Here is a 144,179-nt window from a genome sequence, read left to right as displayed (position 1 = left end):
TACATAGGAATATTATTGCACTCAATACCATCAAACAAACTATTGTATTGCACATAATAATTTATATCATTTAATTTTTCCTTTTGATTAATTAAATATGGTTTAACCGGATATAGATAAGTAGTGACACCATTACACTTCTACAATCAAGTTCGTCCTGAGAGGAGCAAGAATGATCTAATACAGGCACTATTACAAATCATCCTCACCAATGAGTAACTCAAACAAAACAATAAAATTCAATTAAATAATTTCATGAAGAACTTCTTTCTCTTAACTATTAAGTTACAATAATTTTAATAAGGCTATAATTCTTTATTCAATTTAATGCTTTTACTTAATCAATACACCAAAGAAAAATATGATTTCTATAGAGTTAGGATAAATTTATCAACTACAAAAAAATTTAAGGTTCAACAAATTAAGTTAATTCAGTCCTTTAACCGTAAAAAAAATCTAATTTTTTCAAATAGTTAAGCAAACACAAAAAAAAAATTTAAAAAAACTTAGCTCTACATCCAGACAGACAGCTAGGACAACCATCCCGAACACAATGGACGTTGCTTTCCGATGAGGTAGCACTCCTCCTTATTACGAATCAAGCTGTATTGCAAACGGCAGTTCACGAAGCAAGAAGAATTGTCCATTGTCCATACGGAGGCAAAGCATCGGTCAGGAGACCATTACTTTGTTGAATTAGACTCGGAAAAGGTTGAGATGAATTTCCATCAATAAGGCATTAAATGTGGATCCAAGTTGCTCTCTCCTATTGCAGTGCATTATGCAGAATCTTCACGACCGACGACTGTTAACCATGGTTGGAAGCACTTGTTTACTTATAAAGATGCCGAACATTTTTCTCGGGCCGAGTGCCACGAGAAACGGCTACTGGAGCCAACATCATTAGGGTAAAATCGAGAAGCAATGGCCTAACAATGGCCCTTCAGAAATTTTCATCTTGAACATGGTACCAGAAACAAAATCAGCTGTCGGCTAGCTCCTACTTCACGGCAAGTGAAAAGAGTCAAAAAATGTCAAAAAGTCACCTCGTCCCACAAAACAGCCCGTTAAAAGGGAGACCGCCGGAACTCCAACTTGGCACAACTCCCTCCTAGCCAATAGTTAAACCAGTTGCAACTACAGCATTCCTTCATGTTAGCAAACTCGCCAAAACCACCACTTTGAAACCCCAACGGAAATTCTAAATCGCCAAGCCGTCGCCAAATGACCACGCCTAAAGAAGGGGAAAACTTGAAATTTCAACATCCCTGTAAGCAGTCCCAACGAGGGAACGCTGAAACTCGAAAAAAAGCGACTATTTTACCGGAAAAGGGCATTTCTTCCCCCACAAGAGAAATCACAATGAACACGGAAAAAAAACTATTAAAGCTCATAACTAAAATGCAATTAAAGTTAGGAAAACGAAAGTTATGTCAAATTAAAGAGCTAATTTTTCTGCAACTAATGATATTAAATACTAAGAAATCAAATTAATTTTTAACATGAAAAACTGAGTTTATTACATTAAAATTTCACCTAAATCCATTGTCTGAGTGTACAAGATTTGAAGACGCAGTTCGCGTAAACTCGAATAGCCGAAATAGATTACACTAGAATTAATAAGCCAAATAAAAGAATATAACCAAACTTGTTGTGTAGCTCAAATTTTGAATAATTACAAATTAAAATTTTGATTTTTATGAATCACTTAATTAAATTAAAATTCGCTACACAACATTAGTGTGTTGAGATGAGAATTTTTTAACTGCTTGATTAATAATGTTGGGTGAAAAGCCCCTGTCAATAGCTATTGCTTTTAAATAATTGAGTTCTTCATCAAGGGCTAGTTTGGAGGAGCAAACTTGAAGAGCATGGAAAACATAGGAATAAAATGAAGCTAACTTTTGTTTAGTCGGATGACATGATTCAAAGTGTGGTGGAAGGCAAACCGATGAAGGTTTACGGTAAACCGTAGTACTGAAGTTGGATGTGCTACGTGTGACCAGAATGTCGAGAACCGGAAGAGAACTGCAAGTCTCAAGTTCAAAAGTGAACTGAATAGCAGGACCAATAGAATTCATTGTTGACAGAACTTTATTTAAATCATCTTTATTACCTTCAAACAGGGTAAAAGTATCGTCTACGTAGCGGAACCATGCCGGGAAGTTTAAAGTTTGAAACAATTTTGATTCATAATAATGCATGTAGATATCAGCCAGGATGGGACTGAGGGGGCTTCCCATGGCTAATCCCTCAGTTTGCTTGTAATATTTATTTTGGAAAACAAAATGTGTTTGTTTCAAACAGAGTTGAGTGAGAGAAATTAGCTCATCAATTTCGATGCAAGAGAAATGAAATTCGCGAAGTCTGGTTTCTAGACATCTTAATGCACCCTCCACTGGAACATTGGTGAATAATGATTTTACATCAAAAAAACCATGAGGAAATTTCTAGGAGAAATGTTTTTAACCTTTTTTACAAACTCTATTGAATTTTTATGGTGTAAATGTTATTGTCTAATAGAGTTGAAAATCTAGAAACTAAATATTTAGCTAAAGGATACGAAGCAGTATCTAAATTTTATACAATAGGGCGGAAAGGAATACCACTTTTATGAATTTTGGGAAGAGCATATAATCTGGCACAATTCGCAACAGATGGGATAAGAGAATGTTTTAAGTTGCTTGAAATGATTTGTGAAGATTTGATCGCAGTTTTTATTTTTGATAAGTCCGAAGGTGAAGGACCTTTAGGGATCGGATTATATGGTCCTTCGTTTAAGAGTTTAGTGACAACATCGATGTAAGTGTTCTTATCCATGACGACTATCTGGCCACCTTTGTCGGCCTTTGAAATGATAACATCCGGGTTAGAATATTATCATTCTAACCCCGACCTTCGGACTTGTCAAAAATAAAAACTTCGACCAAATCTTCACAAATCATTTCAAGCAACGCAAAACATTCGCTTATCCCATCTGTTGCGAATTGTGCCAGATTATATGCTCTTCCCAAAATTCATAAAAGTGGTATTCCTTTCCGCCCTATTGTATCAAATTTAGGTACTGTCTAGTATTCCTTAGCTAAATATTTAGTTTCTAGATTTTCAACTCTATTAGACAACATTTACACCATAAAAAATTCAATAGAGTTTGTAAAAAAGGTTAAAAAATTTCTCCTAGAAATTTACTCATGGTTTCCTTTGATGTAAAATCATTATTCACCAATGTTCCAGTGGAGGGTGCATTAAGATGTCTAGAAACCAGACTTCGCGAATTTCATTTCTCTTGCATCGAAATTGATGAGCTAATTTCTCTCACTCAACTCTGTTTGAAACAAACACATTTTGTTTTCCAAAATAAATATTACAAGCAAACTGAGGGATTAGCCATGGGAAGCCCCCTCAGTCCCATCCTGGCTGATATCTACATGCATTATTATGAATCAAAATTGTTTCAAACTTTAAACTTCCCGGCATGGTTCCGCTACGTAGACGATACTTTTACCCTGTTTGAAGGTAATAAAGATGATTTAAATAAAGTTCTGTCAACAATGAATTCTATTGGTCCTGCTATTCAGTTCACTTTTGAACTTGAGACTTCCAGTTCTCTTCCGGTTCTCGACATTCTGGTCACACGTAGCACATCCAACTTCAGTACTACGGTTTACCGTAAACCTTCGTCGGTTTGCCTTCCACCACACTTTGAATCATGTCATCCGACTAAACAAAAGTTAGCTTCATTTTATTCCTGTGTTTTCTGTGCTCTTCAAGTTTGCTTCTCCAAACTAGCCCTTGATGAAGAACTAAATTATTTAAAAGCAATAGCTATTGACAGTAGCTTTTCACCCAACATTATTAATCAAGCAGTTAAAAAATTCTCATCTCAACACACTAAAAGCCACACTCTTATTTTAGGAGATTATAAAAATTCTGTTGTCATTCCCTTCTTTCCATCAATTAGCTATAAAGTTGCACATATTTTGCAGAAATTTAACTTTCGGGTTGTTTATTCTCCCATCAATAAAATTCCGAGTTCCATACTCAAAGACCCCTTCCGGATATGAATTCTTGGGGTATTTATAGGATTCCTTGCCAGTGTGGTTTGATTTACATTGGCCAAACTAGGAAAGCCTTAAAATTTCGCGTCAAGGAACTTGAGGCATATGTTAGAAAAAAGGAAACACAGAAGTCTTCTGTTGCTGTCAATGTTGATCCGAAAATCACACTTTCAATTTTTCTGCTGCCAAAATTATTCAAAAAACATCTTCCATTAGGGAACTAGATTTTCTAGAGGCATTTCACATTCAAAAAATCTTTCTAGACATCTTAACGATCCTAATTCCAATCCATCTTCGCCTTCGGCCTTTAAAGAAATTATGTTTTAGTTCTGGTTTCACCAACAGATGGCGTCATTTGCTTATTCTTGTCCAGGCTTTCTTATCTTATCTAATCATTATTTCCTATCTTGTTCATTTGCGGTTTTGCAGCTGAGGATGGTGGTTCGGTAAAACCATCGAAACTAGTCCTGTGAAAATTTTGAAAATGTAACGCTGATTTTTGTTATTTGACTTCTGAATTAATATAACTGTATACTTCCTTTATGGAAAAACGAAAACATTTTCACCACAGTTCGAAGCTCCCATTTGGGTAGCGACTGGGAACATCAATATCAGAAACGGCATGTTTAGTAGGCTGTCCACGTGTAGTTGGCTGTGAGCACATATCGAAAGTGGTGTATGGATTTTGCAACGACAAATCTCCTGCCAGCAGTGTTTCGTCGATGATTGCAGAGGAGAGCGGAGATTGCTACGCATTGTTCGCTGTGACCGAAGAGCTGCAACATCCCAAATCACCACCAACTACAACAGTGTCGACCCAGACAGTGTTTCTCAACAGACTGGGCAGCGAGTGTACATGCGTATGGGCCTACGCAGGCGGAGACCGAAGCATGTCTCTGCACTGACTTCTGTCTTCGCCAGCTGCGTCTGCAATGTGGCATCGAAATTGGGCATTAGAAGAGTAGAAGAAAGTTTCATGGTCCGACGAATCACGTTTTCTGATCCATCACATCGACGGGGGGGGTGTCAATACGCCGATTTGCAAACGGAACCCCTGCTCCCGGACGCACAGATGGACGGAGACAAGCCAATGGTGGGGGTATTATGGTGTGGGCAATGTTTACATGGAGCACATTAGGATCCCCATAGAACTATCCTTAGAACTATCCATAATCCCCATAGAACTATCCTTGACGTCTGCGCGCTACGTGAACATCGTTGCAGACCAGGCTCACCCTTTCATGACAACAGTATTTCCGGCGAGGGATGGTGTTTCCCAACAGGATAATGCACCATGTCATAAGGGCGGACTCATCATGGAGTGGTTCGAGGAACATTCCAGTGATTTCAAGTCATGTCTTGACCTCGAAATTTACCTGACATTAATCCAACAGAGCATTTGTGGTCCCACCTGGAAAACCAAATTCGTGGTGCCACGCTACCCCCTCGCAATTTGCGGTAATTTATTTATTTATTATTATTCCGCCTGCTTCATCTCTGAATGGGCCCTACAGGTCAGTCATGTTACTCTGATCGTTGCACCAGCAACCATTTTTGGTTGTTTATCTTTTCAACCTTATTATTGATAAGCAGATTTAACATTGGTTATTACTTTTGATGGGTGCTCCAACTTACAATTTTTTGGATATTTTAGTATAAAAGTAGCAAAAAGAGTTAGTTAGTTTAGAGATATTTACATATATACATGAATAGATACTTGCTTCCTTTACCTTTTGTCAAGTGCCTAGACATGGTTATCTGCTATGATTATATTTCTCTTAGAATAGACATACTCTATGATAGTTCTAACTCCCTGCTGTTCGTAGTAATCCTGAAGAAGGTCTTTGAGGCTATGTGACCTCTGGAGCTGAGGAACGAAGGCTCTGATGGGAGAAGTGAGTGGACAGTCGTGGATGTAATGTGAGACGTCTGCTGAAGAAGCTGAAGCACCGCAGGCGCATTTGACGTTTTGATGGCAGAACCTGGTAAGGTACGCGGGAAATCTTCCGTGATTTGGGAAAGCTTGTTGTAGATAGAAATCTGTTTTCAGCTTTTTGGCGTAAACCATATGAAAGATGGAGTAGATGTGTCGGCCGATGTTTTCTGAGTCGTCCCAACGAGCTTGCTAGATGGACATGAAGGCACAGATCTTGTGTTTGGCAGCGACTAGGGAGAGTGGGATCTCTGAGTCGATGGAAGGGTGACGCAGAATCAGCTGGTGAGTGCTTAGTACCAGATACCTCAGATTACATATCAGCACCTTGTGGAGTCAATGCCACGCCGGGTGCTGGCAGTTTTGAGGGCTAAATGTGGTCCTACATGTTATTAACAGGTTGGTCATAATGTAATGGCTCTTAGTGTATGTTCTTCTCTTAACTCTTAAGGCGAGTTTCAGGATATTGTCCCATTCATCAGTCAATGGTATTTTAAACTCCTACACGTTTGGTAAGTATCCTACTGAGAACGCTTACTGAAAACGGCCAAGGCATTTGCTATGGAATTTATGGCCGGTGAATGTGCAAGCCAGGTCACGAGCTGAATACCTTCCCATTAGAGGCTTACAGACACTTACATTGTTCGGAGTGGGAATACGTTGCTTTTCATGAACAGAACATCTGAAACCACTACATTTCTGAAAAGACAGACATAACCCCAAAAAATCTCAAATGATTACCGCTGGGATGTAAATATTCTGTCGTTGGGTATGATGCTTCCCTCCCTCCCTTCGCAGGAAATGACTGCTTCATTATAACGACTAGTTTCATGGACATTTTGCTGCACAGCAGCTAGTATGCACAGAGAAGGGAACTTGGTGACAGTAAGAGATCATTCGTGAAGGTTTTCATTTTGGCTAAGATACCATTTTATCTAGGGTTTAATTATAAAACGCGGAAATGAACGATAATGTAGCTACTGTTTCCATTGTTAATAATAAATGTTTAAAATAATAAATATTATTAATAAACTTGAAAATAACAACACAAATTCCTTAGCAGTGAGTAGATTAACTGACAATTCATATGAATACACCGAATAATAAGAGCAAAACTGATACGGTGCACTCTCAGAGTAAAAACACTCCCCCAGAAGGCAAACATTTGCTACTTACTGTTTAATTTAGCTGATAAAAAACAATAATTTATGTTTCTATCCTCAAACTTTTATAAAGATTTTTGCTTTTCTTGAAAGCTTCATTTGTCACCATTCCATATTCTTAACCCTATTATTTAGCACGGGGTTTCGTTACTTTTTATTTTGCTTTCAACGATTATAATTGTTAAATACATTTTATTCACCTTTGTAAAACCAATATTTTCTTAGTTATTTTTGATTTTATACATCATACGAAATACGGTAAACAATTACGATCTAGCAAAAGAAGCTGCAACTAACAAAGCGGCATGAGGGATTCTACATGACAATAAAATGCTTTATTTACATGTTAGAAGTTACTTCTGAGGAGTATGTGATTACATATTTCATAAATTTCCAATCAACAATGAAGTGATTTTACATGCTGAAATTGCGTATATTTCTACTTTAAAAAAGAATCTGTTCCTGGTGTAAAAAATAGTTTACTATAAATAAATTTCCAGTTTTATTCCTCTGATTTTAAATGTGATGGTACTGACAATGCAGATGATAACTTTTATTTAAAAAGTTGCAGGTCACGTTTAGAAAATTGGCATGAAGTTAAAGAAACAACAAATAGAATGTGACAAAAATTTCATTGTAGAATTTATTGAAATTTAATTGACAAACTCAAAGGTGCTGACAGAATTTGACAGTATAGTGAACTGCCAGAAATAATGTTTGCCATTTTGATAATTCGTCATACAAATACAAAACGGGAGAAGATTTTCATTATTCTTACTAAAATAGAAATTATATCTAGTTCATAAAGATGACACATCGGAAAAACTTTCATGAATAAATATAACATTTCGTGGCAATTACTAGGAATATAACTGTAATGTTCCTTTTTTAGGTAAAGCAAAATTTCCCGATATTTTGAACACTTAAAGCTAGAATTAGTTAAGTATTGTTTTCGGATAAAAGAAAGAATAAATAAGTGTTTTTACACATAAATACTTTCGAAAATATTTGCGTTAGAGTCGTCATTTTCAGATATTAATGAGAAAATATATAAAGAGATTCCATTATTTAAAAAACTTACAGTACATTTTCAGAATTTAAAAATTAATATTTTTGTTGCTTAAAAAACTGTCTTTATTTCTTTGAATTTTTTTTTTCTTTGGAGTTTTTTATAATGGCAAATATGTTATATTATTTGTAGAGAATTTGAATCTTGTTGAACACAAAACTCTTTTCCTTCAGATACAACTTATATTAAACACAAAATACTTTATTGTTTTATGTTAAATACAAAATACTTCAAATACAATTTTTTTTTTTTACTTCATATATATTTCATGTTAAACTAGCCACTACGCGGCTAGCCTTCGTCTGGCTTTCAAATGTACCGGGAAAATGCCTAAAATGCCTAAAGGGAAGATCAAACATTAAATTTTTAAAAAAATTGCACAGTAGTTTACTCTGCAGAACAACTTTAAAAAAAATTCAATGTATTGCATATAAAACAAATTACGATGAAATAAGCAATATCCCTTATTATTTATTCTAACAAATAAATTAACCAACTTCCCATTCCCTTCTCTCGACAAACGTCCAGTATCCAAGAGAAACATTAAATTTAAAAACTGCACAGAATTATCGCCCTCATTTTTGGCAACAGTGCTGATATCAGCAACAATCACAACAGTGATATATCAGCAGCAAATGACTGTGTTCCATGATTGCTGATTTAATGAGAGAGAATTATCGATTTGATGCCATTTCATCAAAAAACGTAAAATAAAAAAAATAAAAAAATAAAAAAAAACATTCGAATTTTGAAAAATTTGCTTCGAGGTGCACCGCCTCTTGTCTAGATGCATCCTATGTACCAGATTTCGTAGTCCTGGGTCTATTAGCTTACGCGCAGCACGAACGAAAGACACACAAACAGACTCATCTTTTTATGTATAGATTTATGTTCAGATAAATAATGCCTGAAAAGATGCAATATCAGTCTAACGTCATTTAATGGTAATTTTTTTTTCAAAGCAGTAACTTTATGTGCTACTAACTTAAAAATCAATAATTAATAATCAAGAAAAAATAGCATCACAACTATTTGTTTATATAATATTTTACATTTAAAGGAATTTTACATTACTTATTAAGTAAAATTTGCTGTTAAATTAATTAATCATAAGCGTTAGCTATTTCATTTTCCAAAAACTTACTATTACAAATTTTTAAAATTATTAATAGCATTTAAAGAATTAAATTCTACATACCGCCAGAAATGCATTTACTTTCCTTCAATAAACTATGCGAATGTTAATATAGTTGGACTATTTTACTGGAGATATCCTATCCCCTATTATGCAGGATATAAATCTATCAGTTAACATATAAGATTAATGTGCTGATGCAATTAGGATTAGTTTAATAAGGATTACTGTAAATGATCATGCGATAGTACTTAATTCTATTAAGAGAAGAGAAGCTTCATTTTGCGCATAAATTGAAGAGGTTGTTAACATTGATTTGATTTCTGCATTTAAGTAAGGAGAGGTCTGCTAGTTATTAGGAAGTTCAATTTGGAGGTGTTAATATTGTTATTTAAAGCACTTCATTATTTGAAATTGTTATACCTTGTTTGACGGTATAGGATGACGTTGTCAATGCTTTTTTGCTTAGTCTTATTAATTTTCATTCTAAAACCATACTAAAACATTAACATGTAAGAATAAGAAACCTGCGAAAATTTTATTTAAGTGACATATAAGGAATTCACGAAATGGCGATGCATTACTGTTTTGTCAATCATTTCCAAATTTCAGTATTTTGAGAACTTTTTGTCAAACTTTATTGAATAGTCAAGTAGTGGTTCTTCATGTGCATAATGATAAATGCAAACGCTTTCTATAAGACAGTATGAGAAACGTTTAGAAGCATAATGTAGAAAAGTCAATACTGAGTAATTTAATATTAAACTAATAATATTGCGACAATGCATGCTGTAATGTTAGAATCTGCAGACGTACTTTTTGCAGATTTTAAAAATTTTAAACAAAAATTGTTTCGGCTATAAATGCCTTGCAATTGCCGTCCAGAACTGTTACAAGAAGAACTGAAACAATCGTAGGCCACTTGGAAACCCAGTTGATAAAAGATATGAACAAATGTGCTTTTTTTCCCCTTACAACTGAACGAATCGAAATACAGTAAGACCCCGCTTAACGCGGGGGATACGTTCCATCAAAGTAGAGCGTAATGCGAAACAGCGCTAAACGAGGCTATCTTAACATGTAAACAATGGGGTTAAGGGAAGATGGATAGAAAATTGGTTAGGTATTAAATTTAATAATGTTTTTTAATAAAAATAAAACCAAACATTTATTTCTTACAAAAATAAAAACAATATAAACGAATATACTTATAAAAACAAATAAAATTCTAAGTCAGTCAGATCATTCAGTCTATTCTGTGTTTCCAATTTTCTGCTTTTTGTCAAGAAGGCATTATGATAGATTGGCTTTTGGCTTAATGGCATATTGCGTTCAATTTCGTGGTCAATCCATATAGACAGTCGTTTTTCCATTTCCTCTATAATGTTATTTCTAGAAGGGGTAATTCTAGTTGCAGAGCTTGACGTAGTTGCAATTGACGATGACAGCAATTTTTCTTTATTCTTAAGAATTGTCCTTATTGTTGAAGTTTCCAAATTCAATGCAGCACTAATTTGAGATTGACGTTCACCAGAATCTAATCTTCGAATCACTTGCATTTTAGTTTCCAGTGAAATGCTTTTTCTGGTTGCTTGCTTTTCTTGTTTTTTATTATCATCCATGATAAAAACTAAAGATCATAAGATTTGTCCCTGTATTAATCGTTATAGTATTATATAAATTTATACTTACAATAATGTCAACAAATGTTTCAAGTAATAAAAATGCGTCCGTACAGCATCGCACCAAATAAGAAACACAACTACACTGTTTCAGATATGTTATTTGGAAACCTAGCGCTGCGCACAATTTCGGGGAATCCACGTAGTGCTGCCAGCAATTTCGGGAATTCCCCGGGTTGAAATAAAAGAGCGCTAAACCGAAACTGCGCTAAACGAAACAGCGTTAAGCCGGGTCTTACACTACAGCAAAATTAGAAATAAGTGTCAAGATGGCCTTTGACGATTTTACCATAAAAGAAGAGTTTCTAAAAATCCTACCGCTTTAACAGCGCACACGAGAAAAGGATATATTTTTAACAATGAAAACGGTTTTGATTGACGCTAAAATACCGATTGAGAAACTATCATCAATAACAACTGGAGGTGCGCAAGCCATGGCAGAAACGAATATTGGATTCATTGCTTTATGCCAACAAAATCCTTTTATTCCAAATATCACTGCATTATACACCAGCAATGATTGTGTGCAAAAATCACCAAATTCCAAGATTTAATCTGTCGTTACAAAAATAATCATTTCAGTAAGGATGAAAACAAGTGGAGTGGAATATAGACTATTTAAACTGCTTATTGGAGAAGGCAAACAGCAAAAATCAGAGTAATGTCTAAAGAGAGCATCTGGTTGAGACGTCTAGAAACCAGATTTCGTGAATTTCATTTCTCTTGCATCGAAATTGATGAGCTAATTTCCCTTTCTCAAGTCCGTTTGAAACAAACACATTTCGTTTTCCAAAATAAGAAACTGAAACAGTCCCTTCCGGGACACTCGGAGTGCTGCAGAATCTTTTTCATTAGGAAAAGAACTGGTGTGGTTATTTTCCACAAGTTCAGCATGATTAGTGCACTAATTGTGAAGGGCCATTCCTGCACTCTTTAGTATTCCGTTAATTGAGATTGAAGCTCTTTTTCTGTACTCAAAGATTCAGCTAAGGACATTGTCCATATAAAAATTTTCAAGTAAGATTGGTGCAGCTAATGGAAACTTTGGACCTCCATCAGTCGACAAATGCTTGAGGATTCTCGTAGCTAAGTATGGAGCACTAACTGCCCCGTAGGTCATTGTCTTAAGTTCATCAATTTTTACAGGTGCATTACTTTCTTTTTTCCACAGGATTCGCTGAAAGCAACTCTATTCAGGATTAATCTCAATCATTCTATACATTCTTATGATATCTGCAGGAAATACGAAAGGATACTTTCGTATTTACTGCAGTAAGCATGACTGCAGGAGCAGTAAGCATGACTGAAAAGAGACCATCTTGAACGACCACTTCGTTACGTTGCAAAGAATTTACCGAAATTCCATTTGATGTTAAACACAATGTATTAAACACTGTTCTCAATTTAGTTGTCGTTTTTTGAGAGCGACAGATCGCATGAAATGTAGCATAAATAGTATACTATCCAAGGCTCACCTTTCTCTTTAACTTCAGTCATATTCCCAAGGTCTTCATACTCCTTTTAAAAAAGTCCTGATACAGACATAAATATTCAGGGTCTTTCACTAATCGTTTCCATAGTGAATTTAACCTTTCAAAAGCAAAATCTTTTAAATTTCTTAAGCAAATAGGGTCCTCTTTTAACGGCACTATTACAACGCATCTTCCTTCTTCATTCCGCTAATGAGTTTGTATATCACATTCTTCAGATATTCGTAGCTAGGGTTTTCAGCGGCCAGGGACAGCTGAAGATTTTGCGCCCCTGCCAGTTTGCTTAGAAAGGAAAATATTTAATTCTAAGATATCGTAACATCAATCTGGTCCCTCATGGGTGTTGCACCCAGGTACAGATATCTTCACTTGTCCCCGTCTAGCTATGCCTTTGCACATATTTCTGTTTCTTTATTTTTTAAAAGGCTATTCTGACATTCTATATTTTCCAGAACCTCTTAAGAGTTTGATCTAAATCATTGTTATTATTTTATTGAGTACGGCAGTTTGTTATATCTCAAATCAGGCAGGAAATGAGGTTGAATTACGACGTATGCTCGACGGAGGTTCTGATAGCAACTTTTTACCGCGGAGGCGTATGGATTTATTACAAATTAAGGGGGAAAACTAATGTACAGGCAATTGTGTCACTCTTTCAAAGATGCATCTTTAACAGTGAAATACAGAAAATCAGGATAAATTTATGTAAGAAATTTGGACTTTTTATTTGTGCCCATGAACGATCCCACGATGAACTCTGTTATCTTTTACCGATGACGTTCCACTGGAAACCCTGACACTTCTAAACACGCAGACACAGTGTTTTGAAGGATAAGATTTGAATCTTTTACTTGGAATTGCACCAGTAGTAACAATTCATAGAATATTTCTGCACCCAGAAGCATGTCCACTCGTACCGCTATGTAAATTTATTACCCGCTAACTTAACATTGTTAAACTCCTGAATAAAAATGCCAATTTTTCTAGATGGGGTTACATTAGTAGGTATTTTTGGAACAACTAAAAAGTCCAACTTTCTTACATAAATTTATCCTGATATCTGCATTTCATTGTTAAGATGCATCTTTGAAACAGTGACACAATTACCTGTACATTAGTTTTTTTACTTACTTAATTTGTAATAAATTAATACGCCTCCGCGGTAAAAAGAAGCAATCAGAACCTCCGTCGAGCATACGTCATAATTCAACCTCATTTCCTGCCTGATTCGAGATATAACAAACTGCCGTACTCAACAAAATAATTGTATTCCTTTTCTGCGAATTATGCTTCATGAAAGCCAAGCTCTTAAAGGTACAAATTCTGCATTTTCGATCCTCAAATCTGTGTTTATAATTTCATTCAACTCTACCCATGTCTGAATTTTTTTCTTTTGTATTTTGACCTGAAAGGCAGTGATTGGAGGCTTCGAAAGACAAGTTCTGATGATGTCATTTTTTACAAAAACGAGAAAATTTCGAATTGCAGTTAGATACAGAATGCGAATTGCTTAAGCAATTAAATTTGCTTAAGCAATAAATTGCTTAAGCAATAAAATTTATTAAGTTTCACTATTTCAACTCAATAATTCTAGTTCAAGTAACTTGAGAATTATACCAAGAAATGATTTTCCTCACAATGAACACATTTTAAGCCTTTTATATCGGCAAAGAATACCTTTGAAATATTTTTCGACGTTTTATAATTGTTGTGAGATTTTTTAACGCTGTTCACAACTTTCGGTAAGGGACATTCCGCGAGATATAAAATTAAATCTGCTTCTTTCGTCATTTGTTTGGGAAAAAGCTACTTTCAGCTTCCCTTACAGAAATAATGGACTGGCGTTTCTCTAACGAGTGTCTTAAACAATTTGTCTGAATACTTCAAAATTAGTCACTTTCTTCAATTTTAAGTAATATTCAAATTTGTCCTTAATCACGACACGAACTGAACATGGGACTCATTTAGGTTTCGTGCCTTTTTAAAATTCTCTGAAGCAATTTGTGGCGTAGGTGCGAATTCTTTTAGAACAATACCTTTTACTTTTTATAATCATTTATATCATCATTTCTAATATAAATGATAATTTTCGAAGCAGGTTTCCCTAAACAAGTTTAACAATATTTCCACTTTAGATTTCTCAGGCACATTTTTGTCGTAAAAGCTTTTTCTAAAGAAGAGATAAAATAACTCCAATTTCCAGGTTACTTGGAACCTTCAATGCTCAGGAATCGGAATTTTCTCCTTTTGTTTTGTTTTCATCATTATTATCAAATTTGGTTTCAGTTCGTTGTCGAGCGATTTTCAGTTTTGTTCTACATCTATCCAATTTAATTTGTTCTAATTGCAAAATTTTAGTTTCTGCGGATTTACGATGCTCTACTATAGAATTACCCAATTCTATGACGGAATCTGGATCAGATTTAAAATCTTCACTACTTTTAATCGTTAGATTTAATCAGCAGCTGTTATCTTTTCATTTAATTCAATATTTAGTTTCAAAGCTAGCTTTAAATTTCCTTTGAATGCACCTTTTATCAATATTATATTCTTAATAAAATACCACAACGTAATAATATTAAAGTAATTGTTCTCAAAATACTCTTAACACATTAATTGTAACACAGTATCTGAATAATAAAATGGCACTTTATTCTGAAAACGAAAGTATTGACTTATTACTTATAGGATTAATTCATAGGCTCCGCTCTAGATAGGCAAAATGTATGGTACACAATAGACTTGTGGAATGTAATTAACCTTTAACAACTTTATTTCTGTTATTTTCTTAAATCTGCACTATGAGACACACATAATTTGCGAGATGGGTGAATTTTCTTTCAATACTGGAGCACACTGCTTAAGCTATACATCAGCTTCTCCCATCTCCGCATCATATGCATCACACCATTGGGCTTTGCCCGCGTGGCAGGCGAGCATTCTACCACTGAACTACAGAAGTGGATGAAGAAATTGACTTCTTTAAGAGTGGTGCTGGATCTATGGATGTGGATCTAAGTGGGATTCTAAGATATCTATCTAAGTGGGATTTGCGAGTGAATGCCAGTGACCCGCCTGCAGAGGAAAGCCATGGCGGAGGAAACGAAGACTTTGATGGGACTTTTTAGCCGAGATCAGAGCCGAACAAAAGGAGTTGAAAGCCAGATGTGCTGAGATAAAAGTCGGATATGCTGAGATAAAAGCCGGTTGTGGTGAGATAAAAGCCGGATATGATGAATTAAAAGCTGGATATAAAGAGATGACAGCTGATATGAAAGCTGGACGAGAAGAGATGAAAGCCGGCCTAGAACAGGTGATAGAGCAACTCCAACAGCTGAAAGTGGAGCTTGCAGAAGAAACTGGAGCCATAAAAGAAGATATGAAAATGACAGTAGTGGCATCTGGAGAATCCAAGGATGAAGAAATGAAGTAAGTAGCTAACGAACTGCCTGAGAAAGATCCAGAAATAACCGATGAAATATCTAACGGGATTAAAGAAAAAGAACGAAACATGAAGAAATAAAAGGCGGGAAAGAAGGTTTTGATTCTCACGTACCTGAAATAGAGATAGGAGAAAGTGAAAATGCGACTGTCAAGTTCGTAGAAACTGATAGTGAAGTTATGAAAACGCAGTCATCAAGTAGTATTGTCATTATTCACTCCAAATCCACACGAACCTCGCACGAACGTGAAGAAAGAAAATAACGTAACAACTGGTGTTAGAAAAGAAAAACGCAACAATATATTTGATGTTTGGTAAATTATAGGATGTTTTATGTTTAGTAAATTATAAGATGTTTGATTGTATGTTTGATATTTGATGTATGCACTACTAATGAATAAAATAGGGAGACGAACAAATGTACGAAATCCGGAGGATAAAGTCGTATAAAAACCAAGTAAAAGTACAAAAGTGGTAGACATTAAAATACAATAATCAACCTTAAAATTAGATTAGATCAGCAATTAAAGCTAATCTCTTTTAATAATAAAATAAATTACAATTGACCTCTTTTCTGATTAAACGGTGAAAAGGTAAATCACAGCTATTAAAATACTGCCAAGAAGGCTATTAAAATATAGGCACTCAATTAAAATGTGGCGGACGGATAAAAAAAGTGTTACAATTTGAACAAACAGGCTTATTCTCAGCTTTCAGAAGATAGTTATGTGCTACTCTAGTGCGAGCAACTCTAACGCGAGTCAAAGTTAAATTTTACATTTTTCAATTTGTTATGAGACTGAATGTTCCAAAGTTACCGCCATTTTTTCAGCATTTTCCGTTTGATGGCATTACTGATATCTCTGAAAGGTATGAGACTATTGGACAGTTCAACAGCAGATTTCACCGTGATATCTGCCAGTTCATTACGCTTTATTCCTGCATGCTCGGGAGCCCAGCAGTACAGACTTTCATATTCATGACTTGTAACATTTATATTTAATTTGAGAATATCAACTATTATCGGATTCTGGGTACTAGAAGAAGCTTCTAAAGCTTTCAACGCACTGTACGAGTCTGTATAAATAATGAACTTTTTATGGTATAACTGGGTCCAGTCAAGCGCTCTATAAATGAGAAGCATAGAGCAGCACTCCTCACTCCAAGAGGTGTTCGCCAAGACTTTTTTAAAATACTAAGTATTTTCAATAGGGATGTGCAGTCGGTAGGGAAAATGAACGACTCCGACTCCTGTAATTTTAGACTCCGACTCCCTTATATATATATATATATATGGAAACATATACGCATGGGTTAAAACTTATTTTTTTAATACAGAAGAGGTAATAGATGCTACAGAAAAAAAAATGATGGCATAGCAAATTATTTATATTAATTAGCATTTGTTATGAAATAGAAAAACTGGCACTAGTTACTTCTAAGAAACAGTATAGCTTCGGCAAGTTCTTTGTTGGAGGCCCATAGATCCGATTTGGTAAACTTCAGAGCTGAGAAGAGTCTTTCCACACTAACTTGAGTAAGAGGAAGAGCTGTTAGGGCTACTTCTTTTAACTTTTCATGATAGATTTTTATAAGTTCTAAAAGAGGTGTCTTGCAAGAGCAATCATATTTCTCTATTTCTTCAAAGGCCGTGTAGAAACCTTGTTTGTATTTTTCCATTTTTATATCTAAAGGCTCTTGGTTCTTTATTTTCATTCGCTTTGCTTTAGCCTTTTCAATATTATCCAAAAATATTTTTTAAAATCTAATTCATCACTAGAAGAGGATGATAAAGACTCAGTTGCAATGTCTGCAGTTTGACTCTTCTGATTCGAATTCTACAATTGTTCTGAGAATAATTTCATTCTTAATGAAAGTTTATAGATGGCTTTTTTTGACTTTTTAATTTGTTCGTCATCCAAGAAAATTTAGTGTTTCGGATCTACATATATTGAACTCAGCAAGATATCCTTGTCTAGCAAATTAGTTTCTCTTTTCTTTATTGAAGAAATGATTCCTTCTGCAATAAACCCTCCATTTTAGAAAGAACAAACATCCCATTCTTTCATTCTCGTCTCCTGTCAATTCTTCAGATTGCAGCTTTTTTGTGGCTATATACGGTGTAGAAAGAAAATTTTCCAATTCTGCAAGATCATTCCACAGTCTTTCTGTTAGTGAGAGATTAGGATTATCTACTTCTTCTAAAAACGTTCTTAATTCTAAAAACTCTTTATCATCAAATATGCACTTCCTTATCGCTTGATCAATAATTGCTCCTTTTCCTGCTCGCTTCCTAAAAATGGCATCAATTTTAGGAGTTCTTGCTGCTATTGCTGCTTACCTAAACTTATCAGTGAGATTTGTAACTAAATGAATCAGTTTAATTGCTAAGGGCAAATATCACATCCATCTTTATATTTATTTATTAATATTTCAATAAAATAGAAAATGACTATTTATTAATGTATACAATCGGTAAATAAAAATAACTCAGCTTGTCATTATTTTTTTTTCAATTCATTTTAATTTCATTTCAAATTCAAACTGTCCAAAAAACACTGGAGTCGGAGTCGACCTGTTTTAGCGACTCTAGCTCCGACTCCTTTTACCCCAAAATCTGCCCGACTCCGATTCCGACTCCATGACACTGACTCCGCAGCCCTGATTTTCATACACTTCTTTCTTAGATTTAAGACATGAGAAAAGAAAGACAGTTTTCGGTCGAAAAAATTTTACTTCAGGTGCAGCTGTAATCATTGAACCATTAAGATATATCTCACTCTCAGGATGCAGACCTTGCGTTCTACAAAAGTGGACGCACACAGGCTTCTCCTTCGTAAACATAAATCCTTGTCTGTTTGAGAATTTCTGGATCCTGTTCAAAGCGATCGATTATTGCCTGTCTACTTGTCTCATATCTGTGTTTCGACAGCTAATTTGTAGATCATCAACATATAAAGATCCTAAAATGGTGAGAGGAAGTTCTTTTAATATAGAGTTTATTCTTAAGCTGGACAGCACACAGCCTTCAAGAACACCCTTTTCCTATTCGAAAATTTCTGACTAAAGAGAGCCAATCTTTACTTGAAACGTTCTAGAGTTCAAAAAATTCTAAACGAAAAATGGTAGGTTGCACGCTAGTGGTATTTCTAGAAAATATCCTAAAGAACTTCACGATATACATAACGACTATCCATTGGCTCCACAAAAAAGGAAAACACAAGTTAATCAACTTTCCTCTTACACAATCAGTACATTAGAAAATGATAAATTTTATATCGATTACAAAACCAGTTCCTAATTTAAGCCATAAATTATATTATTCATCATAAAATTTTAACTTTTATATCTGATTAGGTTTAAAATTATTTCTTATACATAAAATATTAAAATTTATTCAAAACGTATGGTTTCGACCTTATATACAGTTTAACACGGATCAGCACAATCAGGTCAGGATATTGTTACGTGCGTACGAGCTCGTAATAGATTGAATGCAAAAGTCCGATAATAGGTTAATAAAATTTAATCTTATTGAAAGAAATATATCAGAGCTCTGGAACTTTCCTCAGAAATAGTCATACAAGTGTTCACAGTATCACAGAGTATAACCAGTAGCTATACTTCGAACTGCTAAGGACATTAAGCACAACGCAATGAAAAGAGCATCTAAAGAGAAAGCTAATTCGATCTCACTCTGAACTCGCAACAAAAGCAACTGACTGACTAAACAACTGAGAGCAGATGCTCTCTCTTCGGCCTTAAATAGATTTCAACCGGCCAAATTTTCCAGTAATTTCGAGAAGCAGAAAGCTTCTCGAAATTACTGGAAAGCAATACGAGGGTGGAATTACGGTTACAGCTAATATAGTGGTCAATTACATTTATTAAATTGCAATATTTATTACGGTGATACAGGGACAAACTAAAATTTCGCCGAATATGGCGACTTTTGGCGATTTCTCACTAAATTACCCAGTACCCATTTACTCAATGTTACACGTATTTATCACTGTACTCTTACTTTTCCTCCGTAGCTTTCCCTTAAAATTTGTCTCGCGCTACATCACGGAGAAAACTACAACAATTTTACTTATAATTCTACTAAAATTACCTAACTAAGTACAAAATTCGTAATAATATGAAGAAGATTTTTTTTTAATTAATGAACAATAATGTGTACGAAAAAACTCTGGAAAACGCGAGGAAGCATATTGATGTTCAGTTAGTAAATACTGAGAGAAAAGCTAAAAATTTAACAGCCACTCCACCTTTTCATAATTTTAAGGTTTTTGCTAGCTATGTGGTTGAAATACAAGAGCCGAAAATTTGAGTTAATCTAAACGAACCCATTCACGTAGAATTTGTTATGCTAGAACTTAGTAAACATCACATGTACAAATTTCATTATAATCATGTCAACAGACACTATGGAGATAGAGCTAAGCTACTTTTTACCGGTACTGATTTTCTCACGTACGAGATTTTAAGTGAATATATATATCGAGATATGAGTTACTATGTACAAATAAATGTATGATGCATCAGATTTTCAGAGAATCATCCTTTATTACATTATCAAAATGAAAATTGGACGTTTTAAAGAAAAAATAAATTCAGAATCGATATTGGAATCTATAGGAATGAGACCGAAAATGTATTTACTCTTTACTTTTAGAAAAATAATTAAAGATGTTTAACGGGGGAGGGAAGAATTGATTGTTGCTGCGTTTATAACGTTAAGAGGGGATGAGAAAAATAAAAATTAAAAAAAAAAAAAAAAATTCCACATAGTCTCATTTTTATGAGATGAAGAATTATCTATAGAGGTAGGTTGCTTTTTTATTTTTTCTCTCATAATGCACATTGTTTTCAGAAAATGATTTAAATGACTTAGAAAAAATTCAAAAATATATAATTTTTTTCCGTCAACGGAGAACGCCATACGCATTTTCCCCTAAACAAAAGTTCTCTTAATCCTTTGCCAATTTTGAAAAACTTAATTCACCGGAGCAGCAGGAGATGTACAACTATCAGCCTAAAACACCTCACCCCCCACTCGTAACGTTATGGATGACGTTGCAATAACATACTGACTGAATGATACTTGCCACGCCCTCTTTGTGAGGTCACTAGGCCCACCTCCTAACCCGCTTATGTAGAACTTTCATTTTACGCCCACCGTCATATGTAACGAGCTCCTGGAGTGTTAAGCTGTGAATTGCTTTAGCGACAGCAGAAATTCTGTCCTTATTTTTATTCGACAACAGAAACTCTTTCTTCGATTTGTTGTTCGACAGCAAATGTCTTTGATTTAATGTTTGGCAGTAGAAACTCTTTCTTTGGTTTCTCCAACTTTATTTTCAACAGTGTCTATTCTGCCTTCCATAGCCTTGAATTTCTTTTCTTTTGTGGTATTAATTTCATTTCTTTTTCATCTGCCTCCATCTTTCTTAAACGGATTTCACGACTTCTTCCATCTTTCCTTTGCCAGCTATCACATCCTCTTTGAGCACTTTCATCTCCTCCTGAACTCATTACACAGCTTCTTTCGTCCTTTCTTGAGCTGCTTTCTTCTAATCTTTAACAGAGTTAATGGGCCTTCCATTTTTGCTTGAAATACAATAAAAGCTGTCACTAGCTGTCTTAGTTTCTCCTCCATCGCCTTTGTAACAAACATTCAGTCCCATTTCCGACAACAAAAATTGTTACCTGCGTAATGGATTGAATTCACACAAAAAACCGTTGATAGTTTGGTATTTCGCAAAAGAAACACTACACTTCTGAAACTTTTCACAAAGGTACTCGTACAGCTGTTCGCTGTCTGACAGAGTCGAAACAATAGTAACCATTTTAAACTACTAAGTATGTTACACGCGAAACAATATACAAAGCCTCAACGCGTAAAGCTTGCAGAAAGATCTCTCAATATTTTGAGCTAAACTCTGAACTCAAATCCAAATTAAATTGAGAATATATAGTGTATATCTCTTCGAATTTATATAGCGTTCCCTTAGCCGCCGAGTTCTAGTACTTTCGATTTTTCCAAATTAATGGAAGGCACACACAGTTACATTTATATGCGGCTGGATGCAGTTAATAGAGATTAAACCAGTTATAGTTATTAAGGGGTCGGAAAAAAATGTCACCAAGTGATTTCCAAGTTTGGTGACTTTTGACGATTTTTCGCCATGTTTGACAACAAAAATTAGTCGCCGTAACCATTACCAGCTTGCCGTTTTCGAGATAACTATTTACCTCACAGCGTCTCGTGTTCTTAATTAACATAAACTTACCTAGAGCTAACAGAGTGTATAAGGAATTAACCTCGAATAAAGGCAGACTGACATACAGATGGCACAGACTCGTGCTTAAACTAACAGTTTTGGCTTAACTCAAAAGGTAACAAGTAACGCAAAATAAAATCAAATTAAATTAACTTGCCTGCCTTTCACAGGTTACTTAACGCGCAAGTAGGCTCTGATTCGTCAAAGTTGGCGTAAACAAGCTCGATGGCAAGAAATGCTCAACGCCACAGAAATCCAATCGCTAGTAAATCAAAGATAACCACCTGGTTTTCAGGCAGGCACAGCACGATTCGAGGTTAATTCCTTATACAGTCTGCTAGTTCCAGTTAGTCTAAAATCGTCTTCCAAAACTTTTCCTTAGCTATTATTTCTTTCTACCTCATTTGAATACATGCGCGCTAGCTTAATAACATTTTGGAAAGAAAACTTGGATTCCAAACGAGAATAAAAGGGAAGTTGCTTTGAAATAAAATTAACTGTTAGATAAATTAAATGAATCCCCACAACTTTCCCTGCGAGAATTTAAGTATACACAAAAGAGATCCTTAATGACCTCGTTAAAGAACTTAAAATTCTATGTATCTAAAATTCTAACTACCTAAAATTTATTTAGTTAACCTCTCACAACAACATGAGATATTAAGTGTAATAAATTTTTTATTTACAATAAAAAGTGCTGGATCCTTCTTCACAAACGTGCAACTTTTCAGCAGCTCACATCCTTCCAGAAATCTGGGAGGAAAAAGACTTTAGCAAAACATTCTACAAATATCACTTAGTTTTACTTTAGAAAGCATTTCATTTAATTTTATATGCACTTTCATTCCATACATTTATTCTATAATTTAAATCCCTTCCCTCATTGCTCTTCAGAAGAATTGGAGTGCAATATCGAGACAGTGTCTTTTGTATACGTCCAAACACTACCAGCTACATATTAACAAAATTGACGTAGACAAAGCATGTTAGCAAAATTGATAAAAACACCTTATTTTCAAAGCTGCACCTAATGTGCTAACAACAGCGTGATTTAAACTTGAGTGTTAGCTAGAGAGCCTAACTTAACTCATGCAAACAGCTAGCTTTTCTTTTAGCTTACATTTCTCCTAATTTTGCTAACTTGCACATAAACATTTCATTCGTACAATACAATTGAATTCTTATAACTGTGGAAGTATTATTTTAGCTAAGCTTTTATATCTGAGAATCCCGTTCACAAGACGAACGTACGATATACTACATTGAATAAAATATTTACAATACATTAAATTAAAGAATTTAGTTTGCATTTTACATCGAGATATACGATCTTTTCCTTTTTGTGTCCCTCCCGAAATCTCGGATCTTTTCTCCGGAGTTTGAAGGCTTTCCAATTGACTAAGCTGGACGTTCGACTTGCGTATAATTCCCCGACATGCGAGAACGCTGGAATTTGCTTAGAGTTTCAGAGGCTTGTTCGGCTGGCACTGTTTCCTACCCGTACTGTGGGTCTGCTGCTGGCTTCATTGTAGCTCTAAGAGTGTGCATTTTGAGTCCAAATCCATCCATGGGATTAACTATGGCCGACGAGACTTGCGATGTTGAATTACACTAAATGGTGAGATTTCCTGTGACATAACTGTTATTCTTGGGGCGCCAATATAGCGTCTCGGTTTCTTAGCTAACATAAACTAACGAAAGCTAGCGGACTATGCGGGGAGTTATCCTTAAGTTTTAAAGTCCTTAACAAAGTCCAGAGATTATCCTTGGCAAAGTCCAGAGAAAAGTTTAAAGAACCCTTCATTAGCTCAAATTACACAGACGGCACAGACTCATGTTTACGGAAACTTACAGAAAGGCTTTTGGCTTACTCAAAAGGTAACAAGCAACGTAAAATAAAACAGAATTTAATTAGACTAACGGCCTTTCGCAGGTTACTTACAACTAAGGAAACTCAACGCAATAAAAAAAAAAAAAAAAAAAAAAAAGCATGAATTTAAAGATTTATATACACATAGAAATAGGGTCTTAGTAAACTAACACAACTAACTACGTACTGTGGCCGAAATAAGGGGCTAGCCCGTCATAATGAACAACTTAAGGCTTAGAATTTGATGACTTGTGGATCTGCACTACGATGTCGTTCAGCCTGTTTAGGACTGTGTAAGGACCATCCCAGGATGACAGTAGTTTAGGAGAAATTCCTTTCCATCGAATCGGATTCCATAACCACATCTTGTCGCCTTCATTGAATCGATGTCCTGTAGCTCTCGTCCCGTATTGGGTCTCCATCTTCTCCGTCGCTATGTTGACTAGCTTTCGTGCAAAATCCTACCTGGAGATTCTGAACATACTCCTCAAGTGATGAAAATGCATCCAGAGGGCAACCAAACTAATAGATATAGCTTCTAGTTACTTTAAACTCTAGTTAGTTTCACTCTTTAAATCAAGATTCGAAAATCACTTGCTTATTTCCCAGGAGGAAGCAGTGCTTAAATTGCGCCGGTACTTCTCAATTTTTAAGATAAATTACAATTCTAGCCGGAGCGCACCGCAGCCCTAAATAAGATGAGCTCCGGTACTTCTTTTTATAAAACTCAAACACAATTGTAAGATTAAAAAAAAAAAAAAATTAGAATCCATAACGCTTAAGTTTAACAATAAACAGACCTTTGCAATACTCTATCTCCCTAGAAATACAAGACACGTGAACATGAGACGAACTCATGAACATGAGACGTTCACTCATATGCGGAAAGTCCCCCCTCACTCATATGCGGAAACCTTTCTCTTTAAGAAGAGCAATAAATTTGAGGGAGTTTGTTTAGAAACGCGTAAATTTCTCGCCATGCCATTCTATCTGGTGTATTGTTATCGATGGTTACAGTTAGTTATCCTCGCAGGAAAGAAAATTTGTGTACTTAAATATGCGTTAAGTGACAGCGAGTATAATAAGAGTGAAATACTGAGATAAACTGCTCTAGCACGTCTTATACATCGTCTTCCCACAGTATCCACTAATGTAAACAAATACGGGGGTGGACGAAAAGCATAAGCAGCAACTTTAGGAGTCAGATTATTATTCTTAGAGGATCATTTGGAGTCAGATTTAGGACTCATTTTACCCCTGACACACATCCGCTTGATGGCTATAGTTATATCAGCAGAGAGCCGCGGTCAAAGAGAATGTTCTCTTTCACCAAGAATTCCCCTCATTTTTTGTTTCCATCCACTCATACCCTCACGCCCTCATTCTGTTTCGCCCTGTTTTTAGCATTATCTGAATTATAATCAGCTATAATTTAAGTATATTTAATTTTTGTGATATTAAAAGATCCCCCCTACGATCAGAGCTTAAATTGGGCTGTAGCTCACCGGATCAAGGCTCCTGTGCTTCTTAGTTTCTGTAATAAATCATAATTCTAGCCGGAGCGCACCGGAGCCCTAAATAAGAAGGCTGCAGCGCTTCCTTTTACATAATTGAATAACAATTTCAGTAGAAATTTGATCTCGAAAATTTTATTTTTAGCAATAAAATTATATTAAAAATCGCTTATTATATTTTAATTTATCTCTTTACATTTAATTTCATTTTAATTATTTAATCTTTAATTATTTCAATAAATAATTATCTAATAAGTTTCAATTAAATTGTAATTAATTAATTATATAATTATTGATTAAATAACAATTAATAAACATTAATTAAATTGATAATAATTAAATATTTAATTTAAAAATTATTAATGAGTTTAATAGTCATTTTAATTATTTATTTACTCTTGTTCTTCTTTGCTGACGGTCTTCCATAGGGATCCAGCACTTCTAATTTTATAAATTAAGCCCTGGGAGGAAGTTAATACTCTTAAAAAGTGTTCTTGATAAAGGAAAATCTATTTGTTTCAGAGAATTGTGAGAATTTGAAATTTATAATTTTCAATGCATACTACCTAGGGGTGACCAGACAAAAGCCCACTGCAGGAAAGCGCGCACGACAAAGCCCACAAAAAAGACCCCACTGGGATAATTGCCCATGCAACTAATACCCACACCGATGAAAGCGCACATTGATAAAAGCCCACATAGATATAAGTGCACGCTGATGAAAGCCCACACCTATATATATGTTACGTTAAAATTAATATTTTTCCCCTTTTTTCTTTAGCTTCACAAAGCAGATTCATGAATAAAGATAAAATAAAAAATAAATTAAATTAATAACAAATAATTGAACAAGAAATTTAAGTAGCGGAACACATTTCATTTTAGGCTCCGGCTAAATTAAAATCCTATATGTATATAGAACAGATTCAATCAAAATAATATAATTAAAAACATATGCATGTATGTGTAACTTTGTTTTTATATTTACGCGACAAATGGAAGTGCCCTAGTATAAGTCCGACAAAAAGAGGTGAAAGGGAATACTGGCCACACTACTTCTTTTAATTCTACAAAATTATAAGGGGTATAAAATGTATGTAAATTTTCATCATATACAGAGAATAATTCATGAATAATTTAACACAGCAGAAAATTTTGCATATAATGAATTTAATAAAGAGAATTAAAGCCGAACTTTCATTTCAACGAAAAAATATAAAAGTACCATCTTATATTATGATTAAGAAAACATTTGTGTGCGCTATCACAAACACTGTTTTAATGGCGAGTTAAAAGCGCGGTTTCAAATAATCCAGCAGGGTTGCCACTCAAACAGGAGAATGAAATTCCCTGACTTTTCCAGGTTTTCCAGGTATGTTTCGAGAAAATTCCAGTCTATCCGCGTAATGTACGTTGGCTGTGCTAAGAGGTAAATTAATTATGGTATTACTTGTACTGTGTAGCAAATTCACTTAATTATTCAATAAATCCCAGAGGACATTTATTCTTAATTATTCTTGGTACACTTTGTTTGATAATTTCGTTTACTTTTCCACTTAAAAACTTAATAAAATTTAAGATACATACATTGGATAACCAACTGTACGTTTTATTTAATTATTACTCATGATCATCCCCAGTTCAACACGAAGCTAATCTGGTTCTTACAAATCACAACACAATGCTAAAGGTTAGGTTAGATTTTAGGTAAATTTAATTTGTGTGAGGTATATTCTTAAAAGGCACCTTAACACTTGAAAACACAAATATAATTATAATAGGAGTTGTTTTCTCCACTGAAGATTGAGATTAGAATCTGCCCAATCTGAAATAAAATTAGGCTTTTTTTGCAAACATTCTGCAGCTAAACGAAAGAAAGAAATCTATTTAATATTTTTTTACTAAAGTGAGGTATTTTATATTTATTTCGCAGCATACATAAGGAAAAAATATGTGCATTAAATTTCGTGATGTCATCATACTGCTAGAATTAATTTCAGGATTATGCCAGAGAAAATTTCCTGAAATTTGGAAATATTATTTACTAATGATAAATAAATTTAGAGAGAAGAAGCAACATTAAATGATATGAAAAACATAAAAATAAAGATAATTACTTAAAAATTTAATTAGAATAATCAACGATATTTTAGCGACTATAGTTATATTACATGGTAATACTAGATGATTGATTACTATTTTTTTATTTTTACTGCAAAATGACAAGGTATTTATTAAAAAGAAAAATAAAAGAAAAAAAAAAAAGATTTTGAGGTAAAATCCTAGTATACGATACGGCCTTCGCATGATTTTGAAAATTGTCGCCAAGAACAAAATGACCCGTTTACTGCTCATCATCATGTCGCCAAATCCCGCTGTACCATACATGAACATTATTCTAACCAAAGAACGTCTATGTAAAAAGCGGAGGGAAAATTTGCCAAGGGATTTGGCGACGGAACCTGGCGGCCAAAATTTCCCTCTCCGCGATGTGTACAGGAAATTGAGAAACACGTGTTAAGAAAAAACGTTCTTTGCAGTGGCGTAGCTAGGAACGGGCAAGGGGGGACATCTGTCCCCGGGCGCAACGTTCAGGCAGCGCCAAATTGATGCTACAAAATTTTTAAATGAAGTGTTTTCTATTCTTGGCATACAGAAAGGGGCGCAAAATCTTCAGTTGTCCCCGGGCGCTGAAATCCTAGCTACGCCACTGGTTCTTTGACAAAAAAGAAACCTACGAAAATCCGTTTTTAAATTATTGCGAAAAATCCAAGAAGAAACGTTTTATCAAAGAACATTTTTCCTTGGATTTTTCGCAATAATTTTAAAAACGGATTTTCGTAGATTTTTTTTCCCCTCAAAATAACTAACCCATGAATTAATTTACTTGCGCCAAAAAATATTTTCTTTTCCTTTAGAGTTTAAAGAAATTTTAAACGATATTCATTTTATGAACTCTTGATAACGTGACCTTCGAACTTGACACCGGTTTCGAGCTTTGGCGACAGATATATCGCGCATGCACAGCTGTTTCCCGCTATGATGGAACGGAACTACGTCTGTTGCAGAGAGGTTTTCCTTCTTTAAAATACATATTTTTTATTCTAACCTTATACTAGGATATACTAGTACCGTATACTAGGACTAAACCCATTTTGTTTTATACGAGAACAGGTACTTTCTTTAGTTCATGCATTGCACATGCGATTCTCGAGGCTACTGGAAACCAAAAGTTGCGGGAAACTTGCTTTGCCTTTCTAAAAAGACAATCAAATTGCAGCTGCGAAAATTGGCTCTATGCCAGCTGCCCGAATGACACTCACGTGATACACAATTCGCCAAAAAAGTGATCTCTGCCGACGTCGGCGCAAAACTCGCCTTTTGGCGGGATCGTTGTATGAAATTCCCCGACTTTTCCAGATTTTGACTAAAACACTTAAATTCCCTGACTTTTCCCTGAATTTTTTGGTCAATTTCCGATTTTACATACATTAATTTCATTCCTACATGAAATTTCATTTTTAATCATAATAATTATTATTCGTAAAATTTTTCAGGAAATCATAGCTATTTTGGATTACCTGAAAATGTGTGCTGCTTTTAAGTGGGCATTTGTCATGCAGTTTTCTAACTGGCAGCTGGCTATTCAGGCGGGAAACCATTGGGTTCTTTTTTTTTTTTTTTTTTTTTTTTTTTTTTTTTTTTTTTTTTTTTTTTTGCCCTCCATCTGTGTGAAAAAAGCAGTTAAAGTGAGGAGAGCCTTGCTTAATTGCTTTATACCCTATCGAACTTGGTGTGCCAAAGAATGGCCTCAGAAGGGATGGGGTGGCAGGAGAGCAATTAAACGTTGGTCAGGAATAAATTAAAGAGGATTTTAAATGTTTTTTATTAGTTACTAGAAAATAACAATATCTGAAACTCCGCTTATAACTGAAGTTAACTTCTTTCTTGAGTTTCTTTAGTCAGTTCTTGAATAACTTTTCATCTAAGGATTTAGTTAGAATTTCAATTATTTTAAAAATTTCAATAACTGGAAAATGAAATGAATGAAATATTTCTTAACCAGTTTTAAATTCACTGCTTTTGCAGTGAAACTGCAGAGTGGTAAAATATGCTAGTTCCACATTCGATAGTGTCTCTAAAAACATTTTGATGAACTAATTAAACATGTCTGTTACATTGATGCAAAGCCATTGTTTAAAAGTAAAACTACTGAACTATTTCTAAAAAAATTAAATTATTACATATATTAAAATTTACATAAAAGTAATATTTTTCATTTTAACTTTCATATGGTTGAAAACGCAACCATATGAGTTAAAATGAAAAATATGAAACCATATAAAAGTTCGATTTGAATAATTTTAATAACGGTTTCTGAACTCAAGAACAAGAGGATTTAATAACCATAAGCCCAGTGTTGTAAGAAAAGTAATCTTGCACATTAAAAATAATTTTTATTTTAATAAAAAATATTATGTTACTCGATTAACTGTAAACGCTTAAAAACAGTTCATTTTAATTTACTGCAATTATTTGTATACAAAAACTTTCAATGAAGCAATTTTAAATGGCATTTAGAAACTGAATTTCACTGGAACACTTCTTTTGTGGGTTTTATGCTGTTATTACATGTTGAATATTATTTCGCCTAGATTAAGAAAACGAAACACATAACATGTAAAAATTTATTATTTAAGAAAAACTATCAAATTCAGGTCATTTTCTTCACCTCGAAATTCACTGTTTTCCCCATACGAATTTCATATTCTGACATCACAGAAATAGTGGCCACAAACCTCGTGTTGGCAATCAAGTAGAAAAAATGCTTAATTATGGAGCTATGTTTTGAATAATTTTCTACTTTATTGAATGAGTTCAAAAGTCTCCAATATCTTGTTTTCTAGCATCAAATGTTTCACCAGTTTTTAAGGTTCTTTCCTAAGAATAATTCGTTAAGCAGAAGTTAGTAAGAATAAGTCAGGTATACTTCAAATTTGATTTTTTAGGCCTGGCTACCAAATAAACATTTTTGAATTCAATATCAAATTTTAAAAATAATTTTTTTTAATTTGTGTCTTAACTTTTATTTTCAAAAAACATGTACTTAATCCGAAGTTTTATATAACAAAAGTTAGTACAGTACAAAGTCTCTAATCCAGACACCCATAATCCAGACCTCACAGCTACAAACTTTATGCGCATGGCGTAAATGTATAATGCGTTTACGCATGCGCGTTTAATGTATAACGAACAGTATAAGTTAGGCTAAAATTATCTAAAACATTTCAGTTAATGTTACAGATTAGGCTGTTCCTTAATCTTATAATTGGATCTGGCTTATTATTTTTTGCAGACTGTTAGAGCAATTTTATAAAAGTAAGCTTGAACTTTCGATTATGTCAAAAAGAATTTCCAATTCTGGAGCTACCAAAGGATCTACAACGCGAAAGCATGTTTCGATGTCCATCAAATGAAAAGTGGAATTGCTGCAAAAAATGGATAAAGTCTCAAAATTATATGCATATCCGTCTCAAAATTATGCGAGGAGTATGACATTGGAAAGTCAACTGTATATGACATAAGCAAAAAGAAAAAGGAACTTTTTGAATATTTTGTGGATTCCAACACCCCACTTGCAATGACTAACAGATGAATGCTTAATACAGTAAACAATGATGAATGCTTAATACAGTAAACAAATACATATTAAGCTTTTTTTTTTTTTTTTTTTTTTTTGTAAATTTTGATACCCTTTAGATCATAATTGCTCTTTATTTCATAAATTACGGTTTCATATTTTTAATTGTATAATTTCTGCATGCCATCTTACCAGATTTCAGTTGATGATCTATAATGCGGAATCACCGAAGTCCCCGCGAGTCCGGATTACGGACTTTGTACTGTATAAGAGAAGTATGACAAATTAAATTATTTGTACATTCAGTCACTATTAAAAATTAATTCTGTCTAGACTATGGGTCCTCAATCATGAGGAATAGCCCTAAAGGGAATTTCAATGTTTCAGATAGTAATTTAATCAACCTTTTCTTTACATATTAAGTATTTAGATTTAGTTTATGAATATGAAAAAGCACTTTTATTCAAATTTTGGTATTTACCAACATGTTTTATACTTGTTTAATTTACATTAAAAATAATCCATATTTAAACAAATGCATATGCACTTTTCAAGTTTTGGGAAGGAGAGGTTGAATGATCGTTTAGCAATGGTAAGAGGCCACATGAAGGAAAAACTGTTGAGAATCACTGGTCGAGACTGAGCCAACTTGAATTAAATACAGAATTTTATACTTTACGGATCTTTAGTTCTTATTGTAGAGTCATTAGTTTTTTTTTTTTTTTTTTTTTTTTTTTTTTTTGTACGGGAGACGAAAAATAAGCAATACCCTCTTTGAGACTCGAGTCTGGATCTCTCGAATATGAGCCGCTTGTACTAACCTTTACTCAACGAAGGCATTCTGGAAGGAAGAGTAAATACCTTATATACTACCCCTTTTAAATATGACTGGGTATTAGGGGACCCAGTCGTCAAATCTTGGTGGAGAAGAATCATCATCCATCACCTTTTTTTTTAGTTCAGGCATCATGCTGGAGACATGAAAAATGAGCAATGTTCTCGCCACGATTCTAACTTGAACCTCTCGAATATGCACCGAGTACGCTAACTGTTACACCCTGAAGGCATGCTGGAAGGAGGGAGAAAATCCTACCCAGCTATGTATTATTTCAGCCTGTACTGTCAATTCTACTTTCCGCTTCCTCACCCAAATGTAAATAAGTTAGTAAGTAAACATGTTTAGGATGCAAATTAGTTAAGAGTATTTAAGGCGAAGTTTTTGCGATTGAAAGAGAATGCAAGAATTGGCTACGTTGACTTCTGCCGTCAGAGGTTAGACATTTGCGACTGTTGCATTAAGTGCGCCAATAAGTTAATTGTCTGAGAAAGCCTGTTAAGACTAATCTTGACTTCCTCTGTTTAATTTTATTACCTTGAAATGTTAAGTTCATTAGTTGTGCTGATACTTTAGCAACTCAATATTTTGGCGATTGAGTTGTTAAAATATCAACACAACAATTTTATTGTTGTATGGTTGTACTGACACTTTAGCAACTCATTCGGCAATACTGAGTAGCTAAATCAGCACATCTATACAACAATATTTAAATGTGAGCAGTAAGCATAAATATGCAGAATGAAGTAAGCTTTGTAAACAATTTTATAGTGCTAACTTAATTTTGATAGTAAACACTGATGTAAACAGATCATGTTTGCAAACACACCCTAAAAGAACATCATCTACATCACCTACATTATCTACTGCAATATGTAATGTCCTGAAACATGATGCCTGTGCCCATTACAATAAATAACACTACAAAACATGCAGCTGTACAACTATGTATCGCTATATATATCATGTAATGCATTTTACTTGATCTAATTTAATGTCCGGCAGTGGCAGAACTTGCAGTGTTGGCTGGAGTCACAAATTCAAGAATTTTGCAGACTATGAAATACAATCCATGAAAAAAGACATCAAAGCGGATAGAATTTATCATCAGATTAGTGAAAAGTACGGAGAAAACATTATGAACAATGGAACGGTACAGAAATGAGTTACAGCTATAAAAATGGCTACATGAACATTCATAATGATGAACAAAATGGGCTCCCTCTGTCATTGTTGAAGATCTGTTGCAGAAAGTTGATGAACAACTGGAGAGAACAGATGTCATAAAATTTTGTCATTATCTGATGATGTTGCTCAGGTTTCATGCAGTGTTCTGAATAAAACAGTGAATGAACCTTTAAATCAGCAAAAAAAAAAAAAAAAAAAAAAAAAAAAAAAAAAAAAAAGACCTTATTTAGCAGAAAAATAAACTGAGGCAGCGATTCTCAACCTTTTGACTAACGCATACCATCTGAACAAAAATTGAAAACCTTTAGTACCACCATTACAAAGTACTACTACCACCACCACTCTTGAACAAAGCTCAGATAGCATAAATTTACAAGTGTTAGAGAAAAAAACTCAATCGGGATTTTAATTTTTGAATTTAATAGTTAAAAATACTTTGCTCCTTTGCGTACCACATTTTTTTCTTGCGTACCACTGGTTGAGAACCCCTGGACTGAGGCACAGGCTTTAATATAAAAATAAAAATTGGTAAGAAATTTCTACTTGTTTCTCCTGTCCCCTCTAAATAATTCGTACTTCAAAAACATGCCTTATAATATTATGTAAAACCCAAATCCATCAAAGTTTTCTGAATCTTATGTAGTCAAAAATTATTCAAGACAACAACAAAAAAAAAATTAGGTTATTCAGGAAATCCTGAAAAATTCTTTGAGTACTAGCAATGCGACTGATACCAAGCAAAACTGATTAGGAAATCTAGCACAAAATCTCGCAAAAGAATCAACCAAACTTAATTCTGAGAGTTCTAAAATGACAAGAATCACACACAAGTGAACGTATTTGCAATCTAAAAATGAGGAAATTCGGACACAAAAGAATAAATTCACCGATTTAAAACCAGACAACACTATGGAATAAGAAGATTCTGATTTAGAGATTCAATTATCTCAAAAGAATGTGAGACATATCCCCCTATTTTGATTTCAAATTTTTCAATTGACTAAGAACAACTTTAGGAACAGTATGAAGCTAAGAGTTACAAAAATCAAAGAAAACCTAAAAGGAGACACAATGAATATTCGTTTCTGACATAAATGAATACAGGATAGTTCCAGAAGTAAGGAATTCCCTATCATACTTTTTTAATGAATGCAGGAAAGACATAAAAGCCATGACAAAAAACTTCCTAAAAATATGGATATTGGAAAAATAAAACAAGAATTAACACGTAAAGGATTCCAATCAAGATGTACAGGTAAAGGATTTCAATTACTAAGCATCAATTCAATTATAAAGATGAGACAACCAGATTTATAGAAGGGCAGATTATTCCACTGCCACTTTACCTTGCTGTATCAAAAGAAGTACAGAAGAAAAACAAATTTACAATATTAAACACTGAACTTGGCATCTACGTAGAACTTTACAAAAAGCAGATCAGGGACAATGCAATGCCACAAATGTCACAGTTGCAGCCACATTCGCTCTACATGTTTGCATAAAGAAAGGTGTTTGAAATATGCAGCTACACAGGAAACTTATTTATGCAAAAGTTATAAAATATGAACTACCAGCTCTCTGTGATGAGAATCACATCTTAAGCTTTAAAGGTAGTAAAAAAATAACCCTAAAAATTACAGAACAGCAAAAAAAAACTCACAAATTTAACTATAACATCAGAACTTCCAGAAGCTAAAATAGATGAATCCTAGATAAAAATTCTAATGAAATAGCCTTCATCGAATAGATAAAAATACAGTTTGGGAAACAAAAGATTTCTTGGGGAAATTTAAAAATATGAAATCAATTAACAAAAAATAGAAGTTGGCATGGTTGCTTTTAATAATTTATTAAGCTAGACTTTCAAGACATTAGCACCTTCTCAAAATTCTATATAACTAGTATAGGGCAAGTGTTTAAATTTTCATGAATTCAGACATATCTGTCTATAGCTCAATGGATATAGACCAGCGGTTCTCAACCTTTTGACTAACATGTACCATCTAAACAAAAATTGAAAACCTTTAGTACCACCACTACAAAGTACTACTACCCTCACCATTCTTAAACAAAACTCAGATCGCATAAATTTACAAGTATTAGAGAAAAACTCAATCAGGATGTTTAAGTTTTAATTTTTGAATTTAATAGTTAAAAATACTTTGCTTCTTTTCGTAACACCTATTTTTTCTTGCGTACCACTCGTTGAGAACCCGATATAGACTTTTATCGCCTACCACAAGACTGAGTTCGGACCTCGACAATGTACTTTACTGTTTTCATACCTAAAGCTTATGTAATGACTCACGTTTATATCATCACAATATTTTAGCACATTTTGCACTTTTTCAATGCTTAGAATATTTTAATTTGCATTTCTTCAAAACCTACTGATTTGGCCGCAACCTACTGATTCAAGATCCCTGTCAACAGGTGGTGGCACAAAGTAACTATCATGAGATGGCGATAGTATGAGCTACTGGCAAAAACTCTCTGTAATTGTATGCCAGTTCCTAAATAAAGATCCCAGATGAAAATTCATATGAATCTGCAACTAATACAAATATTTTTACATCCTACTTTTTTAATTAAAAATTATTTTTATAATTGCACTTACTGTTGTAATGTTTTCTGTCATATGCCATCCATAGAATCTACTAAAATTATGAAACAACTTATTTTTTTTAATATTTAGAATACAGCTAAACTTGATTTAAAAGTGTAATAAATATAAGACAGAACTAATCTTGATTTCAAAATGTGTAATAAATTGTAAGAGACATTGGATTCAATTATGTGCATAAGATTTTAATCTCTTAAAGAACATTTCGCTAAAAACGGGTGCACAAAGCACATGCACACACAACAAACATCATGCGATAACAACCAAATCCATAAAGAGAAATAGACTACATTGAGCGTGGACGCATCACTTTATGCTGAGGCATATAAAACAGAAACAATGGCTCTTCACAAAATTTTTAACATTTACATTTGTCGATGATAAAAAAACAAGCCACTTTATAGCTCATTTCATTTACAAAGTTTTTTTAACCACATCAACAATGTTGAATGGTTCAGATCATCAGGTGCTCAGTCCTGCACCAGTCTTTAGAAGACTATGTTGTGGCAGAAAATGCACCAATAGTTTTTAGTGATCAAGTCTCATACACAAAAAAACTTCACTGAATTTTATACACATGATTGGCTCAAACTACAAGCTTCAACAATAGCATAATATATTTTTTCATAGGAGGACCTGAATCAGCAAATATGCGTTATATAACATACATGATTATACACAGCTTGGAGGCTGATCACTTCATTGGATACAAAGAGAAAGTATGCCATAAATGTTGCCTCACTGTTTAGAACAGGAAATTTTAGCCGGCAATGCTATCTACGCCTGTAAGCACGAGCTTTATTTGTCCTTGTGCTTACAGGAGGGATACTACTGTCCGACAAAGATATATTGCTTGAAAGGAAACTTTCTTCCTCCGTTTCATCTGTGATAATATCTGAAGACTGTCTATCCAGTTCCATCATAGCTTCTTGAATTGCATTTTCTAACTGAGTATTCATTTTTCGACCTCTGAAAAAGAAAGTCATAAATTTAATACCAGAATACATATAACAAATTAATAACTAAAAACTTTAAAATATAGACGGGGAAATAAATTTTAGTAAAAAACTTGTCCTGGGAATCTTTTATTTTCAATTCATTTGAAATACCAGATGATTCTTTACATACATACAATACAATACTAAAATAACAAAACAGTTATTTTCACCAAAAACATTATAAAATATCTACTTAAATCCTAGTAATTTTATTCCAAAATGCATACTTGTAATTCATTTATTTTGAAGAAACACCAAAATCGGAATCCTGCTAAAAACTAAGAAAATCAAATATCCAAGTGTGAACCATTTGTTTACCAATACAGTTACTGTTGCCAATGATACTGATTTCATGTAATACACCTAATTCTAGTCTTACATAAATTTGATTTTAACATGTATCCATTCTTTTTATACAGGTCCTTTTGATTTAACACAGAGTAGGCTGTGGTTAAGAATTTTTTTTTTTTTTTTTTTTTTTTTTTTTTTTTTTTTTTTTTTTTTGTGGGGTAGGGAGAAGCCTAAAATGCAAGAAAAAGTTTTTGCTTACAGCACAGTAAACACCTACTAATGGCGAATATCAAGTCATGTGACTAAGTGTATTAGTCTTTTCTTTTGTTTCCAAGCTACATGCAATTAGAGTGGGGAATTGAAACCAATGTTTTGTACCTTTGGAAGGCATTTAATATCCAATTCTACTTCAAAGCAGAAGAAATTTACATGAAATTTGTGCATGTGTAACTTTCTGAAAGTCAGAAAATTGTTAAAGGTTACAAATTTTTTGTACTTTTTTTCTATTAATAATAGCAGATATTTTTTGGTAGCCCTTATGTAATGTAAAACATAATTCACCTATTATCAAAACAAAAATAAAGTTATTTCTCTGGAATTTAAAATTTTAGACTGTAATGTAACTACAAAGAGTGCTACATTATAGCAAAGCTTTCTGTGGTGTACATGAAGTTATCGTAAGAACTATTCAGAAAAATTAAACTACAATTAGGAAGTTGGCATGTCCTGAAATGAAAGTAAGCATTAATTCATACATATAAGGTACTGTCAACAAAAAAGTGGAGCCCACCGAAGCCGATTTGCCCAATGGCAATATTGATAAACATAATGGAAGATAGCGTTCATGTCGAAGATAGCACTGTTCAGCCTAGCGCTAATGGTGTTGCCGATTTAACTGCTAACAACGATTTAATTTCTCTGGACTTTATGCATTTGCAAATAACTGACCTAGAGAACCAAATTCATCATATGAAATCTGCGGTGAAAGCTATCATCAAAAACACGCTGTTACGGATTCAGATTTGGTGATGGAGCCCATGGTTAAACTTATGAAGCAGCTGAAGAAAGAAGCAGACCAACTTAGACGTAAGTTCGGTTTGACTATTTTGGCAGGCATGGCTAGATTAAATATTGCCCCAAATAGTATTAGCACCTTAAGTAATAAACGTAAATCTGTTCCTGAAAGTAATGCTGATATTAATGATAATAATGGCTTTCAATTGCCGACTAACATGGCCAAGCAGCTAAGAGTTGAAAAAATGAAAAACATTTTGGAAGTTAAAAATAAATACTCGGTACTCAATGAAAGTGATACTGATAGTAATAAGGATAATGCTGGTACTTCCCCTTAGGAAATGAAAACTCAGCAAGAGTAGTTCCCCCCCCTTTAAACCCCCAATGTTCCACCCATAATGGTTAGCCCCGGAGAGTTATCATTTGGCGATTTTCTTAAACAACTTGCAACAAAAACGCAAGCTAAATTTCTAAGGAAAATCAATGGGAAATTCTTGAAGATTTTTCCCCAAACTACAGATGATCATCATACCCTAAATGCGTTATTCAAAGAAAATAAGGTTGAGCACTTTATAATAAACGAAAAATATAAGAGACCAGTAAAGGTTGTGATAAGAGGACTTCCTTCAAATGCTAATCAGCAAGAAATAGCCCAGGCAGTTTCAGAGAAAGGATTCATTTCTGGTTCGTGATCGGGTACGTTGTGCAAAAAGTCGCGGAACTTACCTGACGACGAACCACAGTGTCAATGAAATTATTTTTATTAACACTCATGCAGTCAGATAATGTAGACAATATATACAACCTGAGGAGCCTGATGTTCTCTGTTCAGGTAAAGAAATATGTATCTAAAAATTAGGTCCCTCAGTATCACAATTACCAACAGTGGCAACATTCTTCTGAGAGCTGTTTTTTCGAGCCTAGGTGCATCAAGTGTGCTGAGAAATGTCGAACTACTGACTGTCCCATAAAAGGCAGAACCAGCGAGCCAAAATGTGTTAATTGCCTAGGAAATCATCCAAGTTCATATCGTGGATGTCCTAAATTTTCCAAATATAAACCATCAAACAGCAAGAAAAATCAAATAAAACCTGGTCTTAGCTTCACTCAAGCCTTAAACCCTGCAAACAAGACTAGCACAGTTAGAGAGGACAAAAGTCCAAAAAATCCCTCCATTGCTGGATTTCCACAAGACAAAAATGAAAATAAAAGCACTAATGTAACAGAGAAAATGTATTTAATGCAAATGTTAGCATTAATAGCTCAGATATTTTTCAATTTTTAAGTTGCATGAAAGAAATTCATAGTATTTTTAGTTAAGCAAATATGCAAAAATGACAAAAATATTTTTAAATTATGTTCCTTAGCTTAGATCCAACATGGATAATATTGATAAACTTTTTGTGTACTTTGAAATGCTGAATGAAATTAATGTGTGTGAAAACATTTCTATCGCTACATGGAACGCAATGGCTTATCCCTCAAACTTAATGAGCTCAGGGACTTTATACAGGAGCACAACCAGTGTTTTATACTTAGCCCACACGAAAACTTCAAAATGAATAATTATGATTCTTATAGAAAAGATAGTGTGCACAAATGGCAGATGCAGTGGTGGACTTCAAGCACTCCATCTCTCACTATGAAAATACATAGCTTATAGACACAGCTTTTAGACGTAAGAGGCGTTAGTTATTATGATCATTCCACACACTCAACGACCAATCACTTTAGTCTTCATCTATCACCCTGCCCAACGAACACAAAAAGGCACAAAAATTGGAACTGTAGTCATTATGCCATTTATGGATACATTATAAATAGATTTGCCACCATGGCCAACTTTCAGATTGCCTCCCTCCTGCCCAACACTATCTATAGCTCTGATAGTGCTACTATCACTGACTTCTTCATCATGAAAAATGCCAATGCTCCAAATAAAATCGAGAGCCTTTCTGAGTTATCATCGGATTATAATCCAGTGCTAATGGAAATTACTATCAGCATTTATAGCACCCCCCACACACACACAACAAAAAAAAAAAAAAAAAAAAAAAAAACCTCTATATGAATTGGGTGAATTATGCCAAAGCTCTGAACAACACCCAGTACACATTACCCACTGCACACAGTGAAGCTGAGTTAGATACTTCAGTCGAAGAGTTCATGGATACTTTAAAAACTGCTCTTTCAAAAAAAAAAAAAGAAGTTCCTCATATGAAACGACCCAGAGATCCTCAAATCAGAGCTCTGATTACAAGGAGAAAACAGAGCGAGGAAGGAATGGAAACGATCACGTTACGTTGCCCTAATGACAAAAGGAGCCTACACGAAAACTTCAAAACGAAAACTCAGCTAAACCAAGAGGTCAGGTTCCTTACTAATTTACATGCACAAAGAGACTGGTCTAATTATTTTGATTCACTTTCCACTGATGATCAATCAATTTGGAAGGCAGTTTCCAAATTTAAAAAATGCCACACGAATATTCCGCCCCTTTTTAACGTCTGCAACGGAATTGCTTACACCGAAACTGAGAAAGCTGAATCACTAGCTGATAACTACACATCTCAGTTTTGCACTCACATTTCTAACCCAGACACAGAACTCACAGTTAATTTCACAAACAATCAATACTTCTCAAAAACAAACGCAGACAACATACGTCTAGTTAAGCCTTCGGAAGTTATTAGATATATCGAGAAAAGAAAAATCAGAAAAAGGCCAGGCCTGGACGGCATTAGCTTGAAGATGATTCACCAGATGGGCATGTGATGGTGTTCAAGTTCACCAACATCTTAAATTATATGCTGACTCTAAATTATTTTCCCAAAGTCTGGAAAACTGCTGTGATCATACCAATACCAAAGCCTTTAAAGCCAGCTAATGACCCTGCTTCATATCGCCCAATAAGCCTTCTTTCCACACGCAGAAAAATCACAGAAGCCATAATTCAAGACAGAATACTGGAACAAATCAACCTGAAAAATATCCTAATTCCTTAGCAGTATGGTTTTCAAAGAAAGCAAGCTACTACCCACCAGTTATACAGAGTCACCGAATTTATCTCTGAAGGCTTGAATAAAGGAGAAAGCACAGGAGCACTTTTCCTTGATATATTGAAAACATTCAACAGAGTTTGGTTAGACGACTTAATCTACAAACTTATCACCCTGGGTTTCCCAGGATACATCATAAACATCACCAAATCTTATCTCTATGAGAGAAACTTTGTTGTTCGCTACGATAACACATATCCCACACAGAGACGCATTTATGCTGGCATCCCTGAAGAATCTTTGGTCGGCCTGATCTACTTTTTACTTTATGTAAACGACATACCACAGACACCTTACACTACACTAGCCATGTATGCTGATGAAACAGCAATTCTAGCCAAAAAAAAAGCATCTTTAGACCAGATCACACAAACATTACAAATACACATCCCCGCACTTCAGGCCTGGCTTCAAAAGTGGAAAATTTTAATCAACGTAGAAGTCAGAAGCTGTTTTGTTTAAGAAAAAAAGAAAAATTACTCAAAAATTACGTTTTATGGAACTTATATCCGGTAGGCCAAGACTGTTAAATACCTCGGAGTTACATTGGATAAAGGCTTAACATGGAACCCGCCACATAACAAAGTTAATTACCAAATACCGAGCAGCTAAATTAAAACTCTTCCCCTTAATTGCTCAGAATTCTGTTCTATCTATAGATAATAAGTTGCTCCTCCATAAAGCCATGTTACGTTCCATCATAACTTATGCCTGCCCTGCTTGGGGCTTTGCCAGCGTAAAACATATTAAAAAAAAATTACAAATCCTGCAAAACCTGACTTTGCGTCATATCACAAGGAGCAGGTGGTTCATGTGTAATGCAGCATTCCATGAGGAACTAAAAGTCCCTCAGTTAAAAAGGATAAATCACAAAAAAGGGCACAAATAAATGGAAATGCCATCAAGCAAACATTACTAAGAATTTAAAGACAGATTACAGAAAAGCAGCCAAGCATTTCATCTAAGGTATACAAAAAATATGAATTTCCTGCAAATACAGGTTGGATGACAGGGTTTCTTAATAGGCCATGCATTTTGTAATATAAAAATTATAGGTGAAACTACATCTGCAGATTCAGCTGCTTTCCCATGAGGGCTTGCTACAATTATTGATGACAGACAATGAAAACGAAGATGAATGTTGTACTCCTGGTCAAGTGCAAAATGCATTCACGTCTTTCTGGAAATAAATGCCTAGCCAACTTGCAGAAAACTGCTGGCAGTTTTAAGGCAGTTCAGGATCATTATTATTTACTCCAATACTTAAGGATCACTTATTATTTTGCTCCAATGCCTTAGGAGATACTGCCTTAAATTAATATTTAATGAAAGGTAGATATATATATAAACTGCCTTTTCAATGGATGGCACAAAAGAAAGCCTGAGTGAAGGCAACCTTTACAGAATGGTTCAAGAAATTTTCTTCTCAGAAGTCAGACGTTAATATGAAAGTTCTTGAATTTGGAGTTCTTTTATTTAAATTATCTATTATAAATGTAGAATGTAATAAACGAAGGTCTGAAATTGAAGAGAAAAGTCAAATACACTACTGATGAATGCATTTGGAAGTTTCAATGTGAATCGAAGTTGCGGACAGCCTGTTACAGAGAATTTCATAAAGGCCTAATCAAGACATGAACACAACTAATAACTGAATCCATTTGTAAAAGCACAGAGGCAACTTGCACTAATTTTATTTAAGGCATCACAGAAAGAATTTCATTAACAGAGAAAGATGACAATGCCCACAACATTTCTAGTGACTGCAGTGATATTCTCATCAGATTCAAACATATGCACCATTTATTGTCAGAATGTGAAAATTAACAAAATCTTGTTACATGTAAAAGCACTTGTAATCAGAATTTATTTTTTTTTTTCCAAAATGCAAATTTATTTGAATAAATTTTTACTACATGCATGTGCGTTTTATTTGAAAAAAAAAAAAAAAAACTTTAAATGAATATTTCCAGATTATTATTATTACTATTCCTGCAGAATCTTTATATTTGAAATCAATCTTCATTTTTTCCATGCATTTTTCAGGAATCTATCTATTGCATAAAAAGAGAATCAGGTGTAGTCTCTTCTGGAAGAGATAAAGTCATGATATACATGATTCATTTTTCCACATTTATTATAAGGTGTGAATATTCAGACATTAGAAGGGTTAAAAACTTAAATTCTTAATGCATTTTTATTTATGGAAACGATTGCCAAAGTATTCATTTTGTAAGTTTTAGAGTATGTTGAGAAAGACCGAAAGAAAGGATTCCTGCATTTATTTTTTACTCTTATATAACTCAGATTATATAGCTAACTTTATGCCATTAATTTAAAAAAGAGAAAAGAAAAAAAAAAAGAAAGAAAGAAAGAAAGAAAGAAAGAAAATCAGATAGATTTCAGATTTTAAATTAAATCCAAAGAGGTGTTTTTTTAACATTTTGTGTGTTACCTTTATTTATTAAATATCATGTTCTTCACACTTAAACCATAAAATTCAGTTAAAGAGCAATATTGCAAAATAATTATTAATTGAGCATATCTTTGGAATTTCCAATATACAATCTCACCCACTGGAGATAAAAATGTTTTTTCTGTACAATGTTGCCATTGCTCGCTTTGAAATCCTTGAGTTTGTTAATCAAAAATTCATTTAAGTTTTATAAAATATGAAATCGATAATAAAACAAATTCCAAATTTGGGCTTCCAGATGCCCATAAATCACACAAGGATTACATCATTCAAAATTTGATGGCTCTAGGTACTGTTGTTTTATCACAATGCGAGAAACATACATACATTTATGCAGATTCTTCATTATTTAATTTCTTCAAATATAATACAGGGCGATAACATTTGGTGGCAACAGTTTGGAAAGTGAAACTGACATTCAGAATGATTTGATACAAAATTGCAAAATGAAAACAATAGTCCCTCAGGAACAAAGCCCATTTGGACTAAAAAGGAAACAATTGATCAAAAGTAATTGAAACAACAAAAAATAAAGATTGCCTCCCCCCCCAAAAAAAATATCCTGAAAAAATACCGAAATTCTAAGAATCAAGTTTTATGTTACTTCATGATCAATTAATTCAATGAAGATAAACTTTGCCACTCATTACAAGCAAATACTGCAGATGTGACCAGCTTCTGCATATACATGTTTAACGTTTTTCTTAAAAATGTGTTATAATCTACTTACTACAGTTTTGACATTTAACACATTCAAACTTGTGTCTTCTCTATCAATAAGTGAAAAAACCAAATCAACATGGTATTTTATTTAAAATATTTATTAGATGAAAAGTAGCTACAGAAAATTAGAATTAATTTTATTTCATTATCTTATTGTTAATGAGAAGTCTGCATCTAGACGTTTGTATGTTTCATAATTTGGTGTGTATCCAGACAAAAATAATGACAGATCAGTAAATAGGAAGCAATGCCTTCATGAACTTTAAATATTAAAAAGACGATCCACTTCTTGCAGATCCAAAATAAACTGGGATGCTTTTTCAAATGACACATTTCTAAAAATCTTCCCCAAGTTCTTCACTGTGTACGGTTGGATCAGTTTGTAAAATTATGATTTCACTTCTAACGCTTCCCAACATACACACTATTGAATGTGTTAGAAATTTATATTTCAGTATGTTTTGCATTTAAATCCTTAAACACAGAAACTGCACTTTTACAATATCATGAAATCTGGCCTTAAAGTCTCTGATCACTTTTTTTTATTATTATTATTTCTAAAACATATTTTACAATGTTACAATTACAATTTTGATGTTTGTGTAGGCAATCGAATACATTTGGAATGTGATTCAAACTGTTTTGTTGAAGATCTGCCATTAACATAATAAATTTTCTTTTGTATGCATTAATAATTATTGTCTTGCACAATTTTTAACTTAATTCATTTAATTTTGATGTAATGTTTACAGGAAATGCTAAATCACTGAGCGAAGTTACATCATTCAAATTTGCAGATTTTTTTATCTTGATTTTTGAGAAAATTTTTTAATCTCAGTTAATAAATCAAAAAAAAAATCATTGCAGAAATTTATTTCTACTTGGCCTCTTTAATAATTCAGGCTGGTGTTCATCAAGTTGCTGCTCGAAGAGATGCCATTTAAAGAAACTTATTAATTTATTATAAACTCAAATTAAGTTAACAATTTTGAACGCATGCCCATTATTTCTTTTGAATTTAATCTTTTGCTGGCTAAACGCTTGTTGGCAAGTTAAGTAGTTACAAATTATATATATATAAAAAGACGCCTCACTTTGGAATTCCTAATTATTTTGGCTTAGGGTTATAAATCCATTTATGTGGCCTGTTACTGTTACTACTTCATCTGCTATTATTAAAACTAATTTTAAAAATGGTAATTTCAGATTAGTGAGGAAGATTTTAAAGCAGTTGAAGAAATCTATACCTCTGCTCCTTTCTTTCAAAACAATCACACCCAAAAATTCTTCTTTATATATATTTTTTATATATATATATATATATATATAACCTTTAAAAGACATACAAAAAAAATTAGCAATCTTGCTTTGTCATTTGTATCTGTCAATTGATCAAATTTAACAAAAAAAAAAAAAAAAAAGAGAGAGAGAGAGAGAGCTGTCAATGTAATTACAAAACTGTTCTGTTATATTTTCATTCATTTTCTTAATCTGCCTCATCACAGTATTTTTAGCAACTGTTGATTTTTAATTGCAATTATAATTTCTGTCTTGTTCTTAAAATCATTAAAAAGTTAATCTTACACTTCCAAAAAAGATTATTTTACAAATTTCCTTTCAGAAAATGATTTAAATTTTGCTAATATATAGCTAATTCCGAATGCCATATCACAGCATTTTAAAGCAACTGTAGGTCTTTCATTGCAATTATAATAATATCAGTCTTGTTCTTAAAATCATAAAAAATTGAACCTTACATTTCCATGAAAGATTCTTTGAAAATTCCCTGTCAGAAAATGACTTAAATCCCTCCCCCCAATATATGGCTTATTTTGGATTATGCAATATGTCATTGCAAGTGATTTTAACATAAAAATATTTTATTCAGCCCTCTAATAGAGATTCCTAATTTTATTTTTCTAGCCTTATTTTGTAAATAATCTAAGTTGTATTTGCATATTAAAAATCATCTCCTGCTCATTAAGAACAACCAACAATCACTTTATCACTATCAACTTACTGCCCATCGCTGATATACTGGATATCACCGCAAGTATGGTTTACCAATAAAATTTCAGTGATTTATTAATTAATCTTATAACTTATTAGTTTATGAATGCCATCTTATCACATAAAAGTCTGAACTGATACAACATTATGACATTATTAATGGCACATTATTTGTAAAATAGAAGTTCATCAGCATTAAATAACTATGCTTATCTATTAAGTTTAATTCACAGAAATCCACATTGGGTTTCATATCAAGTAATTAACTACCAGTCAGAAATGTTTTCCTTTTAAATCAGTTATATAGTCTTTGTCTCCCCACCACCTCTTCAGAAGCTTATCACATCTAGCGATGATTCCTGTTAGACCGGACTTTTCTGAGAAAAGAGATTCTGGTAGCACTGGTTTAAATGGGAGGGTTCCTTGAAAAAGCAGCTCTGCTGGAAGAGAAGTTTCACCTAGAACCTAGAATTTCACCGGAAACAAAGTACCGGCTATGTGGTCTCCAAAAATGCTTCAGATGCAGCTCTGTCCCAGGTGAAGATCAACCAATCAGATAAAAGTTCTGCTTCTGAAGGATCACATGATCCTAACCTAAGTGATAATCGATTACTGTTTCGTGTTCAAGTCAAGTGAAAATGATAGCCTAGCTACAAAGGTTTCCTGGAAATGTGCGGGCTCTGATCATTCTCCCTTTTGACATCCAGTCCTTTGTAGTGGTAACATAATGTGATTGGAACTTGACAGGATCCTCCCCTACACTTTCTACTCTTATAATAATGAAATATTAGAAGTCAATAAAGAAAACTAATAATTACAATTTGAAGTATACATAAATTTTACAATTCATAATTACAAGTCAAAATTTTAAGTAATATTTAAATGCAATAGAAAAATTTTAATTAAATGTTTTTGAAAATTTTTTTAATAGTTTAAAAAGTTTTAGAATTTATTTTTTTAATTTTTTTAAAGTACTTGAAATAGCAAAGAAAAAACTGGTAGATTGCATTTGTTTACTTATTTATGCTGTTTATATATATATATATACTACAGAAAAAAAATATTTATTTTAAAGGAAAATTTATGAAAAATTGTTTCTATGTATATATATTAGAACAAAAATTTCCGGAAATAGCTTATTATTTCAATGAGAAATATCCTCTATCATTACATTTATTTTACTTTTATCATCAATCATTACATTTACTTATCTCAACATTTATTCTTCTTTCAAAATGTTGCCCAACATGCTATGGGTTGAAGGATATGGTTTACCACTTTTTGAAGAGAAATATTCCTATTCCATAATTTAAAATGCATGGTATTAAAATTTCTATGTGCACAATAAGCAGCATTATATATTGAAAAGGGAAAAACCATCAAACATTATTTCTACATGGAAAGAAGACTCCAAACAAATATCCAGAAAAGGTACATACTGTTTCTAACGTTAAATCACTGGTAACAAGAGAAAAATCTGCTGATGCAGAAATCAACTGCAGTCTTTAGCAACAATAATTAAAATAAAAAATAACATAAAGGTAACACACAAAAAGTAAAAAAAAAACTTTGGCCCTTTGTCCATAATAAACATTGAAAGCTTTCAGGTTTTATTTATTTACTTACTTTTTGAATTTCTTTTTTATATTGAACTTATTGCATAAAAAGTTATATATTTCAAATTTTTTATTGCTTTTTAAAATACATATTAAAAAAATTTTAAAATCTGAACGTTTTCAGATTTTATACTACGCCCAAAGGGACCTTTTTTTAACATTTTGTGTGTTACCCTTATTTATTAAATATCATATTCTTTGCAGTTAAACCGTAAAACTCAGTTCGACAGCAATATTGGAAAATAATTTTAAGATGAGCATATCTTTAAAATTTCCGATGCACAGTGTCATGTGCGAGAGATAAAAATGTGAATGGGGGAGAGTGAGACATAAACCATAGCTACATAATGACGACACTAACCAATAAGGTCATATCAATTTGGTAAATTTCAATCAATGGACAATTTAAAAGCAAACTTCTTTTTTTTTTTTTTATTTCTAAAAATTCAAAATGTAAGATTTTTGTAATATTTTTACAAAATCTAAATTCTAAGAATAAAATTTTAAAAAAAGTAGGTCATAATTTAGCAGGTAATAAACACAGCTCCTTTGCTATGAAACTAATTGTTTGAGAAAAGAAAATAAGTAATCAAGAGGAAAAAAACTAAGTACACATTTTTTTTTTTTAAACACAATATTTTTCAATGTCACATTGGGAGGAATTAGCTTTTTGTTCATAAATACAGTTAAATAAAAAAATGTCTAGTAAATCAATCATAAGCAAAGTAATAAGACATAATTTAAGTTAATACAGAGGTTAGCCTGTATTCAACTATAAAATATCTCAAAATATTTTGTCCCAAGTCAGGTTAGATTACCAGTGTTAATGTGCTTTAACTAATAGCAGTAATTACAATACAAGTTAACATATAAAAATTCAAGAATATGAGTAAAAAATACAAAAACTTGTATAATTATTCATAACTTATTCAGGCCCTATAAGAAGCACACAAAAATAAATTATATGCTGAACATATAAGATGTAGCATATGAATATTAAAAACAATTTGAAGTACCTAAATAAATTATTTATGCATACACATATGGGTCTTTATCATGGAACATGAGAAACATTCTTCACTTGCACACCTTTATTTATAAACTCTTTTTTAAAATCTAGGCATATAAAAAACATAATTTGTCCAATCTCAATCTAACTAAAAAAAATTTTTTTACAGGGGGAAATAAAATAAGTCAGCCATTAAAAAAGCTCTCTCTGGAACTACATTTCTTGGTCTAGAAGTTTATTAAGAAACTGCATGCTATTTAGGGGAAGGGGTAAAAAATATTCCAATTTCTTTTTGAAAACTTGGTTTAATTTTAAATTGATTTATTTACCATAATTGATTCTGCATAGGTTACTAAAGTTTTGGTCTTCATTAGAATCTGAACTTTTTTTCATTGATTTAACAGTGGACAGCGATGGAAGTAGACTTAGAAAACTTTCTGGATTGGTATAACATGATATTTCTCGCAATTCAGTAGCACTTGCTTAGTTCTTCCTAATATATATCCAATTAATTCCACTTTTTTGGGGGGGATTGTAGTTTTTATTGTCAATTATCCATGAAAACATGATGAGTTTTTGTCACCCCAATTTTTAGGATAAAAAAGAACTGCAGAAAATCATAATAAATAGTTTCCCTTTCATTCATACAATCCTTCAAAGTGTTCTTAATATCATTAATTGTAATTGCTTTGATCTCCTGAGTTTCATCAAGGCATGAATGAATTTCAGTTTACCAGCAGCAATATATGAATTTAACTTTCAAAACATAATGTTTCACTGTCAAGTTTTATTAATTGTAATTCTAATACTGTATCAAGAAAAACAAGTAAATCATATGCAAAATAGTTCACTGCCAGTAGTAATATAACAGATTTTTTAATTTGTAGATTGCTTCTAACCACCAAAAATAGCCTAAGAAACCACTAAATGTTTTGCAAGTTTCCTGATAAATCCCAAGAAATAAAAAATACTGTAATTCCACAGCCTACTGTACGTTTTTTTCCATATTAAAAAGTACAAATGATAAATCAATTTATATTTGGGATAACAGCAATGCTACAGCATGAATTATGAGAGAATTTCTGATTTCATATTATATGAATGAGAGTAAAAAAATCAAATAGTAACTTATTAGGCAAATATCACATCATCACGATCAGCACTAATATGCAAGGTAATGTACCAGCGTAGGACACAGCTCTTTTCTACCAATATTAGATCAACACTGTGAGCTTCATAATTGGTAACACAACATTTCTAGCTAGACAAAAATGCTGGCAGATAGCTGTTGCCAGAATGCCAAATCTCCCATAATAAACACTTCCACCTTTTGCTGCTGATTGTAGCCTCTGCCCCTCCCAATATGGAAATAAAGAGTGAAATTTTCCAAACTTTCTTGCATGAGGTAGATTATCTTATAGAAGAAACATAAGACCTCTGATGCTACATTTCTTGCATACTTCCCTAGCCCTTTTTCTTTGTAGGCCATAAGATGAACAATACTGAATAATGACACATGATATTCCATGCTTTTCTTTGCTACATGCTTGTTTTCTGATGGTTCACCAAAGTTTCAGATACTTTGGCAGCCTTAAAAATGAAATAAGTGTAGATTAAAGCTACTCTGAAGAAAGCATTAATAAAACCACTGCCTGATCTATCGGCAGAATAGTCACCATTTTTTGGTCAAGCAGAATGGAAACTTCCCTGTCTATTTTATCTAAGATAAATTATAGGGATCTGGAAAGAAATATCATTATCTTCTCTAAAATACACAAAGACTAGGCATACAGTAATTATTTTATGAATCATCTGTAACACCAAAAGAACAAAAAAGCAGGAAAAGTGGAGGCAAATAGCAAAATCAACTGAATGAAATGCTTTTGAAAGCTGTGGAAGCATACAGTTCGAATGTTACTGATCAGACAAAAGGCTATGATCACCAGCCAATTGCTCAATTTGACTTTTATGTATATTTTTAAATCTCTGAGAAAATTAAGCCCACTGAAATTACTAGTTATTGGGATAAGAGCAGGCAGCTGTGCTCTATTAAGTCACTTATCTCACTCTAATCAATATGCTCAGTAGGTGGCTGATATACAAATGTGCAAACAAGTCTATATATGTGGATTTGTATTGTTAGTGCTTGGAGATTTGATATTTGTGGTTCAAAGAAAAGCATTTGATGGAATAATTATAGAAAGGGCAACAATTTCACAATGTTACCATACAACTAAATATCTCCAAATTTTCAATAAATCACTTGGTTGTAGAAATATTTTTTTCAACAAACTGGATGGTGCTCAACATTTGCAAAAAAATGTTTCATAACATTTCTAAGATAAATAAGAAGTCATTAAGAGTGTTTATTGTGCTGACCCTGAAGATACTAAAGAATATCTATCTCTGTTTCCATTTATATTTTACCGTCCATTTATTTAATCATTTAGAGCCAGAAATCCATTTATTCAGAGCCATGTTTTCTACTAAGCTATGTCTTGAGCTTCTAGACTAGATTTTTCAAATTTTCCTCTTTTCTCGCTCTTTTTTTTTTTTTTTTTTTTTTTTAATCTATAAATTTCTTCTGTATCATACTATCTTTATCCATTCTGTGTTGAATTACTCATTAATTCTTGATAATTTTTAGAGTGTTGCTTTATTTCAACACCAAATAATTCTTAGTAGCATTGTCAAAAGATTGCATCAGTGCATCTGAATATCAGAGGCCATCTTCCCCCTCCCCCCACTTCTATAGTAACTATGTCTATAGTTAAGCCTCTTAACAGATATGGACTTCAAAGCTAGCAAATTTGGATATTTTCTAGTATATTGTAATATACTCAGCAATATTCATATAATCTGTTTCAAAGACCAATACTTCCAGATTACAGATTGTTACATATGATCTGTTACCATGACCTCTCTGCATAAACACATGAAAATACTTCTATATGCACGCTCATAGATAAACACAAACTTGAATCAGTTCGAAAATCAGTTGAATTTATGTTTTGTAAAAGCACTATAGTTATTTGTGGTTGTGAAGCATGTAACTTAATTTACATCATTAAATGCAGATAGATAAGATAGATCACTGCTCAGATTTTTTTTTAAATTACATCTTAACTGTGTTATGCCTTGAATCCTTAGTCAGCATATTTATTATTATGTAAAGTATTCACATTCCTTTTAACAAGTTGTATTAAGTTAAAATCACATTTTGAATGTTTGGAAAGGTGACAAATATTGTTATATCATTAAGTCTTTAATTTTTTAGGATTTGTTATCTACCAATTTACATTAGTATTAACGGTCCCCCCCCCAATCATGTACTTCTAGGTAAGCAGGTTCATATATAAACTGAAAGTGCAATCACTGGAAGACATTCTTTTTTAGTGAAAGAGTCCTGTTATTTTAAATACCACATGCATTTAGAATATCTTGTATAAAGCTACAAATCTCAATTATCTACTCAATCACGCTGAAAATAGCAACAAAAGAAATAAGACAGCAATCTCAAATGAAAAATTGAGGACCTTTTGAAAAATTTATCCCAAAATTATGGACTTTTCATTTATCTCTGTTCCATAGCAATTTCCTTTTTAGACAAATTTTTTATATGAGGACTAACAAGAATATACTAATTCCAGGAATCTTCAGAACAGTTCACCCAAATGCAGGAATTCTAAAGTCCTTATCCTCAAGCCACAAGGCTCAACAATTTCAAGCATAGATTTCACATATTTACAAGTTTATAAATGGCAAAACTTTTTCAAAATAAACTATAAGAATTCATTATTATAATCTAATATTAAATCCATCTACTTATGTTATACCATATATCCAGAAAATATATACAGAATACTTGAAATTCCTAGAATTACAGATAACACATTTGAAAATAAAACTTTTATAGAATTGTGCAGTTCTTAAAAACTATATCAAGATTATTTATCAAATTATCAAACAGCTAGTTAAATTGATCAAAATGATTGATCTGTATAGTGTGCATTGATATGAAACAGTGCAAGCTAAATTAGAAACATCAAAACTCAACGTGAACAGGCACACAATGAAGTTTTGCAGAATTTTTTTCACAGAATTCATATATAGAGAAAGTGAAAAAATATATTAATAACGAGAAAGTAAAAATCATATTTACCGCCTATGCCTTTTTCTAGCTCTATGATGAGCTTCTAAACCTTCAGATAGAGTTTTCAGTTTTTCAGGTTCCACTTGAGTAAAAGTGTGGTCTCCAAACCATCTAACCCATAACTATCAAGAATTTAAAAGAAAAAAATTAATTGCACATAAAAATATTTATGCTATACTGTTATGAATTTAAAAGGGAAAAAATGCCCAGAAATATTTTATGCAGAATCAAATAAAAACTCCTTGACTTTTATATAATATATATAAACATATAAAACTGATTAATTAAAAAATAGTTAAAATAACCTACAAAATATACATAGCTACCTACTAAAATATAAAAAAAAAAAAAAAAAAAATGCTATGTATTTACCGCAAAATTTTAAGAAAGAAATGCAGAAAATATCATAGAGGAATTATTCTTACAAGAATAAACTTTAATTTAGAGTTTAATCAATAAAAATAGACAAAAACCTAAAAAATTCCAAAGAGAAGAGTTTTCTACTAGTGATACAAGATCCACCAAACAAACACAAAATTCTGACATTAGGAAATAAAATATCTGAATACATATACCTCACTGGCATCTGACACAATGCACTTTTCACAATGTTTCTATAACTTTAAGAAATATCTAGACACTGCTTTTAACCCCTTAACATACGGTTTAGATTCGAAGATATTGGGCCGAAATTGTATACAAGCTCGGGCAACGCTCGGGACATTTGCACGACTTGTTCAACACGCTCATCTGGGCAATCGTAAACATGACGGGCATCTCATATTATCTTCCGGAGAATGCGCCAGACAGACTTTACGCGAAGGAATGGGCTCATTTTCCAAAGCACATTGTTCCAACACCCTTTAAATTAAGACCGTCAAAACATTGTACAGTTTGTCACAAAAATAAAAAACGTAAAGAACCAACGTAGGAGTGTAAAAAGTGTAAAGTTCCGTTACATGTACCAGAATGCTTTGAAATATATCATACCGTTACAGATTACTAATTTCGTATTTTGAAGTTTTGTATAAATAAACATTTTGTAATACTTGCATCTACCATAATTATTGCATCACATGCAAGTAATTGTGTATCAAATATTCCACGTAATATTCACTTCTGGCCCGATCACCGTACACGGGCTATGCCTGTGAAATTTAGGTTTGGCCCGACCATCGTTCGCATGCTATGCCCGTAATATTTACATTTGGCCCGACCATCGTATGCGGGCTATGCCCGTCATTGTAGGTAAAGGGGTTAAGATCAGTTTGCTCATTACAGCAGCATAAATGTAAGAAAATTTGCACTCTTTCATTGCCAATTTCATTCTGAGGAAGAGAAATAAGTCTGGTGGGACAGGGTTCAGAAGACTACAGCATGATACAACTCAAGAAACCTGATGGATTCTAAAGGATTGTTTTATGTGCACAGTAATATCAGGCTGCTCACTGTACAAAGATTCTGGTTCAGCCTGGGGTCATACACAAACAGAGAAAAAATGTGAGAATCTGTATGACTTTTTAATGGATCAGATCATTTGTTCCCCCACCCACCCCCAAAAGAAGCATTGCATTCACCTTCAACTTCTTCAATCTTGGTGATGAGGAACTGTGTCACTCAAATGTTTTGGCATTTAGTTTTCAGATCGTACTGAAAGGAAACATATTTATCTCAAGAGAGGGAAAATACGAGAACCTGCATGATTTTTTAATGGATCAGATCATTTGTTCTCCTCCCCCCTAAAAAAAATACATGGAGATTATTCTAACCAAAGAACGTCTATGTAAAGAAGAAAAGGTTCCATACAAGTAAAATGCTATTACGCCGCTAGAATGCGGAGGGAAAATATGCCAAGGGGTTTGGCGACGGAACCTGGCGGCCAGAATTTCCCTCTCCGCGATGTGTACAAGAAATTGAGAAACACGTGTTAAAAAGAAACGTTCTTTGACAAAAAGAAAGCTATGAAAATCCGTTTTTAAATTATTGCGAAAAATCCAAGAAGAAACGTTTTATCAAAGGACGTTTCTTCTTGGATTTTTCACAATAATTTTAAAAATGGATTTTTGTATTTCCCCCCCCCTGAAAATAACTAATCCATGAACTAATTTACTTGCGCCAAAAAATATTTTCTTTTCCTTTAGAGTTTAACCACTTGTGCTAAAACTAAACTTCAAGGTTGCGGTGCCATGCGCTACAATATAACAAGCGGTAAAGTGTCTCATTTACGCCGCTCCGCATCTGCGAGTGCAATCCAGAGCTGTAACTCAAGAAATAAACAATCTCGTTGTTAGGCGACACGTGCACCACGTTATTTTCATTTTTGCGATAAATGCTTATCAACATGGTCTTCACGTCGCTCGCAGTTTGAAACAAAAGCATCTTGACGTGTGTGGCACGTCTTTTTTGCGCAAGTGGTTAAAGAAATTTTAAACGATATTCATTTTATGAACTCTTGATAATGTGACCTTCGAACTTCGACACCGGTTTCAAGCTTTGGCGACAGATATATCACGCATGCACAGCTGTTTCCCTCTATGATGAAACGGAGCCACGTCTGTTGCAGAGAGGTTTTCCTTCTTTACAATACATATTCTTTGATTCTAACCTCCATGGTACCGTATACTAGGATTAAACCCATTTTGTTTTATACGAGAACAGGTACTTTCTTTAATTCATGCACTGCACATGCGATTCTTGAGAATACTGGAAACCAAAAGTTGCGGGAAACTTACTTTGCCTTTCTAAAAGACAACCAAATTGGAGCTGCGAAAATTGGCTCTATGCCAGCTGCCCGAATGACACTCACGTGATACACAATTCGCCCAAAAAGTTATCTCTTCCAACGTCAGCGCAAAAGTCGCTTTTTTTGGCGGGATCGTTGTATGAACTTCCCTGATTTTTCCAGATTTTGACAAAAATACTTAAATTCCCTGACTTTTTCCTGAATTTTATGGTCAATTTTCGAATTCCCTGACTTCTTCCGGTTCTCCCGGTTTTCCAGGTAGCGTGGCAACCCTGAAGACAGTTCTCATTATCGAATTAAAGTGTGATTCACTCTACTTTCCAGTCATACCTTGTATGCTAATACTCAGAGTTAAGAGCTGAAGTTGATTGCTATTGGCATAGAAACTATATATAATTTATAATATCAATCGTAAGAACAAGTTTTCAATCATACACGGACATCAAGTCCATGACTTGCCTTTAGATAAGAGCATATACTTGCCAACCTATGACTGGTCAAGGATTCTAGATCAACATTTCTCTGAAGATAACTTAGCATGTACATATTTCAACCATTTTCTTATTTCATTCTGATTCAGTTGTTGAAATATTTCAATTTTTCCTTTCTTTTAAAGCCTCCTTTCTAGATAATAGTAAATATCAACATTGTGTTCATCCGTACTTATTGGTAAAGAAGCTGCCTCTTTTTTAGTTGCTAAATTTAAGGAGGACAGGTATGGACACCTCATAATTTGCAATTTTTTTTTTAATAATAATATTGCAATACAAGTCTTCAAACTACCATCTCTGGTGCACTGCTGACTCCAAGAGATTAACCATTATCCAGAGGAATTGCATTTCCTTTTAAAGTTTTAATAATTAGCTTTGCTATATTAAAGCCTGTCCAATCTCCTTCTAAAGTGGGGACAGAGAAAGCATGTATTTAAGAACACCGGCTCTTCCCCCCTGCAAAATCAAAAAATTGCAAAGACAAATGGTGAACATCACAAATATTATCATATTTCTTTGATGAAATAATAGAAGAAAAATCCTCTGTGAATGATTTTTGAGAAATACATGAATACTTTACTTTTTTTACAAATTCGCACTTTCTTAAAATATTTCTTGAAAGCATGTAAAACTCACACTGCTCAGCAGCATGACGAACAAAATAACAACCTCTATCTTGTTTTGTGCTCATTGGCTAATATATGCCAGATGACCAACAGCAGCATTTGATGCTTCTTGGAGAACTGGAACACAACATTTTCGGATACATGTGCTGTCACACACAAAGCAGAAGAGTGCCACTGCCTCACTGATGAAACAACTTCTGTTTTCTTTTTCTTTTATATGCAATCTAGATAAAACCCATGCACTTTTAAATGACAAAAATCACTCTTTTGGGTGCAAATACGCCAAGCTACATACAAACTGAGTGAAATTTTAAGAATAAGAGAAGGTCAGGAGAAATATGTTGTAAATCGAACTGGTGGGAATACAGTCAGAAATTGGGAGAGTTGGCAATTCTGTAAAAGCTACCTTTTCCCCTTGTGAAAATTATTAATGTATCCTTCTCTATTAGCATGAGATCTTTTAATACCTTAATCTATTACATAAAATACTTCAGTTCACTATTTACAAAATAAACATTACATTTTATTTAAATGTTTAAAAGTAAAGAAAAATTACAAACCTTCCCATCTTCAGACTTATGAGTACCTTTAACTTCATCTTCTCGTACCAGCTTACCAGGCCAGGATGGAAATCCACGAATCTGACCCCAAACTAAATCTCCATCATTGAATGTGCGAGGCTGAGGTGGTAGTGGTGGTGATAATGGAGTGCCATCTACTCAAAAGAAAAATTTTATAAGCTTTTTCAATGTTTTAAGTATGGTAAATAATATTAAAAAGTGAATATACAACTCTGATAATTTTCATTCTTGATCACCTCATTTTAAAAATTGCTCTCTTCCTTTAACATGCTGTTTGCACCCAGACTAAAGTTTATATCTCAGTGGAACACTTAAGAATAATTTTTAAAAGCTTATATCCCCCCCCCCAAAAAAAAAATTCTCATGATAAGAAAATCCTGTTACAGCTTTATACCTCTGCTTCCTACCCACACTTATAAATAATACATAACTATAGTTCATGATAAATACGACACCAATATCAATACATTTTTTTTAAAGCAATTACTTAATTTTCAAAATGTGATATATAAAAGAGTGCTAACAAATAAAAATATTATAGTTTTCTAACACTAGCTTTTCTTGATTTTCTTTCAACAAAAATAAATAGCATTCATATTTAACATTTACTATTGCATTCTTTTTTTAAAATTAAATTCATCAGAATAAAAGAAGTTCAGCTAGAATCATTAACATTTTCGCGACGGCGCACCTTTGTTTAAGACGTTCGTGCGGGACGGAAGGGAATCGAAGGCAGTCACCGTACAGGACGGAGGTTTTGCATTGCTAAGCCTAATTTTGTAAAAAAAATCAGAAAAGAAAAAGTTTCGCTTCTAGCATCTTAATTTTTGGTATCATTTTAGATTATTACTTGAGCTCTAATATATGTTAAAATTAGTACTTAATAACATTTTTTCTTCCATTTTTTTAACTGTACATTTTGCATGAAAATGTACTTAAAAAATTGCTTGTAAAAAATTTTCGGAAGCGCTATTCAAATTATTCCAAAGTTTTAATTGATAAAATCCATCAATAAAGTTTAAAATTAATAAAACAATACAATAAAGACTATTTACTTTAAGAAGTAACAAAATTTAAATTTAAAACGAGTGTGGTAAATATCGAAGCACAGAGAAGTATCACTGTCTAACTCTCAGAAAAAGTATCACGTTTCAACTCTTTATAAAAGGAATCATAACTCTCATTTGCATTACTAACCATACAAGGGTATTCATCCTCTGCTAAATAGTGCCTTCCTGCCATAATAGAATGGAGGTGAGGCTTTCCAAAATAAAAAGAGAAGAAACGGAAATGTATCTGAAGTCAATGCAAAACGTAAAAGAACTCTGCACAGTAACCCTAAAAGACTGTACATAGTAGAGGGAAAAAATAGAATAAAAAAAGGAATTGAATATAAATCAGACACGAGAATATTTTCATTAGCATGTAGCGATTTAAAGAGCCCACCTCTGTTTACGCTTCCCCCCCCACACTCTCGCAACAGCTGATGAGTAAAATACCAAAGTCAAGCAGAATATATCAAACTCAAGGTCAGGAGCCTAAAACTGTGTTCATTTCAAAAGCAATGGACATAGGATGCCATCTAGTGGACTTCAGAAAACCGTTCCACCTTAAAATGCGTATACGCATCCCCCGTCCTCTGAATGCAACGCCACAAAAAATATGGGGAGGTGAACCATCCTACATAAATATTGTGTCCTGGAGGCAACCACGTTGTTGCAGTTCAGGGATCACAAATGTTGTCAACATGTCCTGATACCTGTTTTCCTGTGACAGAGCAGGTTTTGAACCCTGTTGGAGTCACCTCTTCAAAAAAATAAGGCCCAATGACGAATGTTGCAGTGAAATCGCACCATACAGTAACATTTGGAGGGTTCAAGGGCACTTGATGGATTGCGCGCGGGTTTTCACTTGCCCAAATGCGGCAGTTGTGCATATTCACTTGACTATTCAGGTGAAAATGGGCCTCAACTGTCCACAGGATGTTGAACAGCCAAGCAGCATTGACTTCCATTCTGGCAAGGAACTGCAACGCAAATAGGATCCTCGTCAGACAGCTGATAAAGACTATGGATTTTGTAAGGTAAATAACCGAGGATTCGATGCATCACACGCCAGACGGTCGTATAGGGCATATCAACAGCATGATAAACAGTTGGCAAACTGACAACACCATGTGGTGATTGGCTAGTCGGGTGGTCCACGACTGCCAAAACAACGTCTTCTACGCGTGCAGATTCCACAACCTGTCATAAAATTCCCAGCTGTCCCGTTCTTTCGAACTTCCTCATGTCTCGTAGAGCGCGTGGTGTCATTGGTCCTCGGCGTAAGATCTTCAGCCAACGGAATGCTCTTATCGCAGCACAGGAGTTCTCGTCATTCTGGTAGAAAAGTTTCACTAACAGAGGTTTGTCTTTCAAAGTCGCCATTGTGCATCAGCGAGCTGGAAACAACTGCCTCTCCAAGGCCTGTCTTCCACTTTTGTAGGGCTCGTCTGGATACATTGTGCAGAAGCTTTATTTCTGCAAATCACGTTGCTGCAATATGCACATTACTAGTGTTACAACCTATCAACAACTTCTTATACTAATTTTTTTTGTGTGTAATAAATTTCAAGCGCATGATCTGAAGTGTCTGTTTTTAAAATTTCATCACATTATGACCCATACAACACTATGCACAGGCCTCTGAGTTGGGAAAATTTAATTTGGATAACCCTGTATATATTAAATAACATAATTATTTTAACTAAAAAAGCAAAAGAAATTTAGCAAAAATACAAAATAGTGATATCGAAATTGTTAAAATTAAAACATTTTGCTTTTGTTAAAATTATATAGATTAAATAACATAATTATTTTAACTAAAAAAGCAAAAGAAATTTAGCAAAAATACAAAATAGTGATATCGAAATTGTTAAAATTAAAACATTTTGCTTTTGTTAAAATTATATATAGATAAGTGAAGATTATATCAAGGGTCAACTGTGTCACACATGCACATAAACATAAAAACCATATCAAATTTAAATCAAAAGCTTACATCTAAAGAATTCTCTGCAGAGCAAAGTAAATTATAGTTGCTGGGTTGATGCTTTGTACTTAAATTCAATGCATCTGAAAAAGCTCCAACCAAGCAACCACTTATGAACTCGGTACTTAAAAAAAACTTTATACTTTTTTTTTTTTTAATTTCTAGTACATTAATAAAACTATAAATATTTTACATTAAGACATTATTATACTATCAATTTTATAATAATGTAATCGTTTAATTACAAAATGTTCTTTATTTAAAAATAATTTCTCTTCGCCATCTAATAATTTCCCTTAGAATTTTGCTGTCTTTTGTTTTTCTTAACTTTCTTTGTACTTAACTTTCTTGTTTATATGGGAATAAACCTCCAAGATTATATGCAGAAAAAGTTGTTAAATCTCTTTTTTGAGGAACTTTCTGGTCAAGATCAATTATATACAGTCAAACCTGTTTTGTGCGATACATAGGGACTGCATGAAAGAACCTCGCCTCCACATACACAGATACACACACACAACAAACAAACAAAACAAAAAAAAAAAAGGGAGAGAGAGGAAGAAAAAAGAAATTTCATAAATATTTATAACAAATACTTTTTTGCAACATGTTAAAGATTTTTTTTTAAGTTGTGGAGATGGACCACATAAAAAGTCACACAATATGTGAAAGATTTATGAGATAGTGAGAAAGTGCTTTCAAACAAAAAAAAAAAAAAAAAATATATTACACATAGAAAAATTTAAAAAATTTAATTTCTCATTTTATACACAGAAAACAGGGGGACACTGCGGCGTGCAATGAATTGGAAGTTGATCTGTCGGCACAATCCTTATCTTCAGGGCAGATGTTTTTATTTTATTTATACATCATTTTATTATACATTTTATTTATACATTTTTATAGGGCAGATTTTTTTTATTATATTTTTATTTTATTTATACTTATAATTCCTTACTAAATGTAGTATTTCATCTCGATGTACTCGGTCTTTGATATGATTTAAATCATATTCCTTGTCATTATAATTCGCTTCCGATAGTGAAGAAAGTGACACAGAGGTTATTGAAAACTAAAAAATTTCTATTGACAAATTAGTCAGTATTCTCGACACAGCAATTATAGGACTTGAACAGCGGAACTTTGTAACTGAACAAGAAATTATCTGCTTATAGAATTAAAGAGAAGGTATTATCACATAAAATGAAGCAACTTACATTGAAAGAAATGTTTAATAAAGTAAACAAATAAATATTAAGCTTTTTTTTTTTGTAAATTTTGATACTCTTTAGATCATAATTGTTCTTTATTTCATAAATTACGGTTTCATATTTTTAATTTTATAATTTCTGCATGCCATCTTACCATATTTAAACTGATGATCTATAATCCGGAAAAATCGATAATCCGGAATCGCCGAAGTTCTGACGAGTCCGGATTAACGACTTTTGACTGTATATATATGTAGTATCCGTAAGTGCCACACAACCACCAGAGGGCTTCACCAATGCGCCAGCAGTGAGGTGAAAGAGGAGTATGACAGAGACTTTCTTCTGCTATCCCACGCGAAGGTGGTGAGATGTCCGTCTACACATGAAGGTGTAGAATAAGGAACTGTAGTTTTCCACGCAAAAGGTGGTAAATTGACTGTACATCAGCAAGTGCGAGTAGGCACTAATCGGTTATGTGATAAGACTGGCAAAAGCTATACAGAATCCTGTTTGTATCAAATGGCACTTGCATTTAATTCAATCTGTACCTTCTTCTGTTTGTCTTTATTAAATGTTCTGTGGTGTGGAAAACACCTTGGAATTGTTATTTAGCATCTTCAACTCCCCCACTACACATATATTCTATAGAACATTATTTAATGAAAGAATCATCATTCCAGAATTTCAAGGATTTAGACTTAATAGCAAAAAAAATGTCTGGCCTTCAGAGAGATGCTTGCATAAGAAATAGCTGGCCCAATGGTTCGTGCATGTTGGTGACTTTCATTGCGAAAAGGTTACGAAAATAAAGGTTCAAGAAAAATGATTAGATATGGATTCCTGAGAAAATTTTACTCTAACAACTACTTACAGTACCTTTGAAGTTCAAAGGTTTTAAAGCAAAACATATGGCTGGAGATAAAGTCCAACCTTGAGATATAACGTAATAACCAACTCTGAAAATGATTAGTGAATATATTATGAAGACATAAAAGTATATGTCACCAATACTAACCAAGCAAGGATTTTTCAAAGCCATAGAAGGTTCTGGTTATGATTTAATCTGGCAAGATGCTGAAGATAATGGCAATCAGGATAGGAAAGTGATTCACCATCACGTAAGATTCCAGAAAGTATTCTGAATTAATATTACATAGCACAGTTATTTATTCCATTTTAAAATTATTTCTGCTCAATCCTTAAAACACACTAGTCAACTACTGATTCAATTTCCTATTATAATAATCACATCTTACAAAGATACATGCTATTTAAAAAAAGGAACTTTACAATGGCATATATTTTGATAAACTTTATTGATTTTGGGGGCAATCAAAGATAAGGGCCTCTTCTTCAGACGGAAAACAAATTTTTGATACACTGTATACAGACAAAAATCTCAAACTGTTTGGAACATGCGCAAACAAAAAATTCTCTCTCTCGTAGCATTATGACTTATGATAATCAAGATATCCAGTAATAATTAGAGCAAACTTGCTAAAATTACATGTTCGTACAAACATATGCATTTTTCACACCTCAATTTTCAGCTGCTCACAACTAGTATAAATACTGTGAAAAACAGGCAAAGAAATATAGCACTATATGGAATCAACCTCAATTTAGAAAATTATATTTATTAATCAGTAATTAGCAAATTCATTCACATAACTTATAGATAAATGCACTGAGCAGTTTTATATATATATATATATAAACAGGAAAACGTTTTTAACACGTTAACGATGGGTCCAATTTTTATGTTCTTCGGTGTGAGGCGGCGATCGAATTTTTGCCACGTTTCATCTGGCGGCGCGCGATTATTACCTGTTCAGTAGTGATGGGCAACTTCGGTACTTTCTCGTACCGGGTACAGAAAAGTACCCGGTACAAAATACCCGTTACTCAAGTAACCGTTACTTTGAAAAGTACCGAAAACCGATTTCAAGTACCGAGTACCCAAGTAACAATTTGGAGTACCGAAGTAACGAAATACCAGAGTAACGGTTTGCTGTACCGGAGTACCCTAGTAACGGTTTGCTGTACCGGAGTACCCTAGTAACGATTTGGAATACCGAAGTACCCTAGTAACGATTTGGAGTACCGAAGTGCCCTAGTAGTGATTTGGAGTACCGAAATACGCAGCTAACGATTTTGCGCACTGAAGGAACTAAGTGCAATATCGCCTAATGATTCTATTAATCAGGCATGAAAGAGCAAAAATGCAAAGGAAAAAATGGAGGGACATGTATGTTTACATAAACATGTCCAGATAATTTCCGGTGTTCCATTCGATAGTCCCCCCCCTCAAATAAGCTCCAGAGGGAGTAATTAAAAAAAAAAAGAAGAAGAAGAAGAAGATTCGGACTGCCAGGTCAAATTTTACCTCTCTTCCTATCGGAGGAGCGTGGTCATGTCCTGGGGGGGGGTAAAGCAGGCGTTGACAATCCTGCGTTAGGCACGTGACCTGGGTTTAGTTTTTGGCAAGATGAAAATCTGTTTTTAGAAGGGGGAAGAATTATCATAAGTGGGTCAGTTATCTTTGTTCTTTCATTAGAAAAGTTTAAAATTGCATCTGTATTTTATGTTGATTGGCTTAGTGATCCACTAGATGCTGGGACATTTTCTGAAGAAGGTACAGCGGGATAAAAAAGGATCATATTTATTTAAAAAGGATCATATGATTTACGTTGCCCTATTAAAGCAAGCACACGAAAAATATTTTTCATGATTTATGCTAAAAATATGTTGAGGAAAAGGAAGTAATCTAGTTGGTAGTTGATTCCATTCACCAATCCAATAACAGCAACTTACCAAATCAATCATTTCAGATCCACGCAGTTTTTCTCCTACAAACGATGAAAAATCAAAACATGCACAATTCGGATTGCAAATCATCTAGCGCTCCCCTCCCTTTCCATCCTGACTATACCGACTCCAATCACAAGCGAGCAATGCCGGTGACAGTGACTTCAACTACTACTATTCCACACACACGCACACACACACAAAGAACGGCCTTTCAAAAAATTTCCACTATTTCACACTCGTCCTCCCGTGCACACAAAAGCAATTAATTATACTACCTCAAACTCTAGTCTTCGTGACGAACGGAACGGAAGTTCCCCCCTTTCACATTTGCCATTCCATGCCCTATTTCAAGGTCATTCATGTACACAAGGAGCGCATACCACCATTTCGCAAATACAACCAGATACTACTGTCCTCGTACCAAAACCGAAGTGAGCTGAACCGTCATCGATCCTCCAGTAACAAATACCGAAAAACCGAGAAGAGGCGCATATTTTCGTCACAAAGTAGCGAATACCGAAAAGTACCCGTTTTGGTACAGAAGTAACGAATACCGAAAAGTACCCGTCTCGGTACAGAAGTAACGAATACCGAAAAGTGCCTGTTTCGGTACAGAAGTAACGAATACCGAAAGGTACCCATTTCGGTACAGAAGTAATGAATACCGAAAAGTACCGATTTCGGTACTGAAGTAACGGGTACTTGGATGTACCGATTTTCAGTACCCGATACAACTAAGTACCCATTACAAAATACCCGGTTCGGTAGTACCGACTCATCACTACTGTTCAGACTTGTTAATGAGTTGTACGTTTGCTAATAGTATAGCGAGTACTTATTTTGCAAGTCGTGTAACTCCTGCAGTTTTCTTCATCTTAACCTCACATTTCTGCCAATAAGTATAACTAGAAAGGCAGTTAGAATGTTTTTTTTTTTTTTTTTTCCCCTTATAAATAATAGTTAACAGGGATATGGAAATAAGTGATTCATCTGATGAATTTATCAATAGAAGCAATCTAATAACACAATCGAATGTGTACCACCGGTGGTACACGCCGCTCGATAAGACAGACTAGTGCGGGCCACCGGTGGCCAACGCCGCCATGAACGTGTTAAGATATAAAAGTATTTCTCCAAAAGAGTATTTCATGCAGTCTAAAGTTACAGATTATTTTCCTTCGAAAACATAGAATAAACAATCTTAACACTTGATGTATGATTCACAGCTTGTTCTAAGAATTAACCTTATTTCAAGTTTTTCTCCCAAATTCATAGATTTCAAATGAATGAAACAAAATTTCATGACTTGGATAGGTGAGGATAAAATATGAAGCAGTATTATTCTTTTATCTCAAAAAATTCTAAACTTCCCTAATTCCTTGATAAATTCAAAAGTTTTTTTTATATAAATAATTTTTTAACATATACACACACACTACCTCCCGCACCAAAAAATAAACCTGATGAAAGATGCCAATAGATAAGAACTTTTTCTGTAAAACTAACTTAGTAGTTCTTAAAAAAACCCTCACCGCCCCCCCAAAAAAAGATGAATCAAACACAGAATAAAATTACGAATGACTATTTGGTCATTGGTACTTGACTTACTTGATATTTCATCTTAACTGTAAATAAATAATAAGGTAATCTTACATACACATTTTAGAACTTTTAACTTCAAACTCTTCTCTACAATTTAAATTTATTCAACTTCCACAATATTTCAACCTGCTGACCTGCATATTTTCCCATCTCTATATTTTATGCCACAGCAAAATAAAAAAGAGGTAACATATTAATTCAATAAAAGTTGAATCTAATTCATACAAATAACAACTTTAAAAGATACGAAAAGAATCCTGATGCAAATGATAGATGAGATACTTTGCACATTAACAAAGGGATGAAGTTAATTGATAACTTCATCCCTTTGTTTCAACAAGTATTAGAGAAAATTTTTAAAAAGGGGGGAGAGAAATGAAATAAAAGAAAAATATATCCTCCATATTTCACTCTCTTCTTCCCGATTAAAAATTATACTAAATTATTAATTAAAAGCATAATAAAAGATTTACCAGATGATATAGTTGCTGGGATTACATAATGCCATGGTATAAACATTATTACCATACTATTAATATAATACCATGGCAATGTTTTATCCATAATATTTTCTTCCATAATAAACTTCTAAGATGTTAAATATAAATTTACTATATAAGTTACACATGTGCTGAGAGATGAGAATGTCAGAGAACAGACTGAATATATTATCTGTTATTATCTTCACAAACTACTAATGTTTATATGCAACATTTATAAAAAATTACAAGATGAAAAAAATCAAAATAATTCAAAGAAAAGGGAACATTACATACATAGAAATAACTACATTATTATCTTAAATATTACTTCCTTCTTCCTCCTAACTTACCATCTGATTCTTCATCTTGTTCATCATAAGGAATATCTATTTCCCGTTTGAGTCGTTTAATTCCACGTTTCTTTATTAACTTGTCATCAGCTTTGTTCATATTGCCATCGTAAGTGATCAATACGGACATTTCTTCTTCCTCCATAGTGGGCGCAGAATCCACCAAATCCACATCACCATTATCATCATCTTCCTCACGAATGCATGCAAGATTCATAGGCTCTTGACTTGATTCAACTCCAGAATCACTTGTGACATTACAGTCCGTACTAGTTTGCTCAGAACTTTCAGATGAAGCAGTTGATGCATTTTCAACTACGTGTTCACTTGATTCTCCTTGATTTTCCACAGGAAGCTGATCTTTGTTCCAGTTGTTCAAGTGTAAAATGCTATCAACTCTTTCTTCAACACAGGATGCACCACAGTTGGTTTCATCAGAGATTTCCTGATCTGTGCTAAATTCCCCAGACTGCAATGACATTGTACGTAAATCAAGAACAGAATTGCCATCATTGCTTTCTTCTATATCTTCTACAGAAGAATTTGGAGTTTGTTCAGATGTTTCTTCATGCATGGATGAACTACAATCCAAAAAGTTTACTATCTGATTTGTACTACTAGTAGGATGTGATAGCATTTCTTCGTTACTATCCACTTGTTCTTGCACAACTGCTCTCACAGCTGCAGAAAGATTTACAGGATCAGGCCAAGGAGATTCACAAGACTCTCCTCCTGATGATAATAATGTACTACTATTTTCACCTTCAAATTTAGATTTAGGATCATCCAAACAAGATTCTTGCATGCTGAGTTTAGTGTTTTGGCTATTTTCAGGAGAATTAGTTGCAGAAATATTATTCACCGGGACAGTAGACGTTACTGTTTGTACTGCAGCATTCTGTTCTGTACAACTACTTTGAACCCCTATGCTTCGAGCTTTTTGGTTAGGTTCTGTAAATGGCTCAGCTGCAGCAGAATTGAAATTTTCATCTTTGTTCTCCCTACTAGAAATAGTACACGTATTCAGGGCTACAGATGCTACATACGATGTGACAACAGATCCTTGCCCTTGATAAGATGATGCCACACAGGTAGTTGTAACATTAGACCTACATAATTTTGCATTATTAGAGCATGTTGTGGAAGAAAGAGACTGGGCTATAGGTGGTAAAGCTGGAGGAAAAACTGAAGGAAACTGGGATGGAACAGATGCTTGAGTGGCATTTTCATTTACACCATGAGACTGTGAAGTAGCAGTTACAAGAACCTCAGTTCCTCCTACATGTGTACTTATCACTGGGTTTGTAGTAACCATGTTAGGAACAATAGAACCAGCAGCAAAGGCACTATGCATCTGAGTAGGATGAACCCCCATAGAAGAAGTATCATTTACTACAACAGGCTGTTCCTGAGGAAGAGAATTTACAGTATGAGGACCTTGCAAAACAGTAAGAGATTGAAAATGAGGTCCTGGAACTACCTGCTGTACAGGTATGTTTTGTATAACAGTTCCAGCAGGTGTCACACCTAGCATGCTCAAAGGTTGGACAATACCAAGAGGACTTGTTAAACCTGTAGCAAGAATTTGATGACCACCAACAGAGCCAATACTATTGTAATTCATGACTGGTTGTTGTAAAAGAGGCCTAGGCTGTTGAGGCAGGACGGTAAGAGTCTGTAGCACAGGTGGTTGCAGGAACTGTTGCTGAATAGATGAAAGTTGAGCTGCATTTTGTTGCTGCTGTTGAATATGCTGTGTCTGTTGCTGCTGCTGAGAAACCGAATTAGCAGCACTCGAATTAGCGGCAGAAGAATTATGAGCACCATGCTGCAACATTGAAGCAACAGTCTGACTATTTGCTTTTCGTTTACCATCCCGACTCCTTTTCCTAACAGCAGGTGATAGTGCACGAAAGGTTAAGGTATGGTTGTCATTATTTGATGATACTGGGGTTGAACTACAACTAGAAGCAGGTGTACTGCATGATGAATTTGAACCTGGAGTTCCTCTAGTTTCATGCCCATTCTCAATATTTATTCGCATTTCATCATTAGGATTACCAGGATGAGGGTGCCTCAGGGATGGGACATTAGTTACTGGTGATGGAGGAACACAGTTCATTGTGTTAGGTGGGATTACAACACCATTAAAAACTGTAGGGGTAGGAGTTCCAACAACTGGAGAAGTTTGCAACGTATCCAAACGTACAGTCTGGGATAAAACATTCGAACCTCCAGGAACAATAACAGCATTTTGCATAGAATTGAAGGGCACGGTATTGATAACTTGAACCATGGGCTGTACTGGTTGGCCTAAAATTTGTGGTGCAATACCAATAGCAGGAATCATTTGAGTCATTGTAGTTGTTACAGCAGTTACGTTTGGTACAGACAAAGGTGGCATAGGAGAATTTAATGCACACTGGCCTCCAACAATAGGTATCACCCCTGTCATTCGAGAAATATTAGAAGCAGTCATTGTCTGTGGATGTACACAGTTATTGTTATCTCCACTAATAAGTACTTGGCCACAGTTCGATATCATTGCATGACCAGATATGTTAGAAGGCACTGAACTTGACCTAGACGTTGACACATTACCTATGAATGCTCCAGTTACTTGATTAGTTCTTTCATTTGTGTTGTTTTTTACATCTGATTTCTGCAACCAGTTTTCCTGCCCCATATCAGAGGGATCAATTTTTTGCCCTGGAAGTCTCTGTTGTGTGGATTGAAGGACATGAAAACTAGTAGTAAATGAGTTTTGATCCTTTCCATTTTGAATTGACATGTCATTATTACCAATATGCTGCGCAGTTAACTCATTTCGGTCTGGTGTTTTGTGAATTATAGGGCCAGTAATAATTGGAGTACCATGTGCATTATGTTGTGTAGTAGTATAATTACCTATGCTCCCATTGGAAAAAGATAAAGAAACACTTGTTGGACATGGAACATGACAACTCACAATGCTTGTATGAGGAGGTCTTGTAACAAAAGTAGGCTGGTTGCTCATAATAAAACAATTATTTTGAAGAATTTGTTGTTGTTGATTCAACATATTAGGTCTCATACTGTCGGGAAGAACCATTTGAGGTCCCATTTGCTGTGCAGGTCCAGTTAAAACTTGAGTACCATTCATCATGGCATTACTAGTCATAGTAGGTGGTAACATTGTTATTAAGCCACCTGAACCTGACATTCTCACTTGAGTAGGAGCCAAAACCAGTTGCTGAGAATTTACACCTGAATTTGAAGCTGATGCAGGTAGCACCATTCCACTAACTTGCTGTACAACTTGGGCCCGAGCTGTTGAAGAAAATATGTTAGCTGCAGGATATTCTGATGAAATTTTTTGACTTAGAACTTGCTGCACTAAGACACCAGAGCTATCTTGTTGAACTAGAGATGGCCGCAATGCTGTCATCCCATCCAGAGTAGCAGCTCCAGCATTTTGCATAAAAAAGTTTGTAGTCTGATCATGCCTATGCCCCGCTGGGTTTTGAAGTGCATTATTATAAACAATAGGCTGCTGTGTCATGGTGATATTTTGCCGTACTTGCTGGGTGCACGCCATATTTTGGTTGGAATATACTGTATTCATATTGTTCATATGACTTTGAGGATTTGCATAGCTCATAGGAATATTTATGATATTAGATTGAGAGGAAGGATTATAAAAAGAGGTGGAGCAAGATACAGAGTTTGCAGTATGCAACGAAGGATTGCTACTAACAAAAGTCATTATTGCAGAGGTGGGAGGACAGCTACTACCAATATAACCAACAGATGTAAACTGAGAAGAAGAAGGTACAATATCAGATAATTTAGATACTGGGCTTGATGAGCTTTTAATAGGATTGTAAGAACTACTAATACAAGTAGAGTTCCCATTATCCACATTTTGGACTTGAATTTTATTTTCAGGTGAAGAATTTCCAACATAAGGGTTACTGTTACTAGCACAATGAAGCCTATTTGGTGGCACTGTATTATGGGGAAGACCTCCAGACATCTGTTGTCCAGTGTGAGATATTTTGTTATTTGTAGGTTGCAAATGTTTACTCTGATTTCTAGTACTGTCATGAGATGGATATGAATTATTTGCTTGAGGAAACTGAGTAGAATCTTGATAAGGCTGAAACGTGTTAGTTTGAAAATTTTTATTCAAGCTTGGACTTGATGAAAAAGGTGAACTATTGCTTGAACCACCAGAATCATGTGTTTTGGCAATATCATAGAAATTACCACCTTGGTTACGAGTCCTACAAGGCATACTTTGGCCAGCCGTTGAAACCAAAGGTTTGTTAAGATATGGGTGAGTTAAATTATCAGTAGAAAATGGTAAATTATTATTAATGGGTTGATAATTGGAACAGGATACAGGAACTACTGTAGAAAGACTTCCTGAAGAACTTACAATTGCAGCAAATGCTTCTGGAGGAGGACGGTGGTGTTCAGATGGGATCTGGCGAACGTCTACATTTGGACAAGGTGAGCCTCGATCTAGAACAGAATTTAATTTATTAGTTTTAGTCTTGTTAGTCTTTTTAGTTTTCTGCCGTGATACTATTGCTGCATCATCTCTAGATGCTACATATCTTGGAGAGTTCATACCAGCAGATGAAACTGGATGTTGTGTATCATGTATAGAAGTAGCAGTAAAGGTTTGACTACATCCAGGGTTCAAAAAATTAGGCATGACATTACCATTATTAATAGCTTGATTTGGATGATTTTGAACATCAGTATGAAATAAAAATGCACCGGGATTAGATGATTGTGAGACAGCAGTAACTATATCTGTTGCGGCTTGATTGTGAGGATTCATTTCAATACACTGGTTAACTGGAAGCTGAGTACTAAAGACCTGGCCACCCATACTAGGAGATGAAAAATTACAATTCAACGTGATGTTGGCAGGAATGCTGTTATTGTGCAAAAATTGTTGAGGATTATATAATCCCTGATGAATAGCTGGTCCAAAAGATTGATGATCCATTGATGGAAGAGGAGGAACTCTATCAGTATACATAGACTCCGCATTTCGTGCAGCACTTTGATCCTGCACAACACACGACATTGAAGATGGGTTCACATTCTTATGAAACATGACTGAAGAATTATTATTATCTGCTGTACACTGCTGAAATGACTGAATACATCCTTGCAATCTTTTGTCTTGAAAAACATTATCAGGTACATAAAAATTTTGGTTCATGTGCAAAGTACTGAAATTGGCAGCATTGTTTAGTTTATTATTAAGAACAGGCACACTTTGTTCTTCTAAAGGAACAAATCCCATTGACTTAGGAGAATTTTTCCTTTGCTCAACCACAGGATATCTAGGGTGAAGCATACCAGTAGGAGCTTCAGATTTATGCATGGAAATACTTTGGATTTTCATATGTTGACTGGGTCCTTGAACAAAACCACTCTTTGAAATGTCTGATTTATCTTTTTCAAGAATTAATTTATCCCGCTGGGCCAAAAGCTGTGAAACAAGAACACTGTCAAAAGGACTTCTGTTTTTTCCTTTCAGCCGCTTCCTTTTACTTGTAAGGCAACCATCTAGATAAAAAAAGAAAAAAAAGAAATACACAAACTGAAAATATAAAAATACTTTACAAGTTCCTAAAAAGCTAGACAATGAAACAAAGGAATAAACTGACAAGACACTTTTTTTAAAGATATATCTAGAAATTGTAACTAGAAAAGAAAACATTTAATATGTTAATTTTACAAAATCCTAGTCTGAAATACATCTTTAATACTTCCTAGGTTACATTATAAAAGAAAAAGATTCAGTTCATTCCAAATTGACAGTATTTTAGAGGTTAAATTATTTTAAATCCCCCAAAACCATATTCATAAAATTAAAAATGACTTCTAGAATATCTTTTCATTTCTCTTCATTTCATCACTACAATTAATAAGGGGGAAAAACCTACAATGAAAAGTTTAAAATTATTAATTTTTTATTATTTAACTAACAGTAAAATTTTAAATGTATGTAAAAAGGATTTACAACCTACTTAAAGTATAATGATATATGAAGTATATGAAATAGATATGGCCACTTATTAGTATCGGAGATGGACTACTTACAAATTTCCAGTAGTTACGCATCCAGTAAAGACCTCGAAATTTGGTAAGTAATATCGTAAGTAATACGAAAAATTAAAATAACCTAGTTCATAATTATTGAAGTGAGTAAATAAAATTAAGAAGAATTTAATTATTAATAAGTGTAATTTTAAGATGTTAAATTTCTTATAGTTGAGAATTTTAGGGTTAAAGAAATCTTGTTATTACTGGAAATGGTTTTATTGGCTTGAAATCTTATTTAAAATTTATTCTGCACATAGCTTTTCATTCATCCTATGCTTATTCTGGTTTCTTACTAGAAAATTCTTTCTATAATATTATTTTTACAGTTTTGGGATTTCCTTCGAAAACATTATACAGTACAAAGTCCGAGATCTGGATGTACATTATCTGGAATGATCTAAACAATCCGGACCTTAAAGCCACCAACAAAAAAATTTTTAATGCTTTACACATGTGCATTTTATATTCTTCCCCCATAAGAAAGCATGTAGAGAATCCTGATTCTTAATTTCACTTTGGTACTAAATAAAATACCTGGTTATTGAAGAAACAATCATTTTAGCATAAATTTATGTGATCAATCATTTGGCTTCGTATCTGCTTGGCATACATCTCAAACAGAAGCATTCTACACAAAAACATACTTGATTTTACAACTACTAATATTTTATATCCCTGATGGCCAACCTGGTGAATCATTATTTATTATTATTTTGTTTTCATCACCATATGTTGTCAACACATGACAACTTGAGTAATGATTCATGCAGCAACGCCTAAACAATTTTTTTCTATACTGAAACTGAATGAAAATGGGAAAGCTAAACGAAACTAATACCACAAAAATAAAAGAGGATTTATTGAATATATAAATATAAGCTGTTAGACAATCTTCATAACAAAGTGAATGCGAGTTGCTGATTTATATGAGGAACAAATACTTAAACATCATTTTCGAGTGTAAATTAAAACTGTCAATCAGTACTTGTAATTCTAAACTATATTTAGTTTGAAAAAAAAAAATGAAAACTGATTAGACTATGTACCGATTTTAGGGGTACCTAGGAGGTATTTGCTGCTAAGGCGCATTTTTGTTACAATGCAAAGTGAAAAGTTAATATTCCACCTTCAACAATTACTTAGCTACGAAATCTCACCTTCATATGTTTCCATAGTTTAGGAAATAGAGACAGCAGAAAAGAGAAAACATTCCTTTTCAGAACTTTGTATTATTCCCTGGTCCTTATCTGAAAACTGACAAAGGTGACCTTAAGGAAAGATTTCAAAACAATAATAATTTCTCTTTACAACTGGCAGCTAAAAGGGAGTGGAAATGAATTTGGATTACCCGTCCTTTTAAGTGAAACCTTTCCAAAGTCCTCAGTCTTTTAAAAATTAAGAATAATTAATTTTTTATTCACATAATCCCAGAACCGGGACCTTCTCTAAATTCCAAAAATTTTGTCTTCCCCAAATTCTGCAGCCAGAGAAGTGCTTCTTAGCAGAATTTAGGACCCACACAGACTGCATCAGACAGCAAAATATCTAGCGCCAGCCTTCAGTAAGCTTAAGTACATGTGAGAATTTATTTATACGGGATTCAGATAAGCCTTGAGCATGTGCATGAATTAGACGTATGTATAATTAATAACTAAATTATTAAAATTCAGGCTTAATTGTTTCAGTAAGCGATAGAAGCATGACAGTTTAGCAGAACAACTAGTCTTTCATCACAAATCTCATGATACCTAGCCAATAATGTATAGTGAACACAAGTAAGCTAGGCTAAAATTATATACTAATTCTAAAGAATTTCAGTTAATATAGCAGATTGCACTGTTTGTTAATCTTCTAATTTCATCCAGCTTATTATTTTTTGCAGACTGTTATTACAGCAATTTTATGAAACCTAAAATTTGAACTTTCGATTATGTCAAAAAACATTTCTAATTCTGAAGCTGCAGCAGGGTCTACAAAGGGAAAGTATATTTCGATGTTCATTAAACAAAAAGTGGAATTGTTGCAAAAAATGGATACATGAATATCCGTCTCAAAATTATGCAAGTAGTATGGCACTGGAAAGTAAACCGTATATGACATAACAAAAAAAAGGAGCTCTGTGAATATTTTGCGGATATCAACACCCCACTCGCAATGCATAACAAAAATTATTTGCTATGCTAAAAGTGACAATCATGGCAAAGTGATTATTGAATGGTCAGACGGATATGCAGTGAAGGCATGCCACTGACAGGCCCAATGCTAATGGCTCCAACCGAACCACTTCATGAAGAAGTGTTCTTCAAATTGAGTGCATATATTCAACAGATTGGTTAATCAAATCTTAAAATTGCCATGGTATAAATTAATTAAATATTTCAGGTGAAAAAGGTTTAGCTGATACTGAGGCTGCTGAACTACTTGCAGATGAATTCAATTAACTCATTAATAGTAAAACGTTATCTCCAGGACAAATTTACTGGAGATACTGGTCTTTTCTGGCAATATGTGCTATGAAATACTTTCGCAACCTTTACAGAAAAGGCTCCAACTGGTGTCAAAGATTTCAATGCTGCACTAACAATTTTAGCGTATGAAAATGCTGAAGGAAAGCACAAGTGTAAACTTTTTGTAATCATATATAATGCACGACCTCGAGCATTTAAAGGAGTACAGATTTTCCTGTTATATATCCTACAAATCAAAAAGCAAGGATAGTACAAGCGTTTATTAATGACTGCTTTGAAAATCCTTTTGTACCCGAGGCATGGCAACATTTGAATTCGGTTGGTTTACCTGATGATGCAAAAATTGTTCTGATTGTAGATAACTGCTTGTCTCACATTTCACGTAAAAGTTTTAATGAAAGATAATGCATACACGTGATTATTTCTTCCAAACTGTACGTCCATCATTCAGCCTACACATATCAGAATAGTCAGCATGTGAAATGAAAATATAAAGTAGTACTTAAAAAAAAAAAAAAAAAAAAAAAAGTTAAATTTCTTGAATAATGGCAAGACTGTTGAAGAATTTTTTTAAATATTTTAGCATAAAATCTGCTGTGTGGAGCATCGCAATATCGTGGAAGGATGTGCCTGCAAATGCTTTAAAAAGTGCTTGGCATAATTTACGGCCAGCCACCATGTTTCATGGTGAGGACAATGAAGATGATAGCTGCGAAATCGAAGGCTTTCAGATATCGCAAACCGCAGGTGAAATTTTCCAATTTTATAAAGAAATGTGTAGAAGTGGTAACAAATAAAAATGATATAACAGAAGTTTTCATTGCGGTGACAATGCTCCAATCATCAACAATGGATAGCAAAATCTGTAGTATGGTTATAGATCCAGAAAATACGGTTACTGATAGTGAAGAAAGTGATGAGGGGCTATTGAAAACAAAAAAAGTTTGATGGACAAATTAATCAGATTTCTCGATGCATCAACTACAGAACTTGAACTGTGGAACTTTGTAACTGAACAAGAAATTATTTCTGTCTACAGAATTGAAGAGAAAGTATTGTTTTCGTTTCAATTTTGATGTGTGTAATTCCACTTAAGACTAGTAGACCCTTTCCATTTATTATCTCTTCATCATAATAGACAGCTTAGCCAAATTAAAGGGTTAAAAATTAAACATTTGCAAAAATTTTAATACATATGCATTCTTTTAATAGTAGCTACATTAGAAATAGTTTGCCATTGAACTGATAAAACATAAGTCATAAAAGAAAAATATATACAATTAAAAGTTTACCCTTTTTAGATGCAGGTTGTGTTCCTAAGGGATTAGGTTCTCTTGTAGGCCCAAGAGAAGATAAAGGAATGGTGCTATTGCGAAATGTGGCCATAGCAACAATTTTTCTTTTATGATTGCAAAGTTTTGTAGGATCATTCCAAGATAAATCATTTACATTCCAGCATTTAGTTGTTGCCATAGGATTGAAATTAAAGACTCTCTTCAGTATCAATGGGCATTCAAGGCCACATTTGCAGGTGCCTTCAGTCTGAAGATAAACTGCAACTTCTTGTAGAGAATGAAGATAGATTTCACTGGGGCTGAAATGGAAGGGAAAATTCACAATTCTGGTAGTCAAGGCAGTATATTTTTACAGAATAAACACTGCATAATTCTGGTAAAATCTTTTCTAGCAGACATTACATAGTTTGAAATTTTCTCTATCTGATTTTGGTAAACTGGACAAAATCTTACTCTTCATAATTTCTTGATAGAATATAATAAATTCAGTAAAATTTAATACATAAATAAACTTGTATTCTATTTTTTTTTTTTTTTTTTTTTTTTTTTCCCTTCTTCCTTCCTTTACAAAAACTTAACAATAATGAAGAACTGGTCATTTTAAATATAATAATCCCAGAATACAGATATGCAAAACTTGCTTGAAGTCTTACTAATACAATACTAATTATAATTAAAAGTACAGGTTCAAGATAATTGCCAATTTTTTTTTAATTATGAGTTATATATTTAAGTACAGTATTAAAATAATATTTCAATATTAATTTTCATACAGTTTTCTTATAAAAATAACATTGCCGATCTCCTAATTCGTTACGTTAAAAAGGAGCTAATGAGATGTCACAACTTGAAACATAGACTTAAAAAAAAAAAGATAAAATAAAATTTTAATTCAATGTACTTATTTGGTAACTTTTTCTAATTATTTTATACAAAAACTTTTAATGAATGTTTCCTGTAATAAACATTCATTAAAAAGGTCAAATCAGAGAACTGGGATAAATAATGACATACCTAATATAGATAACTTTGCCACTTGATATCACCCGTTTCCATCCAAAAGGCACAGTTATAAAAGTTTCACTGTGCTGCACAGCAATTAGAGGATGTGAAGTATTATTCATTTCTACAGGATACTTATGGACAGCAGGATATATTTTACCATCACATGGAAATGTGTCCGACTGAATGGCAGATGATGGATAGTTGTAACTGGTAGCAATTTTTTTGCTTGGATCCTGATTAGGATCACCTCCAATAGATGCTGGAGCACACATGTTGTTTACATGAGATGTGGATGAAGGCTTCAATGTGCAAGAATCAGAAGAACAAGCAACATTTACTCCAGGAGTGTTGGTCTGCTCATTTGGGATACTGGTACAAGGTAGAGCTTTCGAAATGTTCCTTACGTCCAAAGGACCAGTCCCAGAAAAATTTTCAGACATGCAAGGTGACTGAAAAGGAGCATTCAAGACAACTGTATTTGTCCTGACATCCTGGCTAAATGAAGCCATTTTAGCTTCCTTTGAAGCTAGGTATCTTGCCTCCGTTAAGTGGCATTAGAAAATGACATGCATGAGCACACATCTCTTTTCACTAGCATTCTACTGCTTATGGCAAAATACCATTCAGCCAAGAAAAAAATGACTACTGTATTTTTCTTCCCTAAAAAGATGAAAAATTAAAAACATTACAATTTCACAATTAAAAAAAAAAAGAGAACAAATATACAAAAAAAAGTTAAAACTTTACATTAAAGCATAATGTGCATGTAAAAGTAAGCTAAACAGTTTACATTCATCATGAACTTATAAATACATACATTTAGAACACACAAAAAAATTCAAAGTATGCTTTTGCTACAAAATGAAATTCAGTCAACTTAAAGGAAAAGCTACTTCTTTGTGAACATTACCTCATACAGTAAATGCAGCATTATGCTCAGAAATGACCAAGCCATACACACATATAACCAAATAAGTACCGAAAAATCATTTAACTTACACACAGAGATGAGGCTCCAGTGGATGAATAATATGGATCATCAATAAGGAATGGCACCTACATTTAGGACAATATATGTTGTTCAGTGTTAAACAACAGTTAATTCAGTGCATATGTGACTATTCCTTTAGATATGGTACACTATATGGTGTTAATCCCCTTCAGAGATCTTAAACGAAACTTCTTGTAAACTGATTCATTTGATTAGATTGCACACAATCCATACTTCTTGTTCATTTTTCAGACAAGATATCAGAAGAACAGCTCCTTTTCCAAGACCATGATGTCATCTTAACATAACAGCTTCATAGGCTGATTATCATTATATTAAAGTATCTTCCTGCCCTGTCATGCAAAATTTATTTCTAAAATAATAAGACTTTCATACTGAAATGTACCTAATACAGTACAAAGTCTGAATTCCGGACTTGTTAGGACTTTGGCGATTTCGGATTTGGGATTTTTCCGGATATTAGATCATCAGTTTAAATCTAGTAAGATGGCATGCAGAAATTATAAAATTAAAAATATAAAATTCTGATTTATGAAATAATGAAGTATTTATGATCTAAACGGTATCAAAATTTTAAAAAAAAGGCTGTTTCGAAAATCCCGACTAATTCGCCAATCAAAATTTTCTCGTTTTCAGCAACTTCTTTGTCACTTTCTTCACTATTGGCAGTGGTATTTTCTGGATCTAGAACCATACTACACATTTTGCCATTCATTCATTGAATGATGATTATTGAGAAGCATTATCATCACAATGAAAAACTTCTTTTATATTATCTTCATTTATTACCGCTTCTCCACATTTCTTTACAAAATCCGTTAATTGTAAAATTTCAGCTTTGTTTTCCGATATCCAAAAACCTTTAAAATTAGCAACTATCTTCATAGATTTTAGTTATCCTTCACCATACATATTTGGCTATGCATCATGAACTTGGCGACTAACGACAAGTTGTTCGGTTAAATTTTATCTTGCTTCTATCGCGCACTGAGATAATTAAGCTTCAACTGTATTAGTTTAGTTATTTATTATACTTATGTCTATTTCTTGCACATGCTTAAGGCTTATCAGAGCTCTAAATAAATAAAATTTCCATGTATACTTAAGCCTTATTGAGGGCCGGCACTAAATAACTTACCGCCTGATGGTCTGTGGGTCCTAAATTCTGCTATTCGGTGTGACCATACGAGCCCTGGTGCTGGTTCTGGGTTTATAATCAGTTATTCTTAATTAAACAATCATTATTCTTAATAATTAAATCAGTTATTCTTAATAACAAATCAGTTATTCTTAATTAAAATAATTCTAAATGTAATCTTTGAGTCTATGAGTATCATCAACAAAATCTATTTTTAGCATATGGAAAGAAATTTTTGGTAAATTTTTCTTCAACATTTTTTAGCGCATTTGTAATCATCGTCAAGCGTAATGTCAACATAAAAGGTTATTATACTCCATTATTGTTCGATTACTAACAAAAAAAAAAAAATGTTTAGGCATTGCTACATGAGCCATTACTCAAGTTGTCATGTTTTGATAAACATACAGTGATGAAAGAAAAGTATAATAAATGATTCGCCAGGTTGGCATCAGATCAATGATGTATCTATGTGGAATGTTTCGGTTTGAGATGTGTGCCAAGCAGATACGCAGCAACAGAGCCAAATTACTGATTGTACAAATTTATGCTAAAATAATTGTTTCTTTAATAACAAAGTATTTTATTTAGTGTCGAAATGAAATTAAGATTTGGGACTCTTCAGATGTTTTATGGCGGAAGGGGGGAATGGATGATGGATGATGGCGGAGGGGGGAATCAAACGTACATGTGTAAAGCCTACGATAAAAAACGTTGGTGGTTTTGAGGTCTGGATTTTAGATCATTCCGGATAATTAATGGAATTTCGGATTTTGGACTTTATACTGTATATATATTTTATGATCTCAACTACATATATAGAAATATTATTCCATTTAATATTTTATTACTACTATCACTGCACTTAAGTGTATTTTTTGAGTCACTCTTCTGCTGAAAATTTCGAAGTTCTTCAAAGCTTAAACTGCCAATTAATATTGGACTTGCATTTTCATTATCTCATTAACTGTAAAAGATACAGAATTAAAAGTCTGATGATTTTCAAAGACACAATAATGTATATGAAATTTGAATCATTACTTTTTTATTTTGCCTCCTCTTTTATTTCCGAGATGGATAACTGGATTTTGAGGACAGTATTTTCAATACTTTGGATTTTTTTATTTGGTACACATGGTACATTAAAATTTGGTAAACCTAGCTGAAAAACATGCAATATTTCCCATGCATTTATGATTCTTATGATTATTTTCAGTACATCATTTCATACTCTACATGATATACTGAAAATAATTAATGGAATTTTATCTGGCTTTGCGGCAATTATTTATATTTTGAACAATTGTACAGACTCGCAGAGACTGCAACAAGCTGCAATATGTCTAGCTCTGGTCTCGGATGTGCCTTAAGCATATGCAGGAATTTATTTATCCAAGGGCACAGATAAGCCTTAAGCATGCATGGGAAATATCTGTAAGTACAATAAATAACTAAACTAATATAATTCAACTCAGTATTGTACCAAGGATTTAACTGGAGGGGGAGGTATTGAGTTTTATCGAAAACCAATTTTTTGTGATTGCATCTATTTATAAACTGAAATAAAAGTTTCAGAGGGAGCTGCAGCTCCCTCTGAAATCACCTCCCTATCGAAAACCAATGTTTTGTGATTGCATCTATTTATAAACTGAAAAAAAAGTTTCAGAAGGAGCTGCAGCTCCCTCCTGAATACAGCCATGATTAAGGTTTAACTTCATCAGCATGCGGTAGAAGGAAGATAAAATGTAGTGGAAAAACATGTCTTTAGTTGCACATTTCATGATACATCAAAAATAGTATAGCAGATGCTAGCCAAGTTATATTATGATAACTGCGAATTTGAAGATTTTTAGATATCATAAACAAAGTGAAATTTTCCAGCTAATAGAATTTGCCAAGAAATGTGGAGAAGTAGTAATAAATGAAGATGGTATAACTGACTAAGATTTTCATTGCTATGATAAAGCCCCAATCATGTTGAAAACTGTCATATGGTGATTCATATTGGTGAAATCTGTAATATGATTTTAAATCCAGAAAATACTGCTATCATCAGTGACAGGGAGGTTGCTGAGAATGAAAATTTCTGTTGACGATTCAGTGAGAAACCTCCACATGACAATTACGGGACTTGAAAAGTATAACTTTATAACTGAACAAGAAATTATATATCTATGGAATTTAAGAGCAAGAATTAGCACAAAAAATTAAACAACTTACATAGGAAGAAATATTAATAAAGCAAATAAATAAATAAATAGTGAGCATCTTGTTTTGTAAATTTTAATTTCCCTAAGGCCATAAATGCTTCATCACTTCATAAATCCCTATTTCATATTTTTAATTTTATAATTTCTACATGTTATCTTACTAGATTTAAACTCATGATCTAATATTCAAAAAAATCCCAAATCAGAATAGGCAAAGTACTGATGAGTCTGAATCTTGGACTTTGTACAGTATATGTCAGCAATAAAAGAAATTACTAATTTGTCCCAGTGACTTCTACCATCTTTGCGTATCAACATCTATTTATTACCATATTATATTTATATACGTAACACATAATAAAATATGATGGCTGAGCTAAGAAATGATTGGTGATCTCAAAATTAACTATTCTAAATTTTATATTCTCTCTCTAAGTTCATCTTTTCTCCCAAATTCAAGATCTTTCCAAATTACATAACACTGCTGGCAATGGGAGCTAAAACCTAAAATTAACCAATCACAACTGAGATGTATATATGCACCTGCCTGGTATAAATAATGCTTTGCTAACAATTATGTCACTTTTTCTTCTTAACTTCTCCTGCCATGCACTTCTATGCTCTATTGTTCTTGGCTTTAAAACACATGTACATAATTATTAATGTAGCGAACTACGATCTAGAACTATTTTGTATACAAAAGACTGCTTTAATGTGCATTATCATTAAATAAAATCATGTTTTCAAATAGTCATGTCCAAAAGTTTTTGGTTTATGCATCCATCTTTCTAACTACGCAGTAAAATCTCTTCAACTGCCAGAAATAAAAAGTACCGGGTTTCTTCTACGCATTAAAATATCACACATATACAGGGTGGTACATAAAGAAACTTTGCCAACATCTGCAGTTCTAGCATCTGTTTCAGTTAACCAGTTAAGAAGAGATTATAAATATAGTTATTCGGAGGCATGCAGAGATTCTATGAATGGCAACACAGGGGTACTCACGGTTACGGTTGTAATTACAGAAATTTGAAAATGTCAGATGGTAATGCCAATTTTTTCCGGTTGCAAAATGTTCAGTACATGCGAAAATCCTAAATAGCATTGGAACGGTACCGATATGTCCAAAGATGGACGTGTTATGCCTACACAAAAAAAAAAAAAGAGTTCTGAAAATCGGCCAAAGAAACATGATCTGGGTGCACGCACTAAATTTTCACAGACAGAGAGAGGACACCGATCACTGATGCCAACACATATCGGACAAAAGAATACCTTTATTTGGATCAAACGTCTTCCACATGGGCGCCAAGTATGCATTGCATGCGGGAGACTGTGGACAATACTGCTAAATGCAACATGGCATTAGGGATGTTTGCAATCTCATGCTGTATAGAATTCTTTAAATTTGACAAAGTTCGTGGATTGCACAGGTAAACTCTGGATTTGAAATACCTCCAAAACCAGAAATCCATAGGCATCAGATCGGCGGATTATGAAAGCCAAGGAAAAGGATAATGGTGCAAGATGACATGATTACCAAAATGCTGTTCCAGGACCCTTTTAACAGACCTCGTTATATGTGGAGGTGCACCATCTTACATTCCGCTGACACAATTCCGATAGTACATAATTTTACAGCAAATCTGTATACTGAAAGCCTGTTACAGAGCATGTTACACGTGTTGCTTCCTCAAAGAACGGGAAAAGAACAAGTGTGGCTGTAATGGCGAACCACTCAATCAGTTTGGCGTCAAATAATCAAACTGGTGCCATAGCGTGGGGATTCGTCTCTGCCCAGTACACACAACTCTTGGTGTTAATGTCACCATTTAAATTGAAGTGCGCCTCATCCGTCCATAGTATGCGAAGTGGCCATTCGTTATCAGCATCATATCGTATTAGAAATTCATTTGCGAAGTCCAGATGTAGATGTGGGTCCAGATGTAGATGTGGGTTCCCCTGCTGCAACATATGGACACGCTGGTACAGGTAGGGAAACACATGCAGAACCAAGCACGAATATCCAACACATACACTGTGCCTCTTGCGGTTTTCCTGTGTCCTGCTGTCATTATGTGATGCTTTCCCGTAGTAACAATGTCCTCAGAAACTATTGGCCGTCTGGAGCACAGTTTATCACAGGTGCAGCCCACATCTTCGAAATTGTGCACTCACACAGAGCTTGCAGACTACATGGGCCACATCGTTAGAGATAATTTTGTGGATATACATGCAAGGCTTCTGCAGCATTCATCCCATTCTGATAATACAGTTTTATCAATTCATCATGAATTTTCCCAAGAAAAATCATTTCGTCGTCATGTGCGAGTTCCTGACTGAAGACTTCACATACCCGACTGACATTTTATTGGTTTCCTACACTGAATATCTGGCGATCGGCATTCTGCGACTGTTATCTTGCCTCTATCATATGCAAATTGTTTGCATGCACCCAGATTGTGTTTCATTGGCCGGTTTTTCAGAACTCTTTTTTTGTGTATGCATAACGCGACTATATCTGGATATATCGCTACTGTTCCAGTGCTATTTAGGGTTTTCGCATGAGCTGAAGATTTGGAAACCGAAAAGGTTGGCGCTGCCATCCAACATTTTCGAGTTTCTGTAAGTATAACCATAAATGTGAGTGGCCCTGTGTTGCCATTCACAGAATCTTGAGGGCATACCTCCGAATAACTATATTTCAAATCTCATCTCGATCAGTTAACTAGAATGGACACTGGAAGTGCAGAGATTGGCAAAATTTCTTTATGACCATCTTCTTTCTCTCTATATATAATATACACACACACATTCTTTTTGTCCCATTCAATTGAATGGGACAAAAAGAATACAAATTCTGCAATCGATTTATTCAGCTGAAACAAAACAATTCTAAACTACAATTATATAAATTTTATCTGGCAACAGCGAAAATTCTTCCAGTTACGAAATCATTGCTACGGGCATTAGTAATCAAAATGGTGCTGTCCATGCAGGAGAAAGCGTACTGCATTTTGAAATACGCCAAAATATCATTGTTTATCATCAGTCAAAGACGTTTTTGGATGAAATTTGGTAAAGAACCATGGCATTGTCACAGTATCGAATGGTAAGTGAAGCAATTTCAGGAAATGGGCTGTTTGTGTAAGAAAGCCAGGCCAGGACAAACAGCAGCCAGTGGAAAAAATTCATGATTTTTTTTTTTTTTTTTTTTTTTCAAAGTCAAACAAAATCAACACATCATGCATGTTCTGAATCCAATGTGCCTCATGTAATTGTATGGCATGTGTTACGGAAATGTCTACAATTCCGGTCATACACCTTTCAGATGTGCAGGCATTAAAACCTTCCAACAAATTGTCACATAATGCTTTCTATGAGAATTTGCAAAATAAGCATGAGGTTGATGGTTTCATGAACAGACTTGTGTTTACAGATGACACCACTTTTCATATTTCTGGCAAAGTTAATTTCCATAACTTATTCTTTTGGGGAATGTAAATTCCACATGATATAATGAAACATGAGCACGATTCTCCAAAGGTGTATGTTTTGTGCACCATTTCCAACAGTTATGTTTTTGGTCATTTCTTGCTTGTGAGAAAATTGATTAATGGGTGCATTTATCAAGACATGATCATAGTGATTGTTCCCTCAGTTGGAGGAAGCGGTTTTCGGCTTCATTCTGCAGCAAGATGCTGCTTCACCAACCTGAACAATAGTCAAGTACTACCCCAAACATCGGCAACCTACAATGGCTCACAAAAGTGTTCCGACATTTACAAGTTTCAGTGAAATATTGCTTTAGTCATTTTTAAAACATATTTTAGAATGAAAATTTTTTAATAATATCTATAAATTTCTCTTATCAAAACTACATTATTTTATGAGCACATTAAAACTTTTTTTGGGGGAAAATCAATAATAAAAAAGTAACAGAAAAGTTACCTCACAAAAGTCTCCATACAGTCTAAAGAAATCTGCATGTATAAGTAAATATAGTATTTTTGTCAATTAGTATTTGTAGTATATACTGCAGTATTTATGACAGCTTTCAAAAGTCTGGGCATAGAGATCACCATTTTTTTGAGGGGGGGAGTAATATCTGCATCAATGTTCCTCCATTCTTCCATGATTACTGTTTTTAATTTCGTTTTTGTTTTAGTGTTGTATCTTTACACTCTAACCTCTAATTCTCTCCAGATGTGTTCTGTTCGGTTTACATCTGGGAACTGAAGTGGTGTTTTCAAAACTTGTGGACAATTATGGATATCCAAAAGTTAAATGTAGAGGGCCATGTGCTTAGAATCGTTATCCTGATAAAAAATAGTTTTTTCAAGTATCCAAATTTTGGGAGGATAATTTTAAATTAACTTTTAAAATATTTAAATAAAGATAATGTTTCATTGTGCCATCAATAAATACTAAATTATTTAATCCTGATGCACCCTTACACAAGAAAACCTCCACCAACATACTACATTACTGTACCAATCAAGGTCTTGGGTTAAGTTCCTCAATTTTTTTTTTCTCCGTGCAATTACACACCCATCGGAATCAAAAATGTTACATTTGCTTTCATCTGCAAATAAGACATGTTTCTAATCAGCTTTAGCCATTGCCGCTTATTTAACATTGATTTTGAGAAGAAAAGCCTAAGCTTTATGTTTTTTTTGCACTTCCAAAAAATTTTCTTTGAGCAGAGCACCCATGTAATCCAGCTGATCTGAGTACTCATCAAGCAGTTTAAGTGAAACTGAAGAAAACTTTTCAGTAAATTCTGCAGAAATCTTTAAAACACTCAATGGTGGATTTTCACAGATTTTTTTAACTATAAATCTCTGATCAAGTTGAGTCCTCTATGCAAAATAACCTCTTCTTTACTTTGAATCCAATCACATACTGCACCGTAGAGTGGTATACATTTCCTAATTTAGCAATATCCCCAATTAAATTTCCATGCTTATGATGAAAAATGATCAATTTTCGAATGCTGTTCGTTGTTTCCTTACGCCTACGAGCTGTTTTTAAATATTAATTAAAATATAACGAAGTAAGCAATCAAAAATAAAGCCAAACAATTTTTGAAACATCACCAAAATGCAAAAATTTTTTTAAAAAGTGGTAGACGATAATTTTATTTATGAACTTTTATATAAATATTTCAGTATACGACAACTTTTGTGGCGTATTTTACTATGGCTCCTTATATTTTCAATTTTAGAAAAAGAAATCATGTCAGTATTAAAAATTAAAAAGTTTAGTTTTATTCAAAGTCGCATGGAGATAATCACGAAAAGCTATTGGGCTTTATATTTTAATCCAACTCCAGGCTACAACGCTCCTTCTGCAAATCCTTAAAGTATGTGAACACATTTATGAGACATTGTATCACATGGAGTACAATTCTCAGAGGTACTCTACATCATTTTACACAGTTATCATGTAAAGTCTCACACACACCCTGTCTCTCTTATCTGTCCTGTTCACTATGTCCACCTATAACACATCGCTCTGTCTCTCCTATCTGTGTCGACCTGCCTTAAACATTTTTTTTCTCTCCTTTCATTCTGTTTGTCACGCCGATACACGAGTATCGAGTTTCATTTTAATCATAAATAGAATTGAATTTGACACACACCATACGCTACAGGTTACTTTTAACTTTATGATACGTTCTTAGTTTTATTGCGAAAACTTATATTTTGTTTGTTTAATTATTGTGACAATTCATACCTACATCTTTAATTCAATGGCCACTAAAAAAATGCTCGAGGTTCGCAGTGGATTCGTACAACAGCTGTAATTGTGCTGCATGTGTGCTATGTTGCACGTAAACACATTTTCAAACTAAATAACAGTCTACATTTCAGAATTCCGATGTAAAGTTATAAAAAGAGCTGTTACTGGATATAAGAAAAATTTATGAGGATTATGAAAAATTTATGAGGATTATGAATACTGGATTATGAAAAATTTATATTTTTTGTCTAACTACTGGAACCAAACTTAAGTTGACCAACTGTAGTTTTGTAATTACTCACTGCGTAGCTGCAAAAGGCAATTTTTTAACAGATGGGGGAATACACTGCTCAATGATTTACCAAATCTGCAAACAATATTATTCCAAATTTAAGAAATATCAGCTTAAGCACGAACTACTGGAAGACTAATAACTGAAATGGCAGAAAATGTAACAACAAAACAGAGGTCTGGATTACAAGAATCTGTTGCATTAAGCATTGCTCTTGACGAAAATACTGAAGTGAAATGATCTTGTGCACCTTGCTTTGTTATGATGTAAATGTTTATTTTTTTATTTTAATACATATGTTTAAAAGATACATAATACGGTAAAATGTGTGAAATCCGGACGTCCATTATCCGGAATGATCTAAAATCTGAACCTCAAAGCCACAAACACTTTTTTTTTTAAATTCTTACGCTTGCACATTTGATTTTTTCTTCCATAATAAAACGTGTAGAGATTTCCAATTAAAAATTCTGATTCTTAATTTCCCTTATGCACTAAATAAAATAGCCCGTTATGGAAAAATAATTTGGCTCCGTAGCTGAGTATCTGTTTGGCATACATCTCAAACTAGGGCCTAATTTCTAAAATTACAAGTGCCGGAGCCCTATGGAAGACCGTCAGCAAAAGAGATAAATTAAAATTTAATAAGCGATTTTTAATAAAATTTTATTTTGAGATAAAAATTTCTACTGAAATTATTATTCAGTTACATAAAAGAAGTGCCGCAGCCTTCTTATTCAGGGCTCCGGTGCGCTCCGGCTAGAATTATGATTTATAACAAAAACTAAGAAGCACCGGAGCTGGGATCCGGTGGGTTCCGGCCCAATTTAAGCTCTGATCATAGGGGAATTTAAACATCACCAAAACGCAATCTTTATCATCACAAAAATTAAATATGCTCAATGTATAGCTGATGAAAATTCAGATAATGCTAAAAACGGGGCGAAACAGAATGAGACCATGAGGATATGAGTGGGTGGAAACAAAAAATGAGGGGAATCTTGGTGAGAGAAAACGTTCTCTTTGACCACGACTCTCTGCTGACAGAATTATAGCCATCAAGCAGATGTGTGTCAGGGGTAAAATGAGTCCTGGATCTGACTACTAAGGATGAATGTATAGTTGATGGTTACGCTTTTTGCCCCCCCCCGGTATTTGGTTACATTAGTGGATACTGTGGGAAGACGATGTATAGGACATGCTTGAGCAGTTTATTTCACTCTTATTGTACTCGCTGTCAATTAACGCACATTTAAGAACCCCCCTTTTTCCTTCCTGTGAGGATAACTAACTGTAACCATCGATAACAATACACTAGATACAATGGCATGGCGAGAAATTTACGCGTTCCTAAACAAACTCCCCCAAATTTATTGCCTTCTTAAAGGGAAAAGTTTCTGCATGTGAGTGAGGAGACTTCACTTGATCGTATCATGTTCTCATGAGTTCGTATTTCTAGGGAAATAGAGTATTGCACGGTCTGCTTATTGTTAAACTAAAATGTTAGGAATTGTAATTTTTTTCCTTTGAAATTGTGAATCAGTTTTATAAAAAGAAGTACCGGAGCTCATCTTATCTAGGGCTCCGGTGCACTCCGGCTAGAATTGTAATTTATCTTAAAAATTAAGAAGTACTGGAGCCGGGCTCCAGTGCAATTTAAGCACTGTCTCAAATCCAAACATTCACACCTTTTTTATATCCCTAATGCCGACCTGGTGAGTCATTTATTTTTTATATTTTGCTTTCATCACCATATGTTTATCAATACATGACAGCTTCAGTAATAACTCATGCAGCGATGTCTAAACTTTTTTTTATTAGGAATTGAATAACAAGAGTATGGCAACATTTTATGCTAACATTATGCTTGGAATGATTATAGATTCTTAAGTGCTCTAAGAAATGTTGACGAGGAAAAATTCAACAAAAATTTCTTTTCATATGCTAAAAAAGATTTTGGTAATGACACTCATAGGCCAGAAGATTACATTTAGTGCTTTTTTAATTAAGAATAACTGATATGGCATTCACTATAAACCCAGAAGCGGCCGGCGGCAGAGTATGTCGGCACCACACGGCAGAACTTGGAGAACACGAAATTTCTCGAATTTCGGGAAGCACCGAGCGGCAAAATTAAGGGATGAGAAGTTTCTTGTGATTTAGGGAAGGCACTGGAATCCAAAGTTTAAGCGCGGTGAAAATTTAGAAAAGGCACTTTGTAGCAGAATTTAGGACCAGTAGAGATTGCACCAGGCGTTATCTAGCGCCAGCCTTAGATAAAACCTTAAGTATATGTGGGAGTTTATTTATTCAGGACTCTGATTAGTTTTAAGCATGTGCAAGAAATAAACGTAGGTATATTAAATAACTAATATAATTCAGGTTTAATTCAGTACGCAATAGGAGCAAGATAAAATTTAGCGAAACAATTTCGCTTTCATCGCCAATCTTGTGATACACAGCCAATAATGTATAACGGATGCTATTAAGCTAGGCTAAAATTATCTTTACTAATTCTAAAGCATTTCAGCTAATGTAACACACTGCGCTGCTCCCTAATCTTCTAATTTGATCCAGCTTATTATTTTTTGCAGACTGTTATTATTACGGCAATTTTATAAAAACTAAGCTTGAACTTTCGATTATGTCGAAAAGAGTTTCCAATTCTGGGGCTGCTAAAGGATCTACAATCCATCACAAAATTATGCGAGAAATATGGCATTGGAAAGTCAACTGTATATGACATAAGAAAAAAGAAAAAGGAACTTTTTAAATTTTTTGTGGAAGCAACTTAAACTGAAAGAAAAGTTTAATAAAGTACACAAATAAATATTAAGCTCGTTTTTTTTGGAAATTTTGATACCCTTTAAATCATATATTTCCTTTATTTCATAAATTACGATTTCATATTTTTAACTGCATAATTTCTGCATGCCATCTCACCAGATTTAAATTGATGATCTAATATCCGGAAAAATCCCAAATCTGGAATCAAAGTCCCGACAAGTCCGATTTTCGCACTTTGTACTGTATATATATATAATTTAAATTTATTTCTATTGATGAAATAGTCATATTTTACGTTGTTTATTTTTATGTTAAAAAATACCTTTAAATGATGCATAATTAGGATATAATAAAACTCTAAATCTGTATTCTCCACCTCTATTCCCTAAATCTGCACATACTGCCACAGGAATCAAATCGTTTCAAATATTTCTTGCTGGGTGGCATGCTGAATTATATTGGTAGGTTGGTTTGACACACCACACCTACAAGGTTGCCAACCTCTGGTCTACCCCATTACTGGGTTGGTCTACCCCATTACAAAAGATACTCTATCATGAGTGTGGCAGTAAGTGGAAAACAGCATAGATATTTGCACTGTCGCGAAAGGGGCACAAGCAGAACATCTGAAAAAACTTGGTGAACTACAGTTTCACTGTAAATTTGATTTCTCAAAATAATTCTAATGATCACAGGTATGTTTAATTTTTATACCATTCAATATGAAACATCCTGTATATATAGATATATGCTCCTGAATATATTACACATATATATGTAATATTTTCAGGAGCAGAAATTTTGATGGTGCAGAAGTGTTGATCCGTAATGACTAGGAAATTGGAGGCAAAAGCAGATTAAATCTTCATTTTTATTTTCAGCAACATATTATGGCTACACACAAGTCGGCACATTAAATGTGCCTGTTCCAAAGGGCTTACATTTTTTATAACTTTGTAGCAAGAAAGCAGCAGCAGACAGACAGCAGTCTAGCTAAGGCAAAGCGTGGAAAGCAGGTGCATAATGTTCAGGATGAAATCTTAAGTCAAACTGAGTTAGTTTTGGTTTTTGAGTTAATTTTGGTTAGAAAGTTAATAGTGCTGTAAAATTATTATTGGCTGCTTGAGTTTTAGTTCAATTTACATCACCAGAATTACAAAAGAGTCATATGACATAGATTTTTCTCGAAATGATGCAGTGCAAATAGATGTTGCTATTTTTAGAATAGAGAAGGGAAATTAATTTACGCTGCTAATTTAACCTTTTACATATTCTTTATTTTCTTACATATATAGTATCCATAGATATTTATCACAAGCATCTCTCAAATACAGTACCACTGCCTTGTCTCCCACTAATTACGACAACACTATTACATTCCATCAGCAAGTACATTTACAGTTACAGCCATTTTGTTCAAATTTTGCAAACAAGTAAGTTAATTTTAATTTCCTTTCTGGCATCAAATTGTACCTAAACTTGTATTTAAATATCTACATTTGATTTTGTATATAAAGCTAAAGGAATATAAAATATTTACATATAAATATTTGTATTTAAGAGACTAACTTTTGATTTTGCATTTAGATCTAAAATAATGTGTTAATTAATATTTCAATGTCTACCTTTCAACTTATGTTTAAATCTAAAAGAATGTACTCCTTTGTAGATATTTCTATTGTTTTTCAACTACCTTATTTTGCAAATATTTCAATTATTTTATATTAACTTATACAGGTGTCGATAGTTTCTTACTGTTTTTACAATATTGTACTATGAGAGCGTTGAGGAATATTTCTTTAAAAGTGAAGATCTAGCTTAATTCAGTTCTTAACGAGTTCCTTAAATTAAGAAGAAAATCCTACTTGTTGTTTTATGGCAAATAATTTGGTTCAAGGAGACTTCTCATTTTTTAGTTCTGTTCATAGCAGGATTTAACTCTAGTAAAATAACTAATTTGATCCTTACTTTCAAAGAAGACAAAACACTCTCACTTAATTTGGTTATGGTTAATTGATAGTGGATTGGTTTGTTCCCCTTGACAAGTTAATCAATCTAAGGTCAGTAACAATAGCTACATTTTCAGTACTTTAAGCATTACCTTTTAATTTCACTAGTTACAACTTTTCTAGTTTAAAATAATTTCTAAACAGCTTATTAAAATGTTTTTACTACAATAGAAATCTAAATAACTTAAACTTAAAATTCTTAATCAATTTTATTCCAATAATTCATCACATTAATTAAAATTACGTCCCTCGGAAATGATATATGAAAACTTTTCTAATAATAAATTGTATGTATATACACATGTTAAGGGAGGTTAGGTTATTTATTATAACAACATAATTAAGGGTTATCTGCTTTCTGATACACACCCATATGGTAGGACGTTCTAAAAGAAATGGTCTCCTATTTACTACACTATGTAAAAAGAAACTGCAAAAAATTCCTGTACCCATTCTGCCTTTGGAACCAAACAACATATAAGCTACTAATATTTCTCCACTTGTAGAGTTCCTCACTCTTTTTGTACTAGAATGAATGATGAGGAACCTAATGAACTTGTTGATTACTTATTGCTGAGTTCAAAAAACTAAGATGTAGACTCACGAAGGGTTAACTACCCTTTATGCCACTCAAAATAAGATGAACAGTTGGCCCCTTTTTCAGGCTTACAACAAAGCTTCCACTAGGGCCAGAAACTCAAAGAAAAAAGAACTAAATCAGAACTAACTAAAAGAGACTTAATTAACGTAGTTGGCCCTTAATTTAAGCTAGCCGGCGAATATCAAAAGGCACGTAATATAGTACAAAACCTGAGATATGGACTCGTCAGGATTACGGCAATTCCAGATTTGAGATTTTTCTGGATATTAGATCCTCAGTTTAAATGTAGTAAGATGGCATGCAGAAATTATAAAATTTAAATTAAACATACGAAATTGTGATTTATGAAATAATGCACATTTATGATCTAAAGGGAATAAAAATTTAAAAAAAAAAAAAAAAAATTTACTTCTTTACTTTATTAAACATTTGTTTCAATGAAAAAAAAATTTTTTGCGCTAATACTTTCTCTTTAATAACAGACATAATTTCTTGTTCAGTTACAAAGTTCCACTGCTCAAGTCCTGTAATTGCAGAGTCAAGAATTCCAACTAACTTGTCAATCGAAATTTTTTCGTTTTCAATAACCTCTCTGTCACTTTCTTCACTATCAGTAGCGTTATTTTCTGTACTTGAACCATACTACAGATTTCGCTGTCCGTTAATTGATTGATGATTGGGGCATTGTCATCACAATGAAAAACCTCAATTTTTCATAAGTAACTAAATTAGGTATTACATAACTTCAGTCATTATGGATTTACATGAGCACTATTAAATTTTATTTATTTTTAACTATATTATATATAAAAAGCCCTATTAAAATCAAAATCTAATAAAATTTCACAGTTTAAAATATATGTAATTTATGACCCAGATTCTTAAACAATATTACGATAATTACACATTAAAAGCTACAAAACTTGTAACAACAACACTCAACAAAATATTTATCCGTCATTTTAATTTGAAGCCTTCCCGGACATTTTGGCTAGTTTATATTGATTTCCTTCTCCTTAAGCATCTTTTCTAACAATTAGAGATTTGTCTCAATATGCAAACCAATGCTCTCACTAGTTTCTGCGTGCTTTATCTCCTAACTTGTCAACCTCTCCACAATGTACCTATGAGGGTTTAATTGATGTGGTAAAAGTTAAATGGCCCAAAACCCTTGAGAGACATGAACCATATTATCGCTATGGCTGAAATTAACTACAATATCAGACAAAGGTTTAAATAAGTCTCTTATTTAAAAAGAATTTAGAACATAAAGGCATGTTCTGGTGCTAACAAAATCAATTACAGCTCAAGGTGACGTAATTAAACAAGAACAGTCAAATTCAAACTAATAATGTGGACTAGTAAACAAAGATTATACAATTTAATTTTAATTTAATCTGGCTCAATAACTCTACCATACGAGGAAAGAGAAATGGAAAATTATAGTAAAGGTAATCATTAACAATTGGGTAATTTACATAACTGCACATATCTTTGAAGAATAATTTTCTTTATGTATTCAGTTTCTTTCTTCAACATGTTTCCTTTTCATTTTAGAATTTTTTTGATTTAATTAAGCATTTCTATTATTGTAAAAAACACTAAATGCATTTAGAATGTATAGAAAAAGCAACTAATTTTATTTTAGTAATATGAACATTCAGAAGAAATATGAAATATAAAAGGCCGGTTACAGAGCTGATGTGGCAGAATTTCTAGAATTTAGTGACACACCGAACAACAAAATCTAGAAATTGCAAAACTTTTAGAATTTAGAAAGGCACTAGACAGCAGAATTTAGGATCCACAGAGATTGCATCAGGTGGGAAAATGCTTAGTCCCAGCTATGTGTAGGTTGCATTAAAAAATATTAGATGAATCTTTTAAATTGTAAGTTGTCAATTTCTTTATTAATAAAAAAAAATCCCTTTCTACAATGCCAGCCCATGTGATAAGATTAGAAGCGTTTTTGATATTTTCCATGCTTGTGTCTAGTGAAAAGTAGAGAAAATAAAGGGAAGATAAACATGTTAAGATTCTAGTATCAAAAGTAAAACATTCAAATACTATTTATCATTGTTCTTCCAGACGTTCTCCAAAAACGTTAGAAATTCACTGCAAACTTTCTGTAAAATACATCCATTACGTGTTGATACCATGGAGATATTTTTCATTTTGTCACATATTTCTCAAATCTTCTAGAATCGTGAGTCTATAAATCTTGCCTTCAAATCCTTCTAAACTTTCCAAGTTGCAGTATCTAAAATCCTAAAGAAAAAATATCCCTACCATTCCTGTAACAGCAAAAAGCCAGAAATATTTTGAGAAAAAAAAAAGGATGATGTATAAAATTAATTTTATAGAGAAAACTGATGCACATTCTGAGAATTTTGAATATTTTTAGACAATTACATGGGAAACACTCTTACTATGAAAAACAAAATAAAAACACGACATTTTTAATTATTTACATACCTAATTTTGCTTTTGCTAAGAGCTGTTTCGTAAATTGCATAATAAGTTGCCAAAATGAAACTTTATAATATGACAGCAAAAAATAAAAATGTTTTAATGTTATTTTTTAAATATAATTTGAATATATTACCATTATTTTAATGAAATTTATCAATGTTACGATGTTTTAAAAAAAGAATCGTCGAAAAATTCTTAGATCTCGGAATTAAAAAGTTTCTATAGAAACTAATCTTAAAATCGCCAAAATGTTGAAAAGTCGCCAAATTTAGAACCGTTCAATAAAAGAATTCACATCCCCAAAAGCGAAAAGTTGTTTAAGAGCTCTTTATTAGAAAAAATGAATTTCGAAGTGCTTATGTTTCACTTCTTGCTTAGAAACTCGAGTACCCCATCATTTATATAAGAAATAGAAACAAATTATAACTCATGAACCCATTCAAAAGATAACCATATATACGGCAGTGAATCGCCAAAAATATTCCTCCAAAATTCTAATTCACACTCAAAATGGCAGTCGTAAAAACAGACAGAAATTTCAGATGATTAAAATTAAAGACTTGCTGATTTTGGCCAAAATTAAGGAATTTTAAGGATCAAAAATCGATTCTAAAAAATCTAAGGACTTTTAAGGACCGTACGAACCTTGTATATATAAATATATCATAGTATACCTAGCATTAGCTCACAGCAGCATAAGATATAACCAAAGCCATGCCTAGGTAGTTTTTCACAGGGAACAAAGAGGTAAATGTACACACCTATGTACAATCAAATTATATCTGTATATATCTATATTCAGCAAGTCTAAATATATAAAATCAGATCATAACTTTTACATTTTTAATCATAAAACATTAAAAAGTACAATTTTTGATAAATGTAAATAACACTGAAATAATATAAATAAAACTGCATTTAATATAAAAGGTATAACAATGTTTATGCTTTTGGTAATTTAATATTCCTTTTTTTAACAAAATAATATCAAAAATATGTTTATTCCAAAATCTACTTGACTACTGATACTTTGCACACAGGCTTTTGAAACTTTTTTTGGGCCAAAGAGAATTTTGCATATTTTATTTACAATTTAAAATTTTTAACTTTCAGTTTTCTGAAGTTTTCACTTTAGCATTAAAAATTAGCAATGTTAAAAGTGTTCTTAATGCAATTTTCAATTCAGATACAACTGGCCTAAACTGCCTTGCTAAATTACCTTTAAAAACCCTTTTCTTGCTTTAGTGGACAGCATTATTCAAATAGTAGCAGGTTTGTAAAACTACATATTTCTAATGGAATATGTGAAGCATTTTAACTGTTCAGACATCCGGTGTTAGAATCACTATTAGTGATGGGCAACTTCGGTACATTCTTGTACCCGGTACGAGAGTAACGGGTACAGACAAGTACCTGGTACAAAATACCCGTTACTCAAGTAACCGTTACTTTGAAAAGTACCGAAAACCGATTTCAAGTACCGAGTACCCAAGTAACGACTTGGAGTACCGAAGTAACGAAATACCGGAGTAACGGTTTGCTGTACCGGAGTACCCTAGTAAAGGTTTACTGTACCAGAGTACCCTAGTAACGATTTGAAGTACCCTAGTAACGATTTGCAGTACCAAAGTACCCTAGTAACAATTTGGAGTACCGAAATACGCAGCTAAGGAACTGAAGGAACTCTTCCACGCCACCACGTGTTTGATTTTATCTGTACGGAGTAAGATTTTGAATATGAGCTACGGTGTCTGAGGAGCAGACCATTCATGGACACAAGGAGCGCATATCACCATTTCGCAAATACAACCAGATACTACTGTCCTCGTACCAAAACCGAAGTGAGCTGAACCCTCATCGATCCTCCAGTAACGAATACCGAAATACCGAGAAGAAACGCATATTTTCGTTACAATTGTAACGAATACCGAAAAGCACCCGTTTCAGTACAGAAGTAACGAATACCGAAAAGTATCCATTTCGGTACAGAAGTAATGATTACCGAAAAGTGCCCGTTTCGGTACAGAAGTAACGAATACCGAAAAGTACCCATTTCAATACAGAAGTAACGAATACTGAAAAGTACCGATTTCGGTACTGAAGTAACGGATACTTGGATGTACCGATTTTCAGTACCCGTTACAAAATACCCAGTTCGGTAGTACCGGCTCATCACTAATCACTATTGCTGTAAAATTTCAACAGCTTTTCTTTATTTTTCTGTATATCATACACCAGGGATGTCAAACTCATAGGAACACTTGGGCCAAACAAACAAGGTTTAACTTTAGGCGGGCCGAAAAAAAAAAAAAATCAATATTCATAGAAATGTAGATTTATTTTGAATAATACAATAATAAACATATATATATATTTACATAGAAAAGAACAAGAAAAATTTAATGTTTACGTCCTGATACTTGACATCTCTTCTCTGCTATTATCTTTCCTATTTCGGGAGAAATTTTGTTTGCAATGATAACTTTCAACGCTGACCCAAGGTGAGCATCATTAATACGGTTTCTAATAGGAGACTTATTACCTTTCATGACTGAAAATAACTGCTCGCACCGATAAGTGCCACCAAACATGGAAATAATTTCATATGCGAATTTTCGAACCTGGCTGGTAAATATTTGTAAAATTCAGGCACGCCCACTTCAATGAATTTTGTGCGCTGTTCTATTTTTAACCTTCCAACGCAGCTGTCTTTTCAAAAACTGTCTGCGTTGCTAAGGCATTATGAAGCAAATCTAATTGCAATTCTAAATAAAAAAAACTAACTAATAAATAACTATGAAATCCGTAACAATATGAATTAAGTAATAATTAATAATAAAGCAAAGTGCATGCACATGCATGCACCAATATATCATACAAAACTATGATTGGAAAACTGAGACCATGAGTTTGGCCGCATTCGGCTATCGGGGGATGCGTACAAGTTCTGAGTGCACGTGTCCCCCAAAAGCCGAAGGTAGCTGAACGTAAGCTACTCACACGCATTTGTAACTTAAGTAGTGTGTGTATCAGCTCGCTGTGAGTAATCTAACAACACTGAATAAATTATTGTTAATTACGTAGCAGTAAACATTTCATTTTTTTCTTCGTTGATATGTTATTTTATTATTATATATTATTATTTGCCAAAATATTGGCCGCGCCGCAAAAATATTTGTTGCGGGCCGCGAGTTTGACATCCTTGTCATACACAATCGTGTCGCAATTCCATACGATTCTGCTATAAAATGCACCTGTCTCCATCTTTTGCAGAATTTGCACTTTTTCCATTACCGTTAATGCAACGTGTTTAAGTTTTCAACATTGCAAGCATTTTTTTGTTCTCTTATTTGTGTTATCAGCCGATATATGGCATTGCAGAAAAGCCGCCGACAGGGGACGCAAGATATAAATCGAGAATCGGCAAGCGAGGGAATGTGATTAAGATTAAGAATGTTCCGTAATGATATGTATATATGCGTATATTTACTATAATAAAAGCATTTATAAAATGCAAGAGTTATCCCGATTGAACGGAAAGTGAAAGCCCAACTTACCCCTAGCCGTCCTGAGATTAATAACGGAGATTAAAGTTAACATTTGCATCATGTCAATTGTTGAACATCGTCCATAAGATTTTTACTCTAATTTTGCATTGTCATTTTTAAGTACCCTTTCTTAATGTCCAATCAAATTATGTTATACATGCACAATTCTAAATTTACTCAATCTGCATTTATTATACTTCAATACGACCACCATCTAATTCATCTGCTTGAATCTTTTAAATACAGTTTCTATTATCATCCATGTTTATTATATGATCACTGCTCTGCCTTATTCACTGACATCCTCTGTTTATTAATAGCATCTTATTTAATTAATAGCAATATGATTCTACCTTACTATTGTATATTTATATTAACTGCATTGCCGTATGTACACATTCATTCATTTTATATCACTTATTTACTTACTTTTAATTTTTATTTTACAATCATGTATTTGTTTATTTATTTTTGTTGCATTTGCTCATTTGCTCCTTCGACCCTAAAGTGTTAGAATTTGTTACAGTCTTGTTCAGTCATCTACTTTATAGTCGAGAGTTGGAATGTTCTGCAAAGATCCTATCTTAAGCATGTGCATTCTAAGTTTTGTGTTACACACAATTACAGCAGTGGGACTTTTCAGCTCAAATGCTGAACTGACAGCCCTTCTGTTGGCAAAAAGAAAGAAAAGTACAAATAGAAAAAATTTCATAAATAAATCTCCAAACAAATATGTATATAAACAAGCTACAGAAACAGTGGAAGACCACAAGGAATGAAGAATAAGTTTACAGATCTTATGCACCATCCTGATATAAAAAGAACAATAAAAGAAAACATAATACCCTGCACTCATTAAGTGATACAAAAAGTGTTACTGCATGTATACTATAAAAAAATGTAGAGATAATATACATTTATTTCTGCAATATTTAACAAAGCAAATTAATAATCATGATTTAGGTTATTTAGCTAAAAAAATACATTTTAACCATTATTAAATACATCATTCCAAAGGGAACCAGAAAAACTTAACATCTTTTGAAAAATAGGTCAAGACAAAAATTAATCCACAAAGTTTTTCTAGGTAAATTTTCATAAAAAGTGTTCCTTTATTCAAAATTCACAAAATGAAAGCTACAATCAATTTGTTTTATACACTACAAAATATTCTACCAAAAGCTATAAAAGATAGCAAATTGTTACGAGGCAAAACAACAAATTAATTAATTAATTAATTATCTATGAGGGGAAGCATTATGAGAAATTAAACACCTCTTGGCATGACATAAAATAAAATACCTCTAAAATCAGCAGTAATGCTATAATTTACGTCATCATCAAGCAATGTCATCTTAAGGTTCTTTCAAACTGCATACCTTCTTATCTGCTAATTACATCATAACCTTAGAGCCACTGTAATAATCTTACAGTGGCACTCAAAAAAAGAATAATGACTCAGCATTTTGGAGGAATATGCCAATGATGATACTGCAAACGGGCTAGTATATATCCTATCTAAAAAGAAGGGGGGTACATGTAAGAATCATTTAATTCTTGCAAATATACAATTACACAGTCAGTTACAAAATTAGAGTATAAACTTGCCTATCATAAAGAATTACACAATTAAATCATTATATTTGAAGCAATAAATGTTAATATTTAACAAACACTGAAATATGTTTTAAAAATGTAATGGACAAAGACTTCTTGTTTGGAAAATTTTAGAAATAAAGTATGTTTAATTTGTTGTCCTTTGGTTTCACTGCACTTTGATATGACTGTATATATCTAAAGCTGAAGTAAACATCATTTGTGAAATAAAACATAACTTTGTAATTTAAATATATATTAAAAATATAATGTTGATAAAATAAAATTTACTGGATTTATTGCAAAAAAACATTCAAAAATAACCCTGAAGTTATTGCTTCCAGAAAGGGAACACAATGAATAATGCAATAAGACCAAAAATTAATTAATTTCCAATAAAAAATAACTGTGTCAGTAATGTATTCCAGACTTAACACTGTAACACACACCACAGAATTACAATAATATACAAATAGCACAATTGTGCATAAAAAATAACTACTTCATCAATGTAATCCAGACTTGAAATTGTAACACACACATACCATAGAATTACAGTAATATACAAATGCCACAAAAGAAATAGTAGTTTGGGGAGATGGAGAGTTGTTAGTTTTCTGGATTTATATGATTTATTCTTTCACTGGCATTTTCAATTACATTATTGTATTCCAACATAGAACATAATAATATAATTGGAAATGCAGCAGATAAATTACAATTTAAATTTTGGTAACATAACAGTCTTAAGTCAAATTTGTAGCACATGCCTGATGTGTTTTTTAGCCATATAGGGTTTGAACTACATTAAAGCAAATAAGCTACTTTTCATGCAGAATTATTTTTTGGCAGCTTTAGTACATTGTTCACTATGTAGTTCTGAAACATTGGCTGGCATTTCATCAACACACTTAAGTTGTTCAGAAAGGGTGTTAATTATAGAACAACATTATTGCAAGTTTATATGAAAGTCCTCTGTTCATTGGAGAGATGAAATTCACAGGCAGAGGATATTTGCCTGTTAATCTCCCATCAGATGCTTTTCATACCTTTTGCTGATTTTCACAGAAATAAAAGCGAACACTCCTATTTCTTCACATCAAGAAACAAGATTTTCACATTTTTTAGAACTTTTATATCAGTAATATATATAAATATTCCATCACTTAATTTTGAAAATCATAAAACTAACTTTTTGCAGAATTTTTTTTTTTAAATTAATAGTTACTATAGCACAATTATCATAAATAGTTATTACTTTTACCATAATTTATTATAATAACAATAAAAATTACATACTAATAAATAGTCATAACATCTTATTTATCACATTTTACCATAAAAGTATTTACTGTGACCACAAAAATCCTTACTCGCCTTGATTTCGACAACAATTCATCATAGACATATATTTTGAATCATGAAAATACTTGTTTTGACATTTTAAAAAGGTCAAAACTTAAATATCTGTCATATAATAAATGTCAAAACATAATATTAAAAAACCAATTTTGTAAAAATTACAAAATCTTAATTTTTTTTTGTACATTTCCAGGTACTAATATTTTAAAATTATGCTCATTATAAAAAATAAAATACAAAATGTGTGACCCTCGCATGATAAAATCTGACAGAGGCATTTCATATTTGGACATCATATTTAGGGTCGATATGCAAACAAAAGAGTGAAAATATCTATTCGTGTGCAATTCAAAATAAAATAGCAGTTTTAAAAAAAGATTCCTGATATTAATGAATTAAGTGATTAGTATTTCTTTGCAAACTTTGTAAAAGACAAAATTATAATTTAAAATGCCTCTTAATTACTCATTTTTAATTTGGGTACTTTTTCTCTAGTAATAACTTTCTCTAGACTGCTTCATATCTGAAAGCGTATTCCACATTATGTCATCTTGAAACTTCTGCACTGCCTATAAGTTTCAGACAATCAGATTAACGAAAAATTTTACTATAAATATTGTTGCAATCCTACTACCCTCCCTCTTTCTCTGCCTATGCTTGCTGGCTGAAGGACATCTCTTGCTTGGCTGCTTTTGTTAAAAAATGTAATGTGCCATCATCAAAATCGTGGGGTGCAGATTGTGTAATTGTGAAGTGCAACAAGTAATAAAGACATATCTAGAATATCAAGTAATTTTGTGATTCTTCAAAAGTTTCTGGCATCTTCTGTTATATAACTAATACAGTCAAAAGTCTTTAATCCGGACTCGTCGAGACTTCGGCGACTCCGGATTATCGGTTTTCCGGATTATAGATCATCAGTTTAAATCTGGTAAGATGGCATGCAGAAATTATAAAATTAAAAATATGAAATCGTAATTTATGAAATAAAGAGCAATTATGATCTAAAGGGTATCAAAATTTACAAAAAAAAAAAAAAGCTTAATATTTATTTGTTTATTTTATTAAACATTTCTCTCAATGCGTGCATGCATAAAGCATACATTACGCATAGTCGAAATTAGACAATTGCAACCAGAAAACTATTTGATGTGTATTCGTGATATTTATAATAACGAGGAATTTGATTTAAATCATATCAAAGACGGAGTACATCGAGATGAAATACTACATTTAGTAAGGAATTATAAGCCAAATAAAATAAAAACATCTGCCCTGAAGATAAGAATAGTGCTGACAGATCAACTTCCAGTTCATTGCGCGCCGTGTCGTCTTGTTGTTACTTGCCGATATATTGGCCGGGCCGCAAAAATATTTGTTGTGGGCCGCATGCGGCCCACAGGCCACGAGTTTGACATCCTTGCTTTAGATCATAATTGTTCTTTATTTCCTAAATTATGGTTTCATATTTTTAATTTTGTAATTTTTGCATGCCATCTTACCAGATTTAAACTGATGATCTATAATCCGGACTCGCCGAAGTCCCGACGAGTCCGGATTAACGACTTTTGACTGTATATAAAAATAAGATAACAGTGTATATATGTAGCATCTTTTCCAGATCATAGAGAGAAATCTTTTAAATGTCTATCAAGTATGAATGAAAAAACAAAAAACTGTAATTATGCTTATTGCAATTTTGAAAATATTTTAGCTACATAAACTCTGTTTTTTCCCTTATTATAAAAATTATAAAGAACTCCCTTAATATTACAACCCTTGTTTTTAAATGCCAAGTTAGCACCAGAATTAGTGTCAAGTTTATGTTTACTTCTCAGAGCATTTTCAAGCCCCAAGGACTTTCTCCTGGTGAACATGGCACATTTTTATTTTGCTACTTAACAGAGCTTCTCAATGTTTCAACATTCAGTTTATCAGCAACTGTTGTTCAATCAACAAACTAAAACTTATGGTTCACAGTAAAATGCCTCCATGTTGCTTATCTCCAATTCCTCTCTTTTACATTCCAGCTAATAATCTGAATGAATAATCAATAATCCCTCGACATGGTCAATCATTTCCACCATGAATGTGGTTGCCTCTCCACTCAAAATCTGAGTGAGAAGGAATTTACTAGCTTCTCAGAAAAATGCACCCAATATCCAATATTCAGGATGTACTCTGCCAGCTTTGTCTTTTTCTCATGTGAACAGATTTTCGATTGTCCACAATTTTTTTAGGGCCACCTTCACTTACTTAATAGTAAAATTTGAAATACATTTCTTTCAGAAAATTGTTCCAATCAATAGTTATACTATCATAAAGGCTGAATTACTTCTCCCTTTACATAATTAACCTCTTCGTCTTCCGTAACGTGTATAGCGCGTTCAAGTGAAACTTCTGCAGGGCGGCTGTAACGCACTTCAAACGTTCTACATTTTAAAACTCTTAAACATTTAAAATGCTGTCTAAATGTTTACTTGTTTGAGTTTTTATTTTTGCTTGTTCTAATACCTCCTAGAGGGCAGCACTAATCAACATGAAATACAAGACATTGAGAGATGGCTTCAACATCTACTCAGTAGAAAAAGAGAAAAAATGAGGTTGTGAATTGGAACGACAAGGATATACGTTTGATGAGTACAGTCCATAATAACTCAACGAATGATTATGGAACATGGAAAAGAACTGTAAAAAAACCAATAATTGTAAAAGATTACAACAACAAAATGGGAGGAGTGAACCACATGGATCAGATGTTATCAAATTATCCTGCTGTTAGAAATAAGCAGAGATATTACTTTTCCATTATGCTTTACTTCCTTATAATTTTACTTCATATTTATTGACATTCATCCACTACGAAAGTTATGATGTACAGAGAAAATAACATTACACACTACAAAAAACAGAGGGCCGCTGGGGAGAAATTTTAACGGACAGGAGAGGACGGCGAAAGGGTTAGCTTGATTTCATCTGCCTAACAGTAAGTAAATCCCTGTTCTGATACAAAGAAAGAGTTTACTTTAGGGTACCCCTTGTATTATAGCGAAATTGTTGTTTCATTTATCGCTAAGTTGTTGTCTCATTTATGACAACCTGAAAAGTTGAATGCTATGGAAACCCTATTATGACGTAATTGGTTGCGGTGAATTTGAATCATGGGAAAAAATTTGGGAAATGTGTGTCGGATTTTGGGTAAGGGCTTGTGTGTGATGAATTAGTACGTTATTTTGTGGTTTACACGGTAAATTGGCTGAATGTGGTAAGATTAATTTGAAGTTTCTGTATGATTTGGAACAAAAAGGGAAAAAGCATTAATTGACTGGTGTGTAAATGAAGGTTTACTTAGTAGCCACTAGTAAGTGTCCTGTTTGGAGGAAGGAAATGGGTATGGTCGAACATCAGATATTTTTTACTCTTATTTTTGTGAATTTATGTGGCGACACCAGTATACAGATGCTAGTTCAGATAATTTTGGGAAGTGTTTGGATACTGTTAAGGAATTGTGTTTGACTGAAGATGTGTAAATTCATAAACAAAGTAAGTGGATATTTCCTTCGTGTAGTGCTAAGATGAATTTCCTTTTTTAAGTTATTTCATTGTTTGATTTAAAATGTAGTTTATTCAGATTATATATTTTTTGTTTTGCTTCTTTAACTTTTTAAGTGAAAATAGGTCGATGTGAACATGGATAAAGTCAAGAGAGCGTGCAATGCCATTTTTGTGCAATTCTGGGATTTTTTTAAAGTGAAAATAGGTCGATGTGTACATGGATACCGAGTTTGTGCAATTCTTTGTCTTCTTATTTTGGTTTTGTGTAGCAGCGATTTTTGCCCTAAAAATTTCCGCTACGCAAGCCAAAATAACAAGTCAAAGAATTGCACAAACTCGGTATCCATATACCGCTAAAAATCGCCAAGGGGTACCCTAAAATATACTTTTACCTACAAAGAGTAATCTAAAGTCATTGAATTAGAGGTTAAAACATATGCTTTCATTGATATATAGTTTTATTTAATGGCCATTTTAACATATTCAAATGCAACATTAAATATCTCTTCCATAGAAGAAAGATATAGCATCTTCGTCATTTTTTGATAAATCAAACATTTTAGAATTCTTTTTTAAAATGTTAACATGTAGAATACTCAGCTGGGATAGCCTATAATTTAGGGTGCCCCTTGTATTATAGCCAAGTTGTTTCACTTATTGCCAAATTCTTGTTTCATTTATGGTAACCTCAGTAGTTGAATGTTATGGAAACCCTATTGTAGGGATGCACAACCTGTGGCCCGCAAGCGATCAACTTGCAACCCACCAAGACCTTTTCAAACTTTTGTTGCAATTTGACATATTGGCTGTCACTAGAAGGGGTTGCGAGCAAAAAAAAATTTTACCACTCTCCGCTTCATTACTCATTCTACTCTGTCCCCTGGAAGTGAGATCTGGCACTGTGCCAAGCTCCTGGTGTCGACCAAAGCACGTATCCGCTGCCTGAACACGAAAATTGCTCCTAGCCTGTACGACTAACACTTGTAGAAGATTGAAAAAGAGTCTGTGGTATGATGTAGCATGAGTGTGTTTGCACGCATGCACTAGTAAACTGGAAGAGAAAAATATTTGCTTGAATCTGATGTGGTGCATTCATCTGCTTAGCGTCGTGGCACTTTCGGCTTCGTGACTATACATTGGTTTATCATGTGTGTGTTCGTTTTTTTTTCCAAGACCATCAAGAAGTTTCGTGTTTTAAAATTTCGCTTTTTCATTTAAATATTATTTTTAAAGTGGAACGAACACATAATTTTTGTTCCATGTGGTTTTGATAGCCGCCATGATGAATAGATGCAAAACGAAAAAAAATTAAGCAGACAGGAAATTTTCAGAGGCCTGGGCTTCAAAATACTTTTTTGTGGAGCAAAATAATAGAATTACATGCTTGATACATAATTTTACTATTAGTGTTTGCAAGGAGTATAACATTAAGTATGACACGAAACACTCAACAGTATGACACGAAACACTCAACATTTTCAAAGCTTGAAGGAAAGGATCGAAATTGCAAAATCAAGTCTCTTCACGGTTTTCTTGCTACTCAAAGTAATGTATTTACAATTATAAACACAGTTAGATAACTGTGTTGAAGTTAGTTTGGGAATTGCAGCCTGAATTGCTCAAAGTGGCCGCCCATTTACTGATGGTGATTTTGCAAAGGAATGTATATTATTGGCATCCGAAAAAGTATGCCCTGAAGCTACGCAGAAATTTTAAAATGTGAGTCTCAGCAGAATAACAATTCAAAGAATTGAAAATTTATCCGATAATGTTACTGAACAATTACAGAATACTGCCGCCAAATTTAAGTACATTTCTTTAGCAGCTGATGAGTCAACAAATATTAATTTCAATGTCTTGGGTTCTTTTGTTTGTCAGAGGAATTTCTGAAAAATTTTGAAGTAACTGTTGGAATGAGTTCAATGAAGGAGTGAAGAACTGGAACTGATATTTTATCCTCAGTTTTAAATTTGTGTTCTGCGCATAATTTCGATATTAACAAACTTGTTAGCATCACTACTGATGGAGCTCCACCCATGATTGGAATTCAGAATGGCACAGTGAATCTATTGAGAAACCATTTGGATGATGAAGAAAAAGATTTGCTTGGGCATCATTGTATCATACACCAAGAACAGCTATGTGCGAAAGAACTAGGATTTGACTGCCTAATGAAAGTAGTATACAATCAATTCTATTCGCTCACAAGGTTAAAATCACAGGCGATTTAAGGAAATCCTAGAACATACAGATGCACTGCATAGTGATCTCATATATTACTCTGAAGTACGATGTTTGAGCCATGTAGAGGCTTTGAAAAGGTTTGCTGATTTGATAGATGAAATAATACCATTCCTTGAAGAAAATGGCAACTAAACTAGGATTTTAAAGAAATCGTCTTTCAAGTGTGATTTAGCATTTTTAGCAGCCCATCTGAATGACCTAAACAAAAAAACTGATGAGAAAAAACAATTCATCAATCATCTAGCCCACGGATGTCTAACTCATAGGTACACTTTGAGCCAAACAGACAAGGTTTAACTTTAGGCGGGCCGCAAAAAAAAAAAAAAAAAAAAAAAAAAATCATTATTCATAGAAACGTAGATTTATTTCAAATAATACAATAATAAACATATATATATATATTTATACAGAAAAGAACAAGAAAAATTTAATGTTTACGTCCTGATACTTGACATCTCTTCTCTGCTATTATCTTTCCTATTTCGGGAGAGATTTTGTTTGCAGTGATAACTTTCAACACTGACATAAGATGAGCATCATTAATACGGTTTCTAATAGACTTATTACCTTTCATGACTGAAAATAACTGCTCACACTGATAAGTGTTACCAAACATGGAAATAATTTCATATGCAAATTTTTGAGTATTTTCAAACCTGGCTGGTAAATATTTGTAAAATTCAGGCACGCCTACTTCAATGAATTTTGCTTTCAAATTTGAGTTGCATTGAATCTCGATCACCTCCATTTGCATATGGCTGGGTACTGAGTCAATACTTATTGAGAAAATCGAAGAAAACAAAAAAAAAAAATTTGTCTTCGAGGGAACTAAAATCATTAAACCTCGTTTCAAATTCAGTTGTTAAATTTGCAATTTTTTCTGCGTATTTTTGATACGAACAAGTATCATCTAAACTTGATTTGTTTGTAATGATATGATCTTTTCCTTGTAACAATAAATTTTAATCGGTTAAGTGTTTGGTTATATCAACCAAGAAAGATAAATGTTGTATCCATATTGGATCGTAAAACAAACTTACGTCTTGATTTTTCATTTTTAAAAACTGACATATTTCTTCTTTCAAATCCCAGAATTGTTTGAGAATCTTGGAGCAAGATAACCAACGTACCTCGGTATAGTAGGACAAACCCGAATATTCACTATATAACTCACTTAAGAAAGCAGTGAATTGACGCTGATTTAAAACTCCAGATCTTATAAAATTTATAACTTTTTTTATATATGACAAAACATTCTCCATATTTATTACTTTCGTGCATAGAACTTCTTGATGTATAATACAATGCATATGATGAATGTTTGAACCGTGAATTTCACTAAGTTTTTTTCTTAGAAATGCTACAAAGCCCTTGTTTTTCCCGGTCATTCATGGAGCACCATCTGTAGCTACAGAATTTAATTTTGCCAAAGGTAGATTGTATTTCTGCAGAAGTCCAAAAACACAAGTAAATATATCTTCTCCTGTGGTAGTACCAGGCATCGGTATTAGTTCCAGTAATTCCTCAAAAATGTTAAAATTCTTGTCACAAGAACGAAGAAACACTGCTAATTGAGCTTTGGCACTAATGTCCGTGCTCTCGTCACAGGCAATGGAGAAACTTTCGAAACTAGATGATTTTGCTTTGATCTGATCACTTAAATTCGCGGCTAAAACTCTTTCCGCAACTGTATTTCGAGACAATGAAATTGATTGAAAAGCCTTCAAATTTCCAGGACAAACAATTTCTCCAGCTTTTATTAGGCATTCCTTGTTGAAATCACCGTCAGTAAAAGGCTTCGAATGTTTAGCTATCAACTCGGACAAGACGTAGCTTGCATGTACCGCCGCTTCACTTTCTTGCAATACTTTACTAAACATGGACTGTTGCATTTTCACTCCTAACTTGAGCTCTTTCAACTTTTCTTCTCTCATTAATCCTTCGCAATTGTTATATTTTGATTTGTGTTGTTCGTAATGACGTTTAATATTATATAACTTTGGTACATTAATAGTATTATTACATATCAAGCAGATTATTTTATTTTTTATTTCACAGCAAAAATATTCTAATTCCCATTTTACTTGGAATATTCTGTTTGTCAGCAATTTTTCGTTTAATTTTACTACCACTTGGTTTTGATATAGACATACTGAATACAAAGGGCTGGAATAAACATGGTTAACGTTAAAAAGATAACAAAAATTTATTCTTTCCACAAGAGATAAATCAAAATGCTGAAATATATCTTCAAAAATATTCTAACAATATCGCAAAATGTCAAACGTTTAGCAAAAATCAATTCGAAACACAGAAACTAATTCTATCTCACAGCAAAATCGCTACAAATCAATCACAGCATTAAGTAAACAAACAGTTCACTAGAACTACAGCTACTACTGAGATGAGTTGTTTGTTCTCGGCTTTTATAAGCTTTATAATTAATTTCTCGAATATACTGGAAACATCTATAAATATCTGGATTTTTGTGGATGGCAACAGCAATTACGAGATATTTATTTATTAGGTATTAAATGCACACACTGTTCTATTTTTAACGTTCCAACGCAACTGTCTTTTCAAAAATCGTCTGCGTTGCTAAGGCAACATGAAGCAAATCTGATTACAATTCTAAATAAAAAAACTAAATAAATAAATAACTATGAAATCTGTAACAATATGAATTAAGTAATAATTAATAATAAAGCAAAGTGCATGCACATGCATGAACCAATATATCGTACAAAACTATGATTGGAAAACTGAGACCATGAGTTTGGCCACACTCGGCTATCAAGGAATGCGTACAACTTCCGAGTGCACGTGTCCCCCAAAAGCCGAAGGTAGCTGAACGCAAGCTACTCACACGCATTTGTAATTTAAGTAGTGTGTGTGTCAGCTCACTGTGAGTAATCTAACAACACTGAATAAATTATCATTAATTACTTAGCAGTAAACATTTCATTTTTTTCTTTGTCGATATGTTATTTTATTATTATATATTATTATTTGCCAATATATTGTCCGCGCCGCAAAAATATTTGTTGTGGGCCGCATGCGGCCCGCGGGCTGCGAGTTTGACATCTTTGATCTAGCCAGCGAAATATCTGCTTTTGAGGTAAAACTCCAGCTGTTCTCAAAGGGGCTTGGCTGTCAAAATTTTGACAATTTTCCTTATCTGAAGAAACTCAAAGAAAATTTTCCTGATAAACATCTGGATTATTCAAGTCAAATAAAGATTCTGCTTATTTCTCTTGAAAAGCGATCTGCAGACTTTCAGTTGCATAAGGTTAAATTTAAACTGTTCATGAATCAATTTTCTGTTGTAGTCAAAGAAGCTCCAGAAGATGTTCAAATAGAACTTATCAATTTTCAAACTACTGATTTCGTGATTTAGATATGCTGGACTATTAGGCTGCTATCACACGTCAGTTTGATTTGAAAGAACAACTGTTTGGAAAAAATTTTCTGCTTTGTCACAACAGCCAATCACCACAGATCGCTCCGGGGTTAACACAGGGCTTTATAGAACTCTACCTGCTGAAATTTTGTCCTTAAAAAGTAATGCAAGCAGATGTGCTACCATGTTTGGTAGTACTTATATATGTGAACAAACATTTTCTGGTTAGAGTAGAGAGGAGACCCCCTTGTTATTATCGTGAAGTTGTTGTTTCATTTATGGTAGTCTGAGTAGTTGAATGTTATGGAAACTCTATTATGATGTAATCAGTTGCATGATTGCTATAAATTTGTAATGAGGATGTATGTTGGTTAGGAAGTATATACAGTCAAAAGTCGTTAATCCGGACTCGTCGGGACTTCGGATTATCGATTTTTCTGGATTATAGATCATCAGTTTAAATCTGGTAAGATAGCATGCAGAAATTATAAAATTAAAAATATGAAACCGTAATTTATGAAATAAAGAACAATTATGATCTAAAGGGTATCAAAATTCACAAAAAAAGCTTAATATTTATTTGTTTACTTTATTAAACATTTCTTTCAATGTAAGTTGTTTAAGTTGCTTCGTTTTTTATATGTTTTCTTCGTTTTTTATATAATTAAATATATCAAAAATTGCTGAAAAAATTCAGTCTCAACCATCACACTAATGTATTTAACTATGACTAACTTATACACATTTTTATTAGAATACTAGCAGCTTCATTGCCAGCTTTCGTCTGGCTTTTAAATGTACTGGAAAAATGGCTGAAATGTTAAATTTAAAAACTGCATAGAATTTTACTCTGCAGAAGAACTTCATAAAAAAAGTTATAACGTACAACAAAATTACAATGAAATAAGCAATATCCCTTAAAATACAAATATTAATTATCCTAATAAATAAATTAACCAACTTTCCTTTGCAAAATCTTAACTCAAATGGTACAAAGGAGGTTAATAACTTTGTTTCCTAAAAAAAATCACTCAAAACTTTTCATTATCTTAAAAACAGTGAAATGAGCAATAAATAACATAAAAGAATACAAAAAAAAAAACAAAAAAAAATTCTGAAAAGCAAATTATAATTGATGATATTTTATCTTATACTTTCAAGAGGAAAAAATTACAATGAAATAAGCTATATCCCTCAATACAAATATTAATTATCCTAATGAAAGATTAACCAACTTTCCGTTGAAGAAAAAAAAATCATGCAAAAGTTTTCAATATCTTACAAACAGTGAAATAAGCAAAAAATAACATGAAAGCAACTAAAAAAACATAAAATTCCACACAAAATTTGACTCTACAGAACAACTTTATCAAAAAAAATCAATAAAAATGGATTATATATATATACATATACACAAATGAGAATAAATATATGAATCTTTTAAAAACAGTGACATAAGAAATACAATAAAAAATTGTTGCCAAACCCATATTTCTAAAAGAATGAAACTATTCAAAATGAAGCTATTTCATCAAAAATCTATCAACAACAATCTGACAGGAAAATTGTTGCCAAAATCACATTTTTAAAGATGTGAGATGTGAGAAATGTACTCAGAAGCTTCATTTAAAAAAATTTTTAAAAATACAAAATATTATCATTTTTCCAAAATTCTTTTTGTCAAAGCAGTCGCAAGGATGAAAGTTTAACGTGTCCAAAAATCAAAGAAAAATAATCTGTACATTTTTAAAAATAAACTTTTTTAGAAAGAATCCCGCTGAAAAGGTGTTAAGCTCCTTTTGTTAAATAAATTCATATTTAATCGATTTATTGAAACACGAAATTTATTTTAAGTTCGTAAAATAGCTATGTGCCTACGTTTCATGATGATGTGAAAATGGAGTGTGTAGAGTAAAATCTTGCTTTCCTATAGCCCATTATGTCTCAAAATGACACAATTTCGTCACAAAACATAAAATAAAAAAAATTCTAATTCGAATTTCGGAAAAAACGCTTCAAGGTGCACTGGCTCTTGTCTGGATGCACCTATGTACCAAATTTCGTAGCCGTGGGTCTATTAGCATACGTGCAGTGCGAACGAAAGACACACTCAGAGACTCTTTGTTTTATTATATGTAGAGATTTGTATACAAGTATTAAATTATCATGCATAAACATAAACTATATTTTGTTTGCAAAGCTGAACTGGGTTTTTGGGCCCCAGTAGAACATGCTAAGGAAAAGAGAAACTCCCATTCTTCTTTGCTTACATACATACATAATGGTCTCCAAATCAATTTAAATTTGAAATGATACATGTCAAATTGGAATTGAAAATTAAACGACTTACTGCATTGATCCCCCTCCCCAATTTTTTTTCCATACGCTTTTGGCACTCATCAACCAAGTAGTTTCTGTTAGCCGTTCTGCTAAAAGGTTGTGCATCCTTACCCTATTATGATGTGAACCCTTGATCAACATAACCGGCTTTGGCACTTTTTGGCAACAGATATTTCACGCGTGCGCAACTGTTTCTCTTTTTGTTCAGAGGGAGCCACTCCTGCTGCTGCAGAATTTTCCTTCTTAACATTACATATTCTTTGGACTGAAGACACAGAAATTTCTAAATAAGGTAAGGTAATATATTTATATAGATACGATAAGATGCATTCCTTTTTTATGTTAATTCACTGTTTGATTTAAAATGCAGTTTATTGAGATTATATCTTTTTTGTTTAGAGCCAAACATAGCACTGCTGAATAGTCAATAATCTTGGCAGCATTTACAAAACAGGGGTCATAATTACACAGAAGCGCCAATTATAATTCTTCTTTGTTAGCTTACAGTTTGTAATGAAAGGACGACCAAACGAATCATCATTATAGTTCTAGCAATTAATCCAAAATTAAGACATTTTTTATTTTGAAATTTTAAAAGCATATGTAAATTTTTGGAAGCATTATTGAATTTTGCCTTCATTTAATACACTATGGAAGAAGGAAGAATGCAAAGTTTTCAGAGTCAAGCACTGCGATGTTATAGTCTAAATGAATACAGCCTTTTATCTTAAACATGGTCACCAAAATGTCTTTTGTAAAAAATACGGTGACTGGCTTTTTTACGAATATAAATTATTTTAAACTTTTTTTTTGGAGGATGGACAATCTTAGTGGTTGTTAAATAACAAACAGGTGGTTAAAAAAAGGAGAGATAATGAAATTTCCACTCACATAATTAGAAAATAACATTAAAAAAGACCATGTCTTATTTACAGAACATATTACCTTTTAGATTTGCCCTTTTGCACATAAAATTTAGTATATCTATACTATGCTTGAAATAACACTACACGATATCCCTCACTTTCAGAACCAACAAACTAATTGTTTACAAGATATTTTTAAAATCATAAGATTATGAAGTAAATGGATAAATACAATTGAGGCCTAAATTAACAAACAGCAATAAGCAAACACTGAAATACTGTTTTACTTATGGTACATCTACATAATGATTTTCATACTGCAAAATACAATTTGGATAATCGGAAAAGAACACATTAATGTTTAAACCATAGCCAAAAAAAAAAACCTTGGATTAACCCTTTCTTTACCTTTTAAGAAAAGGAATGCGTATCAGATCGCTGTCGAAATCAACAGTTTCACTCAAAACATTAGCTCACAAGATTGCTTTAACGCCTAACTTTTAAGTATCGCAAGTTTATGTTCATTTCGAAAGCTTGCAATAAACGTAACTAATATACCTTGCTCTAGTTCAGAGCTCAAAAAATCAACTTCGAACTGAAAATATTATAGAAAAAAAAAAAATATCTGAGCCAAAATCAACAGCCAATAAAATATAATCACTCTCATCTTAATGTTACAAAAAAAAAAATTATCCACAAATATTTATCACATTTCCCAATAATATTATGTGTCAAACTGAAAAACAAATATTAAAACATTTAATAGACCTTTTGGGAAGGTTATGCATGAAAACGTTTTACATCACAAAGAAGCAGAGATATCTGATTATAGTATTACAAATCTACAACTAACAATGAATTTATAAATGACAGTGAAGTGACTCTTATTTAAAATATCTTCCACAAGATTTTTAAGAATACTGCTTCCTAGTATATACAAATAAATAAGCAGTAAATTTTCTTAATCCAAAAAACATATTCTGGATCAGTATGAGGTTTCAGAAAAGTTTTAATGACAAGTATGATACTCATGAGATCTAAGTCTTTATATACATTCACATCTATTGCAGATGTTTTTAAAACAAGACCAATTTAAAGGCATTTTCCATCAGTACAATAAAATTTATTTTAAAAAAAGACAGATAAGGCAGTAATTTAAAGAAAGCCATCAGATGTCTTCAATATACGCAGAGGATTTAAGAAATTACGACAAAAAACTTTGTTCAAAATATTCTTAAAATACTGGCATGTTGGTATTCACTGACTTATATAATAAACAAGATAAGCTAATAATATACGCTTTTTGCTCTTTTAGATATATATATGGTAAGGATGGACGCATGTAAAATTGATAATGAAAAATCTTTTCTATCCTTACAAAGTCCGAAAATGTATAAACAAGCTTCCGCTTAAGCTTTAAGAAATCAAAATATTTCCCAACATTCAAAACGTCGAATTATTTATATTTGTTCTTCTAAGCAAAATAAAGCATAAACTAGAATTCAATAATCACACAAATTTATTAAATGATACAAGCGAAGGGTACGAATTTGCTGTAGGATGCACAACTATGAAAATTTTAAAAAAGTTTTTCGGTTCTAAATATTATTACAAAACATGTTTTTAAAACGCAATAAAAGCAAGCAATACTACTCCCTACGAAAGGCAAATTTCTAAATCTTTTATACTGATGGTAAACACATCTCAGTCTACACATCCCAATAGTGACATCATTTATTTCTTCACCACGTAAAGTCATTAGCAACGCCACATGGTCAGCGTGCTTTAAAAGCAGAGAGCAAAAAAATGTAAACACTGCATCAAAATGCTTTCATTTAACTTTTCTACTGAATTACCGATAGCGCTAAATAAAAACAAGCCTAAAATTCATTCTCGATTCCCCAAACCAGTTACACTGCGTAGCAATTTTGCGCGAAAAAAGTGTCTATTGAAATTAGGTTACTTCAACAAAAACAATTAAATTTTTCATTTAACACATTTTATTAAAACTGCAATCGCATAGAATTACACGTACTTCATTAATTTTATACAGGATAGTACTTACCGCGAAACATGGAGTAATCAATTTTTTCAGCAATGAAGACGTAAACACTAACTCCATTGCTTCTGTGTTGTCCATAGCCTTAGGCTTGGCGTACTTGTATCACTCGACCAATGACTATCACACCTGTGACCCTCGGACGAGGAAGGTCAATTTGTTTCAATCATAATTGCACAATAATAAAATCACCATATCCAAAATCTTTGAATTCACAACTTAGAGATGAACTCACACATGACATTCGCAATACAAGATGACAGCTATCTTCAAATTCCATGAGTTATTTCTATTCCACATTATCAGTTACAAAGTCTACCCAATAGCCTGAATAGGAAAAATATGGCTCTTTCTCCCAGAGTTCCCTTCGATTACTCTCGAACGAAGACGCATGACGTCAGTTGCATAATCATAGATGGAGCCCTCGTTGACGTGTCGGTAAACGAGTATAGTTACTGCGCTGTCTTAAAAAGCTTGCAACGTGTTAAAAGGTAGTAGTGATTTATTGACGTAATTTCTACCTGTGTAAGTATTAAGGAATACTGTTAATTTATTTTGTAGTATGTAGCTATAACATATTTTTGTGTCTTAGTTATCCATATAGTTTTATTTTTAAGTTACTTAATCAGATTTATAAGTCAACATTGTTGGACCAAAGTAATTTTTTTTTTTTTTTTTTTTTTGCTACAAAATCATATGTCCATTTTTAGAAGGTTTGTACCTTAAAAAGCCTGCTTTTTTTTTATTATGAATTGATCTTTGTTCCTCAAAATTTATTTGAAATCTGAAATGAGTAGGAAATATCGCATGGTCCTTTTCACATTTTCTCGGATGTTAGATTTCAAGTTCGCAGCAGAGAATGCTGTACAAATATTTAAAATTTAGTGAAAAAGAAATTGAATTTATAGAAAGTAAGCAATAAAATTCTCAAAGATTAATTAATTTAACATTTAAATACCACGATGCATCAGGATAAGAGGTTTGGGGTTTAATAACCAAATCTGACTGTTACTGAATGCAAATAAAAGGAGAAAAAATTTAAACATGCGTAATTTCTTGAAGTTCTGACGTTTTTTTAATAGCCATTCTGATTTTTTACAGAATCGAAATGGCTATTAAAACGTTAAACACTTATAACTATTGTATTAATTCAAGTTCATAACCTTGTTTAAATCTATTTCATACAGTTTCAATTTACAAATCATAACCTTGTTTAAATCTATTTCATACAGTTTCAATTTACAAATATAATAATTTCAATAGAAATCGTGGTATCGTGCCTTCAATTCCTTAACTAAAATTGAAAAAAAAATTTTATTCTGTAATCATTCTTTAATATTTTGTAATAAATAGAATGATTTTTGAATGGTATTTATTATATATTGTTTTTATGGTAGCTATATGTTTCTGAAATAACATTTTGTGTGTCATTATTCTGTGTGTAGCATTGAAAAATATTCCTCAGTTTTTGAAAATTATGTTGAGAGTCTCCCTCACATGGTGAAAATTATAGTTTAGCTTTTACATCTGCTACCAAAATATATAAACACACTCTAATGTAAGGTTTTTTTATATTGAAAATTTTATAATTTCTTGCTTATTTATTATATTCGTATATGATTCTTTTGATGCTGTATCGTATAATACGTGTTTCAATAAAAGCTTTTCATTAAAAAGATTCCTTCGTTCATAACATTAAAGTATTTTATATTATGTAAACTGTATTGTCTAATTTTTAATTCTGTGCTTACAATTCTTCATAATTTTATATTTTATTAGCATTGCACAGTGTTCTGTAAATTTTTAGCTGGTTAAATAATTTTATTAATCAGTACTGTGAAACGAGGAGTGATTGTTGAGATGATGGTACCACCAGTGGCCGAGCAATAAAGACTGCTGTATACTGGGATTGTGACCCCAAGTTCGATCTTGGGTGAATGGTCTGACTGTATAGTTCTTCCCCATCCTCATGCCAAAATTCCAAAAATTTAGTCTTCCCTAAATTCTTCCGTCCGGTGCTGACATATTCTGCCGCCGCTTCTGGGTTTATGGTGAATAACATATCAGTTATTCTTAATTAAAGTAGCACTGAGTGTAATCTTTTGGCCTGTGAGTTTCATTCACAAAATCTATTTTTAGCATATGAAAAGAAATTTTTGTTGAATTTTCCTCGTCAGCATTTCTTAGAGCATTTAAATATCTATAATCATTGTCAAGTGTAATGTTAGCATGAAAGGTTGCCGTACTCTCGTTATTCAATTTCTAATATTAAAAAAAAATTAGACATCGCTGCATGAGTTATTACTGAAGCTGTTGTGTATTGATAAACATGCAGTGATGCAAGCAAAGTATAATAAATAATGACTTGCCAGATCGTCATCAGGGATATAAAATTGGTGAATGCTTCGGTTTGAGATGTATGCCTAGCAGACATTGAGCTCTGGAGCCAAATTATTAATCTCACAAATTTGTGCTTACATGATTGTTTTTTCATAACGAGGTATTGTATGTAGTGCCTAATGAAATTAAGAATCAGAATTTTTAAGTGAAAATCTCCACATGTTTTATTATGGAAGGAAAAATCAAATGTGCATGCGTTAAGCATACCAAAAACAAAAGTTTTTGGCTTTGAGGTCCGCATTTTAGATCTTTCCAGATTTTGGACTTTGTACTGTAGTACTATTTCAAGTATTCAGTTATATTTATGAATGCATGCCTGCAATTAATATAGAAATACTGTTGATATGGTACTAGGATACTGAAAATACTGTTTAAGCTACAACCGGATTTGAATCTTTTTTTTTTATTATTATTGGCTAATATGTGTCAGTTTTTGGTAGAAATATAGAACTATGCTAATTTGACACATCAACCAGAAAATAATTATCATCATCATCATCAGCTATGATAAGAGGTTTCTACACTTAAGAGTTTGGATTATGGTAAAGCAAACAGGGACTATTTGTCTAATTAAAAGGAAGTCTTTGTGGAAGACTGAGGGAAACAGACTGGTAATTCACGATGCACTTCTAAAACCCCTAAATCTCTCATGCTGCCACTAGACTTTACCAGTGCTCATCGATCTTACCACTTGGCGAATAATGGGTTTTCTGGACTTATGAAATATGTATCTGAAGCTGGTTATTTGCATAAAAAAGACAAAATAAAACAGTAGATTGTACAATTTGCTGAAAAAAAAACTTTTTTTGAAGAAGGAAAATTATTGGGAGGAATATAAGAACGATGTATTTAAGTGCAGCCAATAAGCAACACAAGTCATGGGCTGTCTGTTTTAAGAGAATACCTTCTTAGGGAATTTTCTGAATAAAATTGGCTTGAATTCAAGTTACGCATGGGGTAAAATCATAAAGACTCCAAGCAGCTGAACCGTTTGGTTGCAAACAAACTACCAACATCCAGCAATTTTATTCACTCAACAACAATGAACTTAAATTACTGTTTAGATGTTATTATTAGTATTAAAATAATAAAAATCTTTATTCTAATAAAAAGTTTTGTTTAAAAATCCTCCCAAGGCATTTCCCTTTGTTGGGGATTTGGTGTCAATAACTAATGCTGTATTAAAAAATGTCATTTATTTAGAACATAATGCTTCAAAAAATGAATGCTGGGATCCCTAGGAAAAAATATAGCACCCAAAAAATGTTTAATTGTTCATATTATAATGTAGTATTAAATAATTGATAATTGTCATAAATATTAAATACAATGCTTATTTGTTCTTTGAAAAATGTACAGTAACAAAAATACCCTACTAAACAGTTATATTGAGTTACTCATGAGTAACAACATAGCTTTGTTTATTATCAACTATGTTTCATCTTTCCTATTTCAGATAAAATTAATAGTGTTTCTTGGACAGGAAGGCAAGAATTTTTGAACTCTGTTAATAAACAAAAACAGTTTCAGGTTAAAATTCCCTTTCTGAATATCTTAAATCTTTCTTTACAAAAATACCCTACTAAACAGTTATATTGAGTTACTCATGAGTAACAACATAGCTTTGTTTATTATCAACTATGTTTCATCTTTCCTATTTCAGATAAAATTAATAGTGTTTCTTGGACAGGAAGGCAAGAATTTTTAAACTCTGTTAATAAACAAAAACAGTTTCAGGTTAAAATTCCCTTTCTGAATATCTTAAATGTATATAAAAAAGCAAAATGCAAATTTAATATTGATATTATCACCGTGTCGGGCCTTAAATAAAACCTAAATGTTTAAGGTAAAAAGAAATTATTTAAAGTAATTTAGGTACTTTTCCGTTTTGCCGGCGCAAACGATAAAGTCGCCAATAATGGTACAACTGATGCCAAACGGAATATTCTTCTCTGATAACCTTTTACACCTCATTTTCAAAACAAGTCGCAGCCATTTCTAACCGGATTGATTGTTTCTTTCAATACTGGCATACAATTACATAGAATATTTACAAAGATAATTAAATTTTATGCCTCAAGATCATTCGCGGTAATTAAGTAAATTAGGATGCAATCACACCGCTCACCCGAAGACGAAAATATAGAAAAGGCAAAAAAATCAAGGGTTAAATTCATCAGTTCTAATGAAAATGCACTAGCGAAGTAAAGCACTACGGTTTTACATAATTTCTGAGTAAGCTATTCGTACGAATTGAAATAATTCTTGCATTTAAACTTGTATTCCAAATTAAGATTTAACTTGAAATTAATGTAGATAATTACTGAGAGAATTAGATTTTTGTAGCGTAGTTTACGTGAGATGAGATCACTTGGGGTCACGTGATACAAACCGGCGAATCAGGATATTGAACCATGATAGCATAGTAAATTGTTAATGTCTTAATTAATGTCTTTGTTGTCTTTATTTATTGACTTTTTACAAAATTATAAACAATATTAGAATGTTCATGCCCTCAAAATAAAAAATTTTTAGAACTAATATTTGTTAACATTTTTTATGTGTATATCCTATGTTGTCGCCAACAAAGTCTGCTTAGCGAGATTTGCGCCGGCGAAACGGTAAAGTACAGTAATTTATTATGCAGTTGAAGTATATGGAAAATGTTGAAAGTTTTAAAGATTTTTAGATTATGACAAAAACACAGAAAACCGGAAATAATTTGAAATGCAATCGAACTATAAATATTGCTTTTTAAGTGTTTTAGCAATATCTCAGAAGGAATGAAAGTTACTGTTAGAATAGATTTTAGTAATAGCAATGTAATCAGTCTGCATTGAAATTCAGGTGATAATCATAATAATTTTTAAAAAATTAACTGCGTAAGTTTTAAAACGAATTTATTTTTTAAAAAAGATTGTTTTAAGGAAGGAAACTTTTACATTTTGCAGCTGCACCCTGGGGCATTGAGACAGTCATCCTGGGGAAGCTAGGGGAACAACATCTAGTAATCAATCTCACTTAGTGGAATCATTGAAGTAAAATTCTGGGAGGGAGGGAGAAACACAAAAGGGGTAGTTGGCATTTTTCAGAGGTTTAGGCTTATTTTTTTGACATTCGGTCCAAAATTAGCGACAGTTTTAAAGTTATTTGTAGAAAATAACTCGACAGGCTAAGAGTTAAACATTTCACAGTAGCAAGTGCAAAATTTTTCAACTCCTCTCATAAACCATCCCTTTTTTTATCATTTGACTTGATCTCCATTATGAAATCAGAGTAACATCACATGGCGATGGGTATTGCATGGAAGTTGGTGAGCTCTTTAATTTATGGTTTGATTTTGTATTTTTAAGTTCATTTAAATTATGACTATGAGGGTTTAATGTAATTTAGGAAATATTTCATCTAGTGTGGCTTAGTATTTTTGATATTGAATGAAACTGAAAAAATAATTAACGTTTTTGCACTGTGTGATGCTAAGCCTGACTAGACTTAGTGTGTGCTCCTCTGCATTTCCAAGCTTGTAGCTTGTACAATTTTGGTGTATCATGATTCCATATTTTAGAGCCTGTAAGTATATCATTTGTTAGTCATTTTGCTCACTAGGTGAGTTGTGGATTTCATGTGTTTGAACTTCGCACCTTCCCACATGTTATTACTGTACTAATCTTTCTATGCAACGGTTAAACAAATAGATATCTACAGAGTATTTTTACTCTTTTATGACCACAAATAAAATAAGATTTTTTTATTGGATATCAGTATGGAATGACCAAATACCTTAGAAAAAATTATTACCTTTAAGGACTTCCTTTCAGAAGCAAACAGATTGTTTGTATAGATGATTTAAATGCTTATTTAGCAAAAGAACATATCTCTGAAGAATATGGTTTTCAAATATGTCATGTGTTCATTCAGCTTCTCAATTTAATGACTGCTCACACTATAGTAAAAATCCATGGCAATTTATATATTAATAACTCGAAGGTGGAAGGTAATATATGTCTGAGTGACCGATGGATTATTTCATTCGAATTAGACAATGCTTTAATTATGCAGAGTAGTAAACAGAGAATGAAACTGTATTGGGCTGGTCTGATATCTGTAAGAGAAGGTTTCTATACTAACTTCCAATATACTGTATGTTTACATACAGAAAATCAAATTTACAAATTAATTACACAGACAACTACTATTATACAGAATCTGTATAATAATAACAAAAATTACAAATAACATTTTTTAAGTCACATTCTTGATGGACAAAATAAATAATCATTCAGAGGGAAAAGGTAAGGGCATTGAGACGAAGGCATCAGAGTGAGACTTGGAACGAGTTGAAGATAAACTATGCAATCATTTACAGAAAAGAATAAGCATTTTATAAGCATAATATTCATGAAGCCAAGTACAATTCTTAAAATAATTTTTGGGAAAATCTTTCTCCCAAGTCGCTGTTTGGCACTTACTACAACTTGGCAAAAGCAGAAAGCATCTCTCCTTTACAACTATATCAAATAGAGCAGGGTTTCTTAAACTTTTTTGGTGTGGTGACCCCATAAGTATTTTGTAAATCCGACACTTGCGTGAGTGAAACTGTCTGTTTTTTCACTTGTATTGTAATATACTATTGCAGTTTTAAGTTTTAATGTAAAATAAGCCTTTCTATTTTAAAAAAAATGCATCGAAACATTTTCGTTGTCTGCGTTGTCTTATCTTTAGATATTTTTGTATACATTATGTAAAAATATTTGGTAATTATAAAATTATAATAAGTTAAAGAAATATCAAAATTGCTAAATTTTTGGCAACCTCCTGCTGCACCTGTAACCCCTATTAGGGTCACGAACCACAGTTTAAGAAACTCTGATATAGAGAAACAATATCGTTCATTTTCAGTGAATGTCCAAGAAATAGTGGAATACATTATTTTCTTTCATTTTCCATCAGATGATATGTTTGCAGAACATGCATCGGTAAGGTGAAAAGCTGAATCTTTTTGCTGCTTTATTTTATTCTTCCTCTTAGATGTCGCATTGAATTTTTTTCCCTGCCACATAATAAATAATTTGATGTACACTGGTCATCAGAATTAAAGAATAATAAGAAAAATTATGCTCACTAAGTTGATGTTGCAACCACTGCCCAGTAATTATTCATGGTAATTAAATACAAATGAACACAGAATTGCACTTCCATGCATATGCAAATTCGGTGTTAACAATGTGGTGCGCAATAGGCACATGTTGGAATTCCGGTCTGTAGTGTTGTTTAAAGTTAATGTCGTTTCTGAGAGTTATCAATGTATAGTAGTTATGACTCAAAGGTCAGAAGTGGGGGAATAATTGGTAGAATCACGGGAGGTCAAATACAAATGGAGGTCGCCCAAGCTTTGAATATCCATCAAAGTGTCAAAATATCCATCAAAGTGTCTCAAAATATCCATCAAAGTGTCAATATGACACTTTGATGGATATTTTGAGAGTTTGGAGCCACGTTCAAGCACTAGATCAGTTGTTAGACAGCTTGGTCAAGAGCGACCAGGAGCAGCAACTACATCAGATCCTTTTCTGTCATTGTTGGCTTGAAAAACTGCAAAGCGACTGCAAGCGATTTGGTTATAGACTTTCAGGCTGTCACATGAACTCAAATTAGCCTTTGTCCTTCTGCATGAAGGCTTAACAATGTTGGACTGTATGCGAGAAAAGTAATGGTTTGTGTGCCACTCGCTCCAACTTTCAGATGGGCCCATGTACACTGGTGTCTTCGTCATGTTCAATGGAGCCAAGATGACAGGGCCCAAGTATTGTTTACTGATGAGTCCAGGTATAGTCTGAACAGTGATTCTAGACATGTTTTGATCTGGAGAGAGGAAGGAACATGCAACTCGTCTTTCCTTGTCCACGAAATATCCCATATCCACAACTGCAGTTTAAATGTTTGAGAAGGAATCATGACAAATGGTCACATGAAGCTGCATATCTTTCAGGGAGGCTCTGTAATCACTCGGAAATATGTGGATGAGGTATTGGAACCCCAAGCCAGATATTTAGGGTTGCTGTTGGCCCAGAGTTTTCGCTAATGAATGACAGTGCTTGGCCTTTTCGAGCATATATTATGTTGGAATACTTGCAAACAGAAGCAACCACTCGAATGAATTGGCCACCTTACTCATCCGACTTAAACCCGATTGAGCTTGTGTGAAATGCCTTGGCTGAATTTCATCTTGCCAACTTCTTCCCCAGACCCTCCAGGAGCTAAAAAGTGAACTTTTAGAAGAATGGAGTGCAATTCACAAGATTTAATCAACACCTTGTTTCAATCTACGAAATGAAGATGTGAGGTATGCATATCTGTCCGAGGTGACCGTATACCATATTAAAGCAAAAATTTTTCCACTAGAGGTGACTTAATTTTTCCATCATTTTCAAATTTCTGTAAATTGGGTTTTCGTTTCAGTATTTTGTGAATAATCAACTGCGAAACATTGTAATTTATATTAGCTATTGCTTTTGTACAAATTTATATTAATTTTATTATTAAGTATCAGTTACATTTTTATTTTTGCATTATCCTTTAATTGTGATTTACCAGTGTATTTATTTATTGTCGGATTGCATATATGGAATAGTTTCTTGCTTATAGAAATTGTGTCATTTTTAAATTTTTACAATAAGGTTTTGATTTAATCAATGAATATCTTATCCTTTCTTTCTATGTCTAGAATTTTATCTTTTCGTGATATCATAAGACTAACTTTGATTAATTTTTTTTAAAATACATGTGTGTGTAATAATTTAGAAGTTGATGTCGAAGTAGAGAAAAGGATTTAGAGAATGATGGTTTTTTCTTTTAGAGATGCTAGTAGTCATGGATGGCAATTTGACTTTTTTTATTCTTGAGATTCATATTCTTAATACAAAGAGATTTATAAGTGGTTACTGATTTTAGGACAGAGAGGAAAAATACCCAAATTTAAGTGGAGATCCAAAGTACTGTTCCAGATTTAAGTGTGATTTATATATCTTATTATGTAAATCAAAATTTTAAGAATTTTTTTTCTTACATAAGTATATTTCTGATTTAGATAGGCTAAATTTAAACTGTTGAAGTTAATTGTTAATTACATGAAATAAAAAAAATAGGGAACTACTCTGATATGCGCCCTCAAGTCGCCAAATGTTTTTGGCGAGAAAATTCATGCTGCCATATTACTATCTAAATTTTTTGTCTACATTTCGAACTTTAAGCCTAAAATGTCTCCAAAAACACGGTTTTCGCACATGCAAAAACTACGTTTTGAACACACGATTTAAGCTAAAAATCCAAAACAAAAAATTTAGATAGCAAAAACGTAAAGTTTCTAACCAAAAATATTTGACAAGAATCCATGTACACAGCGACATGTTTTAACTTAAAAAAACATCTACGAATGGCACACTGTGGGCTACGAACTACGCACACCTCGCTTTAATAAATTAACATAACAACAATAAATTTCAAAGAATACCATGTACACAGCGTTCTGTTTCAACTTTAAAAAACATCTACGAATTGCACAATCTACACTAAAAACAAATCAAGAAAATAAACTAAAATAAATTTCAGACAATTCAAAAAACAACAATAAAAACAGAAATTCATACAAAAAACAATTAATATAACATTCTACAAAATAAAAACAATAAAATAAAATGCACTTACCATAATGAAAGCTTCTTTTAAAAGCAGAAATATCTTTCCCACCTATCTTCTCAGATACAGAGCATACAATGTCCAAAATACATTCGTTAATAAAATTTCGCCAGTCACACAACGTCTGTGAAGAAAACTTCCACGATTTTGCTATATCACATGCCTTCCTACGATTCAAAATTTCGAAAGTAACAATAAAAACTTCCTCCAACGTTAACTTGCTACACAAAAACCAAGATCCAAACCTTAAGCTCCGCTGACACCCACATACTTTATTAGAAACAATTTTACTGCAAACCCACACAAGTCTAACACCTTTTTCGTCCGAGTTCTCATATCAGCTCCTCATTTCGGACACATCAAACTCCGTTTTAAAAGTCCCGACTCCGACAGAAATTCCAAAAATACACTACGATCCCCACAAATACATCCGTGAACAAAAGACTCGTTAACAACTCCAACATCGTATCTTTTCATACTAAATTTACTCTGCACACAATCTAAAATACGCCGCTGAAACCTTCCCACCACGTCTTTCATCGCAACATAGGCCATTTCAAAAACACACGCGACACGAACCAACTAGCAATTTAAACTACTCCACCAAAAGACTTTTCAACATCGACATGGTTGCCATACAACACGCAATTGCGCCAAAAACCAGCTCAAAACACATATCGCCACATTTGGTGAAATTAGGGCATTTATCAGAGTTGTACCAAAAATAGTATAAATTATAGGCAGCTGCTTCTTGCCCGTTAATAATATGAGCTGTCATTTCAAGCCTGGTGTACTAAAAACATAACACGCATGGCATTAAGCTATACATGTCTGAGTATTTACCATATTAAGGTAAAACTTCAAATTAATTATTAAATTAATGATTCTAATTTGGTATATGGATAATTGTGCTAGCGTTAACCTTCAGCAACAAATGCTTTGTTAGATGATAAGCAGTCAAACTTTGTGTTAATATTTTTGTGGTGACTCCATTTAGCTTAAAGCTGGTCGCACAAGTTTGTTCGAAAGATATATCACTCAAATTTCTGCACTTTTACTTGTTTGATGATAGAATACATGGCTACTGGTCCTTATCAGCGTTATGTAATAAGTAAGCACATCCATAGGAGGGCAACATGTTCAGCTCGGTACTTAAGAGCTTCATAACTATGGGCACCTAATCAAACTGATCAGTGCATTGGGTTTGCTGTGTATTAGTATACCATTAGGTGGCTTGCAAGATGCAGAGACAGAAATTTGCCTGCTGACTAATATACTAGCTTGTATATTAACAGATGCTTCATGGGGTTTTAAGAAGTTAAAGAAATCATTAGCATGGTGTTGTGACTTCCATATCGGGATTAAGTTCCATGGGAAGTTTTTGTGTTTGCTTGCCCTTGGTACTTCACAAATTTTCTTTTTAAGATTTCATGTAAAGACATGTAGCATTATGATTTCAGAACTGGTATTATTTTATTTGCAACAGTACTTTCAAACTCACTGTCATACAGGCTGATTACTTGGCAGAATCAATCAGACAGTATTTTATGTTCTTGAGACGTCCAGGGTGTACTCAAATCAAAGCCAACAGTTAAGAGTGTAAATAATATTGTACTGGTTTCTTTATCTTCTTGTATCCTCTTTAAATTTAATACCTCTAAAATCTTATTAGTTTGTTCTTTCGATGACAGTTCAAAAACTCGCTCTTTCCCTCATGGTTTTCACTCCTTTATGGGCATTCAGAGGCATACTTATACCTTTATTGTGTTTTTTCAATCTGAATTTTTTATTTTGTTTTTATAATAAATTCCAGCAAATTTTCTTGCAAAAAAATTATTGCAGTAGTTTCAGTAATTTTCACAATTGATATCTTTTAGTAATAAAAGATAATAAATTCTTATTGCAATTTTTTCTTTGCATATAAAAGTTTTCATACATGAGAACCAAGCTCCAGTAGAAAAATAAGATTTTATATGTGTTTTTAGGGTATATTAAGTAGCTTCTGGTAAAGTGGTATCTGTAATTTAAACCTGAAAGTATTTCTGATGTAAATGCAAATTTTTACAAAATAAATTAGTGGAAAAATCAACTGTGAAAATTATATTTTTGTCTACTTGTTAAGATTAGTATGTGTATCTCTTCTTTCATATGCCAATTGTAATCATTAAATTCAAAGGGTTTCATAGTATAGGTTAACAGTGGAGTTGACTAATTATCTTTTATTTTGAAATGAGATGGGATATTTATGTATGTGATATATAACATAATCTTAATTGTTTATTCTGTAGGTTACCATGGATCAAGTGATGTCATTTATAGAGCCTGGCAGGCAGTTTGCCAAGGACTCTATTCGCTTAGTTAAGAGGTGTACTAAACCTGACAGAAAGGGTAATATATTACTTTTATAGCTTCTGTGTCATTTCTGCAAATGTAAAATCATTTTTATTTAATTAATGTTGTGTAAAATATAAGTTTGAAATGTTGATTTTGAAAATAGTACAGTCTTTAATCCGGACTCGTCAGCACTTCGGCGATTCCGCATTCTCGGTTTTTCTGGATTATAGATCATCAATTTAAATCTGGTAAGATGGCAGGCAGAAATTTTAAAAATATGAAACCGTAATTTATGAAGTAAAGAGCAATTATGATCTAAAGTGTATCAAAAATTACCAAAAAAAAAGCTTAATATTTGTTTGTTTACTTTCTTGAAACAATTCTTTCAACACGCGCATGCGTTAATGGAAATTGGGAGACAGTGCGATTCTGCACTTTTTCCCAATTTCGCACCTAATCTTCATCATGATCAAACAATTTCGTTCCATAAAAGTTCTAGCATAAGCGTAATTCGGCTAGCAGATTGTTGGAAAAAAATTTTGATTTAAAGAAAAAAGAAGCCTTTTCTTCATGAAAACAAAATGGCGTCCAAACAAAAACTAGCAGGTTGCTGTAGCAGGGTTAGTCGCCAAAAAATCGCCAAGTTACCATAATCCAAAGATTAACCAAAAAAGCTTTATATTTATTTGTTTACTTTATTAAACATTTCTTTCAACGCGTACATGCGTAAAGCACACATTACGCAAAGTCGAAATTAGAAAATTGGAACCAGAAAGCTATTTGATGTGTATTCGTGATATTTATAATGACGAGGAATTTGATTTAAATCATATCAAAGACAGAGTACATCGAGATGAAATACTACATTTAGTAAGAAATTATAAGCTGAATAAAATTAAAACATCTGCCCTGAAGATAAGGATAGTGCTGACAGATCAACTTCCAGTTCATAGCGCGCTGTGATGCCCCCCGCTGAGCAGCGTGAAATTGATAAACAGATTTTGGAATGGTTAGAGAAACAAAGGATATGCCTTTATCCACTTTTTGTTTGATGGACATCGAAACATGCTTTCGCTTTGTAGATCCTTTTGCAGCTCCAGAATCGCAAATTCTTTTTGACATAATCGAAAGTTCAAGCTTACTTTTTTTATAAAATTGCTCTAACAGTCTGCAAAAAATAATAAGCCGGATCCAATTCGAAGATTAAGGAACGATCAATCTGCAACATTAACTGAAATAGATAATTTTAGCTAAGCTTATACCATCTGTTTTACATTAAACATGCATACCTAAACGCATAATGCATTTATTATGCATTAATGCATGCGCAGAATGTTTGTAGCTTTGAGGTCCAGATTATAGATCATTCCGGATTATGGACGTCCGGATTAAAGACTTTTGACCGTATTATACATATTTAATTAATTAACCGCTTAATTTTATTTAGCCAGTTAGCTAGGCAGTATTTCTTCAATTATATTTAGGTAGGTGTTCAGATTAAAATAATCTAAGCTTTTTCTTTTTTTGGTGTTTATCCAAAACATTCAATTTTTGTTGTTTTCAGTATATACTATGGAATTTTATTTTTCAGTCTTGGCTCTAAATATTCCATGGTTGTTTGGTTAATAACACAGCAAAGAATGCTGCTTATATACACAATGGGATAAATAATGAATTGTATGCCTCTTGAAATAACTGGGATATTGGTTATATTATAGTTAGCACTAGCTTATTAGAGCTGTATGGATATGTATTGAATCAACAGTTATCATAAGTGCAGTAATTTTTAAACTGCGCTTGGATTAGACAATTTTCTTTGTGCAAGGAAATCTTTTTCTGTGTCATTTTGTTTGAATAGAGTGAGCTTTTTTGGTGGGCGTATATTTTTTTCCATATATAAATATAATTCTTTTGTCAGTAAACCCTGTTTCCTTGAAAATAAGCTCAACGTAATTTTTCAGGATGCTCGTACAGTAGACACCACTTAACGATTATGGTTAATGTTATCATTTGGATATTGTTAATGAATTGCTGAAGTCCCATTTGTATATGAAAACGTGGAAAATACATCACTTAATGTGATTACAATGCAGTTAATATGATGAAAGTATCACAGAATAAATTTTTTAAAAGAAGTCAAATCACCAAACAAAATATAAAGTCACCACCTAAAATAAAAATATATTATAAATTTATCAAATAACAGCAAATGTTGCAGAGTAAGAGATTAAGGCACCAAACAGCTTGTTTTGAATTTAGTCAACCATTTAAAATTGGACAAAAGAGCAAACTTAGTTAGGACGTCCGAAATAAGGTTGATCTGTTTTCGGACTCACAGCCACCAAGTTTCTGGGTCGAAGGCTTTGAAAAACTACCAAAACTTTGTCAGAAAATTTAGGTGGTTAATTACTACCCACGTTAAAGGTACTCCCCCCCCCTTTTTTTAACTTTATTAAAAATTAAGAAATTTTTTGGTTGAAAACTTTCGTTACAACCAGATTTGTGTTTTTCAGTAGAAATTATTTTTTAAAAATATGTGGTTTTTTTTTTATATATATATATATATATATATATATATATATATATATTCTGATGTGCTTAATGAGGTTATGTGATATCGAAGTAAATGAATTTATATTATGTATAGTTTTATTCATTTTGTATTTTGTAATTATAATAATGTCCACTGTATAATATTTTCACAATTCATTTCAGAGTTCCAAAAAATTGCCATGGCAACAGCAATAGGATTTGCAATTATGGGATTTATTGGTTTCTTTGTTAAGCTTATTCATATTCCCATCAATAACATCATTGTGTAAGTAAATTTTTAAACAAAATGGCAGTTATAGAATATGCTCATATTATTGCTAAAAATGTATTTTGTTTAATTTCTAAGTGTTTAACAATGGTGAATAATTTTAAAAAATATGGTCATATCGCTTTATCTTGAATCGTTCAGTATATTAATTCAGTTATTCTATACATTTTCAGCATTGAATTAATTTATCTTCCCATAGTTATTTTGAATTTCCTATGTCAGTATTAAATAAGAATGTTGAAAATCTGTCCTTTTTCTCAGAATCAATTAATAACCCTCCGTGGTCTAAGATATTTTCCATCTGTAATCTTAAATTTTAGCCAGTAGTCACAGTTCCTTGTTCATTCATATGTTTTCTAAAAAACAAGAGGCCCACCAGCGGCGGAGCGGTAAAGTCGCTGAACACTGGTAGTACGGTTCGAGGTTCGCATCCCGCGAATGGGCAGGCTGCATGGGTGTTTTCGTGGTTTTCCCCATGTGTAACGTATGTACAAGCCAGTTCTCTTATAAAGTCCTCCACGAAGGCACCCCTCCCTTTGTGCAGATGGCCCTTGAGGCTTTGCTGTAGTTAAATAACCTAAAAAACAAAACATTCACAGCCTGTAATGATGAAATAAGAAGAGAAAGACAGCAGTGTAAAAGTACCTAATTTTAACCTGTAACAGTGCTTTGTGTGTGCAATATTTGGTACTTACGTATTATCACAACCACTTTATTAGAAATTGCCAAATTCTGGCAGCCATATGCATGACAATTTTTCAGTTTTTATAACAAGGGTCACCATTCTGATATGCATTTTTAGTCCTAAGGGTCTTTGTCTCTGAAGGCCTATTGTTTTCATTTTGTGATTTTGTCACTTTTCAAATCATTGCCACCAAATACTATTGCCTGTTTTATATTTAAAGAAATTAGATAATGAAGAATCTGCATAAATGTATGTATGTTTCTTTCATTGTGATAAAACAACGGTGCCATCTAATTTTGAATGACATAATCCTACTGCGAATATGTGCAGCTGAAAGCCCAAATTTGGAATTTATTTTATTATCGATTTCATATTTTGTAAAACTTTAATGAATTTTTTATTAACAAACTCGATGATTTAAAAATGAGCAATCGCAGTATTGTATGGTACAATCGCAATATTTTTATCTCCAGCGCATGGAAATGTGTATTGGAAATTCTAGATATGCTCATTTTAAAATTAGTTTGCGACATTGCTGTTGAACTGAATTTTATGGTTTAAGTGCAAAGAACATGATATTTAATAAATAAAGGTAACACACAAGACATTAAAAAAAATGCCCCTTTGGGCGTGATTTAAAATCTGAAGTCTTTCTGATTTTTTGTATTGATTTTTTTAATAAATACATAGTTGAAATATATAATATATACACCAAAGACCATTACATTATGATCACTCAGTTAACCCGACAGTTCTACACATTTTATAAAAACCATCTGATTATAAGCAATAATTGCAATTTTTTACTAAGAAACTATATTCATTTACTTTAGAACACTTGTTTTAATAGTATTTTAGAAAAAATCCTACTAAAAATAATTGCATATCGAATCAGGGATAAAAATTTAGCATATACTTTTGGCATACATAAGAAGAAATAATTTTACATGAAAAATTATTCTACTGATTCACTAGAAGTAGCATTATTGATGCTTTTACAAAGCACTTTTGGGGAAGCATTGGCATACATTTTCTTGTTAGTATGTAGGGCTGTATAAGAGATAACGGCATATGTTTTAGGAATTTTCCCCTATTTCTGTATTGTAATGGAGGGGTCTTTGTTGATAATAAGTAAACTCAAGCATTTATTGCAGCAACGTTTAACATGCAATAAAAAAGTACCATCAGCCATCTGTTGGTTTTTCGAACTGTCGAATATAATGATGACATTTCATCAACTTTGGCTACACCACCTTTTGTGTCGTTATAAGAGTGAATTATTTCTGCTTTTTTCGTATCATCATTTTCATCAATGGTGTCACACGATGCATTGTAGATAACAGAACTATACATTTTGACTTTTTAGGCACATACGATACTGGTGTTGCATCTTTTTGGAACCCAAGTATAGAAGAATAAGCTTTCCTAGTTTTTGTTTTGATGAACTCGGTGGAAATTTCAGTTTTGTTCTTCAGGGTTCCTACAATGGTTAGCTTCTTTGATAAAAGTTCTTTTGCTAGAGGATAACTCCTATACCAATTATCCATTGTTAAGTTTCTGCCTTATCCAAACAATGGGGTGCACAGGTGTTTTGTAATTTCAAATGGTAAATTTTCAACTGTGAAAGTCCGACTGTTGTCCTGTATATATACCCATGTTATAGCTGTAAAAAGGTCTAGAATACTAAGGCAAATATTTTGATTCCATACTTCACTGGTTTGCTGGGTGTATAACGACAAAAGGAACACAGGCCGTGAAATTTTTGTAATTTTCCATCAATAATGACATATTTGCCAATAATGTAAGTCTTTTGCAATACAGTCAAAATTCGTTAATCCTGACTCGTCGGGATTTCGGCGATTCCGGATTATAGATCGTCAGTTTAAATCTCTTAAGATAGCATGCAGAAATTCTAAAATTAAAAATATGAAACCGTAATTTATGAAATAAAGAACACAATTATAATCTAAAGTGTATTAAAATTTACAAAAAAAAAAAAAAAAAAAAAAAAAAGCTTCATATTTATTTGTTTACTTTATTAAACATTTCTTTCAATGTAAGTTGTTTAAGTTGCTTCGTTTTATGTGATAATACTTTCTCTTTAATTCTATAAACAGACATAATTTCTTGTTCAGTTACAAAGTTCTGCTGTTCAAGTCCCGTTAATTGCTGTGCCAAGAATACCAACTAACTTGTCAATCGAAATTTTTTCGTTTTCACTAACCTCTCTGTGACATTCTTCATGTCTTTATCCATTTTTTGCAGCAATTCCACGTTTTGTTTGATGGACATCGAAACATACTTTCGTTTTGTACGATCCTTTTGGAGCTCCAGAATTGGAAATTCTATTTGACATAATCGAAAGTTCAAGTTTACTTTTATAAAATTGCTCTTACAGTCTGCAAAAAATAATAAGCCGGATCCAATTCGAAGATGAAGGAACAATGCAATCATCAACATTAACTGAGATAGATAATTAGATAATTTTAGCTTATACCGTACGTTATACATAAAACGCTCACGCAAAAACGTATTCTGTGCTTGCGCACACGCATATGCGCAGTTGTAAAAGGTCTTAGCCACACGCGTAAACGCCTATGCTCATGTGTCAACGCGGCGCATGCGCAGAAAGTTTTTTTAGCTTTGAGGTCCGGATTATGGGTGTCCGAATTAACGACTTTTGACTGTATTCATTAAAATCAGCAAAAAATTCCCTCGCAGCCTCCAATTTGTCCACTTCCCCTCTTCTCCCCCGAACTTCACTATCGGTCACATTATCTAACTGTAGCTAACTGAGAAGAAAAAAAAATCTCTTATATAATATTGTGTTCCATAAAATTTCAATTCGTACGTGACGATTTATGCAAGCCGCACAGATATAAAAGCCCAAAAAGTGCTCTAGTTTCCAACTCGCTTGTTATTTTAGCATCGCGATCTCTTGTTTAATTGCCGATATTTTTTCAATATAAATATTTGTACACTGTACAATGGATCATATCATTTTGGCATTGAAAAATAATTCCCAACTTTCTAAAAGCTTCGTTATATTGTGTGCAGTTCCTTTTAATCCTGGTAAATGAGTTATATTTTGAGAAGATGTTTTCACTTTTTGATTTGGTTTTTATTTCTGCCAGTCTTATTTTTGCTAATTCTAAATCAGGATTTTCATCATCATTCTGCTCAAATACACTTTCGCTGTTCTGAGAACTGTGTATTTCTTCATCAGATTCATTTTCACTCTCTTGATGAATTTTTTCTTCAGAAGACTCAACTTCATCTAATAGAAATCTCAAACATTCCATCTCTTTTTCATATTTGGTAAATTTATGTTTGTAAGCCATTACTATAAAATAATCCAACAGACCAACAAAGGAAACGCTCGAGAGCACGAAGCTAAAACTGCTCATAATAAAAATTTTCGAACCAATGATGGCCGCACGAGTTAACCGAGTCACGCATTCTCCTATGGATTCCAAGAAACGATTGCTTCTTTCTAAGAAAGAAAAACAAGTATATATCACAATGCATCTTCCAAGGGGAGTGTCGGACAGGATACTAGAAGGGCGATGCATTAACATGAAATATTTCCGGTCAAAATTGTTGATTTTCAACGCATGGAGTGACTCTGTGCCCTGCACAATCTCTTCTCTGTTAATAACATGTAGGATCACTTTTAGCCCTCAAAACTGCCAGCATCCAACATGGCATTGACTACACAAGATGCTGATATTTAGTCTGATGTATCTGGTACCAAGCACTCACCAATTGGTTCTGCAGTTCTCGCACATTGCGAGCATGGCAGTTCGAATTTGGTTTTCCAGTTAGGACCACAAATGCTGTATTGGATTAATATCTGGTGAATTTGAAGTCTGAAACATGACTTGAAAGTCATTGGAATGTTCCTTGAACCAGTCCCTGACAATTTGACCCTTATGACGTGGTGCATTATCGTGCTGGTAAACACATTCCACTGCCGGAAATACTGTTGTCGTTGATTGGTGAACCTGATCTGCAGCCATGTTCATGTAGCGCATAAACGTTAGGAATTGTTCCATCATGTTTCCAACTCTGCATCTCTGAGAGCCAGGGTTTCTTTTGGGAATCAGCGTAATTAGCACACTCCCGTCAATGTGATGGACCAGAAGACGTGATTCATAGGACCTGCAACTTTCTTCCAATATCCAATTCCAATGTTTCTTGGCCCATGGCAGATGCAGCTGGCAATGACATGTCATCAGTGCAGGAAAATGCTTCAGCCTTCGGCTGCATAGGCCCATACACAGCAATGTACGCTGCACAGTATGTTGAGAAACACTGTCTGGTCTGTCATTCAAGTATTCTTACAATTATAGTAAAGAGTACAGAAAATATTAAAAGGAATTGTAACAACTAGAAGAAAGTAAAGGAAATTCCAAAATTGGAATATCCAGATGTGGAAGAATTGTATTGAGGAGTAATGTGATCAAGGAATTTTAATTAGTGCATCAATGTTGCAGCAGAAAGCCACTGTTTAGAAAGTTGGTTACAATAATAATCAGTTCAAAGCTAGCAGTAAATGACTGGGAATCATTAAAGCAATATTGTGTTTGGAAAGCTTATAGCAAAAGTGCATCCGTTAATGAAAATGTATGTCGGGAAATGAATTTGCAAGAACTTTTTCCGGTTACAAAGCTATAAGTTAGAGTTTATGTTTAATGCTGATAGAGCCATCTTATTTTAATAATTATCAGATAAAACAGTTAACTCCCGTCAATGATTGGAACAAATTCAAAAGCGTGTGAAAGCTGGTGTTCTTTCATATTAACAAGTGTACATAATGTAATGGCTTTTCAATGTATATTGAAAAAAGTAGAATTTCTATTTAATTTTTTTTTTCAAGTGTTTATTTTCTGTCAAATGTGATTACTAATTTTATTTATTTAATTTTAGTGGCTCGTGAAATTTCTGCATGTGCTACGATGAAAAGATTCATCCATCAGTCAAGTTTCATTCGAATTGATAAACGGTTACTACTACAGAGAGAAATATTTTTTTATAAAATAAATCAGTATGCTTTGGTTCTGAAAAAAAGAGTATTCATAATAAATTCATATGTGTTAACATTTTATCTTTGAGATTCTCCAGATTTATTTTGTAATCTAAAGTAAAACAATATATTTAATAAATATACCCTAAGAATTTTATTTTTAAGAAATGAAAATTGCTAGCAAAAAGGCATTTTACATTAACAATATATAAAATAAAACATTTCAAGTTAACAATTTGGTACCATACGATACTAAATGCAACATATGCTTCTTCCCCCGCCTACCTTCCGCACAAGAAGCAAAATCTCTGTCTTATATATCCATTGCTGAACTCGAATGGGCTTTTTTTTTTTTTTTTTTTTTTTTTTTTTGTATTTTCTTATCATGCAAGGATGTGTTTTCCCCTCCCATTACATAGTTGAAATTTTGTGTGAATATGCATAAAATTGTATATACATCAAGGAAGAAAATCACTTAAGAAGTGCAAATTATACAATTATCTGTTGCATTTGATCTGAAAAATATATCTTAAGACCTGAGTTGATAAACCAGGTACGGTGAGGCTCTAGTTCCTTAATCCGTTCAGTGCCGCTCCCGAGTTTACTCGTTTTTTCTTGGGGAACGTTTTTCTTTCCGATTTCTGATTGGATGTTTTGCTTACCTCAGCACGGTTAACGCTCAGATTTAAAACGCAGCGCTTAACAGATTAATGTCGTTTCTTAGTATTAGAAATTTCCTAAAAAATTTTTTTTTCCCAGATTGATTATACTCTATTCAGCAGTTGGCAAGAAAGAAGGGATAAACCTAATCTTGAAATACTAAAAAAAATCTAAAGTGATATGTATTCTTCCCATGCATTTCTTGGCCAGAAATGTTGTTTATCAGGTTTTAATGAAAGTTTCCCACCATCGCAAATATTGTATGCGCAAACAGTTTACACTGCGTGTTTAATCATATTTTGTCAAACACTTTTTGGCATTAGAGGGAAAGAATTGCTTTCCCTCTAATGACACTATGTTGTAAAATTTGTGAAAAAATATCCTTGAGTACGAGGTGTCTGAAATGGAACTATCATGCTACCGTATTAGAACCATTTAATTCCAGTTCTGTTGCAGAATGTCACCAAATTATGTGTATAACTTTAGGTACTAATGTTGTATCGTATAACACTGAAGGTTTGTATCGTATAACATATAACATCGTTTGTTAACATATAACATCGTTTGTATCGTATAACAAAAGGTTCAAAAACAAGGACTACTGTCGAAGAAGATTAGTATGCAACCACTCGAGAGCTTGCTAAGGAGTTAGACATTAGTGCTATGTTCATTAGTCCCGTTGTGCTTCGTATAAACTTGATGTAGAAGTTCATCCGCCAAGTATTGCATGAGTTGACTCAAGCAGATTAAAAACACGCATGTTCGGGCCAGCACTAATCTGCTCGAATATCAAAGGGCAAAATTCTGGACCAGATCGTCACTTGTGATAAAAAGTGAAAGTATTTCAACAGCACAGGTCGAAATAAGAGTTGGTCTGCACCCGTTGGCAGCGTCACAAATCGCAATTTGACTAGCAAAAAGATCATTCTTTATATATGGTGGGATTGCAGTGGTATTATCCATAAAGAGTATCTGGGAAAAGGTAAAAAAAAAACCTCGACAGTAAAGTGTACAGTGAGGTGTTCATGCTGCTATCAAGGAGAAACGTCAAACTGATTTCTGGCGCGAAAAGCTAATGTTCCATTAAGATAATGCTTGACCTTATGCGTCTGCATTCACCAGCTGGACTCTGCACAGACTCGAATGGAATCTTTTGCCACATCAACTATATATCCCCAACATCACTTCTTCAGACTTCTAGCTTTTCTTACACTTGCTGGTGCTATGTTCCATTCTGCACAGGGCGTCCGAAATGAGGTTGATTTGTTTTTGGATTCTCTGACACCAAGTTTCTGGGTCGAAGGTTTTGAAAAACTACCAAAACGTTAGAAGAAAATCATAGGTTTGGGTAGTGGTTACTACTCACGCTAAAGGTACTTTATAAAAGGTTAAAAAGAAAAAGTAAGAACAGCTAAAGGTACTTTCATGTTTTTTTTTTTTTTTAAACTTTATTAAGAACATTTTCTGGTGGAAAACTTTCATTACAACCAGATAGAAATTGATATACCACATTTAGATATTTCTGTGTTAGTGGCTTAGTGATATTCTAGATTTTAACTAAATTCTATATTAAAATTTTACCTAAATTCTAGACTTTGTTTGCTGCTTTAAAATTGCATCTCTTTTTAAGATATATGTGATGGAAAGTAAATATATGTAGTGTCTGTGTAGTTTAGTGTACTTTATGCTTATCCTAATTCTTTGGGTGATTAACCATCAAATGAGTCAGTTGAAGAAAGCTAAGCTGTTCATTGATGGACATCAAGGGAAAAAAAAAAATTCTCAGATTGATTACACTGTTCCAGTGTTGAATTACAAATTGATGAAGAAATGGCATAAAAAATATGTTGATGGAGTTTGTGATTTTCTTTATTTGCTCTGGAAGTAAAACAAGTTTTCCCATAGAAAATCCTATGAAGGCAGCTTTCCACTTAGGTACAATCTCTATTTGCCATAATTAATCAACAAAATAAATGAAGCATATATATTTAGAACTTGTATTGTAAAAGAAAACTGTGCCCAAAATTATATGGAATAGAAAATACTTCAGTTTTGATTCATGCAAGTACAGCTAATATGTGGAATGCTACAAAATTTTACTAGCTACTCATAAAAGGTTGTAGAATTAAGTAAGAATACATGATAACATTTATTACTGTAAAGAATTAAAATATTGATATTACAAGTCATGAATAAAGAACAAATTAGGTTTTTGGAAATCACTTTTGGTCCTTAATCCTCTCCGTACAGCACCACAATCTTGTACCCTGTTGCTATGAGATGAAGCGCTGTTTCCATGATGTCTCCACAACATGGTGGGTGCTCGCTCATTGAGAATAAATTTGCCCAAAAATTTAGCAAAATTACATTTTTATTCCAATCAACTCAATTTTTTTCAAGTATTACAGAAAATGCATTTACCTTTATGCTATGCTTGGTGAATTACAAAATTAAAACATAACTTTTGTAGCTGTAATCATATATATATGAACAATAAAAGAATAATTTTAAAACAAATTTTCAGCATTTATTAAACTACAGTTAAAATATTTAATATAAAGCAAAAAACCTACACTGCCACATCCACGCATACATATATACATTTACTATGAAATTTAAAAATTGGTTTTCTGTGTGCTTCCCAAATCTTGTTTCATTTGCATAGTTTGAGAGCAAACAATTTATCTTCTCATTTTCTACTTCCTGTTAGGCCTTTCTGAAAGGCAAAATTGCATTGGTCTAGCTAATGTCCAAAATTCACATTCTCTTCTTGACATGATCCTATCTAATTTATTTAATTACTTTTAACTTTTGAAAGATTCTCTACGAGATGGATAATGAGTAGTGACTGCATCTCTAATATCCAGTCTTCGCATATTTTTGTTGTACAGAGGTGTGCAGTTTGTGTTCTCAATACTTCCTCCCATTCTATAATTTTGTTTACTGCTAAAGCCACTGGCATCGCTGTTATTCAGATCTTGTAATAAAGCTGTATAGTCAGCTTCAGCTAAATGCAATCAAAAGTCGTTAATCCGGACTCGTCGGGACTTCGGCGATTCCGGATTATAGATCATCAGTTTAAATCCGATAAGATGGCATGCAGAAATTATAAAATTAAAAATATGAAACCGTAATTTATGAAATAAAGAACAATTATAATCTAAAGGGTATCAAAATTTACAAAAAAAAAAAAAAAAAAAAAAAAAAAGCTTAATATTTATTTGTTTACTTTATTAACATTTCTTTCAATGTAAGTTGTTTAAGTTGCTTCGTTTTATGTGATAATACTTTCTCTTTAAATCTATAAACAGACATAATTTCTTGTTTAGTTACAAAGTTCCGCTGTTCAAGTCCTATAATTGCTGTGTCGAGAATACTGGCTAATTTGTCAATCGAAATTTTTTCGTTTTCAATAACCTTTGTTACTTTCTTCGCTATCGGAAGCGAATTATAATGACGAGGCATTTGATTTAAATCATATCAAAGACGGAGTACATCGAGATGAAATACTACATTGAGTAAGCAATTATAAGCCACATAAAATAAAAACATCTGCCCTTAAGATAAGGATAGTGCTGACAGATCAACTTCCAATTCATTGCACACCGCCACGGCATTAAAGATAAACAAAGTTTAGATAAACAAAGGATATGCCTTTATCCATTTTCTGCAGCAATTCCACTTTTTGTTTAATGGACTCCGAAAGATACTTTCGCTTTGTATATCCTTTACTTATTAGTAAATATATATCGGAAATTCTATTTGACATAATCGAAAGTTCAGGCTTACTTCTATAAAGTTGCTCTAACAGTCTGCAAAAAATAATAATCCGGATCCAATTCGAAGAACGCAATCTGCAACATTACCTGAAATAGATAATTAGATAATTTTAGCTTAGCTTAACCCGTCCATTATACATTAAACGCGCATTCGTAAACGTATTTTGCGCACACGCAAATTCGCAGCGGTAAAGGTCTTACGTGCATGTGCAGAAAGTTTGTAGCTTTGAGGTTCGGATTATGGGTGTACAAATTAACGACTTTTGACTGTATTGCTTTCATTTAGACTTCTTAAAGGGGGGATGAAAAATTTATCTTCCCACAAATGAAAAAGCACCATTCTCTTACATGCGAAAAGAAGAAACTAACTAAAAACTGCATTAATGCAAGATGCAATGTAATTGTTTCAGAATATTTAAATGTTTGTCAGTTTTGTGTTCAAAATACATTTTACGCTTCTTTTCTGGTTTCCCCCCTCCTCTCCCAAGAAAGCCTAAAGGTAAGATTTATAGACTTATGATTTCCAAAACAATGTGATGAAATGAAAAGTGTCTTCATGGTATTAACGCGTAATGGATGTGTTTTAGGAAATTCGTGATGAATTTCTTATGTTTTGGAGAATTTTTTAAGAACAGTGAAAACAAAGTTATTTGAATTTCTCCTTTCGAACATGTTTATCTTTCCATCAAACACAAGGACTGAAGCAAAGAAATTAAAAACCACTAATTTATTAAAAGATTTATCATATATGTCACAATGCACCATATGTACCTCAATGCATGCCCTAAATTTTGTTCTTTTATGCTTTACAAAATTCTGCCACACTGGCTCTGGTGCCGGTCTTGACCTTGTATCATTTGATACAGTACAAAGTCCGTAATCCGGACTCGTCTGGACTTCGGCGATTCTGGATTATAGATCAATTTAAATCTGGCAAGATGACATGCAGAAATAATACAATTGAAAATATGAAACCATAATTTATGAAATAAAGAACAATTATGATCTAAAGGGTATGAAAATTTAAAAAAAAAAAAAAAAGCTTAATATTTATTTGTTTACTTTAGTAAACATTTCTATCAACGTAAGTTGTTTAAGTTGCTTCGTTTTTTGTGCTAATACTTTCTCTTTAATTCTATAAACAGACATAATTTCTTGTTCAGTTACAAAGTTCCACTGTTGAAGTCCTGTAATTGCTGTGTCGAGAATACCGACTAACTTGTCAATCGAAACTTTTGTTTTCAATAACGTTCTCTGTTACTTTCTTCACTATCGGAAGCTCGCATGGGTAAACGTTTTACTGGCTTTACGCGCATGCGTAAGTTTGTGGCTTTGAGGTTTGGATAATGGACATCCAGATTAGAGACTTTGTACTGTATTTATTCTGGGTACTTATATTTTTAAAGAAATGAAATTAGCAGTTTCTTCTATACATTATATGTACAAAGCAGT

General features: G+C 33.1%; 2 protein-coding genes across 4 annotated transcripts; one reads left to right on the top strand and one right to left on the bottom strand.

The window, feature by feature from the left end:
* Positions 1-36,094: 36,094 nt before the first annotated feature.
* Positions 36,095-117,635, bottom strand: LOC118192418 (uncharacterized). Of its 3 annotated transcripts, none has more exons than XM_035363408.2 (8): positions 117,334-117,635; positions 101,208-101,423; positions 78,098-78,748; positions 77,081-77,382; positions 67,210-72,780; positions 57,700-57,854; positions 53,289-53,401; positions 36,095-36,899 (listed from the first exon to the last, which is right to left on the bottom strand). In XM_035363408.2, exons 3-8 carry the CDS (start codon positions 78,595-78,597, stop codon positions 36,704-36,706), a joined length of 6,837 nt encoding a protein of 2,278 aa, XP_035219299.1. In that variant the 5' UTR covers positions 78,598-78,748; positions 101,208-101,423; positions 117,334-117,635; the 3' UTR covers positions 36,095-36,703. The 3 variants fall into 3 exon arrangements, with proteins under 3 accessions (XP_035219299.1, XP_035219436.1, XP_035219368.1); XM_035363545.2 differs by having other exon boundaries at positions 101,208-101,419; XM_035363477.2 differs by lacking the exon at positions 101,208-101,423.
* An 80-nt stretch (positions 117,636-117,715) lies between these two features.
* On the top strand, positions 117,716-138,369 carry LOC146997116 (protein transport protein Sec61 subunit gamma). Its single transcript, XM_085816677.1, has 4 exons — positions 117,716-117,852; positions 129,711-129,810; positions 132,472-132,574; positions 138,192-138,369. The coding sequence occupies exons 2-4, from the start codon at positions 129,717-129,719 to the stop codon at positions 138,199-138,201; spliced, it is 207 nt and encodes a 68-aa protein (XP_085672803.1). The 5' UTR covers positions 117,716-117,852; positions 129,711-129,716; the 3' UTR covers positions 138,202-138,369.
* Positions 138,370-144,179: the final 5,810 nt, after the last annotated feature.

This window comes from Stegodyphus dumicola, chromosome 5 (genome assembly GCF_044657685.1).
Source record: "Stegodyphus dumicola isolate Sdum_Otavi_A_Nest chromosome 5, ASM4465768v1".
NCBI classification, from domain to species: domain Eukaryota; kingdom Metazoa; phylum Arthropoda; class Arachnida; order Araneae; family Eresidae; genus Stegodyphus; species Stegodyphus dumicola.
This window is presented reverse-complemented; position numbering and strand designations above follow the sequence as displayed.

Bases quoted from the DNA above. Each gene is read 5' to 3' on its own strand.
- LOC146997116 (XM_085816677.1), top strand. From the start codon at position 129,717: ATGGATCAAGTGATGTCATTTATAGAGCCTGGCAGGCAGTTTGCCAAG. The intron at 129,811-132,471 runs GTAATATATTAC...AATTCATTTCAG, and splicing joins TACTAAACCTGACAGAAAGG to AGTTCCAAAAAATTGCCATG.
- LOC118192418 (XM_035363408.2), bottom strand. From the start codon at position 78,597: ATGGCTTCATTTAGCCAGGATGTCAGGACAAATACAGTTGTCTTGAAT. The intron at 77,383-78,097 runs GTATGTCATTAT...CTTCCATTTCAG, and splicing joins GGCAAAGTTATCTATATTAG to CCCCAGTGAAATCTATCTTC. The intron at 72,781-77,080 runs GTAAACTTTTAA...TTTTTTATCTAG, and splicing joins ACAACCTGCATCTAAAAAGG to ATGGTTGCCTTACAAGTAAA.